General features: G+C 41.5%; 3 protein-coding genes across 8 annotated transcripts; 1 reads left to right on the forward strand and 2 right to left on the reverse strand.

The window, feature by feature from the left end:
• Nucleotides 1-6,827: 6,827 nt before the first annotated feature.
• Nucleotides 6,828-68,738, forward strand: JMJD1C (jumonji domain containing 1C). 4 transcript variants are annotated; one of them, XM_080347799.1, is made up of 25 exons: nt 6,828-7,062; nt 12,084-12,197; nt 29,488-29,593; nt 34,418-34,542; nt 35,818-35,961; nt 36,080-36,266; nt 36,355-38,030; nt 41,118-41,290; nt 41,622-43,822; nt 46,742-46,943; nt 48,665-48,879; nt 49,851-50,003; nt 52,831-52,920; nt 54,283-54,410; nt 54,590-54,803; nt 55,290-55,504; nt 55,962-56,240; nt 56,616-56,784; nt 57,197-57,287; nt 57,397-57,527; nt 58,658-58,780; nt 59,720-59,859; nt 62,059-62,235; nt 67,029-67,160; nt 67,495-68,738. In XM_080347799.1, exons 3-25 carry the CDS (start codon nt 29,587-29,589, stop codon nt 67,582-67,584), a joined length of 7,062 nt encoding a protein of 2,353 aa, XP_080203925.1. In that variant the 5' UTR covers nt 6,828-7,062; nt 12,084-12,197; nt 29,488-29,586; the 3' UTR covers nt 67,585-68,738. The 4 variants fall into 4 exon arrangements, 2 of the variants coding, with proteins under 2 accessions (XP_080203925.1, XP_080203926.1); XR_013922357.1 differs by lacking the exon at nt 6,828-7,062 and having other exon boundaries at nt 11,990-12,197; nt 62,059-62,120; XM_080347800.1 differs by lacking the exons at nt 6,828-7,062; nt 12,084-12,197; nt 29,488-29,593 and adding an exon at nt 31,740-31,816.
• Nucleotides 68,739-74,168: 5,430 nt separating this feature from the next.
• NRBF2 (nuclear receptor binding factor 2) lies at nt 74,169-91,617 on the reverse strand. Of its 3 annotated transcripts, none has more exons than XM_080347483.1 (4): nt 91,438-91,617; nt 78,406-78,490; nt 76,806-76,846; nt 74,169-75,652 (listed from the first exon to the last, which is right to left on the reverse strand). In XM_080347483.1, exons 1-4 carry the CDS (start codon nt 91,489-91,491, stop codon nt 74,936-74,938), a joined length of 897 nt encoding a protein of 298 aa, XP_080203609.1. In that variant the 5' UTR covers nt 91,492-91,617; the 3' UTR covers nt 74,169-74,935. The 3 variants fall into 3 exon arrangements, with proteins under 3 accessions (XP_080203609.1, XP_080203610.1, XP_080203611.1); XM_080347484.1 differs by lacking the exon at nt 91,438-91,617 and adding an exon at nt 78,658-78,711; XM_080347485.1 differs by lacking the exon at nt 91,438-91,617 and having other exon boundaries at nt 78,398-78,471.
• Nucleotides 83,240-86,471, reverse strand: LOC308042169 (protein zwilch homolog; the record flags this gene model as incomplete). Its single annotated transcript, XM_080347350.1, is given in 5 exon segments — nt 83,240-83,492; nt 83,494-83,683; nt 83,686-83,799; nt 83,802-84,362; nt 86,438-86,471. Coding segments are annotated over 5 exon segments (1,152 nt in total).
• Nucleotides 91,618-144,179: the final 52,562 nt, after the last annotated feature.

The raw sequence follows: 144,179 nt of genomic DNA on the forward strand, positions 1-144,179 counted from the left end.
GCAAGAACACTGAATGTTGGCGATGGAGTTCGGAGTTATTGTGAGGGAAACAAGAAGGCTGGAGAAGCGTCAAAACTGAGAAGCATGGACGTGGATGGCACCCATGTTAAAAGGGCTTGATGACTATTGCAGAAGGAGTGTGGGTAAGAACATGATGATCTTGAAGCTGTTACGCTTGTTTTGTGGAAGATGGAATCCAGTCCCAAGGTTAATGATTATCGTGGCACATCACCACGACACTTGGAAACTCATATGAAAGTCCAGGATTTCATTGTGCAATGAGTTATAGAACAAACACAGAATGAAAAGCGTTCATTTTTCCATGCAGTTAAAATTTGAGAGTAAATCAAGGGCAGATGACATACAGAGACGGGCAGATGGGAAATGGGTGGCATTGCTTATGAGGGAAAATGAGGCTTCCATGGAGCAGTGGCCAAGCCATTGTCAAGGTTTCAGAGGTCAGTACAGCAAAGCAGAGTTTTAAGGAGAAAATGGAAAGACGTCAGTGAATCAGCTTTGCAAGTGTTGCTAGTAAAGCTGTTCCTGAAATTGATAAATGAGTGACGGTAGAATAGGGAGATACTGTTTCTTAAAGTGCAGTTTGGTGTGATGGGACTGCTGGGGGAAGGAGTGCCAGGAGTGGACATTGTGGGCTGAGGGTGTCTGTGACGAAATTCCGAGTGGATCTGAACATGTATGCATTTATTAAAGCCAGAGGAAAGGAGGCTTCCATAGTCAAAATGCAGGATGAGTGTAGGCTGGTGCTCTGAACTATGGGAATGGGTAGATAAACGTAAGTTTTATAAGCTTTATAAGAGAGATCTGCAAGAGTTTCATGTAACCTGGACCCAGAAGTGAGAGAGAGCAGGTCACGCTTAAAGATGACACTGATGTCACTGAATTTGAGTGGCAGGGTCACAGCATTTTTGCTCAGCTAATGAAGCGAGAGGGCATGCGAAAACACAAGCCTGTTAGAGCAGTGCTGGGCTTGAGATGACAGACATCCACAAAGGGTGACTGAGAGACTGCTCAGTATTTTGGTTTTGGACGTAAATCTGGAGTTACAGCACTGCTCTGTAGGTTCCAGCTGTGAGGAACTGTATCAGTAAGTGGCATACTGCAGAGGCTAGGTAGAGACATGTCAGCAACAGGCTGCTCATAGACACTGAATTAGGGGAAGGTGTAGAACGGGCTGGGAAGAAACTAGGGGCAGTAATTGTAAAAAAAACCCCAAAAACCAAAAAACTATTTAGGCCGCTTAGACCTGAAAGAATGAGTTGAATTTGTACAAAGGATTGGGGTTTGTAATTTAGTCTGAAATTATTCATCAGCATTCAAAACGTGTAGTTCCTGAAGTTGGCAGATGATTTAAATACTGGCAGCAAACTCCAGCAAGTAAGAAGACTCATGGAATACTGTTGCTTACAAAGATGACTTTTTTTAATGCCATGCTTCTGTTTTTTCTTTTACCAAGATTATTGGTGTCCTGTTGCAGCAGGAGCACCATTCAGCCACAAAAATAGTGCAAGTTTACTGACAGAGCTGATTCCCAGAGCTGCGATAACATTACTGGTATGATGAGGTAGATGTGGATGAAGTAATGGGGAAAATTGCAGAGTCATGTTGATGCATGCAGCATGAAACCCCATGGTGCTTGCCCAGGACAGGACCAAAGTGATTTTAAAAGCTGATTGAAAATATTGAAATCAAATTTTAATTGGATTAGTTTTGACATACACTGTAAAATCAGTTAGTGCTGATATGCAAGTGCATGTATTACATTGTTGCTCACGCTCCTCCAGGTGCACCGTTGTCCTCAGCTTCTCAATTTTGAAAAATTACTGAAGGTGAAGTTTTCGGTGAAGTTTTCAGTGAAGTTTTTGCACGTCTGTATGTCTCCAAGTCAGATTTGTTCACCTCCATAACCTAAAAGGAAAGTTTAAATGAAGAATTTGTCAAACAAACAGGCATCTAAACGCCAGTTAGTCTATTTTATGCGTTGCAGCCTCAGTAGTAATGATCGTTTCACACACATTGATTCCTCCTCTGGACTTTGGTTTCTACACTCAAGCACGCTGTTTGAACTCAGTTGGCTTGCACAAGTACGTAATCAGAAAGTTAATTTCTCCTCTAACGTGACACTGTCCAAAGCTCTGCTTGTACACTGTATTAATAATTTCTTTGGGTGTATCACTGTGAAACAGTTCTACTTGCTAAGCAAATGTAGGACAGCACACAGAGGAAGAAGATAAGTAGAAAAACACTGATTTAAATGATGAAGACCCATTTAAATAATTTTGATTTGTTTTCAAGTTTAAATATTTACTCATTTGCAATATTTACATGTGCTCTCTCCTTGCCAGCAGCACTGCACACACGGGTTTCTGGGGTGAGGTGTGGGGAAGGAGTGTGGTTTGCTGCCTTCAAGAAAGGAAAAGGAGGGTGACAGCAGTATCACAGTATGTCTGGGATTGGAAGGGACCTCAAAAGATCATCTAGTCCAATCCCCCTGCTGGAGCAGGAACACCTAGGTGAGGTCGCACAGGAACATGTCCAGGTGGGTTTGAATGTCTCCAGAGAAGGAGACTCCACAACCCCCCTGTGCACTCTGTTCCAGTGCTCTGTCACCCTTACTGAGAATAAGTTTTTTCTCAAATTTAAGTGGAACCTCTTGTGTTCCAGCTTGATCCCATTACCCCTTGTCCTATCATTGTTTGCCACCGAGAAGAGCCTGGCTCCATCCTCGTGGCACTCACCCTTTATATATTTATAAACATTAATAAGGTCACCCCTCAGTCTCCTCTTCTCCAAACTAAAGAGACCCAGCTCCCTCAGCCTTTCTTCATAAGGGAGATGCTCCACTGCCTTAATCATCTTTGTTGCCCTGCGCTGGACTCTCTCCAGCAGTTCCCTGTCCTTCTGGAACTGAGGGTTCAGTACGCCCCGTCTGCGTCCACTCGAGTTTCCCTACATCCTGGTGGGGCAGCGACTCCGGCCAGCCTGCGGGGACAAGGGCTGCAGCCACCCCGGTGCTCCAGCAATGGGGCTGTGGGGCATTGCCAGGCCAGCCCGGCAAACATCTTGGTGCCTGGGCGCTCAAGTGTAAAACCTGCTAGTGACTTAACTTGGAAAGATAAAAGGAAAAAAAAAAAAGAGCAGCTCTTGTAAAACTGTGCCAGCACAACCCGGCGTGCCTTCCGCCTCTGAGCAAACAAAAACCAGACTGAAAACCTCCAGCAGAGAAGAGCGAAGCCGTACGCCACCTGGAATATTCTGTGCCGTCTCTAAAAATACAAAACCTGCAGTGCTGCCATCCTCACGTGCACGGCCTGAACCTGGGGCGTACTGCTGCGGCACACCGGAGAAACGCTTTGCCGTAGTTGAAGTTAGAGCCGCAATTTTAGGAAGGGAATGTTTGCATTTTTCCGTCAATTTTCATGATTATCTGTAGTTCTAGCGATTATCTGCAAAATAGGGCACACTGTGTTACAAGTAATACATGTATCCTGTGGCAGGGAGCCAAGACAGTAATTGAAGGTCAGGGATTGTTTGCCGAGCGCAGTTCAGTGTGCAGCCTGATTCCATAGGGGACTGGCAGTGCCAAAGAACAAAGGCAGCTCTGTTCTGCAAGCTTATAGAATGGCTTGTTCAACAGAGTTCAGGCCCGATTGTGAGACGGAGCAAACAGTAGCTGGAAACAGCGCTAAAATAATGTGACTATTAAATAAGCCACTCTCATGTGGAGTATTTCGCAAATGTCATAACGAGGCTTGGATAGCAATATGTTCCATAGGCTTTGGGACTCTTAAGATACTAATCTTTTAAAATTCTTATTTAAAAACCAGTGTTAGTGCCTTTACATGGCAAGTCTGTGTTTTGTTAAGAATACACACATACATTTTGCAATAAATTTAGTAAGACATAATGATGTAAACGTTGCTCTATTTTGCCTTAATGTACTTAACAGTAGCAATTGTATCAATGGCAACTTTTTTTTTTTTTTTTAATACTCTCAAAAGGGATCTTCCCACCTAGCGGATTTTTATTGAGATGGTCTTTAAGTGAAACCCTTTTGGAAATAGATTTGCTGGATATTCCGCATGTAGCTGGTGCCACTTGAGAATTTTTAGCAAAATCTCTGTGGTAATGAATAGGTGGTGCTGTGCTAGGTATTAATATTCTTTGTTACTAAGTTGCAGTCTATTAATAAAGCTTTGTCCAAACAGGCAAACTTGCCTGTCCTCCAGACAGTCTTGTGATATGTATTTTAACAGTGTCTGTCTTGGATATTATTAAGGATTGCTGGCTTTGACAGTTGCACTACATACCGCACAGCTATCACAGCACCATTAGTTTAATAGCAGCATGGAGTATGCTGCGCTCTGTAATAGACATAATTCGTTTGTCCTTCCTGAAATAACTATTAGTGTTGGGACTCTTAGAGAAATGGTGAAACAAACCCCTGAAACCACATGAGAGAGGTATGAATTTGGTGCTAGTAGCAGTAGGTCTTTGGGAGGATCAGTACTTCTCGGAGGTAATCTAAAACATGCTTTAAAAATTAAATTGAAGATAATACAAGTTCAAATTTAAGATTGGAAAAAATACTTTATATCTTGAATACTTGATGAAGTCTGAGTTGAGAATATTTCCTTGTGTTGGCTATTACTGGTAGGTCAAGTTTTCTTTTGTAGAGGTCGTGAGGCCTCTGAAGAACCAAGTCAGTGAAAGATGGCCCCCCGGCTCACTGAACAAGCTGCCCTGTTGCTGTTTGGGGGCAAAGAATGGGCACGCTTTTGCCCCAAAGGGGGAAAGGCGGTGCAAACTGCAGCCCCAAATGTGGGATGAGGATGTATTTTAGTCTCTGCTACTGCATATGGCCTGTCTTGGACTGCTGAAAATGACATCATTCCTTCTGGCTCTCGGGGAGGTGGGGGGAAGAAGAAGGAGTTGGAGAGAAATCAGATCAAAATGGTGTAGCTAATTTTTTTTTTCCCTCTGGAGATGAAGTGCAGCCCCACCGTGGCCTGGCTGGGCAGGGGTGTGTTTTGGGGAGCACAGGGGATTAGAGGGGAGCCCTGTGCTCTGCTGGTGGTAGCAGGCGGCTTTCCCCTGGCCAGCCCTGTGGGCAAGCGGGTCTGGCGAGGGGCTGCGTGCAGGGGCGCTGGGGATGAGAGGAGCAAGTGTCCGGCCGAGCGGTCAAGAATAGATGGAGGCTGCTCTGGCACGGCCGCAGCCTCACTGCCATATAAGGCTGCTCAGCCACTTGGGCTCGTCGGGCTGGGAGACCACTTAAAAGGGAAAATCAATACAAGAAACCGCCTCTGCTAGTGGCCCTTCAAAGCCAAATCCAGTTTTGCAGTTACGTGGTTTGAGCGTAGGCTGGGTGGTGTCCTGGAACCACTGACAGGTAGCTCAGTTCCTGCCCCAATTGTGCGCGCAGTGTCATGAACTGTTGTAGAAAAAATGCAGTTGCTGGAGAAAAGTCTGTGGTGGGAAGAGAGCCTTCCAGATCAACTTTAATTTTTAAATGTGCTTAAGTATTTCAGAGCTCAGTGTTTTACAGCATTCCTGTCCTCCTTTAAGCTTACATCATTTGGAATAATTCAAGATGAAAACAGAGAGGTAGTCATGCATTGATTTGCCATTATTCTCATACTTTCTTGGCAAACTACACACTTTATATTTTTCCATGAAGTTAAAAATGTACAGCTGTTTATGTTTAAAGGGTTTGGAGGAACCTCCCTTGTGATTTTGTTGTGGTTTTTTTTTTTTTCTTCTATACTTGCTTGTGTGAGCTAAACTCATGGAATGCATTACAGAGGTTATTGCTAAATTTCTGTTTGGAAACCATTTTATCATTAGATAGTGCCCCATGCACTTTTTTCTCCTGGACTCTTCAGGTGAATTGATGGTTTTGTGTAAACTGTAAACAATTAGTTGGTTAGTGCCATTAACTTCTGGTCAACAGTGGGAAAACGTTTTATATGTTTAGTTGTGGTGTGGGGGGTGGTTTTGTTTTTTCTGTCTTTTTGTCATCAAGGACAACATACGTTGTATGTTGAAAATCAGAAACTTGTGCTGGAGCAGGTTTTGCGTGGGTCGCGGGGCTGTAGGTGCGCGCAGGTCCCGGCGCAGGGCGGTGCTGGTGCCTGGGGCGGGCGGCGCGGCGGCAGGGGACCCTGCGGGTCGCTCAGCTCACCCCCTCCGCTCCGGCTGCTTCAGGAGCGCAATCGGGCACTGAGCTCATGCCTGACCCGCCCTTCCTTTTTTTTGTTGTTTTTTTTGTTTGTTTGTTTGTTTGTTTTGTTTTGTTGTTGGGGTTTTTTTGTTTTTTTTTTTTGAGGGGAGGGTAGTTGCATGTGGACAGACCTGCCGCCCTCGGTTGCTGACTTTAAAAAGCGCAGCTGCGGGGGCGTTAGGGAAAGGCTTTCAACAGACAGACCCGGCAGCGTGGGGGCTTTTCGGGGGGAGGAAAGACTTGGGCCATAAACCGCGTTCCAGCTTTTGCAGGGTGCCAAGGTCTGGTGTGGGCCGGGCGTCCTCCCCCCTACCCCGGGCAGTGGGAGCTTCTCGGCCCCCGGCCCCGCCACACGTGTCCCGCGGCTCCGCCCCCGCGGCCGCGCCTGCCCAGCGCCGCCCCTTCCCGCCCGCGTGACCCCGGCGCTCGACTCCCGGTGGCGCGCCCGGCCCGGCGTGTCCCGGCTCCTCCGTGTCCCGGCTCCTCCCTGCCCCGGCTCAGCGCCGCCGCGCCCGGCCCCGCGCACCCGCCCTTATGTAAGCGGCGGCGGCGGCAGCGCGCCATGACCTAGCAGCGGGGACGCGCCGGGGCTTCCACGGCAGGCCCAGCTGCGCGCTAGCCCGCGCTGGCCCCACAAAGGGCGGGCGGTGAGCCGTCCTTCTCCTCCTCCCACGGCCCCGCCGTCCCCGCCTCCGGCGCGGCCACCTGGCCCGGCCCGACCCGGAAGCGGCGCGGCGAGAACCATTTTCCTTGCGAGTTCAAAGGCAGAGGCGGGTGCGGAGGTCTCGCGGGCCGGGCCGCGCCGCGGGGCGCCGAGCGAGGTGCGTACGGACGGGTGGGGGGCGCGGGATCCCCCGCCACGGCTGGAGGGGGAGGGAGAGATGGGGGGCGGGGGGGCGCTTCCGCGGCTTTCTCCGCGGGACCTCCTTCCCCCGCGGACATTTTAACTTTCCGAGGGGCGCCTCGGGGGCTTTGTCTGCCCTCCAGAGCCGCGGGGGCGGAGGGGGGCGCGCCCCGGACCCGTGGGGGTTCCGCGGCCTCCCGTCCCCGCGGCGCGGCGGCTGCAGCGCGCCTGAGCGGCGCACGTGACGGGCGGACTCGCGCGGAGGCGGTGCGGCCGCGGCTTTGTGCGCGGTCCCGCGGCGGGGAAGCGCAGGCCGGGGAGCCCTGCGTACCGGACACCCCCCTGCTCCGGCGCAGCCGCACAGGGGCCGCCCGCGCCCTTCGGAAAACGGGAACACAGCTCGAGAAATTGATTATTGATTTTTTTTTTAAAATTATTATTTCTTTAAAAAAAATTGTCAGCGAGTCTGCATTTCTGCCGTTAACAGCGCGTGCTGAAGTTGACGGGCTCGTTGCTGAGGCGTTAGCGGTAAGGAAGCCCCGCCGTTACCAAACGGCTGCGGGGATCGTTGGAGCGCGGTGCGCGCTGCCATGCGGCGCCTCTGCCGGGGAGGGGGCCCGGCCGGCGGGGCTTCTGTCTGCGGGGGCTTCGCACCCGCCTCCCGCCGGTCACTTCCTTCTGCCCTCCGGGGAAGGGCTGAGAGAGTTCTGTCCGGAATAACGCCTTCGCTGGCACCGGCTGCGCCCTAGGGAGCCCAGGGAAAGCAGGCTGTAAATGAGAACCCTCCATGTTCAGGTTTTATGTCAAAACTATTTACCTTCCCCTCTTTCCAGTCGGTAATTCTGCTTTTGAGTACGAACCATGGCAACAAACAGGCGTTGGAAAAGAGCTACGGCTATTTTGAAGTTTAATGATTAAGTGTCATAATGAAAAGGTGCCAGCGCTTGCGCTATTGCAGACTAAACAGCGAGGCTAAAGAACAATATGTGGAAAAGTTTGCTGAATAGCACGTATAAGTTAAGTCTACATGATCATTTCAGTTTTTGTGGTTTAAAGAGGAAAATATGTAACACGTTACAGGTTTAAGAATAGCTTTCCTGAATACATTTTTAGCTTTTCAAAAGTATGTTCTTTTTATGGTATAAATTGTAATAGATTAAAAAAAAGGGGGTGGGGGGCAAATGCAGTACGTGTGCATAGGAAAAAGTGCTTTTGTGGTGCGGGGAGCAGGCTGTGGACTCCATGAGGCAGCAGGAGCTGCGGGCTGAGCCGGGCAGCAGCTGCGAGCTCAGCTGTAACCCGAGCGTTTGCTGCAATGAGCCCTCTGGGTGTCACGGGCTGGCAGCGCCCAGGCTGCAGCAGCCCAGCTGCGGCTCCCCAGCCCTGGCCAGGGATCTGCCTGCTCGCACGGTCAGGATGGCTCGCTGCAGCTGCTAAACTGCGTGAAGCAGAGAGAAAAATGCACCGCCCGCTTGCTCAGTACGGCTGCCTCGGGAAAGCAGGGCCCGTAGTTGCCATGGGAGTTTTGAAACGATAGATAAATAAATAGATGAGTTGTGTTAATGGGTGTTAGAGAAAGCAGTCCCTGGGTAATCTGCTGTATTCATGAGTCTTTAGTGAAAGCGATCAAATTGTTTTGAGATTGTTTGCTCTGAAGTGATGGTAGTTGTTGTTTTCTAAAAATTTGTTTCTATTATGGGAATCATAGAATCACTTGGCTTGGAAAAGACCTTTAAAAGTGAGTCTGACCATTAACCTCCTAAAACAGCTCAGTCTCAGAGGTGTGCCAGATGCTTCCATTAGGCAGGTTGTTTCTTGTATCAGCTGGGGTAAAATGATGAGGAGATAGGGGAGGGGGGCCAGAGTAAGAAATATGTCTTATTCTGTATCAGGGATCTTGGTTGCAAAGCGTCTGTACGTGTTCATAGAGCTCCCTTTGGCCAAGCACGGAAATTTGGTGGGAAAAAAAAAAAAAAAAAGGTGGGATTTTTTTCCACGCAGCTGCTTAGAAGAGTGCTAGAGTCAGATGTCACTTAAAATTGAGTGCTTGAGGCCTTTGCTTAATTGTGGTCTTGGGGGAGCTGGCTTAACGTAGATGGTAAAAGGAAGCTTTATGCAAGTTTGAAAGGGAGATTTTTGTTTGAAGAGGTTCAGTTTTTCCTGGTTTCAGCTAGTATGTCTGAGTCTCCCCCGAGTTGTCCTCCACTTCAGGAATGGAAAGAGGGAGGGAGCGTCTTCCTCTGAAAGTCTGCAAGGAGCTTGTTGGTCTTTCTCACATCTATTTTCATGTTGTTACATGCTTCACATGCTTGCCTCTAGTAGCTGACTCTTGCCTGCTGTGCTCTTAGTCTGTTTTCTTTGTGCGTATGCAATGTGTGATGTGAAATTTGGTCATGTCTTCTGTCTGAAGATTTTTCAAATCTGAACCCATTCCTGTTTGGGTATCTCCTTGGTGGCCTACCTATCTCCTGGTGCTGGTGGAGTCTGGACTTTGCTTTCTCAGAGAAGGCCTGCTTTTTTTAAAGGGTGGGGTTTTGTTGTTCTTTGATAGTGGGAATGTTCTCTAATAGCATCTAAAAAATCTCAGGTTTTGTGGCTGAGCAGCCATCCATGTATGAGGAGGCGTGTGACATGGTGTAGTTTTGCTTTAATTATTTACATACTTTTTCCTCTATGCTTGTGGGATAGCCTGCATCCTCCACATGGGTATTTTGGGGGCGTTGGCCTGTCTAGAGGCTTAGATCTATGAAAGCAAATGAGAAGGCGTTACGTTTCTCAGAGTAATCGTGCTCACAGATCTATATTTGGAACTGGTTCTTTTAATACCAGCAGTAAGATAAACCAGTGGCTCACACATACCTTAATCTGTAGTGTTGTCTGAATCTCGAATGATAACTGCAAGCCACATTCCACACAGTTTGGTTTCAGCTAATGATGTGGTATGTCCTGTTGTTTGTAGTCGGAAATGCGTTTCTTGACCTGAATAATAGCACAGAAAGTTAGAAGCCAGCGTGGAAAGAGCAAAACAGCATATGCAAAGATGCGGGGTCGAATTAAGAACTGAAAGACTACAACGTTGACTTTTTTAAAAGAAAAGTTTATCCGCCTGTGAGTTTATACACTCAACACTTTGCAGTTTTGTGATGTGAACTCCACCCTCTGTTAACTCGAACCATTAGTAATACAAGATCCATTGTAGAAAAGTGATGCAAGAGCAAAGGCCCTTTCTTAACTATTGGAGGTTAAATAATTATTTACTATTCAGACTCTGTAGTTAGCATATTATCACATCCTCCTGCCTCTCCAGCCCTTTCATCTAGTTACCTTGTCGCTGAGATGGCTGGCTGGCTGATAGTTTTGTTTTTTTCCCTTGTTTGCATGAGAAGGGGTAACAGCTGAAGTGAAACTTTAAATAAATGGGAACAAGAATGCAGCACGTTAAATCTGAGCATTCGTAGGGTTGGATATATTTATGAGAAAGTATTACGTATCTCCAATGAAGTGTTCTGTCATGTGTTCATTAAGTGCCAAAGCTGAAGCTCCAGAGAGGCTTGAGTTATATTTAGCCTAATCGCAAAGCAACACCTTCGTAAAGTAGGTAATGAAGTCTGATAAAACCTTGAGTGCATCTCTTAGGAGCTGCCTGCAGACTGGCTGAGGGCAGGTTGCTGACTGTGCTGCTGCCCTGCTTAGGTGGCTTTTGTGGAGTTACCTTTGTGCCTTGGTTTCCCAATATGTGAACGGGCGGCAGTGATCCAGCCCTCCCGCTGTAAGTGCTTGGGGTCTGTTGCTGCGGGGTTTCGCATGTGAGGTAGTGATGTCCTGTTGTGATAGCGGCATCTTAACAGATGTTGGTGTAGCATTTGCACAACGCTTCACGAGGTTTGACCTGCCCTTGTTTCTCCTCTTTGTCTTTTCATCCTGCATTTTAAATTTAGAGTCAGTCTCAAAGGGCTTTTTTCTTTTCCTGTTTTCCCTCATTACTTTCTGCTGGTTGTTTCTTTTGTTCACCCGTGCCTTCCTCTTGCGGTTCCTATCTGTCTTTGGAGTGGCGTTTTCTTTCCTCTCCATCCGCTGGGATTTCCTTTTCACCTGACTCATCCCCTCTCGGTACATCCCCACTCAGTCACGCTTTCCTCGCGCTTCTGTTCCAGGAAACCTGGCCAACAGGGAAGGGAACTGCCTGCTCGTCCCTTCTCGGGGGACACCCACTGAAGCAGTGGCTCCCTTCCCACTCACCTCCTGCCTCAGGACTGTGTGGGGGCATGGAGGAGCCTGGCGTTCTCTGCTCCCCTTTCTCCATGCCTGGCTTTTGCAGCAGGGCCGGGAGGTTTCCTCCTCCCTCCTGCGTGCTGGGGAAGCGGCGAGGGGCCGAAGGAAGGGGGAGGAAGGAGGAAACCTCCCATCTCTGCTGCCAGAGCCCTGGGAGCGGGTGCTGTCACCTCCAGAGCCGTTTCGCAGGAGCAGCCGGTTGCTGCAGGGAGGAGCAGCTGCAGGAACGGCAGAGTCAGAACAGTTGCAGAGACAGGCAGGGAAATGAGATGATTGATTCAAGGCAAGGTGAATGATTTCAGAACAGGAAGGGGGGAGTGTTTTCACATCTGCAGTCAGTTTCCACTTGAGTTGTCTTTAGTGTAATTGCCACTGCACTAGCTAGTCCTGCAGGCAGAGAGGATCTGTGTGCTAAGCTGTATGTTTAAGATATAATCGTGCTCCTGTACGTTGAGCTTCTGTGTTAAACACTCTTGCTCAAGCACAATGAGGGAAAGGAAGAATGTATGGTGTAGTTCCCTTTTCTAGCTGCTTTTCCACTAACGACGCAAAGGAAATACGACAAAACACAAAATCCTCCTTTCTTCTATAATTAGTAATTGTTATTCTGTTTTAACTTGTTTTGATGGAAGAACTACGTCAGTGTTTATATGGTCTTGGGAGTCTGATGTGCTGAGTTTTTTTAAATTGGTTAATTTTCTTTTATTTTTCTTGTTTTTCCGTTAGACATTCAAGCCCTTGGTTGGAAAAAGTGTATACAATTCAGTTACTGCAGTAGAATTCCTTGTGGACAAACAGCTGGATTTTATAACTGAAGATAGTGCCTTTCAGCCCTATCAGGTAAGAAATCTGGTTAGTGTATAGGTGCTGTCTATTTAGCTTAGTTAAAATCCATGTGTTTATAATTTTTAAGTGCATTTTACAGTCAAGTTGTGTGTTACAGGAGCAGTTTCCTGTGGATTATTGGCAGAGATTGTTGTTCATTTTGTGAAAGATTGTCAGATACTGATTCTGGTGAATCTTATCATGTCAAGCAGTACTATGCAACTAATATTATTGAACCACCTTCAACTAAAACACTTGACCCCTTTAAAGGTTAATTAGTACCATTAATTGTAGAGCAAATAAAAGTATCCCTCTTTCTGAAGCTGGTCTTTCATTTCTAGGTCTTTGCCCTACTGCAGGGATATCTGACTGTTTTCTTGAGAATGTGTAGCAGAAACTGTTAGTTTCTTAAAAAGAAAAACCACTTTTGTGCTGTCGTTTCTGAGCCTGCTAAAATTTTCAGTATTCTTGATTTAAATGTATTTTTCGCTAGTTAGAAATGCATGAATATATGTGTATTTAAAGAACAAGAGAAAAAATTATTTCCTCCTCCTCCCTGTGCACCCTTCCCCCTCCCCGCTCCAAAAATCTCTTCTCTGACAAATAGAAGAATATTTGATACTTGAACTGAACTGATTGCAATTAGAATAGCCATAAATTCTTTCTTATGGCTGGGTTGGTACACTGCAGTGATACAGAAATAGTACTTTGAGACTTAGAATAACAGATGGCCCTGAATAAATGCTATGTAATTTTGTCCCGACACCCCTTCTTCTCTCCTCCTTCACCAAGATGTTTTTTTTTTCCCCAGTACCAAATATAGAGCTAGAAAAAGAGAAGCGACAGAGAGAGAATCCTGGGGAAAGGAGAGGGAGGTTCAGTTCGTGGAAGGGCTGGTGCTTTTGTGTGTCTGTGGTGGGGAAGCCAAACGAGTTCAACGCTTCTTGTCAGGGTGATGTTGCGTGTTCCAACTTGAGCTGCTGGAGCAGCTTGGCTCTGCCGCAAAGGCCGATTCCCACCATCAGATCCCACGCTAGTGCCTTCAGCCTTCTAAACCAGCACAACCTTGATTTTCAAGAGCCAGGGGGGGAGGTAAAAAAAGCCCATGGTGTTAGTGAGCTGAGCTGGATTAGCGCAGGGTGCAGTGAGCGCTGTGGCTTCCTCGGGGAGGGCGCAGGGTGACGCAACGCGGAGCGGGATATCCTCCTTTGGCAGCAGCGACCTCTTAAATCAGCTGAGCTGTGAAGTGTAAATTCACCCTCAGAGTCCAGCTGCAGTCTTCCAGATTCATTTCACAAAGGAAATACTGGTGCTAGGGCCTGTCCTTTGCCTGAGATGTATCAAGATCATGTCTCTGATAATGTTCACTCCAGTAACGGTAATCAGTCTCCTTTTGGCAATGGATCATTTCTTACAAGATGAGCTGAGCAGAACGAATTGACTACATGAGAAGGGCTGCCTTTTGGAAAACAATCCTATTGCCAGGCCTCGCTGGCAGTAACATAGTGATGCTATATGTCTTTTAGGCCCTTCACTTTAAGGAGTATTTACTGATACAGTATTAGACACAGAAGCACCTTGATTTGAGAAGGTGCATACAAATTGAAGGTGTCATTTTAAAAAATGTGTCATACGAACAGCTGACTTTGTAATATCTTGGTAGATAATACTGTAATTAACAGCATTAGCAACTGGAGTTTTTAAAGAGGTGTTGAGCAAAAACTGGGACAAAGCAGCAGCTTGTGAAGAACAGTTCCAGATACAAGCTTGCTCTCCCTGGTTCTTGGCCTCCGTTTTTTACACATAGAGGGCAACTGTGTGTGTGAGATCAGGTTGTTTTCCCTCTCTCGGAGCAAACAGCTTGAGATGGAGGCTACTGATCTGTCAGTCAGGAGTAGTTTGGTGACAAGAGATAGCTAAATTGTCTTTTTGTTTAAACGTGACAAAAAGGCTGCTGACAGATTCCTTTTAAGTATTAAGGCATCCAGAATTTGCATCTTAATTGAATAATGCTCAAATCTCAAGTGTAGCTACGTAAAGTAATATTGAGCTTTCATCAAATAAAGGTTTCCGTATTTGAACAATTATAAGAAGTTTTAGAAATGGCTTTCATAGGCATGTGTCTTTGCAGGGCTAGCAATGTCTCATTGCCAGGTTTTCAGACTTAATCGTACAGATCAGAACTCTGGTGAATGATAACGTCTTTAAGAGAACAGAACCTAGTTTTTAAAAGATGCTAACTGAATTATGTACCAGCAGTGTGCTGGCAGTATTAACTTGATCTATTTATTTGCTTTGCTTGTTATTTTTTTGTTAATGCTGGAAATCCTGTTCCTAGCCTTCAATCACTTAATGTAAGGTAGTTTTTACTTGTACGTTCTTTCTGGCAGGCCGTCCTTTTCTTTGCAATGAAAACAGGTTGTAGATAAATCTTCGGTAAACTTCCTGTGAAAATCTGCTTCTCTAAAAAGAAAAAATGGCCTTTTTGCTCCCTTGTTTGGTCTGAAATACTGTTAACCTGCTTTTGAGCAGAAGATGGAACTGAGGACTGTTCTTTGCAGAGATGAGTTAGCTTTGAGTCTTTCTAAACATGTTTAGTTTTTGGTTTAAGCTCTCATGGCTGTATGTTTTCAATATGAAGTCCTTAGAGACTATGGTGATCTAAACACTTTTTTATTGCATTTTGCTATTAGTGCCCAAAATTCCAGTACCTTTCTGCCAAAATAAACAAAGTTTGAATCTGTGTGGGAAGAGTCCATTTCACTTCAGATACAATTCTTAACTACTGAGTAATTTTTCCCATCATTGCATACACATGTAATACCTAGTAATGGGCAGCAGACGAGCATTTGGTATGAATTCTGCTCAGATTGGTTCTGATCAAAAACCATAGGGCTGTTCAACGTAACTGTTGGGCTTAATGAAGAAGGTGCTGCTGTCCACTTTAAAGGTGACAGCTGCTCAAGGCGAAGAAAACAGCACACTTGACATCCTTTTAGTCTTGGCAGGAAAAACAAAGTTTGAGTAGGCAAAGAGCTAAATTACTGTCTTACCAGAAGTGGTTCTTCCACAACGAGAGTAACAAGACTTTGGCAGGACTCGCTGGGGAATTGTGAACCATGGATTCCCATGCCATGGCTGCTCTTTGCATAAATAAACATGTTTCAGTTGTTAAGAGATTCAACAACCTTCGTCAGAGCTAGATGAATATAGTTATTAAAAGTAGGGTACGCAGCTGCACTGCAAGAGCCTTTTTCCATTTTTTCATATCTTCACGAGGTTTTCTATAGCATGTATTAACACTTGTCAGCGAATTTATTCTTGAGCTGAATGTGCTGTGTGATTTTTCCTTTTCCCTTACATGTGTAGTGCTTTGAATCCTGCCCTTCTCTGTAAAACTTGCTTGGATTCTGTATGTGTGGTGCCTTAAACACCAACCTACAACTGGTTTCCGGTGGCTTTTATCTGTGTTGCTTCATAGAGGATACAAACAGTATTGTCTACGTGAAACTTGGGTGACCGAGAATGATTCATTCATTAATCTGGGATGGTCAGACCGTTTAGTCATGTAGTTCTTTTTATGGTGGTGACAAGTGGATCTCGAGGAGAAAGCGGATTTGAACATTGGCCACGGTCCTTTGCTTAGCAATGAGATGAAAATGGTGTCTTTTGCAGGACGTGGAATTTACAACGTGCATTTGCTGTGTCAAACTAGTATCTGTATGAAACTTTGTCATGAAATGGGATGTGTATGTCGGGTCCTTACTATTTTTCTAGTTTGCGTTCATAGTAGATTACGTATATTCTGTGATTAAATAAAAATTGACAACTGGGAGGTTTTATAGTGGCTCTTGTTATAGGTTGACAAGGAACACCCTTTCAAATATGTTTGCTACTAAAATATTTTAACCAAAACTACAGTAAGCTTAAGTAATTACAAGTGTGACCTAAATAAAATAATTAAACAGAAATGGTTATCTATAAGTTGCTTGCACTATTCTGTGACAGCTACGTGCTTATTCATTACAATACACATAGCAAGTTGAGCAGCAGCAAAGCTGATCATGCCGTAATTTGTGTAAGCATTGTAGTTTACTTGAAGGACTATAGATGGGGATGTGAAGCATTAAAGCTCAGCATATGGTATGTGTGAGCTCATCAGTGTGGTGTTTTTGTCTGGGTGGTGTTTGGCAGTACCCGTCACTAGTGTGTGATTCTGCTGTTACTGGCTGAAGCAGCTGGAGTCAACTGAATTATACTGTAGAAAAGCAAATAAAGAATAACAAAAAGTGGCTTATATCGTGTTTTTCTGTAATAAAATACACTTATGGAAAGACTGTGCTTGAGCAGTCAGTGCATTTCAGCTGTGTGTCTGGGTCAGGCAGAGCAGGGGGTAATATTTCTTTGTAATATTATTTCTTGTAATATTTCTAAACGTACATGTTTTTTGTGTATGTGTGATAATATATTCCCAAAGGATTTGTGAGCACACGCCACTAGAACTTGTACAGCTGAGCCTAGGCAAAACATTTAAATTAAGTTCTATCACAGTCATTAAACTTCCTGCAAAGAGGGGCAGTGGAAGGTTGTGCTTTTTGAAAAGTCATCCTGCATATTGGGTTAAAAACCAAACAAATCTGCAAAGAATGTATCAAGAACACACTTCAGTTCCTCTCTGTGGTGGAATCTCTCCTCTATCTTGGATCCACCCTACTTATTCATGTTCTCGTTCGGAACAACTGTTTTTTAAGACAAGCCCGCTTGCCTTAGTATTTCCAAACAGTAAGGTCTGCCTGTCTACCGCTGTGCCGAAGGTTGCAGATGTAGAGATAGGGCACTGAGAAATCCCCCGTGGGAGGTGTTACATGCACAGTGACAGGCTTGTGTACTTTGCTCTTTTTCTAAATGTGCATTGCATGTCTGAGAGCTGACAGGTCAAATGTCTAACACACCTTCAAGGTGGGTGAAATAATAATAAACTTTCTCACTGATCATGAAACAGGTACCTCGGATTCAGGATCTAATCCTGTGCTAATCTTACTTGATCTACTACAAATTCCAGTTCTATATGCCATGAAGGTAAGGCTTGGGAAAAGGGCATTGTGCAACTCTTGACACTGTCCATTTCTGTTTATTACGGGCAGGCATTGGGTACGTCAGGCCTGGATGCTTTTGGATTTCATTACTTGTTTGCTCATAAGAGCAAGCCAGTCATGTAACGTGGCTTGTGTAAGTAAAGACACATTAAGAATTCTTTAAACGTCTTGAAACAGGGATAAAATAATATTTTTCTGTCTGTATTTTAAGCTCCCCATAATCATATGTGCACTCATCTTTTGGACTTCTCTTACTTTAAACTTCAGGCTTAAAAATAGTTACTGCAGCTGAAAATTGCTTTTCCCATAAACTTTCCCCTCCACTGACCAGGGGGGCAGGAGCTTTTGGGTTGGTCCCACCCTTTGAGGTTGGAAGAAGCCGCTCAGGGTGCTGGCCACATCTTGTGCTCACCTCCCACCTCCCTCACGGCTGACAGGCACACGCACCTTTCTGCATCTTTAACTCTTTTCAGTATTGTCTTTAAGAGCTGTTTCTGTTCTTTCCCAAGTCTCTGGTGTCTGGACCACCCATAAGCAGTCCAGCTGGCTTCTCTGGCAGCATTGTAAAGAACGATGGTCTAAACAGCTTGTTATCGATACTTCTGTGTTTAGGTGTACGGTTCCAACGTGAGGGGAAGCAAAAGGCAGCATCCAGCTAGAAGTGGGTCAGATGACTCATTCCAGTTCTCGCTCCTGGTTACACGTGTGGGACAGAAGAGAGAAATAAGGGAGGAGGGGTTGGTTGGCACCCTCCATTCGTTGAGCAGGAGAGATATGTACATCTCCCCATAGCCTGTATTTGTGCCTCACTTTGAAAAAGAGCCCCACTTCCCTGAGGGCTTCATCTGTCTTTATTCCCAAAATAGGTGGAATGAAATTGCACGTTTCTATTTTACCTTGGTCTCCTAAGAAATAGGGTCTCTAGGCACATCTTTGTCTCTCGGAGGGTTTGCCGCAGGAGTGGAGCTCTTCCAGGTCTGCCAAGCCTGAGGGAATGAGCAGTGCAGAGGGGAGGCCGTCAGCAGGTGGGCGCTGGAGCTGCCACAAATAGCGTCGCTCTTCCAGGTAGTAGGAGGGGGCTCAGGTGGAGCTGCTGAGGGCCGTGGGAAAGTACACGAGGAGGAAGGGAAGGGAGTTGTGAGGTCCCTGGGATAAGCTGAGGTTGCTACAGCACAGGTGTGTCTCAGGTCCATAAGAAAAAAGGTTTCCTTCGACTTTTGTGGAGGAACTTGTTTGACTCTTCCCACAATTTTTCAAAAATCACAGTTGGTTAAATTGTTTGACTTCATTAGTCCTACTTCAGGAGATAACATTGAAATAAATAACTTAAACGTTAGAAATTAAAAACGGAACAGATAGAACAAAGCTTGTTTCTCCTTTGAAGATCACTGAAGTATCTTAGTACTTCTCAGAAGCAGTCTTGGAATTACTGAATTTACAAATCCATCAGTGTTTTGGGGTAAGGAACTTCTGTGTTTTATCATAAATGATTACTTTTTTCACCAGTAAAAGCCCATGGAAAATACCACTCAGTAGTAAGAGAAGGGTGCCTTCTTCTCGGTTCTGTGTCCTTGAATTTTCAGTCTTCACATGTGATTTGCTAAAGATGAAAGTTTAAAGTTTTTTCCTATGTTGTTGACCAACATTGTTTTCATAATCCATACACGAAGTCAGCTCCTAGTGAAGTCTGGTTCACTTTTTCATAAGCAGATGGTGCTTTGCCAGTATGTCCTCGTTTTCTCAAATGGTTGCTGTATGTTGTGATTGGGAATCCTTGGTGGTTTGGGGAACCTCTGAATCATGAATGAGGGTAAAATCCCCCAGTCATTGCATGGGAGTGCTTAGCCAGGGAGGGAAATGAGTACGAAGTTCAGGTCATTGAAATGTGTTCTTACCAGGATTAACATTTAGCTCGATGCTATAAACAGAATAACTCACTTTGCTGATGTGCTCCTGCGTTGGTTTGCTCTCGTTCCTTCCTCTGAGACAACACGGCTTTGTTCAGGGCTGCTACTCTAGAACTTCTTCTTACAAAGTGTATTTTTGAAATTCCACCTAATAGAAGTACTAATTTGTGGTGTAGGGTTAGTGCTTCATGAGAACTGCTCCAAAGCCTTCAGGAGGCTGCAGTTAGTGGAGACTGAGAGCAGTTCCAGGTGTGTGTATGGAATTCCTTTTCCAGGCCAGACATCTGGGAAGAAACTCCAGTAATTTGATACAGACTTGATTTTTTTTTTCTTATTTAAACCCAAGTATGAATCTTACTATTCTCTTAAACATCGGAATAACTTTGCTAATAAAAAATGCAGTATTTTGATGTAGAGGGATTGATGTATACATTTCCTTATCAAACATCGTTTCTTTTCAATGGTATACTACCTAATTAAGTATAGTTATAAGGGGCTTTTTACTACCATTGTTTGTAAATAGTGATTTCTCCCCCACTTCAATCTAGCAAACATTTCCTGTCTTTTGAATGGACTTAAAATAAACTATTCCTGTTTTTCCCCTGCATCTCCCTCTTCTTGTGCGTGTCTGCCAACATTGCTGGCAGTAGTATTTTAGAATGCTTTTGCTGAGCAAGTAGGTTTGAAGCACAGTAATGTATGTGCATCTTACAAAACATTCTGCTTTATTATTTTAGTGGTGACCTTTAAGCATACAGTTTAGAAATTATATTTCAACTGTAGAGGCTGGGTTTTTACACAGCGTGAATATTTTCTTCCCTTTTGTTATCTTCTTTTCATTACTCCACACCACTTTGGTATGCAACATACAAAATCAGGTTAAAGCAGATTTCAGGATGCATAAGACTGGTGGCTAAATTTTTTTGTTTGGTGTGCTAGTAGATTTATCGATAGAAAATTGTTGTGAAATAGATGAGCATTGTATCAATTTTAAACACTGAATGACTTTCCTAAGTTTAACCCAAAGAGCTTATTGTAGCAACAACTGAAATGTCCCTATTTTCTGATTAGCAATTTAATCTTTCTCATCTTTGCAAGACCATCATTCATCTGTTCTATAAAAGGCACAGCCACTGCTTTCTCTGGAGTTGCAGAGGGCTGTAGTGTTAATCCAAATATGATATACATCCCAGCTGGTCAGACCTCTGTTATTTATAGGGAAAATTCCTAAAATGGCTCCAGCAGGTCAGAACAGAGCTCTTAGCAGAAACATAAGCACCCAGTGATGGCTGTGTTGCTTCCTGATGCCACTTTGGACGTGAGGCAGCATTTCCATTTTTGCAGAGCGATGGGCTCCCTGTCGTGTGCTCAGCCAGATGGTTGAAGACTCTCTGTATTGCATCCCGAAGACCAGAGAAGTTTGTTCTTCTGAATGAAATGCTGCAAGAAAATGTGCAAATTGTTTTCCCAACACAGATGCGTTGCTTCTGTGCAGTACTGCCCTAAATCCGATTGGCAATTAACTTTGAAAAGCTCTGTGCAAATACAGCAGGACTTGTTTAAAATGTGAGAGAAATGCATTTTATTCTGAACTACTTTCAAATCTTCAGCATGTTGACTGACACTGTTATGTACCACTATTCTAAGAAACATGTTTTCAAACAAAACCTGGAAAGCCACTTGAAAATAAAACAGTAATGTTATAGTAAATGAGTGGACCAAAGTGCACTGAAGTTGGCTTTCAAGAACATTCTGAACATGCCCAATGTACTCTTTCCTATTCACAAAAAAAAGAAAAAAGATACTTTCATTACCAGGGAGGATTTCTATTCTGCGCATAATCCTCATGAACTTTTGGAGGAAAGGAGCTGGAAAGTTGTATGTTCTTGGAGAGTTCAGATTTCATAAACAGGATTGAAGACTTTTGCAGAAGAGGGGAGGTAGCTGTGTGACTGCTGGTGATCGAAGTTGGTGGTAGTTCAAATTACAGAGCAGAGTCAGACTCAAGAGTGAGACGCTTTGGAGCACGTTTCTAGGAGGTGGTGTTAATTCTGGGAGCTGTTGCCAGCCTGCCACATGTTGGAAAGCATTTTACAGTTTTCTGCAGATCTGAATTGAGAGACCTTTGCTCTTTAATACAGTAAGCTCTTAGTTATCAGTAGTCTTGTCAAAGAATACTGTGTTGCTGAGTAATTCAGCTGATAAAAGATTTGGTGGAGATAGCTGCCATGAGATAAGAGATGAACTATCCGGTCTGTCATTACGTGGTGGTGGTATGCAGCTTCCAACTCCGCCAGTTCAAGCTGCTGCAAGTAACTTCTTTCCCTGATACAGGGACGATGCGTCTTCTGTAAATGGTCAATCTCTGAGCAAGAACTGATCTCTTGCCTCAATCCATACAGCATGTCCTTCAGCTGATATGATTTGGGAGGTTGTTGGATACCTTTTAAAAGCTGCTCACAATTCATAGGGTGTCTGGGGCTCAGTTTAAATTTTAATATCAATGTACAAAAGATTTTTCTCCGATCTACTCGCTCAGCTGCTCTCCTTGTTAGCATCAGCTTCGCTTTGCTAATTGCTTGCTTCAGGGAAGTGTCTGCACTTTGAGGTGTATTTTCCCATAGTGGCACTGAGTTGTTTGGTAAGTGGCTCAAAGGCTTGTTCTGGTATCACCACATGACTTGGGAGTTACTGGCTGAGTAGGGTAGGCCCAGTGCTCCCTCCCTGATTCTCTTAGGAGTAGATAAAATGCAAAATTAGGACAGTTGCATCTTGCTGAGATGGTGGTGATAAATATATGGAGCCTGCATTGAGGAAGGGGAAGGAAATGTGACTCAGTGGAAGACGAAAGAAAAGCAAGCATATGGCTGTGTCATCAAGATGAGGGAGAAGATGGACATGAAGCAGTGGTATTCACTTGGCCTTTGATTTGTTTGTGCGCGGAGAAGAATGTAAGTGGTACAGAAAATGGTCACTGCAGTGCTGAGGGGAAGCTGACAGCCTACCGGGTTTGTGGGCGAGAGCCGCTTGCTTGGGGAAGTCTTCAGATCAGAGGCTAAAAAAATACATCTGTCACTCCGGGAGATTTTGCTTTCTGTCTCTCTCAGTCAAACCAAGTAGTTTTCCCGTTTTCTTCCTAATCTGTAAATCAGATCAGGACCCAGATTTGTATTACGGTGACAGCACTTTGTCCCAGCTGCTCAAAGAGAGGGTGACATAACCCATGAGCATAAGGGTCATCAATTTTTTTTGTAATCTGTTTTCAAATGCAAAACTGTTCTAGAAGTCACTAGAGCAGTTTTTAGGTTGTTTTGTGACAATATCTGCCTGGCCCAGGTTTGATTCTGCTTATCCATCGGTGGCTCCGTGGTTGTTCTGTCTGCTGCTCCTGCTTCCCTTTTGTGCCTGATTCTTATCTAGAGATACAGGAATGACAAACTGACTTGTAAAAAAGCGAGTTTTCCAGCATGCCCATTTCACCTCAGACACTGGTAGTCTTATGGGAAGGAAAAGATCTCTCTATTTTTGAGTTTGTGAGTTGAAATCAGGGAAAATATTAGACTACGAGTCAGACTTTTTTCTGTATGTTTATATTCCTAACTTTATATTTTCCAATGCATAATCTTATTTAAATTAATAGAATTTTTCTGGTGTTCTTAGGTGTGTGAATTATTCTTCCAGAACTGAACTAATTGGTGCAGTGATGCTTCTTCAAGCCTGAAATCATGACTTGGAGGAGTGTGCGCAGCCCTGCTCCCCTAATTCCCAGACCTGATAATTAAAATTGTAAAATTGGTGTCAACTCTTTAACTATTGAACAGGTGAAATGAGGAAAGGAGGAGTAGTGTGTGGGGAGTAGTATTAGGCATAGGTAAGAGTGGGAAGCAAAAGAAAAATTGTTGATAGCTTTTCCTGAGAAATGTCAAGTTTACTGACAGCTGGAAAATTATTGAATTTTTAGTCTTGTAGTTTTAATTTTCTGCTTACAGAGGCGTAGTTGTTGCTGTTAGACACTGAAAATAACCCCTAATCTTAAATGTTTGTGGTCCGAAATGTCTGTAAATGTTGGTTCTTTTCTGGACAATGTGTTCAGGGCCCCTAGTTGGGCAGGGTTAGTGATCCCTGCTGTCCCCCCCGGTCCACATGCCCCGGCACACGTGTGGGCAGGGCTGCCCTCAGCCCCACTTTGTTTCTGGTGTCGGGGTCAGGGTTGTGCCTTCAAGCTTGACTTAACTGGTTCAGATGTAGCCCAGCAGCTGCCGGGTTTGAATGAGGTAAATTGTGACCGTGTGCTCAGAACAGCAGAAAATAGGTCAAGTGTGGGCTGGGTTTACATAGAAAGCGCGAGCGTCGCCTGGTAAGCCTAAGCCTCTTCTCTCTGCTCAGACAAAGCCGTTTAAGGTAAACTGGAAGTTACGGTCTCCCCAAAAAACTTTCTATCTATCCTTGTTGCAGCTGGGCGTTAGCGTGCAGCGGTGCCGCTGTCGGGAGGTGGGTGTGCGGTGCCGGGCAGGCGGGTGGCTGTGTCCCGGCAGGGTGCTGCGGGCCCGGCACGGCACCCCCGCTGGCCCCTGCCCGCCAGCTGCAGCGGCCTGGCAGCTGCGCCGCCTTTCACTTGGCAGCCGGGAATAAGGAGCGCACTGTTTACCAGGGCTTTGTGCCTGTGTGCGGCTAGAGAGATGGGGGAAGTGGTACAAGAGCTGTATATTTTCATCTCAGCTAAATTTGATGATTTTTCTGTGGGGTTTTGGTGTGGCCTGTGTGTCGTGCACAGCGTTGGCTCGGCGGTGCCCTTGGGGGCGTCAGTCACTACCAGTTTCTCAGTGTTTTAGGTAGATTCTCATGTTTTGCCACTGGAAAAAAAGCCTTGTAGCCCGGCTGAGGGATAGTGCCATTTAGTAGGTGATGTTGTTAAGATCTTTGGTGTTCTGCCTGTCCAGTTTTTATGTTACTGTTTTGTTTTGTGTGGTGATGTTTTGGTTCTGTTGTTTGTTTGTTTGTTTTCCTGCTTCTTCTGATGTCAAGCAGGACATTATTAGGACTGAAGGTTTTGTTAAAAAGTTACAATCAGTGAAAGGGATTACCGATCAGTGATATAATCAGATATGTCAGGTGACACAATCAGTGAATGGTAAAAGAGGAAGAAAACAGAAAAGGAAGGCTAGTTATGGAGGAACTAAGGGTTTTTAAAATTTTTCTTTTCCTAATAGGAGTAAATAATCTTCTAAAAGATGGCATTAGAGGACTAATATAAATTCTTGGCAATCAAGATTTTAAAAACAATACTTTTTGCTGCCAGTGTTCTCTGAAGACTGTTGGGGCAATCAGTAGGCAGATGTTGCCATATCTTGCTCCTTGTTTTTCAGACTGCAATATCCAAATTGAATTTCTGTGCAGCTGAAGTTCCATGCACTTGTAAAAATGATTAGGGGGGGGGGGGGACAGGGAGAGAAGGGATTTATGTTACAGAAACTGATTTCATGATATTAACTCATGAAAAATGAAGAAGTCTAAAGGTTCAAGTTTTAGACCCTTTAGACCCTGAATTTTTCACTTGCATTTTTTGAATTTAAATGTGGTCCCTCTACCATTGAAGTGCTAACAAAACGCTTATTTCGATGTACAGCGCACACTGCATGAACATGGTAAACAGGACTCATTCGTGCCCTAAATTATCAGAAAACCTCTAAGCAGCCAGAGGAAGCTATAGTTAATTAAGCCACAGATGGTGAGGACTAATGTGGTGTTGACCTTTGCGAGGACTGTGAAATCTACTTAGTCTTTCTCTGTAAAACACTAGCTGAAATGAGTTCCTCCTGATATTAAAAACATGTCCTTGATGCATTGAAGCCAAATGCAGTGATACTGTGGCCAAGGAAGGTGCTTTTGCAAATAAATGTTTGCAGCTTCTAATGCACGGTGCATGCCGAGACTTGATCTTCAGGGCCCCAATTTGAGCCCTTCTAGTGCCAAAAGTCACTTTTCTGGGACTGATTTTCCTGGACTGCATTTTGTGGGTTTTCCTCTTCTCCTTCAGTGAACACAGAGAGCTGACAGATGCCCGGAGCTTGTGTGCCCTCCTGTGAGCAGCGTGTGGGCTGTGTGATGCGGGGAGGGGCCGCTGCTCGACTCCACTTTTTCATTGTTGTTTTGTGCCCAGGGGTTTCATCTCTTGATTTCACAAAGTTGTTTCTGTCCCTCAAGTTTGTGAAGAATGACTTAGAAATATTTTAAAATGCTGAGGAAACATCTTGCTCCAGTGGTGAAGGTCTTGTTGGGAAGGTAGAGAGAGCTGTGGAAGTGTGCAGGCATTCCCACCACACACATACCCGGCTGCCCAGAATGGAAAAGGAGTTGTGATCATTTGAGCCTTTCAGAAGGCACTTTGTATGGTCTCTGGGCAATGTGCAGGTTCAGCTCGTCCAGGGATGCCTCTCAGTATCTTGAACAATGTCTTGTTTGTGGATGGGGCTTGAGTAGGAGAATTCCGTATGTATTTGGATTTTGACTTGTTTTTCTGTGGGTCCTGTTTTTGAAATTCCTGTTTGATTCATGACTTAAAGGAATTCAGAAGCATTACAAGTGATCTGCACTTGTTCACCTGTGGTTTTGAAAGATAAATTGTATTTGTCTGAATAAGCTCTCTGAAAATGCTTCTCTGAACAAAGATTCCTCTTTGCTGTTTAGGGCAGTGTGGTCTCTTAACCTGATGGTACGGTCCATAGTTTCTAACCCGTTCCATCATTTTGCACCCAAAGAACAGATACACTCAGAAAAACACTGGATCACTTTGTTATTTGGGAAAATTTCATTCAGTATTCTTCTCAGGGCTTCCTAGGAATGAAGCACATCCCCAGCAGGTGAGAATTTTCCCTTAGAGAGACATGCAGCTGACTCAAGTACTCTTTGGATAATTAAGCAGAAAGTCCACTCCACCAGAAATGAATTCCTCTTTTGGTCTGGAAAGAAGGAAGAGTAGCAGCAAAGATCTAAAAAAGACTGACATGGGTTGGCAACCTTCTGATAGTCACGTTGCTTCATGTGACTGTCTTCCATAAGGGCAGGAAGGATTATCTCCACCATATCTTTCTAGCCCATACACCCTTTGTCTTCTTCCCAGTGTTGCATATGGAGCAGGGGGCACTGCTGTATGAAGTACATAAAGAGCTTCCTACAGTAGATTTAAAGAAGAAATTTGCAGTCCCATTTATGTGATTTGCATTCTGATTTGCATTTCGTAAGGATTTCAAACCAGCATTAACATCCTCCTGGAGGAGGTATTCCAGGATTTGTGGAAAAACTAGTATAGGAGAGGGTACCGTACATACTTTACTGACTTTTGTGAGTAAAACTACTTTCAGTGGGGAAAAGTCTGGAGGAGAATCCTGCAGGGCATTTAATTCTGCTGTGGATTAGTCTGTCAATCTTGCTACTTGGACCAAAAAGGAGGGGAAAACTGGAAGTCCTAATGGCCAAGGTTCAGATCTATAAATAGAGTTGTTTCCTGAGCAGTATAAATACAGGGTCAGGAAAAAGACTGGGCACTGCTGGGTCACCTGCTCACCTTCATTGCTAAGCCAGAGAAGAGGCTGGAGTTCCCAGCCTTGCTTGTGGCCCTGTCTCCCTGGTCTGCCAGAGCTCTTGGAGTGCGCTAGAACAGGGTGCCTAAGGCCGTCACTTACATGTTAACACATTATGCAGTTTCCTGCGTTTCAGATGTTCAGATTTAAGACTGATGGTGGAAAAAGATCAGTCATAGTACATACTTTTTTTAAAAAAAAATAAATAAGTATTATTCATAGATACATGTCATATGTACACAAAAGAACAGATTTTTTGAGATTTCAGGAACTTTTTTGTTTAGTATCTTGATACTGCACTTCAGCTGTCACTTACAGTTTTGCCTTGGTGTACTGATTTCCATTGACCAGTGTATAACATGTTCATGTCTAGAAGCAAAACACTTCTTTTTTTTTTTCCGGTGATAGATGATGTGTTAAATGTGGTTTTGTGTGTGTATTCAGAAACCCTGGGTTCTCTACATATTCCCAGTCATACCTTCGTGCAGTTTATGTAATGGATCTTTGACGTCACTTGTGTCTCCAGTAGCTCCTCTTTGAGATGAGCTCACCTTTCTCGAAGAATGAGGAAAATGGACTTTGCAGTCTCCTTTTCTAAGTGTTCACGCCGACTCCACTCAGTGGAAGGTACCGATATGCCATGCATCTGATAGGACAATAAAAGGTTCAAATGTACTGTCTGTGGGGTCACCAGTATCAAGTTCAAAGAAGGCAAAGATGCTTAGGAAGGATGTGAAATCTAAAAAAGAGATTCAGCACTGTGTGTTGCCTTCAGAAACAAAGCAAGACAACGTGAAGCCTCAAAAACTTTACATAAAGAATTCAGTGAAGTAGAATAACGTTAAGAGTAATAGGTCTGACATTATGGTGCCTAGTCAATGTGTATAGTCTTGAAATGAAAATACAATTTTTTCTTAGATGGGACTGAAGGAATTACTGAAGATCTATGAAATCTGCATATTAACTGCATTATTAAGTCAGCCAGACTTCCAGTATTGCAATGCCTCAGTCTGTTGCTTAGCTCTAATGCTTGTGGATCTGAGAGGGGAAATTTTTGACACAGGAATTTCTTGCAGCTGCTGTACAGGAGAGTGCATGGGGTGGGGGGACAGATGGATGATCATCACACAGCTCCAGTTCCAGGGGCTGTCGGGTTCCCCTGGCAAATTATTTGCTCTTTCCAGTGGTGGTGTTGCTTCTGTATGTAGGATCAGTGCAAAAATGGATTTGCACAGCAAAGTAGAACAGCTTCCATCCTCAAATAAATGTCAGTGTTGACCCTCTTGTGCCTGTGGTAATGCTAGCAACATACTTGCTGGGTTGGTGCTTTTAACCTGGTGGTTGAGGTCCTATTGATCTTTCTCTTCACTTTTACTTTGTTCCACTCTACATGTATTAAACCAATCACCTTGACCGTTCCTTTTGGATCCGAGGCCATATCTTTCACAAGCATAAGGAGAGAGTCTGATTTTCTCTAATAACTAAAGCATTGATGCATTCTCTGTAATGAAGCGCAACAAATCTTCACGTGTCGGGAAGTGAATTTTGAATTTGAAGTAGGCATCCTGTGATCAGTTGGCCAGCAGGAATAATCTCATCAAGATGAAGAAAGAGAAATTGCTTGTGTCACTTGAGGGCCTGGCAGCGATGCATGATTCCCTGAGTGTTGCTTGGATCTTTATATTCTATGGCTGGAGCTCTTCGTAATAAATTGTGAAACATCAAGGAACTTGTTGGAGATCAAGGAAAGAAATTACTTGATCTCAGCTGCAGTACTGATAAAACATTTTACATTTTGTATGTGGAGAATTGCTGTGATTATTTTAGCTGTCTGAAGTTCTCTCGGCACGAATGAATATTCCTGCCGCTCACGGATTTCCGAAACCATCTTCTGCACGAGTTGTCCCTGGGCCGCGGTGCAGCTGTAGTTCTCTGCCACAGCCTGAAAGGCAGAAATTAGCAAGTTTGCTCTGAAATAAAGAGAAATAGGTATTCTGAAAGTCTAGAGATGAATGATGATTTAAGCCATGCTTTGAATGATCAGAACCAGATTTTGTGCCTAGTTTTTCCTTGTTAGGAGGACAGTGCCACCAAACATGTCTTAATTTCCCAGATGAAGTCCTACTCAAATAGTGAAAAAGGATCTTGTCCGGGAGAACTGAATACAATAAAAATAAAAGTTGAAGCATGTCTTATTCCAAATAACTGAATAACAAAGACCTACATTTTTAAAAATCAGGAATGATGTTTCTCTGAAAATGTTTGTTTCTCTAAAAATACAGCTATTTCTTATGCGTTATCTTTGTGGTGTTTATATCTAAGTTTATGCTCAATATGTTCTTGTTAAACTTTACAGAAATGAAAAACAGCTTTTTTAAAAAAAGTAATTTGGTCATTATTTCTGCATACCTGTAAACATTGAAGTCTTTAGAGGGCAATTTTGGCTTTAGTTGAGACAGTATTTATGAAAGTGTGATCCTATTAATAGCTTACGAGTTTGGCCACATGTGAGATCTGACATAGCGTGTTCCCATGAAATAACTTTTAGCATTGTGTTGCGCTTTTAAGGTTTTTTTTCTGAAAATAACACGGGGATTTGTAGGCAATCAGTAAAATTAGCATCAAACTACTTAATATTGTACTCTAAAATACATCTAGGAAAATAAACAGAAATGTTACAAATAAACATAACATATGGTTCTTTTTTTAATCTCTACTTTAGGACGACGTAGACAGTCTAAACCCAGTTCTCAGGGATAACCCGCAGTTACATGAGGAGGTAAAAGCCTGGGTAAAGGAACAAAAGGTTCAGGAGATTTTTATGCAAGGTAATTATGTGGGAAATTGTCTTACTTTTATTGTGTGTTAGCTAGTTTAAGGCCGTTAGTCGTGTGGGGCTCATCCCATAGCATTTTCGATATAATGGAGGCTGTATTTGTCATTTGGAAAGTTATTTTTTGGAAGTATTTGTTAATTCCAGAAAACAAGAGTGTGTTAGAAGCTGTGCATGACTTCTTCAGACTGTTCTTGTTTGATGTCTTAGTGATGACAGCAAAAGCTGAATATCATTAGTATGAATGTAAATATTTTGTACAATTTGTCGTGAAAATAAGCGTGTATGAATGATGGCCATACACCTTTCAGCATGTTTAAAACCGTACTGTGCTTTGTTGGTTACTGTTACGTGCGATAACTTCTTTGCTGTCTGCCTGTGCTTGTAGTTTTCTCGTTGGGTCACAGCTGATGAGCACTTGCAGATCCCACCCCACGCCCCCACCACCGATTGATTGAAAAGTGCCTTTCAGATCAGTTACCATCTTTAACTCTGTTCTAATGCTGGAAGTTTGCAGCAAATGCATATGTCATTTTTGCACTGTAGATACAAGTTATGTGAAAATAGTGAAAACACTATGCTGATAATAAAAGTATTATATGTATTTGCAGTATATTTGTTAACTTCATGCAGAACTGACAGGCAGCTCTACAGGGGTATTCCTAGCGGTAAGGGACAGAAACTAACCCCTGTGGGTCTGCGTTAAAATCCCTTGGCAAGCAGTAAAAAAATTTGAGGACAAAAATGCTTCAGCAGTCATTCTGCAAATTAGGACAGGGCCAGGTGTAGTAAATAATCTGATATTATAAGGGTGATGTTGAGGGTTGCTTGCTGTCTGATTTCTTTGATAAAACTAAGATTAGAATGCCAAAGGAATATGGTAAGTATAATACTGAAGTTACACCAAAACACTTGTGCCTTTCCTTCCATGGAGTTTTTAATTTGACTATATGTGATTATTCTTGCGGACCACAGAGAAAGGATGCTGAAAAAAAACAACGCGTGGAATTGTGTAGATAGTAAGTTGGTAGAGCAGTGTTAGTCATTTCAGATTGCATGGTAATATTCTCAGGTCCAATATGAGTTAATAGTTTGTTGATGAAATCTGCAGCCATAACTGGATTGAGAGGTGATGTGAAATCAAATTAGAGATACATGAAAAGGAAACTAAAATTGAGCTTGCTTATTGGATTTCATTAGTCACAATAATCAGACAATTATAAAAGCGTCGTTTTATACTGGTACAGAATCAATACTTGAGCAAAGCCCCAACAATATTGAAACAGTCGTCTAAACAAGACTGCCAGCCCATTGTCCACACCACTAATTTACATCCCATCATTCTAGGAACTGTATTTTTGTTTTTATGTATATAATTTCATGTAGTTTTTAAACAGATGTTGGAATGCTTAGTAATGCACACATTTGGAGTAGTTTACATGATGAGATCAACCCACTCCACAGGTCCTTGCAGACCAGCTCTCTGCGTCTAAGGAGGAGCTGCAGTTCAAATGCGCTCGCTCACCGGTCCAAGGAGAGACGCGTGTCCTCGGGCAGGGACGTGCCGTCCTGTCCCCCGCGAGAGCCCGCGTGGTGCCGCGGCCACCGCAGCCCTGTGGGACGGGGTCAGCTGGCACAGGCTGCTGTCACGTCCTCCTGGGACATCATCTGCTCCTGGTCACGGAGACACCGCATTTGGCGCAGCCCATCCACTGGCTCACAGGCACCCTCTGGCAGTGCTGGCTGCTGTAATCTGGTCCTGTTATCTTTCTTTCCCCTCCTTGCTGCTCCTTCTCTGGTTTTCTTCACCTTCTCTGTTTATGACCATTTTCCTGTTCCCTGCAATTTAAGCAACATTTTCAGTTCTACCTTGTCTAGACACATCTATTATGGTTGTTACCATATTCTTTTACTTCATCCTTTACAGTGTTTTTAGGATCCAGCCTTTTCCTTGTCTGCGATGCTGAAGCCTTCATCTTGTGTTGTGTTTTCTGCTGTATCACAGTTAAAGCAGTTTATCTGAAGAAAAAGAAGGGTTGGAAGAAAACATTCAAATAGTATTCCAGATGTCTGAAAAACAGAAAGCCAATTTGAGGAGGGAGAACTTGAGTCAAAACTGGTCCAATTGTTTACAAGAATGAGACTAAAGAAAAACAATTGGCCCATGTCACCCTTTCCCTGGGCGGCAGTCACAGCAGTGTGCTTTGCAGGAAAAATTGTAGGTTTGTCAGGAAAGTAGTTTATTCCTTGTTTAAAAAAAAAAACAGTCTCCTCCCAAACTTGGCTATGTTGAAGGCTTTTTGGACAAATAAAACCAGTTCAAGGAACATAGTAAGGTGTCTTTGATTTTTAACAGTTAAACTCTTTGACTTTCTTTTCTTCTTATTAGATTCATTATCACTACAATCTCTGAGGCTGCTGTGTTATAATAATGCTCTTGAAACAGAGTGTGCTTCAACCCTGAAGATATTTCCTGATAGTGCTGCACAGGCTGTTTCAACAATGTGTAGCTGAGCATGATTCAGCCAGGGGCTGAGACAAAGCCAGGCTTTTCCTGTAATGGCTGCTTGTGGCTGGGCTGGGCTGGAGCTGAGCTGTCTTGTGTCGCATGACCACAGTTTAATCTTTCTTCTTCTTCCTGACACCCCAGCAGCACATAAGAAAAGAAAAAAAATCAGTCAAAACCACACACCCACAAAAACAACAAACCCACAACACCGTCCATGAAGGTATGATAGATAAAGCATCTTTTAAAAATAGATAGGATAACAGCTGGGATGAATGGCAGACAGACATTAGAACAAGGAGTAAGAGGAAAGAAATTGGCACTGGGTCAGTGCAGAAGAGTGTAAGAGAAGCTGGAAGCTGATGGAGAAGGGAGGATGGAGCTTGTAAACTGAGAAGACTGGGAAAGGATTTGGAAGGCAGTGGCCTGGAATCGTAAATACTAAAATGAGACAAGAAGCTGGGGAGAGGCTGGTTCTGTTTATGCAAGAGACTGAAAAAATCATTGTGCAGTTAACAGTAGGATGCAAGAGAGGGGGAGCTGGAACAGGAAAGCAATAATGGGAAATCTGCAAGAAGAGACACAAGCAAAATTTTACTGAGACTGTCTGAACAAGGCAGAGCTTTGGGGCAGCCGTGAAAAGTTTGAGACGTGTTGGGTTGGGTCAGACAGCCAGAAGTGTGGGAGCTGAGCTGGAGGCGCTTTGCAGGGGCATATGGAGTAAGGGTTGGAGAGAAGCCATCAGGAAATGTGTCCCTGCGGGAACAACGTCTAGTCCAAGACCAGGAATATGAGACACGAGCTTGTAGATTCCTCCTCTTTTTCTGCCGTGCGTCTCGGTGATCGGCAGTGCCCGTGCTGGTGCTTCTGACCCTCATCTGTGCCGCTGGAAATGCGCTCCAGGGATGTTAATGCCATAGCTCAGGGGGTTCAGGTGGCCTCAGGGGTTCAGTTGAGCAGTGAATGATGTGGATGTGAGTGAAAGAAGGGTGCCATTGCATGGTGTTTCTGTTTCCCAGCTGTTTTAAAACATAGATAATCACATACAAAAGGTATTTCAAAAAGTCTTGCTAAGGTTCCAAAGTTAAACGTAAAGACTGCTTGGAAACATCTAAATTATTATTGCTTCTTTACTTCTCTTGATCTCTCAAGAGCTGACGTTAAAAACAGTCCTTATGATCACACAGCTTCTTGTGCAGAGAGTATAATGGACCCAGTAGTGTGAATGTGGATATTTTGCTAGAGAAAGCCGTCACCTGCGATGTCCCTGCCCTGTTTGCTGCAGATAGTTGAGATTATTTAATGTACTGGGTGGGGATTGGAAAAGAAGGATATTCAGGAAAGACAGGGGAATTCTGGCCTTGCCAGCGTGGTTGAGCAACAAGGCACTCCTAAGCCTTTTAAGTTAGGCTTTTTGTAGGTTGTCACTGACTCATTTTGCTTCCGTTCCTGTGAGGCTGACGTGGGGTTTGGTTGTGGAAGTCGTGAAACCCACATGGTTGCAACTGCACTTGGTGGCAGCGTTGCTTGATCATACAGAACGCCTTATGGACACTGAAGGGTGATGAAGCTTATGGCCCCAGTGATCAAATGAAACATGGAACGTGAATAAAATTGTTGGATCTCAACTTCCGTGACTTGAAACAAGCTATAAAATATATACTGTGTCATACTGTCTCACCGTGGAGGTGAATTAAAGTGATCTTTGCAAAGGGACAGTGTGCAGGGTTGCTATCAGAAAAATAGCTCCAGTCTTAATAGCCTGTGTGTTTTTGAGTGTTGTGTGTGGCCATAGCAGGGACGGGATCGCTCGGCTGCCTTTGCAGGGAAGCTCTGTGGTCACTTATGGGAAAGGCTTGGCAGATGCAGAGCCCAACCACCAAGATGTAAATCTTTTCACCAGCAGAGCCTCTGGGCATGTGACTAGCCTGTTAAATAGCTTCTGTATAACCTGCTGCTGCCGCTTTCTAGCCTTACAGATTACTTTTCTATGGTTGCTGCTTGTAGGCAGGAATTTTCCCATCATTTGTCATCATGGTTGCAGAAAGATTTAGTTAGATAAGAAAATTGCATGTTGAAAATGTTAGCATAATTGACCTTAAAGCATACTTAAATGTAGCATTTGCATTTCAAAATGTCTTCCTGAATAAAAGTAGAATCCACAGGCAGTGCTGCACCCGAATTGCCTGTAGTTTGCTGTCTGTGCCCTGTACACTGTATGTTTGCTCTGAAGCTCAAAAACCCAGGAAAACCCATTTATGCTTCTTTTTTTCTGAATTCCTGAATGGCTTTTTTGTTTCTTCCCCTCCAAAGGTCCGTACTCGTTAAATGGTTACAGGGTGAGAGTGTACAGACAGGATTCTGCCACCCAGTGGTTTACTGGTATCATAACCCATCATGATCTCTTCACCCGCACTATGGTGGTTATGAATGACCAGGTGAGTTCCACGTGTCCTACTCAGAGAACAGGCTCCAAGTAAACTGCATGTCGGGAGTTTTTAACCTCTTTTTGTGGTGCTGTGAAATACACTGAGTTGTTGAGTTGTAGCAGGGCAAGTCTATTGTCGCGCTGAAAGGACAGCATGACTTTGCTTTGGACTAGCGGTGAAAACCATGCTGGAGCTGAGTGTTTGTGCACTTATGTGATTAATACCGGTGCTACGGTTTTGCTTTTCTTCTGCTGTGGCTATTTGACTAGTGAAGTCTTTGAAGTGAAGCAGTCTGGTTTTAAGACCAGGTCTTCCCTGTCAGCTCGGAGAATTTCTTTTCTCAGCGCCAAAATCTTTTAAAACTGCAGTAGCGATAACTCCTTTCAAGCAATTGAAATACCCACTTTCCTCAATTTATTGAATTAAGCATTTACTGCAACCGTAATTTACATTTACTGTGGTAGGGTTTAGTTGTGTTTCTGAAGTTGATGTTACAAAAATGATGAATGCTGGTATTTTTAGTGGCAGTGATGAATTCTCTTTCAGGAAACCAGAGTAATGACTCAACGCTAATATAGTGAATGGTCTGTCTGCTTTGAAATGACTGATAAAATCATGTCTAACAATAAAAATTTAAGACTAGTCTAATGCTCAAATATATTATTTCCCTTAATTTGCTCTAATTAATTTTCCCCAAATATTATTTTTCTTCACTTTTTGACACATTAAAGATTTACTTAGCTTTTCCTTCTATCTGAAATATCCTGTACTAGTAACACTTCACTGGTCTCAGAGTTCTTATCTCCAATCATTTTAGTTCCTCTCTTTCAGCAGTTTCGCTTCTATTGGAAGTAATATTGTAATATGCTTCTGCAGTATATTTGATAGTATATTAAATACATTTTGAAAAGTATTTTTATTGTTATTGTTACTTAAGGGTTACTCTGTGAAGAGCTCAGTGTCATTTAGTTTCAGATTTGCAGGTCAGTGAAGGGGGGAAGGAAGTGGTGATGGGTACTTTTAAAAAAAAAAAAAAAGAAGAAAAAGATATTTTTCCAGTGATTTGTGTAGGCACGTTAGCTTTGGTTTTACTCTATTTGCAGCCTTTTTTGAGTTGTATGCCAGTTCTGCTTGTCAGGATTAAATAGGCTTTGCTCTGATTCGTCTTTAGCACACAAAATAGACTGGTGAACACTGATACAGAAAATACAGATTGGGCAGTGTCTGAACATCTGCTGATTATTGTTTTTTTCTCCTTTTTTTTTTTTTTTTTTAATAAACCAGGTGTTAGAACCTCAGAATGTTGATCCTTCTATGGTTCAGATGACCTTTCTAGATGATGTTGTTCACTCTTTGTTGAAAGGTGAAAATATTGGCATCACTTCACGCCGACGGTCTCGTTCCAACCAGAACAGCAACACAGTCCACGTAGATACATTTATCTTTTTACCTAAGTATTTTCGTATGTTGCAAATATTAAAAATACATGTTTAAAGCCACTAATTAAAATTGTATTGAAGTCAATTAATCACAAAATTATTTTTAGGGTCATTATACGCGTGCGCAAGCAAATAGTCCCAGACCAGCAATGAATTCCCAAACTGCAGCACCAAAACAGAATTCTCACCAGCAACAGAGGAATACTCGGCCAAATAAGAGGAAAGGCTCCGATAGCAGCGTGCCTGATGAAGAGAAGATGAAAGAAGATAGATACGATTATATAGGTCGAGGAGGTAAAAGCAGTTATTGGAAGAGGGAGGGAGAGCTGCCCAAAACCATATTAGACTGGAAATGTGATAGATGTGTTTTTATCTTTTACAGAAAACCCCAAAAGCAAAACCAAACACTTCCTTAGTAAAAGAAGAAAACCTGAAGAGGATGAAAAAAAGTTAAATATGAAGAGACTGCGCACAGACAATATCTCAGATTATTCTGAGAGCAGTGACTCAGAAATCTCGAATAAAAGATTAACAGATTCGTCCTCAGAGCAAAATTCAGAGAATGAGTTAAAAAGCAAGAACACTTCGAAGATAAATGGAGAAGAAGGAAAGTCCCAAAGTATTGAGGGAGTAGAACAGACACTAACAGAGAGGCGGTCTCCATGGGATGGAATACAGGAGGATAAAAAACACGAAGAGACAGAAAGACTGAAGTCATCCGTTCTGGATCAGCAGGAAAAATCTTCACTCCGTGCAGCAGAGCAGCCGACACCTTATGAGCAGAATGCCAAGGATCCACATGTTCAAGAGTGCAATGCAGAAAAACATCATGCTGCGGAATTAAAAAATGAGCAATTTGTACCCAGACCTCCTACTCCAAAATGTGTTGTTGACATTACTAATGAAAACAACTCTGAAAAGGAGAGCCAGAGTAATGCTGCAAGTACCTTTGGTTTGCAAACGGTTCAGAAAATAGAATCTCACAGCAGTGATTTAAAACAGCAGTTTGCGAATGCAAATTTCCTTGAAGCAAGAAAACAGGAAGCTGATCAAAGTTGGGGTAGCAGTGTTGTTAACAAAACGGATTTGATGCAACCTGGGGTTGTAAAAACGTTATCGGTAAATGAACACTTAAATCCCGACAAAGAAAAAGTGCAGTATGGCTCCTTCATGTCTTCATTAAATGTAACTTCTCTAGCAGAAGAGAGTAAACTGCATAAACAAAGTCCAGCCCCCGATTCTGTGAAGTCAAAACCTAGTGCTTCAGTTGATCATCCTAAAACAAAGTCACCTGATGTTAAGCCTAAATTCACCCAATCTTCCGATACTGTGAAGTCTAAGGTTAGTTCCCAAAACAGCCGTGCTACTGGATTAACAAGGTCAGCCAATAAAACTGATCATGATATGCCTAGGTCTAGTTTTCATCCAGTGCCAGCTAGAGTTAGTGCTCTAGAAGCTACTAAAAGTCCTCTTATCATTGACAAGAATGAACATTTCACAGTATACAGGGACCCCACTCTGATTGAACAAGAAACAGGAACTAATCACATTTCACCTTATTTGCATCAGCATAATTATCCTCTGCATTCCTCATCCCACCGAACCTGTTTAAATCCAAACGCTCATCATCCTGCATTAACTGGTTCATCCCATCTGCTAGCTGGGTCTTCAGCGCAGGCTCCCTTGCCCGCTATTAACACTCACCCCCTTAGCAGCGCATCTCACCATTCTGTTCATCACCCTCATCTACTTCCCGCAGTGTTGCCCGGAGTGCCTGCTGCCTCCTTGCTGGGTGGCCACCCGCGACTAGAGACTGCTCATGCTAGCAGCTTAAGCCATTTGGCATTAGCACACCAGCAGCAGCAACAGATGTTACAACACCAGTCTCCACATCTTCTTGGACAAGCTCATCCTTCTGCTTCCTATAATCAGCTAGGGCTTTATCCAATTATTTGGCAGTATCCAAATGGAACACATGCTTACTCAGGACTTGGTCTGCCTTCCTCCAAATGGGTCCACCCAGAAACTCCTGTGAACGCGGAGGCTTCCTTGAGAAGGGTAAGTGGAGCTTGTTTCTTCTTAATGTATTGAGCTTGGGCTGGTGTCTCCCAGCAGCGGTTTTCTAGGTACAGATTCAGTAGTATGTATCACACTGAGTGTGCGGTGATGGTGGGTTGAGTAGGCTGAGAACTAGGAATGGAAATCCAATTGTAAGTTCTGTCTCAAAGTGGACATGAGTTGGGAGTTCTTCCAGGCCTTGGTTCCCTAAGTATTTTAAGGAAAGGCTGAATATTTGTTTTTAGTTTGTGACCAGATGAGGTCAGCCAGCTGCTTTGGGACCTCAAGTCCACAGGGTAAATATTTGCTAAATCAGACTGTGAAAACCCATTGTGTAAGTTAAATACTAAGAGAGGTAGGACAATGGTCTTCATAGCAAAACTTTGTGTGTGCTCACTGAATAATGTAGAAAGGCTGAGACAGAAGGAGTACTAAATCCAATGGGAAGTTCTGAAGAGAAGTATTCCAGCATTTATAAATCTTTCTTGCACTGCACACCCATTTCTCTTGTCTTTACACCTATCTGTGTGCCCTCTCTTGGCGTATCTTTTTCTTCCCTTCTGTTCCTGTTGACACACATCCCTGCCTTCCCATCTGCTTTCTACTCCTCTGAATATAAGTCAGGATGATTCCTGTGTCTGTGTGCTGCATGTAACCACTGAAGTCTCAGCAGAAATGGTCTGTGTTTTCAGCGCAGTGCCCGGTGCGGCGGTGTTTGGCAGGCAGACATGGCAATTACAGGAAAAGTTTTCTCAGCTCCTGCAGGCTCGGGATATGGCATGATCATTGCAGGCACCTTAGAGGAACACTGTAAGATGGAGCATGTGTAGTGCAGACAGAAACTGTGGAGAGCTTTACTGCCAGCTTCAATCAAACCTCCACTGAGCATGTGCATACTGATTTTTAGAGGCTTACAACTTGGCCTAATTTGGGCAGATTTTCACAAGGACTACAAAAGGCATGTCGCTGACAGTGGTCCTTCTGCCACATTGTAAGCCTTTGCGTCAAAGCTTGGAGTTCCTGAATGGTTATAAAGATTTTTTTCTTTCTCATCATGAGGAAGGCTATTCTTCCCCAGCCTCATTCTTGAGAAAAGCCAAACCATTGTGGTTGAGTCTTTCCCAAACAGTCGGCTTGAGTTGGCCTTGTAATATGGAGTCAGTTTGATCTAAACTGTGATAAAGCCAAACACAGCAAAGAAGAAAAGCGTAAGAGAAAACTATAGGTGGATTTATCTTTTCATGTTGCTGCCTGCTCCACCCCATGCTGAAGTCCATGTTGAAGAACTTAGGACAGACTCTGTTTTCACTTTGTCTGCCTGAAGTATGCAGCTCTGCATACCGAGGCACGTAGCTTTTTAATTATGTTGATATGTGGCAATTGTCTTGTGGTGACTTGTCTTCTGGCTCTCGCGCTGGAGGCCTTTTTAAAATACGTCTTAGCAACCCAGAACGGGCGTTTCCAGCGTTTGTTTGCATGGATGCCACAGTTGCAGGAGGATATCTGTGTTTCAGCTGTCACGGCAGCAGCAGCCGCCCTTGGCTCGGGGCTGAGCTGTGTCCGTGTGCCGAAGGAAATGTGCCCTGAGCCCACCTCTCCCTACCCTCTGCGGGTGACCCTGGCAGCTCCTGTCTTTGTACTGGGCCGTGGATGGTTGCAGGTGGAGTCACAAAGCTGCTTGGGCAACGCTTGGTGCTCAAGCAGATGTTCCTCAGCTCCTCTAGGGAGAAGGTGACGGGCCTTTTTTGCATAATACTTTAATACAGCTTACAAGTTATTCGTGGGAACTCACCACAGCGTGGGAACTCCTGGCCCAGGAAACGTATGCACTAAAACTGTTAGCAAAAACCCATGTGGTTGCTTTAAATATTCAAAAACGTAGAAATCAGAACTTCAAAGTTGTTGCACCTGCATATCTATTGTGCGCTGCGTGCGTGTTGCATGAGAGCTCTATGGCTGCCCTGCTGCAGCCGCAGCTCTCAACCGGGGATCGCCCAGGCCGGGGAGGAGAGGAGCAGAGCAGGGGCAGAACTTCTGGGCAGTGCCAGGAGTCAGGGGTGGAGGGGCTCTGGGGTGCTCCTGGAAGTTCTGCTTGCTCTTGTCCCAGTCCCTTCTGGGCTCGTCCCCAGCTCCTGAGCAGCACTGGAGCAGTGCCCTGCCTTGCCACTGCTTGGCATGTGTTTCTCCTAAGCAGATCTCAGAGGGGAAGGGGAGAGATGGAGGGCAGCTCTTGGTCTTTTCTGCAGAGTTGCTACACAAGTTTCAGAGAAGACATGAAGATAGAAAATTTACTCAAGTAGTCAATTAAAAATAGTTTTATAAATTAAGATTATTAGTGTGTAGAGCGAGGAGGTCGGTATTGGCCATGTTTTGAGGGATGGGTACGCAGCACAAAACTGTACATGCTGTGCTTTTGCCATGCTGCAAAGCGTGGCAGGTGTGTGCTTATGGTTTTAATAGTGTGCTGCTGATGAAATTATGCCAAATAAAAATGCCTGCAAAATAAAGCAGCTTAGTTAGGATTATCATACTTAATCATCTGGAGGGACGGGGAGGAGAGGATCCATCCAGGAAAGAGATACTTCTGTCTGTTGTGATAGAAGATACTTCTGTCTATATTGAGATTTGTTATAAAGCTGGAGATGAAATTGTTTTCCAGAAATGCTGAACTGTGTTTGTCCTTTGAAAGAAATCTTTCTTGCAAATCATTGAAGAGCTGATGGTCTGTTTACTAAGTAACTGAAGTTAAGTGCTGTCTGACGATCATTGGTTTGCTAATTTTGATGAGCTTGAGATGCCATTCTAGAATTAACTAGTCACACTGAATACTTGAAAATTACATGGGTCTAAGAATACTTCTGAAACATGTAAACTATTTTATATGCCTCAAGTCGGAGAAGTGCAATCAGATGTTTCACTTGACCAAAAAGTGACTTAAAACGTTAAATTTTATTTACTGTGTATGATTTGGTGGTGAAATACATTACTTCGCTCTGATCATTGGTACTACTTGATACAGTAACTCTTGTGGTCGTGTGATTGTTCTGAAATCTGATTTCATTGCTGTTTTTTGGTTGGTGTTAACAGAATACTCCCAGCCCCTGGTTACACCAGCCCACCCCGGTGACCTCAGCTGACAGCCTCGGTTTACTGAGTCACATTCCTGTGCGACCATCCAGCGCAGATCCCCTTCGGCCTCTCAAACTGACAGCGCATTCCAGCCCGCCGTTGTCCAAAAGTATGGTAGAGCATCACAAAGAGTAAGTTTGCTGTTCAGTGCTGTGTGAGAGGGTACCTTTCAGCAGCTGATGTTGTTTTCTGGCTTATTTTTAGTTTATTTATAAACATGGATGCCTGCGGTAGAAGAAACTTTGTCAGTGTGTTGGAAAACAGACTCTACCCTGTTGACTTGGAATGGTACTTGAGTGCCTGAGTCATCCAAAGACTTTTGAAAATTGTACCTAATATAAAGAAAAGTTTATTTTGTGTTAATAAATAACTTTGTTCTCAGAGCATGGGAAGAAAGGTCTTCCCTTTAGCACATGCGCTTCATTCAGACTGATCTGTGTCTGCTTAACCTTTTTCAAACAGAGAGCTGGAGAGGAAAGCGTTTATTGAACCTTTACGTTCTGTTACAACTGCACCGGTAAAGACGGAGCTAGAGCAGAGCAGAACACAGGCAGCAAAGGAGAGCCATATGCACAGACATTTTGCAGATCCAATGTTGAACCAGCTGCCAAGGCCGCCACAGGAGTCTGGGGAACGACTGAGCAAATACAAAGAAGAGCACAGACGGATACTCCAAGAAAGTATTGAAGTTGCTCCTTTTACAGCTAAAATGAAGGCACTGGAGGGAGAGAGAGAGAACTACTCCAGGGTAACGTCCTTATCTTCAAGTCCCAAAAGCCATTCAGTAAAATACGACAAAGACACTGAACGCTCTGTGTCAGAACTGTATAAAATGAAGCATTCAGTTCCACAGAGTTTGCCGCAGAGTAACTATTTCACCACCTTGTCTAACAGTGTAGTAAATGAACCACCAAGATCGTACCCGTCAAAGGAAGCTTCAAGCGCATATGTTGATAAGCAAACTAATTGTCCTTCAGCAGCTAGTCCCCAGTCTCTCCCCTCTTACATTTCTTCTCTTTCAAAACCTCCACCTTTAATTAAGCACCAACCAGAGAGTGAAGGCTCTGCAAGCAAGATCCCTGAGCAGCTTTCACAATCAGTGCAGTCTGTCAGTTCTTTTAGAAGTGACAGCAGGAGCCCTACTCAGTTGTCAATCTCATCTTCAAATACACTCCGGAGCATGCCTGCCTTGCACAGAGCCCCCGTGTTTCACCCCCCTGTGCACCAGAACCTGGAGAAGAAGGAAAGCAGCTATAGCAGCCTCTCACCTCCGACTCTGACCCCCGTTCAACCCGTTAATGCTGGGGGTGGCAAAATACAGGAGTTGCAGAAGCCACCAACTTTAGTACCTGAGCCTAAGGAAGCTCAGACTGTGTACAAGGGCGCTTCCGAACAGAATTTGTCAGAAATATGGAAGTCAAATAATGCCACAAACAATGAAAAAGTGGATTGGCACATTGAAAGAATGAGTGGAAAGTCACAGTCCGCTACAGCATCTGTTATTGTGCGTCCTCCTTCTAGCACAAAACACGATAGCGTACCAGCAATGCAGTCTGCTTCCAAAGATCGAGTTAGTGAAAGGTCTTCAGCTGTGACAAATCAAGCAGATTGCCTGAAAACAGCGGAAGCCAGGGAGACTGGAAGAATCATTCTGCCAAATATGAACTCAGACAGTGCTCGCACACAGTATGAAAAGAAATTTCCAGCTGTCTCGCAAGGCAGCATTTCTCGTGCTATCACCCCCACCACAACGATGATCTGCAGCACCAAAACGGGCGTCACCACCTCGGCAGCAACAACTACCAGCGTGTCAAGCTGGGGCAGTTCAGAAGTGACTTACTCCTTAGCGAGCGTGGTCCTGGCCTGCACGCCGCTGGAGTGTCCTGTCTCCAGAGCCGCGAGCCAGGTGGTGGCGCAGGCCCAGGAATGCAAGGTCAGCACTGCAGCTCCGGTTACACCCGCTGCTGGCAAGACAGGCAGCGCTGCTCAGCCCGATTCGGGGTTCTCCACCTCCGCCGACTTTGTCCATTTGAAAAAGCACAAGGCAGCCTTGGCCGCGGCTCAGTTTAAAAGTAGTAACACAAGCGAGACCGAGCCCAACTCTGCGAAAAATCAGACATTTTCAACCTCTCTCTCCCTAGACAGTGCTATCGTCTGTAATACGATAAACAAAGCGAACTCTGTAGGCACTGGGCAAACTTCCCAGACGAGTCAGCCAAACTACCACACTAAACTGAAAAAGGCTTGGCTAACGAGACATTCGGAGGAAGATAAAAACACTAATAAGAAAGAGAATTCAGAGAACAGTGTTTCAGAAATTATTAAGCCATGTACTGTCAATTTAATAGCTTCTACATCAAATGATTTGCAGAATAACATAGATAGTAAGATCTTGGCAGATAAGTTTGCGAAGGAAGAGAAGCACCCTAGGAGAAAAGCAAAACGGACTTATGAGTCTGGCTCTGAAAGCGGAGACTCTGATGAAAGTGAGAGCAAGTCAGAGCAAAGGACTAAACGGCAGCCCAAGCCAACTTACAAAAAGAAACAAAATGATTTGCAGAAAAAAAAGGGTGATACAGAGGAAGAAGTAAAACCGAATGGTGTTCTTAGCAGGAGTGCCAAAGAAAAAAGCAAGCTGAAGTTACAGAGCGGCAGCAACAGCAGTGAGTATATTAATCTGATTTGGAAGGGACAGATTAATATGAAGTCTAGCAATGTTAATCCTGGAGGGTTTGTCATGCACGATAGCTGGGAAAAGACTTAAAAAGCATACTTGTGTAAGTGACTGGGTCCAGATTTATATATCTCGAGGCCATTTGAAATATCCTGGTTTCAGAAATTTGGCATTTTGTATATGTGTGTTAACAAACTGGTTCTGGGCCTAAAAATGAGCAGTAAACAAACTGGTTTATGCCGTCCATCAGAATTTAACAGACTGGTGCATATTGTGTCGCTTGTATTGAGACATACATCTATTTTAAAAGATCTAATGCATTTATTTTTAGAGCACTACTGGAGGGAGAGGTTCGCTATTGTTGAACTTTATTCATCCTTTGATCAGGAAGCCAGAGGCAGTCCTTGAGAGCCTCATGCCACTCTGTTACAATTTGGTTAATTTAATGAAAGGCTTGAGGGGGAGTCGTTTCACACTCCTAACGAGCTTGTGTATTTACATGGTGTTAAATGCCTCTTGTTTAAGGAATAAAGAAATTTAGGGAAATACAAACTTCAATGCAAATGTAATGCTGGAGCATGTGGCAGATTGTAACGAGATTTGTCTGAAAAAAGAAACTGGTCTGCCAGCATGAGGGCTTTTATTTAAGAACTTACCTTATTTTTGTATCCCAGCTTATTCTTCTCCAAGGACTAGTCTTTTGTCTTTGTTCTGGTCAAGTATGAAAAAGTCTTGCATTAAATTACTTTTCGCAATAATTTTTAAGTATGGGTAGTAAGAAAATGAGCACTTCTGATTACATTCTCTGGCTTTTCACTGCATGGTGTGTGAAGTTAGTTGTCTCCTCTCTGAGAGTGCTCGATGCTGAAGTTGTACAGGGTGCTGGAAGTGTTGCAGTCTAAGCTATTCTGGCTTGGGTCCAGTGAGAGTAGTATTACCTTCCCCCCTGCTCCCAACTAAACGGAAGATCAAGGAGAACATATCTATAAAGTCTTTCTCTGTTTTACTTCTGAAGGAGACTGTAAATATATACATGTAACGCGTTAGGTCTTTCTGACCTTTGTATTGTTGCAAAAGATTCTTTGTAGGTTTGTTGTAGAGGGATTGCGTACCTAAGTTAAGGGTGGGCAGTCGCTTCATGTTTGGCCAGTGGTGCCTGGGTGTCAGAGTGATACATGATAACACTTTATGGAAATGGGTAGGAGTTGGTATTACTCTGGTGAGTCGCACAGCCTGTGTCCTGCACGTCAACAGGCTGGGCCTGTGCTGTGGTGGCAGCTTCTTGTGCTTGCCATCCTCTCTAGAAATTTTAATAGGCCTTGGGTCTTTCTGCCCATTTCTCTTACTTGACCCTTTAAATACATGAGTGTTTCTGGTACTCCTGTCGGTTTACCTTGGGGAAGCTTCATTTTAATCTCTGAGAGAGAGCTGTTCAGAGATTTTCTTACAAAAAAAGACTTTCAACGAAGATAGATACAAAAACATAATCAACTCTGAGGAGCTTTCAGGAAAGCACAGGTTCCCATGGAGTTACTGCCCGGGCTCTGGGTAGGCAGCTGAAGATAACTGTGCTTCAGGGCCAGGGGCTCGGTGGCAGGTTTGCCATGTGGGTGGTATCTGGTTGCTGCCAGGCTTGAAAACCGCTATGTCCCGATGCCGTTTTGGAAGGCCCCGGGAGGTCGTGTGCAAGCCAGAGCCCTCAGAGCTGTGGGCTGCGCGGCTGCCTCCTGCAGAGCCCGGCGTTCCGCAGTCCTGCGAGCACCGTGGGTCTTGCAGGTTCCTGCCCGCAGAGCCTGAAGTCTGGCAGCTCCCAGATCACTCCCAGATCTCTGGTTCCAAGGCAGAAAACATTGTTTTGGACTAGCAAACCTGTACTTCGGCCTTTGCTGCTCCCGGGTTTTAATCCAGATACCATCGTGCTCCTCGGGTGAGTTGGGAGGGTGTTTGTAGGCCGTGAACTGAGACACAGGCAGTCTGTCACTTGCGAAGTTTGCGCAAGTCATCTCTGGCAAAGTACGGATCCGAACTCAGGTCCCAAGTCCAGAGTTAGCACCCTGACCTCTGTCATTCGACATCAGGTCCCTGTTTACAGGATGTGAACTTGCAAGAGTGGTGGTAGATGAAAAGACGGATATGCCTATCCATCTGTAGATAAAACTGGTGCCACTTCTAAAAGTAATTAAAATGAAAACCTAGTTAAATAACAACAGAGTTCAGTTTCAAAATGTGGAAATTGCACAGATTACTCAATAGACTTGCTCCTCGTGTTACTCAGTGTCAGATCTGCTGACTTCCATATCAAAAATAGAACTGTAGTGGCCAACCTCCCAAAGCCAACAAAATTGGCAGAGGGTAGAGGATTCTGTTCTTCCTTATGTCAGATGTTTTGTGTTAAGTTCAGTTGAGTTACATGTGAACGGAGCTGCTCTTCTGTAATCATCTCTAACCCCAGCAAAAATAAATTTTGAAGAAGCAGGATTTTTTTTAAGCTCAGCTTTCATTGAATTGTTACCTTTTTGCATATATCTTCATCTGAAACGGAAATAGAATGTTTCTTTCTTGGGGTATTGTATTTCTTTGCGGGTTTTGTAAGAAGGAGAATCTGGAGCTGTTTTTTAGGGAATAGTTGGTGAGTGATAAACCTAATAGAAAACACAGTGTCCTGGGTATTCCTGGTAGCTCAGCAGGCAGTGAACTGTGCTCCAGCCTGTAAAAGGCTCGTTGGTCCCTGTGCCTTTCAAACTTTGGTGCCGGTAGGTGGGCAGATGGAAGTAATAGTGAAACATGTTATACAGGTGCACTTCAACAAGTGTGCTTGTTGAACATGGACTGATCGTCAGATCAGACAGATTGGGTTCTGCAGACAAGGGCTGCCTGTACCTCACCTGAACCTCTCCTTCCCTTGCAGCTGGCATACCACGCTCAGTGTTGAAAGACTGGCGCAAAGTAAAGAAGCTGAAGCAAACGGGAGAGTCCTTTTTGCAGGATGATTCTTGCTCTGAAATAGGACCAAATTTGCAAAAATGCAGAGAATGTAGGTTAATAAGAAGTAAGAAAGGAGAAGAACCAACTCACTCACCAGTATTTTGTAGATTTTACTACTTTCGGCGGTAAGTACAGTGATTTCCTGATAATGTGGTGGTTTAACTTTTAAAAATAACACTGACAAAGGACTTGCATGCTTGAAAACTTGTCTGATTTTTCTGGCTCAGTCAGTCTGCCTGATAAAAGACACTAATTTAACAGTATTTACATTGGTATTTCTTATTTCTTTTGTGGATCGACTTTATTGCTGTTTAAAGCTTTATAGCAAAGACATCAGAACAGCTGCCCAGGGTACCTTAGGCAAGTAGAAAATACAGCACATCACCATTACGCAGGTGTCTGACATTTGAAGTGGGATTTTCAAAAGACAAGCTTCACTTATTCTGGACAAGCTGTACAACCGCAGAGTTGCGTTCTTATGCCAGTGGATGATGGGAATGCTGCTCAGGGTTTTCTGGCAGTTTCTGAGGACAGAGGAGCTGTGACCTCCTTTTTCACAATTAATGGCTAATCAAGGAAAACTCACAAGTCGGGAAGAAAATTTCCCAGGATGCAGCGTAGCGTCCCTGGCACAGGCAGAACAGTGTCCAAGGGAGAACAGAACAGCTTTAATTTGCACATGGGCTGTGTTGTCAGTGCATATCCAGCTTGTTTTGGACAGGAAGTTGTTGCCTAGATAGAGTTTAATTTTTTGTAATGAAGGTTTAGTTACAAGCCTTGGTAGTCCTACAGCAATCATTTCAAGGTTGGACTCGGAATACCTTCTGCATGAGCATATTTGCTTCTTAATGTGGTCTTGTTGATGTTTGGGGGTTTTTTATCCTGTATAAAAGAGAACATCAGTGACAAAATTCTGCCAACATTTAAAAACACAGTTATGGAATTTAAAAATGTGACTGTTTTGAATATATTGCGGTAAATTTCACAGCAGACAAATTATTTTCATTGTGTTTAGATAGTAGGGCTCGAACTGTAAATGAAATTTACACTGATATTGGAAGTCACTGTTGTAACTGAAAATTCATCATTTCTTCTTGTTCATTAAATACGCATCTGAGTGTTGGTTTTGGTCTTAGTTCTGAGTTCAGGACTGTTTTAGTGGCATTGCTGTGAAATTCCTTAACTTTTATAACAATCGCATATGTATAATGAATTATCCTGTATATGCAAGATGGAAAAGTTAATTGTTACTGCTTAAAACCAGGCTAAATGTAGGCATAGTTAGGTTAACCAGGTAGGATAACAGAAAAGCCTTCAGTTATTTTAAAGATCATAAATTAGCGGCTACAGAACTGTTGTATTAGTGATTTGTTCTGCCTATGAAGACTTAAATACAGTGTTATAAGTCTTGTTCTCTGAGTAATGAGAGCAGTGGGATAGATCTATAAAATGAGTGAGACTGAGCGATTGCTGTCACAGGCGCTCAGAAAATTAGGGGTGAGGAATAGGTAGAACCATACAACCAAACTTTGGCAGGGTGGTGGGGGCGAAGAGAGAGTTTTCCTTTTTGCAATTTTAAAGCAGTAATAAATGTTACAGAGAGAGAATGAAGAGTGAACTGAATGCAAAAAGCGCCTAAAAAGTATGGTTTAGTTTTCATACTGCTTTACTGTTTGTTTTAAAACTAGTTTTGGCAGTAGGATTTATTTTTAAAGAATACGGCAGGATGCTAAAGAAATTAAGGAAAACTTGTAAGACATAAGCGGTAAGGTTAATTAGCAAGTTAAACTCTTAAGTTTCAGACTATAATGATCTATGCAGTTAAACTATCTATTTTCATTTTTAGGTTATCTTTTAGTAAGAATGGAGTGGTTCGAATAGATGGTTTCTCCTCTCCCGATCAATATGATGATGAAGCACTGAGTTTATGGTCGCACGAAAACTATGAGGATGATGAACTGGACCTAGAAACTTCTAAATACATTCTAGATATCATAGGTGATAAATTTTGTCAGTTAGTAACATCTGAGAAAACAGCTATGTCCTGGGTGAAAAAAGACGGTAAGGAAATCTCAAATACTTTCCAGTGTTCTGCAGTTTTACTTGAGCGTTTGCGTTTATCATGACCCGCTGCTTCCTTTCCAGTAGTTCTCTTAATTGGATGGTCATGTTGGTTTTTCGTGGGCTGTTTTGTAAGCGGGTGTGCTGGGAAGGGGCAGGGATGTTCCCCATCCCTGCGCTGGGCCTGGGCCAGGCTGCGGCTGGGCCTGGAGCAGCCTTGGTTCCCAGCTGGGCCTCCATCCCCCGCCGGAGCGGGCAGCTCCACGCCAAGGCCCGCGGCGAGCCAGGTACCGACTCCTGCCAACAGACTTGTGTTTCTGACGTGTCTGCTTCCCAAAACAAAGGAGAATAATGTGACAGCGTGGGCCCCGCAGAGCGTGTGCTGACGCTGTTGCCTCCTCCCCATCAAAGCCGCAGTTTGTCCTTCTGTCCCGTGGCAGATGGGTACAGGCTGGAAACAGGCTGGTGGCTCTGCTGATGGCAGGCGGGAGGAGGAGGAGGTGCGGCAGAGAGCAGCCAGGTCTCCAGGACACGCACCTCCCTCCCCTCCTGCCTGCTTGAACCCTCCGACTCACCAGTTAGGCTGCCCTTGAGATTAAACATGTCCCGTAAGCAGTCAGATGAAAACCCCGCTCTCTCTGTTGCACGGGTTGAAAGCGTACGTTAAAGAAGTTCTTCATACTTCCAACCCACTCATGTTGAGCAGGAATGTTCTTTCTGTATTGCTTTAGTCTGTGATTTTTGGATGCTTTAATTTCTTTATGGTGTATTGATACTATAATTGATGGGGATGCCGTGTAACGCAACTAAGGGGGCAGATGGTGATGGTCTCTTTATGAAGGATCCCTTCTTTCCTCCTCACCCAGTTGCGTCTGAGGGGAAAATTACGAATGCTTCATCTATAAAGACTATTCATTCTGTGCTTTGCATTTAAATTTCAGTCCTTTTATTCTGCTTATTTTGTATTTCAGCCAAAATTGCATGGAAGAGAGCAGTGAGAGGAGTCCGTGAGATGTGTGATGCATGTGAAGCCACGTTATTTAACATTCACTGGGTCTGCCAAAAATGTGGATTTGTGGTCTGCCTAGATTGTTACAAGGCAAAGGAAAGAAAAAGTTCTAGAGGTCAGTTCTTTATGAACTAGAGTATTGTATAGGCTGTTTATTCTCATTTGTTGTAGAGCTGCTGATCCACTAGTATAACTACCTTTCTGTAAAGTGTGAAATTACTGCTTGTGTGCTTTGATTTCTCTTAGATCTTTTTTGCCTCCTTTTTGTCAGTAGATGTAGAATCAGTCATTCAGAAAGCAACTGCTGTGGAGGCTGTTTTAGGTCTTTGTCTGCTTTCCAGTCTTCTTTGTGTGGATTGTCTTGGATTGCTTGTGCCTTGCCCCTCAAGGTTAAATCTTGTTCCTCAGCTGTGAGACTGGAACTCCCATTACGCTTCCCTGCTTTTTGGTGACTCCTTGCTGTTAAGGCTTGCCTTGATTTGGGTGATTTCTGGAGTCTTCCTTCAGAAGTACATGGTTTGTTATATTGACTTAACAGCCTACTTTATTCTTATTAAAAAAAAAAAAGGTGAGATGGAGAAAAATACTTCACGTAGTATTTAAAATGAGCATTAGTGGAGGTTTCACAATCCAGCAGCCCACACAAGTAATCAATTTAATCTTAATTCTGTGCTTCAACGTAAGTTTCTAGTCTGTAGTGAAGTACAACAGGGGAGTGACTTGCAAACCTGTATTTCCTGAGTGACCCAGCCTGGTTGCAGTTGCAAAGAGGAATGACTTGGAAGATTGATGTGGTCGTTCAGCCCTGGGCTGTGACATAGGTGCTCCAGGGGTGGCCTTCCCCGGTGGCAGGCGCTGTGCCCTGGCATGGTCCTGCGGGCAGACGCTGCGCCAGGAACTGATTCAAGTATAATGCCGTTTGGAAAAGCATTTCCATGTTTGTCATAGCAGCATAATGTCACAGATGTGAAGTGTTAGTAAAATGAAGCTTTACTGTCAGATGGCAAATCTTTAACAAATAGAGAGACTCATCCACTTTGTCCTTGGCTTGCAGTGAGAGGCCTCCTACACTGCGGTTATGGGATGTTCCCAGAGACTTCCATCAAAGCCTGAAGTTTCTAGGAAACTAATGTTGGTGTTTTCCAGCACTGAGAGCAGTCTTCAGTGCTTTAATGCTGGAGGCTGCTTCAGCAGCTCTTAACTGGCTTGAGTCTGTGTGTGCATCCATCTGACGTGGCTTGGGCTATAGGCCCAACATTATTTACCCCAGTGGGAACATGCAGTCAGAGACTTTTTATAGTGTGCGTGTTAACCCGCCAGGAAAGTTTTAGTAAAATGTCTTCCTAGCTTAAAAAAGCAGTATACAGAAGCAGGCTGCTTCTCAGTCTTCTAGCAGGGAAGACTTTCTCCTTACTGTTGGTCACAACGTTATGTGCAAAAGCAGAAGTACGATAGCTTCCTTCTCTGCGGCATTATTGCTAATGATGCTGTAGGATTCATGTGAACTATCTCACTCCTTTGGCACTCTCTTACAAAGTTCAGAATCACCCACCCATCCCATATAATAGCACTTTATATTACACCATTTTTCCTGGAACTGCTGGTTGTTTTTACAATTGCTAAATGTAACTGAGAATACACTGGTTTCCCCCTGCTTCAGCAGGAATGTCAGAGGTTTAAATATTTGTTATTCAGATACTTACCAATGACTTCTCTCATTACTTTACTACATGAATGAATGAATGTGCCAGCCATTGTTACCTTCAGACAGTTCATGGCACCATCAAGTGGAATGACATGGCATTTCAGTGATAAAATGCATTAAGTAGATACTGTTTTGGTTTTAGATTCAATTTATGTTTGTGACCAGTTACATATTTCAATGTTTTAGGAGTTACAGAAACTACGAAATAGCTAACAAATCTAATATTTATCTGAAAGGAACATTTGGTATATTGTATATCTATTACAGTGTAAGAAAATAATGCTTTAAACGTGCTAAATGCTTCCTTCGGTGTGCTCCTTAGTTTACTTTGCTGGAGCTGAGCAAACTAGTAAAAAGATTTGAAGAGTCTCTTGAAACTGTCAGTTCAGTGGATAGGATAGAAGACTGGGGGTTGAGACACAAATTACATTCCTATTTCTGTCCCCAAGTCACGTAGCGGCTCGGTGAGCAGTTGCTCGGCCAGACGTTTTTTTGCTCTCTTTCTTCCTCTCTCTTGCCTTTACACCGTGTATTTTTTTTGGAGGGACAGTCTTCCTAAAATGTCATGGGAAGCGTCTCTTTCCTACCGGTTAGGCCCTCTCTGCTGCCACAAATGATTTTTCAACCAGTACATACAGACTTGTGGTTCACAGTTGCTTTAATCTGACATAAATCCGTGATGCAACTTCCCTCTCCTTTGTGTCACCAGTAACATCGGTGCAGCTGCATGGTTGGCAAAAGAGAATTGATTTGCTTAAAAGTTCATCTTTTTTGTTTGTTTGACCTTCTCTGGTTGAAGACGGGCACTTTCAGTTGGAGTGTGGCTTGTGTCAGATTAACCTACCCATGCAGTCGCGGCCTAGTTGTGTCTTTTCTGCACTAGAACTGCATCTAATGCCTCAATAGCAACTGTAAAGGATTTTGGCTTCTGCTAAACTGGCAACCTGCTAAATGTAATAAAGGGAATATACTTTGAAACATTGAGGTTACTGGCAGGGGTCTGTGTTACAGCTGTGGCTGTTTTAGATTTCAGTATTGTTAAAAATCTTCACTCTTTCCCTTATTGTGAAAAGTAGCTGTTGTATGTGAATCTTTGCCACACAGGGTACCAGGGCAGAAGGCTTCACAGTGTGTAGAAAACCATTTCTAACTAAAGCAAGTCTGAAGAAATGTTAGTTAGCTCTCTCTGTTCAGCACTGTAAGGAAAGTAAAACAATTGGCAATGTTATTTTTGCAGACAAGGAGTTATATGCCTGGATGAAGTGTGTGAAGGGACAGCCTCATGATCACAAACACCTGATGCCAACACAGATTATTCCAGGCTCTGGTAAGACCACCTGAAAACAAGCTAGATGTGTTTGTTCCCATGTCTTCCTGTAAAGAGAGGCCAGAGTTGTTTCTTGAAACCTCTCATTTTCCACTTAACCTGCAAATTGTGTCAAATCATCACAGGAGGGCAAGTGATTCTGGGCACGTACCAGCAAGGAGCACAGATGATGGAGAGAAAGAAGAGTATGCTGATAGATGTCTGAAGGGATTTTGGGGACAGACAGTGAAGAAATTCAGGGTGTTTGACTGTTTTGAACCTTTTCAGAGCAGAATAGAACAGCCGGAATGTACTTAATAAATCTGACCGTAGCTATTAAAAGAAAACGTTAGGCTAGTGCTGCTGCTGAGTGTTATGTGGAAACAGAGTTTTGGGGATTGTTTTTCACTGTTTTCTGTCTCCTACACCCACCCAAAAAAAAAAAAAAAAGAAAAAAGAAATTAATGTGTGGTTTTGGTTGGAGAGCTGGTTGAGCATCTTAAAGCAAAACGCAGTGAAGGAGCTTGTGATAATTGAAAAACTAGGCAGTAACCTAAACCTCACTAAATTTGGAGGTTTTCTTACAGCCAAGTCAGTTTTATGAAGAGGTGCGGTTAGGAGTGCTGGTGGTTGTTAGCGCAGCTTTGCTTTGCTTGTGATTCTGGCAGCATTGATGCAGAGCAGAGAATAGAAAACTCAAATGTGCCCTTAAACTTGTTAAGTAAATTCCCAAGTTATTTTAAGCTGGAAATACAGACGTGCTCATTATTTTGTGAGTTGTTGCATGTTAGTTCAGGTAGAAATGAAGGTTGGTTAGATTCCGTAATTAATTCAAATTGTGACATTCTCCAGAACAGGTTCCAGACTGAAACTGGTTTTAATTTTAAATTGTGAAGTGAACCACTCATCTGGAAACAGCACAGTGAAGGCTGCCTACATAACCTCAGTTTTGTTCTTCTGTGTCTACCCATTGCCAAACAGCCTTAAATTACATGATGACATACTAATTTTTTTGTCAAGACATGGCTCACTTCAGTCTAATTTGACGGTTTTATTAAATGAAGCAGTGATGAACCTGTTGAACAATGAGGAGTTAATAATGAATGGCTGGCTGGCTTGGTGTGTGCCATGCAATGGGAATGCAGAGCAAAAGTTAGATTATTCAGAAGAGTAGAATGCAATTATTTAATTAAAGACTTTTTCTGCATAAGCTTTAAGGTAAACTGGGCAGTCCTTCTATAGTATTCTTGAGTGTTAAGTTTAGCTTTTTTAATAGTTTAAAAAGATTTGGAGATAGCATTTTAGCATCACGGTGTGTATTTTAAAGAAGTTCACAAAATGATTGAGAGGTGGTGATTGATGGTGTTCTTAATTGTCTCCTAGTTTTGACAGATCTTCTAGATGCTATGCACAATATTAGAGAAAAATTTGAAATTAAATCCCATTGTCAGTGTACCAGCAAGCAGAGCACACAAGCTGACAAGCTCCCCGCAATGAATGGCGTATCTCAGGTGAGTCGAAAATGTGTCCATACATGGCAGCTTGCTCAGGTGTTCCAATTCCTGTGGATTTGTATATTTTAATAGTACCAGTTGCATTTTAGTTTGCATATACAATAGTTAAATGCTAGCCTTGTCTTTGGAATACATTAAAGCAAAGTTCGAGACCTAAAAATAAATGTTCTTCACAGGTTTTGCAGAATGTCCTTAACCACAGTAATAAGATTTCTCTGTGCCTGCCCGAGTCTCAGCAGCAGAACACTCCTCAAAAGTCTGAGACAAACGGGAACACGAGTCCGAGGAGCGATGTAAGCACAGACAGCAAGTCAACGCCGCCCGAGTCCCAGTCTCCGCTGCACTGGTTAGCCGATCTTGCAGAGCAGAAAGCCAGAGAAGAAAAGAAAGGTATTTGTTTGAAGCTGTTATATTATGCCCATGACTTTGGGGGTGCCAGTGATAACACAATTGAATTAATGAGGGAGATTCACACAATTGTCAGTTCAGCAAAAAGCAAAGGTGATGTTCTTTTGCCCCTTAATTTTAATCTTGAAGCTGCAATGCCTTCTCCTGGTGGCATCAGAACCTGTTACCAAAAGAGCCACTAATGGAACACACGCGTGATGTGGCACTATTTCCAGCTACAGCATCTCTCGTTTGCGACAGGTGCTCACTCAGCTGCATGTCTGAGATGCTGAGGAAGGCATTGTCACAGTCACACTCTTTGACTGCATTTTGAATGATCTAGTTCATCATCTGGTGTGTTTTCAGGTGAATAAAGCACTAGTGCTACAGTATGTTACCACCACTATAAAACGCAGGATGCTGGTGCTGTTCCTATGTCTGCATCGTGATACAGCGGTGAAAACTGTCGATTTTTTACTTTTGTTTTAGAGAATAAAGAATGTCCTTCTGGAAAACATTCAAAAGAAGAGAAAGACCAGGATAATTTAGAGTCCCAAAACTGTAAAAACTCCCCTCCTTCATCCCAGAACAACGAGCAGGGCTCAACCTTACGAGATTTATTAACTACAACAGCCGGCAAGCTGCGTCTAGGTTCTACAGATGCTGGTATTGCTTTTGCTCCCGTTTACTCGACAGGAACAGCAGTAAGTGTTTACAAGGCACGTGGGTTTTATATCAGGTTTTGAAAATCTCTATCATTTGTTTTGGTACGTTGTAGTTAGAGCAGTTCGATAGCTGTATTGCTCTACATACTCATTGATCATTAAAACTTTATATGCACACACGCATTTGCGTTAACATTTTATTTATTTTCTTATATATACAGTGATAATTGGTGCATACTATGAAGAAAATGTCTGTGAAGTTAGATAAAGCCTTAACCTGACAAAGTAAAGGAAGATTGCAATATATTGAGTTTTGTAGTAACTGTGTATTTCTGACTTTTTCCATGTAAGAATGCATGCAATTTCCTACAAAGGAAGCAGATAACTGCAAGCTGCTATTTAGTAGTGAAATGCTGTCATTCTACTGCAAAAGGAATTGCATTATTTTTATTTGCTTTTACATTGCTTAAGCATACATTTGTTTGTTTTCTAATAGAGTGGCAAGAGTGGAAGGACTATGCCAAACATTCTTGATGACATAATTGCTTCAGTAGTGGAAAACAAGATCCCACCAAACAGAGCACCAAAGATAAACGTAAAATCTGAAATAAAAGATGAGCCAAAGGATGACAGAAAATGTATTCAGGATGACAGCAGTAAACTGTACAGTGATATTCAGTATTCATGGATCTGTGATAAGCACGTTTTGTGGCTCAGAGACCATAAAAACAACAACAACTGGAAGCTGTTCAAAGAGTGCTGGAAACAGGGCAGGGTGGGTACTGAGCACTCTGGCTGTGGAGTGAACTTCGGATGGACTCTGGGGAGTCGTGTTAAAAGAGAAATTCTGACAATGTATAATTAGTGGGCAAAAGCTTGTCAGGTACAGCCCACGCAGGAACCTCGTGTAGTTTGAACTTCAGTTAACTTCTGATGATAAATAAGAAATAACTGTTACGGTGATTCAGATTCCAGAAGGTGTGTGTAGGACATGCCAGATGTGGTTGCTGTTGGAGGAAGTGTTAACAGCTCTGTAGGGCCGAGGTCTTCGGGGTGTGTTTCAGATGCATTTGTGCTTGTTTAACTGAAGGATGTGTTCACTTGAGAAAGGATAAGTATTGATTTATTTTTATTTTACTTGTTTTTACAGCCTGTGTTAGTGTCCGGTATGCATAAGAAAATGAACTTCAGCCTATGGAAAGCTGAGTCAATTAGTCTAGATTTTGGAAACCAGCAAGCTGATATCTTGAATTGCAAAGACAGTATTATTTCAAACACCAATGTCAAGGAATTCTGGGATGGTTTTGAAGATGTTTCAAGTACGTTACCTTAAATGTATTATTGCATTGATTCTGAACATGCTCAGTGTTAGAAACTGCAGTTAAAAATATTGTTTTATAGATCTTGAGGCTTCAAAGAAACTTTAGTTTTAAAAGAAAGCTCTAGGTAATCTGTTCCCAGATAATGTGGTGGGAACTTGTATTTTGTACCTTTGCAGAATTAAAGATGCGCTATATACTAGTGAGGTCTGACTAAGAAACCAAACAAATGTCATTGTTCCTCATCTAGTCGAGTTTGGTTTGTATCATTCTTGAGTCTTAAAATTAATTCTCTCCCATGGGATGGATGAAATCTTTATAGACAGGTTAAGAGTTTGGTTATATGTTTTAGCTGAATAAAGTAAAACACCTGCAGTGTATTAGTTCTTAGTAATTTCTGTGTTACTTGCAGAACGGCAGAAAATAAAAAATGGGGAAACAGCTCTACTAAAACTGAAAGACTGGCCTTCTGGTGAAGATTTCAAGGCTATGATGCCAGCAAGGTATTGAGTTCAATATTAGACATTCTTAAGTCAATCTCCATGTTGCTTTGGGTTTTTTTTGTCTGTGTAATGACACAAATTCAGTTGCATTCTTCTTTCTCTCCTCCAGATACGAGGACTTATTAAAAAGTTTACCCTTGCCTGAATACTGTAGTCCAGAAGGAAAACTAAACTTGGCTTCTCATCTGCCAGGATTTTTTGTCCGTCCAGATTTGGGACCCAGGCTCTGCAGTGCGTATGGTGAGTGTGCCTTAGTGCAGCCGTTTCCTCTGCCCTTAGAAGTGCAGAATATCACACATTACAGTGTTGGGCTTGCTTGGAGGATAATTGTTCACTGAGTGTAGGAGAAATACTCGACTGACTTGCCCATCAACAGTACATGCACCTCCAGCATGAGAGTTTACTTGCTTCTGCGTTTCTTGCTCTTGTGCTGTTACAGTCTTACGGAGCATATAAGCAGTTAGATACTTTTGCACAAAGACAAATCCCATCTTTAATAAATCTCTGTGACAAAATGCTTCATGAAATATTACTGTGTTCATAATTCTGGTAATAAATAAATCTCAGCATATTTCTTATAATTTATAGGTGTATGCTGTACACACAAAAACCTGTTTAGAAAAGGTCATTTCCCTGAGACCTTTTCCAGCTGCTTCTTTTTCAAACAGTTTTGTTCAATTCTGTTTTACAAATTGTTGTAATAGGACAAGAAATTAGTTCTAACTTGTGTCATGATGGTTTTGGTTTAAAAAGTTCTCCAGATGTCCTTTGAAATAAACATGTTAATGATAGTGATCAGGGCATGGGCCTGAAGAACTGAATCATTAATGACACTTTAACACTGTTGCAAGGCTCACTGTTCTGAAATATCCTTTTGACTTAAGCATGTATGTTTTTACCTTTTAGAACTAAAATTAATTTTCCTCTTTGCTTGGGGATTTCTTAAGAACTCTGCTTACAACCATGCATTAAAATGATATGCTTGATTTGATAACCCTCTGTATTCATTGTTCTTATATTCTGCCCTGACCAACCTGAAAGGCTGGGGAGGAACATAGTGGTCAGGAAATGTCTTTGATTATTCTGCTGAAATGTGTTTTGTTCTGACACAGCTGCTGCACAGGGACAGTTACCTGGGCTAAGAGATATCTCAGGGTCTCTGTTAAAGTAACATTTTCTCGTTTAGCAAGTGAAAAAAAGCATCTTTGTAGTTTGCATATCTCAGTATTTTCATATTAAAGGCTGTCTGTACATAAAATGCTTTTCTGTGATTCTTAGTGTACCTTCAGAAATTTCTTCTCAGCTGTTGCACGTTTGTTTGAAGGTGAATATGCAACACAATAAATCTTAATTTTCATCTTGTAACATAGGTGTGGCTGCTACTAAAGACCATGATATAGGAACCACAAATCTCCATATTGAAGTTTCTGATGTTGTGAACATCCTTGTTTATGTTGGCATAGCGAAAGGAAACGGAGTACTTTCCAAATCAGGTAAATCTCACACCTTGTGAGAGGTGTAGAGGCACTGAATGATCTGCTGCTTTTAAAACTGACACTGTTCTTCTGAAGCAGATGAAAGGTATCCATAAGTACTTGCTTAAACCTGGGAGATTCTTTGTTTCAAGAATTCGCAGACGCACTAATTCTGCATAAAATATGCTGCGGTTCATGAGTTATGAAATGATATTTCAAACTCTTTTCTCTGGAAGCTGTGGCAGTTCTAACAATTATGTCAGGATGATGTATTTGCCAAACCTTCTGTTTATTCTGCTCCCTCTGGACGTGCTGCATTTGCTCTATTGAATTTGGACTGCAATGTAATTTTTCAGCACCAGAGAGCTTAAATTGGTGTATGTTTGGCATCTGTATGAGGTTTATTGCTCATGTGAAAGTCTTTAAATCACTGAAATAGTTTTGTTTCTTTCCCCATATTCTTTTGTCCTCTTACTCCATAATTGGCAAATGTAGATTTTGGGGTATGACTAATAGAGCTGCAGTAAGGTTTGCTGTCTTTTATTTGCTTTGTTTTCACTTGCGTATGCACTGAGTTAATAACAGCAAAACCTGAGTGTATTGGGAGAGCTCGAGCTCCTTGGCAACCTGCTGCAAACAGCACACAGCACACAGCTTTTGCTGGCTGCAGGAAAATACCTTTTCCATATTTTGATTTTTTTTTTTTTGATGCCAGCCCTGCTTGTTTATTTCAAGTAGGAGAATGTGTTCTATCAGATTCAAGCAAGTGTTGTTTTTAAGGTCTTTACGGCATTCATGTTCTACTAATTAGAAACACAGAACAAAAAAATCACCTGGGAGCTTCCGTTGTATTCAGAAACTTTTATCTGTCAGTCTCACACAGAAATACAGAAAGAAGGTGTTCATTTTAAGTTTTTCCTCTGTCTCACTTTAAAAAAAATTTTTGTTGGATTTTAGGAGTTCTGAAGAAGTTTGAAGAGGAAGATTTGGATGATCTTTTAAGGAAGCGGTTGAAAGATTCAAGTGAATTACCTGGTGCTTTATGGCACATTTATGCTGGCAAAGATGCTGACAAGATAAGGGAGTTTCTGCAAAAGGTTAGATTTTAAAGTACATACTTTCCAAATATCATCTAAGTAACTGGTAAATCAAAGGGGGCTGGCAAAACCCACAAATGCCACTGTTATGCGTAAGGAATGTAGGGAAGCAAAATTCTTTACAGCACATAAAATAAATAATTATTGACCTGCTACATCATCAACAAAATCTGTAACGTGGTGGGTGTTCACTACTTAGGATTTACGGTTAGCCTGCGAACTCATGGGTGCACGGAGGGCCATTCTGGTCCTTCTGTAATACAAAGGATAATTTGTAGGGTAATGTTTTTCTGTCACTGATCCATTCTTGCATTTCCAGATGCTGAAATAGTCATGTGAATAGTCTCATGCAAAAACCTCTGACCTTGCAACCCAGCAGCCACTGATGTTCACAGGGGCACTGTGGCATGTCCATGGGCTTACAGAATGTCTCGGCTCTTAGTGAAGATGCAGTGGTGTGGGATAACGTCCCAAGGGCAGCAAACCTCTTAAGTTTTACCTACAGTGCAGATCTTCCTTCAGCAGCATGTGATGAGCAAGGTCGAGCCACATCAGAACCTTTCAGGCTGTTGCTTTAGCACAAAGAGTGAATATCCACTATTTAGGCCATTGATTGTCTTCAGTGTCATTAAATTCAGAGTTACCATCTTGGAAGCAGTTTCCTGTGTCCTGTCTTCAACGTGTTTTCAAGTTCTAGAAGACAGTCTTGAGAGACAACATAGAAGTACCGAAATATCACTGCGGTGATTGCTTGGAGAAAATAAGTCTTCACTATCTTCTGCTGTGGAGAAAACATCAGAAGAGTTTTAAGTGGCTGTGGGTTCCATAACTGGCTGGAGGCCAAGGGCTGTGCTGCCAGCGGGGAGAGCCTGCGCAGTGGAGCAGTGAAGGTTCTCTTGGACAATCAGACAGTGTTTCAGTGCCGGGGCAGCTGAACGCTGGGGAAAAATGAGCACTAGCAGATAAAATACGGCTAATTCCAGGAGACTGTGAAATATAGAGCGAGGCTTTTCCTGTTCATTCAAAAAACAGATGCTAGTAAAGTAGATGGTGGCTCTTAAGTCTGGAAGTGAGAGTTGTGAGCAAAATCAGGAATGCAAGGGAATAGGTGGATGATGAGTATTAGTCAGCAGTTAAAGGATATTGTAAAACTCTGAGTAGCAGGTTTAGAACAGAAGCACTTAAGACGCTGTGTAATAAAGTTTGTCGTTTGCTGCCACAGCTTACAATGGTATCCAAAATGAATTGTGTACCGCCTTGTATTTTGGTGCGGTGGTGTTTTTGAAAGACTGAATCAGAGAATAATTGATGACTAGACCTTAGGACCACTTTGCCTGCTGGTAAGAGATAACGTCTCAATATCTTGTTAGTACAGAAGAAAGGTGATAATATACAAGAACAGTTTCAAGCCATGCATCGCACAATTAAGTACATTTAATGTCAATATGAAGAAAAATCTGGGTTTAATGAGATAATTACCTCCTGAGTCATGACAGATGGATTGGATATGTGGTTTTCAGTCACTATGATTGATTAATTAGCAATTGATTAAGGGTTATATTTGTTCCCCTGTGTTTAACTTGATGAGAAATGGTTGTTGCAGTTAAGTCTATGACTGTTGGAAACTATTTTTTCCTACGTCCATCATTTTTTTCAAATTCCTTGATGGGATAGCAGGAAAATAACTTATCTCAGGTGGTTGAGATTGGAGGGGGACCTTGTGGGGTCCTTTTGTCCTGCTCTGTGCTCCAGCAGAGTTGCCTAGAGCAGATTGCCCAGGACCGCGTGACTCTGAGTTGTATCTGCTGCTTTTTCCTGAGCCGAGGTTGTGGTGTTGAGTGTCTGTATTGAAACTGAAGGTTATCAGCTTAAAGGAGCTGGCAGTGTAGGAGCTCTTGAGGTCAGATTTTATTTTCTTGATGAAAGAAGTCACAGAGAGAGTATGGTGCTTATTAATTGATTATTGTGCTGAGTTCTTTAAAGTTCTGCAGTTCAGAGTAAGAATTCTGTAGGTGTCTTCAGCTCAGTGAGACTTCCCAGTTCATTTGAGGTTCTTTTCAGTCTCTAACTAACATTGTTACTTGGCTATTGATTAGGAACAAAGTAGTGTTGCTTCCTAAGTAAGGTATAATAACAACTTATCAGCAAGAGATTTCAGCTTCTCTTGAAAGTGACTTGGGATCATTTTTGTACTTACAGATAGCAAAAGAGCAAGGCTTAGAAGTTTTACCAGAGCACGATCCAATACGTGATCAGAGCTGGTACGTGAACAAAAAACTTCGCCAAAGACTTCTCGAAGAATACGGAGTAAAAACCTGTACAGTTATTCAGTTTCTTGGTGATGCTATTATTCTACCAGCAGGAGCACTTCATCAGGTAATGTACAGCTGTTTAAAGATACACAGGATTAAATAACACAAATACAGTGAAATAACGTGTTTTCAAAGACATAACTACATCTGTACTCAAATTAGATTTTATTTTCTTACTAGTAGTTGTTGATGTATAGGAATGTATAAGGTACGTCTGCTTGTATAGATGACTAGCCAGTACTGACATACACCAACCTGAATGCTTGAAACGATACTGTTCCTTTTTTCCTTTAAAAAGAAAAACGAGCAGAGTATTATTAACCTCTTTTTTTTCCACTTTTCATTCTATTAGCAAGTTTCTAAATAAACTGGTGTTAGTTATGGAAAAGTCAGGTTAGTATTTTGTTATTGTTGTTGTTCTAAACCAAAAGTTCACCCCAGAGGGCTGGGAGAGCAACCCAAGCAGCTGAAAATACCCAGATGTCTGGTGCCATCAGTTTTGTCTTCTGCTGTGGGAGAATTGTAGAGGCAGTTTGGGTGTGACGAGATGTTTCTGTAACAGGATTTGGAGGTGGTTTTCCTACTCCATATGAAGTTCCTTTTTACACAGAAGGTACCTCAATCAGCAGGAGTCATCACTGTCCCTTCAGCAGCCTTCCCGGCTGTCAGGAGGAGTGGTAGCACCTTTGCAGCAGCTGCGCTGCTTTAATTTTTAGTTACGTATGAAAAAGTACTGCCAGTAGGGCAGTTCAGGAGAAGCAGCGTGGATTTGTGTGGCAAGCTTCAGTCCTTTCCTAGCACGTGCAGTTTGTTACTTCATTTTGTTTGGTGGTGGTTTGGTTTTGTTTCTTTCCCTCACAGTTTGCAAACTGCTTCTCCATGGTGAAAAGAGGAGGAAAACACAGTTGTTTAGACATGATTTTGAGATGGTTCTAGAGTGACTTATTTCTTCACTCTATGAACCTTTTACTGTTTCAACAGGAACTGGAGCCTGGTTTCTCGCTGCCTTGCCAGCTGTCAGGCACCACTAATGAGGTAGCTGACTATCGAGGAATGAGGAGCATCCCCACCCTGCAGCAGGGGTTGTAAACCAGCTCGCTGCTAAAGACTTATCATTGATCTCCACTCGGGTGCAAGTGAGGCCAGGCCCTTCTGAAGAAGATAACATTTGGTTTCTGATCCTGCAGATTAGCTTCCAGCCGCTGCTGCTGCTGGGCAGAGAGGAAGCAATGGCTTTACTGGGTCACCGTGACCAGGGTAGCAGTGTTTTATCTGTGGAAGAAAAATGTAGTGATGACAGATGTCGTGTCCCTGGTCTGTCTGCTGGCTGTGTCACTTGCTGGGGCACTGGAAGCAGCAGGTACCTTACACAGACTAGACTCCTATGTCAGTCTTTAGATGGGTTTCACATGATGGTATGTTAAGCCCAGGTGAACAGATTTGGGGTTGTTTTAGGTTACCTTGCCCTGTACTGTGTTTCCAGGGCTTCGCATTGCTTCACAAAGGTTATTAGCTCCTGTTAGGCTGGAGCAGTTAGGACTCCCAGAGTTGGGAAGGTTTGTATTGCATCCTCCAGTAACCTTACTCTGATGTCTGAAAACATGGGAGATATCCCAGATACAAGAGGGGAAAGGGAACCCACAGAAAGTAACAAACACACTAGGAAATTTATCTTACATAGCACATGGCATCATATAAAGGCATACAGAAATAAAACACAAAGTAGTGAGACTGGTCCACGCTTCCCTGCAGTTCATAGGTTTAAGGACCAAAAATTAGACCACTCTTATCTTTATCTCCACGGCTTTAAACTCCAGATTGCTTTTGAAGTGGTAATGTTCTAGCTTCTGGCACCAAGGAGTTAATAATACAGTGTTTTTAAATCTTAGTGGGTGAAGCTGAGAACCTTTTCATCTTCAGTAAGAAGTTCCTGTGAATCTGCCACGTAGGAGGAAATGAAAGCATCATGTTCTTTCATGTAGGTGTATAGTACTCTATATAGAGATGCATAAATACTGACCCTAGGGATCAGCACCAACACTTCATATATACAAAGCACATTTAAATGGTTAAAAATAAGTCTGAACGAGAATGCATACCAGGTTAAGTTTACACGTTAAGTGTTTCAGATTTACATATACATTATGAATTTTTAAAAAGTGGATGAGAGTTGGTACTAAATTTGGAGGTAAATTAACTTTTATTTTAATGTGCTCACTGGTAGTGTTGTGGAGCAGAGGAAATGAGGCTGAGGGCTGGAGTTGGGAGCAGCCCAGCTGTGCAGTGCAGCTCAGACGCTGCCATCCTGGAGCCAGTTAGGACTCTGGTCACACTGCTGCTTCTGATGTGCTGGTCTAGTATTTTACTGCTCTAACATGGAGGGGGTTCTGTGTGTTGCTTCTCTTTTATTATTTCCTATGTTTCCCCTTACTCCCTCTGTACTTGCAGCCAGCAGTCACATCCCCTTGTGATCATTTCAGCAGGCAAAGCCAGGCTGTTTGGTGCCGGGGTGGAGGGAGAGCATCTCCTGTGAGCTATGACCGTCGGAGTAGCCTGGTCGGTAGCTCTTGCGGAGGGAATTGCTCTCCTGGGGGTGAACTATCAGTAGGCACAGCGTTGGATTGATCTCCTCTGCAGAAGCTTCCCTGAATGTGCTGTGGGTGATGCATTGTGGGGTTGTATCTCCTTTCTTCTCGGCTGTATGAGTAGGGGAGCACAGAAGTGTCCCTATTTGCTCACGTCTGGGCCTTGTTCTCTCTCTGGTACTTCCAACAAGGAGCCCTCAGCTCTCCTTGGAAACTTGCCCAGCTAAAAAAAGCTTGTTTGTTTCTGTTCTTTTTGAATGATTCGTTGTTTTTGGTGCTCTGCTGTGGGGTCACCCTGTGTGACTGTCCTCTGGGGAGGACCCCCTTAGTTTTCATTTAGTGACTCTTATCCAAATTTGTAAAATAGTTTAGTGATCAATTAAAAGATAGAAATACTTGAGCTGGTGATGAAAACATGTTGCTCAGGCTACATGCAAAAGTTGTTCATAGCAGAACAGGTAATTACAATGTTTTTTGTAGTGGTGTTGTCTTAACAGCAGGATTCTATATTATAAAATAACCTGCTGGAGGTAATGTGACATGCCAGCGATGCTCTGATAGGGATGTAGGATAAAGGTGTGGGCGTTGCCGTGCAGAGCTCTGCGCTGGCCCCGCAGGACACAAGGGCAGGAGGGAGCGGCTGTGTGGCTGTGGCCCTTTCCTCCCTTCTGCAACGCTGCTGCTGTCTGCTGGGCCCGGCGCTGGGGAGCAGCTGTTCCTGCGCTTCAGCTGGGACCAGTGCAGTCACAGGAGCACTGAGTCCTCATCCCTGAACCTCCGGGGGATCTCGCTGAACGTATTTATTGGTGTGTGTCATTGTATCAGCTTGGATCATAAATATTAATAAATAGGAGTGCCTGTGGGCTGTCAGTAGGGCATTCCCATGGTAAGTACCAGCCCTGTCAGGTAAAATCTGTCTTCCCCCAAAGACTTGCACACTGATCAGACAGGCCCTGGAAGGGAAGGAGGTTTAAGGTGCAGCAGAAGAAACGATCTGACGACAACAAATATTGCTGGTCCTGCAATGGAGAGAGAAGAGAGGGCGTCAATAAAACCTTATCTGGGTGAGGAGGAAGTGAAAGAGCAGTGTGGGATTTGCATGGGGTGGAAAGGCAAACAGGGGCAGGTAGAGACTTGAGAAGGGTGAGAAGCCTGTGAGGGAAGAGAGGGGGCTGGAGCCGGCAGCTTGGCTGCGCTATGGAGAGACGCTTCAGCCGAAGCTCTAGGAAGTTCCCGAGCAGCAGCGGGAGCCTCGCGGTGTTGCTTGTGCAGCTGTTTCCTCGCTCCTGGCGTTCTGCTGTTTGCAAATAGCGTGGCATCAACAAACCCTCTTCCTCTCTGGAATGGCTGCTTTGCTGGTTAATGCGCAGGAGGGAGCGGCACTGCTTTGTCCTTGATGATTACGAGGCTGGAGAAACCCCACGTACAACACCGACGCTGAGCTGGGGGTCACCTCTGGGATTTACCTGTGAAGGGGCAAGCTAACCTTGTAAAATCAGACTTGGGCAGTGGTTTTGAAGAAAAAAACAATTCTTAAATGAAGTGCTGTGTCCTCAACTGTGGAGGCCATGAAGGTTTCTTTGAGTGTCGGGTATCAAAATGGAAATTTTAGAGTATGCAGTAAAGAAACTCTAGATTTTGTTAGGCTCGAGTTTAAAATATGCAGATCTTCATCAGCACTGACCAGGGTGGGAGCGTTTGTTTGCTGCGATGGCAAAGGCCTCCCTGTCCCCAGGCTTTCATAAGTTTGCGGATCTGATGTTGCACGACTTCATGAGCGGTTAGAATTTGGGAAAACGAGGTTTTTGACATGCTGAAGAAATAAGTGTCGTTTGTAAAGGTTTTGGGGGAAAGCCTGATGCTGCATGTCTCTGAAGAGGACACACAGGAGCTGCTGGTGGTCAGGTCACAAGCAGCAAGTGGCCCGAGGAGGCAGGGCCTGCGGGACATGACGCTGGGGTTGCTCCGTGCTGGTGTGGGGTGGCTGTGCAGCGGCGTCGGACTGTGGAGTTATGTCAGAGCTGACTGCGGGAAGACACACCAGAGCACAGGCAGATGTGCGTTGTTCAGCCTGTGTGTACCTTTTGCCAGAAGCTAACTTAGATAAATCAAATATGCTTAATTGCTCTCTGCGTAAAGTGTATGAAGACGCCCTTTCGTCTGATAAGCCTGTGGTTTAAGACATCTCCAGGCCCACTCGTTTCTCAGATATCTCTGCCAAAGAATAACCCCCAAATACTAATTATCAGTTTCTTCTTGTTTCTTTGGATAGGTGCAAAATTTTCACAGCTGCGTTCAAGTAACTGAGGACTTTGTGTCTCCAGAACATCTTGTACAGTCATTTCACTTAACGCAGGAGCTGAGGCTGTCAAAGGAAGAAATCAATTATGATGATAAACTGCAGGTAGGAAATGAATTCTGCTCTGGAAGCTGTTGCGAAGGCCGGGCGTGCTGGGGCTCATTGGGATGCGGAGCGGTGCGTGGAGCTACTTCCTCGCTGCTGTTCACACAGAATAACAATGAGGAGCAGCCTGCACGGCAGGGCTGTGCAGGGCTCAAGTTGCTGGCTTTATTTATTTCATGTTACGTTTTAGAACGCGTAAAAAGGTGTTTCCTTTTGCGCTGCCTTGGGTGTACCTGTCCTTTTTCCCATCCGCTACTTAAGGCTCTGTCCTAAAGCCAGGTATTTTGAAAGTTTCTCAGTCATAGGTCTTACTAAAACGTCTGATGTCTTGCAGGTTAAAAATATCTTGTATCATGCAGTTAAAGAAATGGTGAGAGCTTTGAAGATTCATGAAGGCGAAATGGAAGACATGGATGAAAACTAAGCACGCTCTGCTTTTCTGTGTTAACATCAAATGGAGGTTATTTTTTCTGATCTATGAACAGTATGCACACTAATTTAAGCTTCACAAACCATCGGTGCCAAGAAAACATCCTCATAGTATTTACTTGTTAATGACACTGCAACGGTAGAGCTTCATATCACAGCCACTGTGATGACATGTCAGACTTGCAAACAGTTCCGCAGCGTTCTGCTGTCCTGTATTATAATGTACATGAAGTTTGTGAAATGTCAAAAGATATAAGATGATGTATTTATTTTTGGAAAAAAAACAAACTGCAAAGTTCTATGCTATATTGTTGATCAAATGTAAATGTGACTTGTACAGTTTGCTAAAATAATTCCGATATTTTTCACTACATGGAGACAGTTACTGTGAGGGTAGGACACAACACCAGCTATTGCCTGCATTTGGGATCTTGCTGAGTCCACACAGCAGTCATGTCATAATCTGAAAATTACTGCCAAATAATTGTAAACTTTGTAAAATATAAAGTATATAAAGTAGATATTAAATACAGACACTTCAGTATTTTATTGAAGCTATTCAGTGTACAATTAAACGTTTTCAAAAGGTGTAATTTATTTAAAAATTGTCTCATTTTGGTAAAATTTATGTGAACTTTTAAAGCTAAATATTAAACTTAATATGCTATGTAAATATATACATATATACATTCAATGATGTATTTTTTTAAAACATTGGCTTGCTTTAATTTGTTAAAAGTGCAAGTGTTACACATGCTTTGTACATTGAAGTTGAAAGGGGTTTTACATTTTCCATTAAAATGACTTTATCAAACGTTGTGTCCTGGTGTTTGTTCCGCAGTGTGTTGTGTTTGTGCTGCGGTTCCTGGGCGGCTCTGCCCTCTCCGGGCGTGAGGCTGAACTGCACTGCGCGGGCGGCTGAGCCACAAAGAGCCTCTCGGAAGAATCGAACAGTTCCAACATCGCTTCTGTTCTGGTTTTAATAATCCAACACTTACGTGGGGCAAAGGGGGAAAGGAATTTCTGTAGAACAATTTTTTATAGCGTCTTGGCTCTTCACAGTTCAAGTCATACAGCAAAATAATGGATTTAAAAAAAAAATTGTATCTGTTTCTATTTAATAATGATAAATGTTAGGCAGTTGAGCAGAATTCCAGCTCTTGGAGTTAGTTTGAAAAGTGTACATGGATTTAAATTATTAACACTATTAAAATTGCCTGCATTTCCAATGAGTGAACTTTAGTCTTAAGTCTAAATATTCCCCCTGAGTTGAGAGGTACTTCTAACAGTTGTAAAATTTGCTGAGGCTGCTGAACTTTGCATTCCTGCTGCAGATGCCATATCCCCCTTGTTTTTTCCTGCACAAAGAGAAGTTGTTGAGGCGGGGGCTGTGGGCTGTACCACAGCTCGCTCCCTGTGCTGGGCGTCCCTGGAGTCAGTTTGGTTACTAGAGTTTATCTATAGTAAATTGTTATGCTAGTTACACCATGTGTGTAGTTTTAAGAATTTGTGGTTGATGTGTCTGGATTTGCAATACATAAAACCACAACCTGATGCATTTTGCAAACAGCTTTGGGAATTGGTGCGGGTGGGACGGCCTCATGAACTGCCTGCAACTATGGCACAGTTCCCCTCGAGTGAGGAAGGAAAACGTGGCACAAGCTGAGCGTGGAGGGAGCACTGCAAAGCATTTGTCACTCAAAGAGGCTCTGCAAGCCACGAGCATTAGCAGAGCACAAGAAATTGTTACAGGTAACAGCTGCTCCAAATATTGCTAAATGAGGCAAAAAAAAAAAATCTCTGGTGTTTTTTGGGTTTGGTTTGGTTTTTGTTGTTCTTTGGTTTTGTTTTATACTTACTGTACCAAATTCAGCTTACTCAGTGCCCTAAGGTTTCTGGCTGTGTGAGGATGAAGCGGAGCTCCTGGCTCCCCAGGCAGTGGCCGCAGCAGGGGGGCTGCCTTGCACTTGCTGCCAGCATGACCCCAGATTTCCACAGACCTGTGAGACCGCACAGGGGTTTGTGGGAGCTGGTTTGTTTCCGGGTTAGTTTCCCCCCTTGACCATTTCCCTGTTCCGTGAGGCATTAATGGGCATATTTTTCCTGTCTTCTGGTCTACAGTCTCAACTATTGTTAATAGAGCTCAAAGTATCTGATGAGATCGGCTGAAGCTGTTTGAGTGCAGGAAGACTGTCAGCTTGCAGAACAAGAATATGAGGTACCATGTCATCTGCTGCCTTCCTATTGAGACCAAGCTCTGTCTCGATCTGCTGTGCTCTCCATGAAACTCTTCCTCTTTTTCTGTCCTTCAAAACCTCATGTCTCAAAATCATCCGAACTGCACGCCCTGCTCACCATACACCCCCTCCTTCCCTCACCCCTTTCCAGCTCCTTATCATCATCTCCATCTACTGTGCTGCTGTAAATGACCACAGCAGTTTTCTTCCTGTTGTAAGTAACTGGCAAACAATAAAGGGCTGGTATGGCCTATAGTATTTCAGCAAGGCTGGTGGGCTGTGGACGTGGTTTAGCTGAAACAGCAGTTACTGGATTGCTGGACATGCTGGCAGTGAAACCGTGGTCCCCATTACGCAGGTCAGATGTAGGGGGTTATAACAATCTGTTTTTAAATTCTATTTATTCTACTCATACAGCTTCACAGAAGTCACTCGGATCTGTGTGTGTAAACCGAACCCCCAGCTGATCAGCGCTAGGTTCTCATGCTCTCTGACCTTTTCAGTAGGTGGTAATTTTGTTTGTACCCTCTCCTGTGACATCCTGTCAAGCCCTCTCCTGCTCTCACAGCTGACAGCCTTCCCGCCCCTAACTGGGAATTTCCCTTCCTTCCTCCTTCCACAGCCATGGGCGCTCGTTCCACCACTTTCCCGCGCAGGATACCTGTGCTCTCCCCCACATCCGCACTGGATGAGCTGCCGTGGCTCTCGTGACCCCAGCCCAAGCCTTTGCCGTGCCCTCCCCTCCTGGCCCCTGGCTCTGCCTGGGTGTCAGCTCTCCACTGTGCTCCTGCTCCCCACCTCTTGACCTGTGTCTTGTCAGCAGCCCTGCGGCTTCTCCTTCTCCGCCTTTGCGTTCCCATGATACGTGTGCCCCAGGAGGGCAGGGGAGCACTCCATGGCGAGGGGGCTCCTCTGGTGCAGCGTCCTCTGCCACGCTCCTTTCTTTCCATCTCAGCGGGGCAGCCTAGGAAACTCTGGCCAGGGAGCAAATGATCTGCAGCGTTCGCAGCACACACAAACTAACCTCTGCACGTCTTCCATTTGTTCTCGTAGGGTTTGAAAAGGAAGTCAAGATCTATACAGAGCTAGTAGGAAAATCTTGCCTCACAGCAAATCAAATCCATGTTTTACCTGTTGCACACAGTTGCATTTTACATGTGGGCCTTCCTAAAGCGAAGTTATAGACTGAAGGATTTTTACTGTTACGTTTCAAAGTGAACATTTCTGGTACCTTCCAACCATACCAATACAACGTACTCTCAACACAGATGCCGGTTTCTTTTTCCAGTCCCGGGGCATGTGGTTTTATCATAGCTCTGTGCTTCCTTAGTGGAATTAAAGAGAAGGGTTTAGTAGCTCTGAGGCAGGAAATCCTGTATTTTCACAGCTCTAAGGATTTCGTATTGTTTGATCTCAGTAATACCTTCACTCCTGCAGCAAATGGGCCTGAGGGAACACTTGAAATGATTACAAGACAAAAAGCCTGGGTAAGTTTAGGCTACTTCTGGTAAAACAAACATGGGAGAGAGAGGAGGTGCGAGTAAAGACGGCCATAGCTCTGACTCTGTAGGGAGCGGTGAACTTCTTTTTATATAGTTGAACTCCATGGGCCACATACTTGGGCTGAAAGGTCTGGCAAATGGTGCCCAGACTATACCTGGTTTGTGGCAGCCACACTTACCACTCTGATTACTTCTGAACAGTTCTACTAACTGATTTTGCTGCCCACTGTATTTTAGTCCAATTCAGTAAGGGATTTTATCAGGTGTTGCAGCTGTACTTGCTTTTCTCCACCTATTTAGCGAGCGAGCCTTCTTTCACAGAACCATAGAACAGCTCAGGTTGGAAGAGACCTTGAAAGCTCATCTGGTCCAGCCTTTGGTGGGAAAGGCAGCCTGGACGGGGTGTAGTCCCCACCATGGGAACAGGTCACCAGCAGCTGCAGATGGCTGAAGAGCTGCTGCTGACGGGAGCATAGCGAGGAGTTCAGGGCCAGAGTTTCTGAAAATGCAGTCAGATGAAGAGGTCACAAGATCCTCTTTTCCCTGAATATAAAACCAAATGTAAACCCCAACACTTCTGTGTTTTGTATTTAGTTGTCTTTCTAAGTAGCAACTGGTGGTACAGTCTGCAGATTTTATTCTCAAGAGATTCCATGTTGCTTCCCAGTTGACCTTTAGTTTCTCCTGTGGAGATATAGCCAGAGCTTGGGTAATTACAATGTCTTTTTGCAAAGCATATGTTGGCTATATTCAACAGAGATAATATATTTGTGTTCCAAGAAGAGTGGTTTCTGTGGTAAAGCAAAGCCTACGAATAGAAGTCAGTGTCTGTCCACATGTTTATAATTGGTTCTTGGTGAGACGCTTTAAAATAGACCACAGAAGTTTTTAGTTCTGTGCAGTATAAAACAATACAGATCACCCTCCCTGCCCGTGGGAATCTTTCCATGTACAGTGCCAGGCTTTGGTTACGTGCCCTGTGACCACCACCAACTTACCGCTTTGTTGTTGCTACTATCGTTTGTGCAAAATTGCTGCTTTCTGCCCGGTATTCACATCATTCCACTCTTCCCGTTATTCTGGACAGGCGCGGGGAATGAGCCGGATAACATGTGGATGGCGAGAACCAGCCGCTGGTGGGGAAGGCGGCTCTGGAGCCGGAGCCCGCAAGGCGCGGGGGTCCCACCAGGTGGCGGTCGGCGGTCGCCGAATGTGCGGCCTGCGGGGACACGACATGGAACTCCCTCTGGTGCGGGGGAACCCTCTCCGTGCGGGAGACGGGGGAAAACAGCGCCCGGTGGGTGGAAAGGAGCGTGGAAGAGCTGGGGAAACAATAACGCCAGCTAAGCCAGAGGTGCAGGGAAGGAAAACCGGGGGTTTCTTCTTATCATTTCACAATGCCAGAACTCAAACGAGCTGAAAGGCCATAACAATTTAAACCGGTTTTAAACTGTTGGGGCATAAACTAATTGCTGACAGACACTGGAGAGGAATGGCCTCAGATTTGTAACTATACATCCATAAAACTTGTCCTCTAGTGGCGAGTATTCTCTGTACAACCTTGCATTCTCTACATGGACTGTGTAACAGCTTAGCTCTGAATTCAGACCGCAGAATTCCTTACTTACTGCTCCTAGCCTGTTAAAGGGAATGTCGCACCCGCTCTCCTTCCTGTGTCACTCATGGGAGCGGGAAGCCCTGGTGCCAGGCCACGCTGCCTGGAGTTTGATTTCAGCAGCAGCCACACATTGAGCAGCCAGACTGCAAGAACAAACATTTGCATTGCAGGAGAGGGAAAAGTTTTAACACCACTTTCAAAAGTGCCCCTGCTTGGCTGTCTTCCTATAGAGGAGCTTCCTTCACATCTGGGGCTTTGTTTATGCAGCTATATATGAGGGGACAGTTAAAAACAGGAGGCAGAGTTCACAATTTCCCTACCTCACTGCTGCAGAATCCTGACTCCTCCGCAGAGGTGGCTGAAATGTCTGTAGCAAACAGCCCTGGGCTATCCTCCCTGGCAGTGATGTGGGAGAGTTGCTTAAATAATTTTATTTCCTTCTTGTGAGCACATACCCATTTTCTTTACTACCTCCATGAATAGAAACACTGTGCTCCCCTGCCTCATCACCTGTAACAGCCAGTCAGGTAGGTGACAGTGTGGAATGTAACGTGCCCTTCCGTGGGAGCAGCGAGCCGAGCAGGGGCTGACCTGGAACAGGTCACCTCACCACAGCTTTTCTGTGGGGCCACCCACTAAATCCGCTACAATTCAGCACAAGCGACCTCCTCTGATGAACCTGTCTTACCTTTATAGGCTTTTTCTAGCCTCCAGTCCCTATGCTCCTTCAAGCAAGCAGGTGTACAGTGGTAAGGGGAGAATTTACAGAGCAGTAAGGTGTTCTTGCTGCACTTCTGGTCTATTCTGGAAGAAAAATGTACTCTTAGGAAGCAAGCTTACCTTGTAACAGCACAAGAATAACTTAAAATGGGGTAGTTTGCAACACATAACTTTTCATTAATCAGTAACAGCTGAAGTTCACTAATGCCCCCACTACACGCTGCAACAGGCCATGGGGTGTATAGTGCTTTGCAGGCGTCAGCAGGCAGCGACCAGCCACATCGCTGCACGTATAGGCAAGGCCCTCAGAATTCAGCCCAGCTTCCCTTATCTGCTGGATGATGAACACAGAAGTTCAGCTGTACATGTGTACTTACACTGTTAGTAGGAATCTTCATTTGTTTTTTACACTCTGCAACATTTGTAGAGATTTAACACATGCTTAGTGTCAAAACACCTTGTTTTTTATTTTCATATCCTTTTTGAATCAGGTTAAGCTGTAAACAATTTCTTTTTCAATCAAATACTGCCAGCTAGAATGACTTCCATTCATGCATCACTGAAAACAAAAAGAGTATTTTTCCTTAAGCACAGACTTTTCTTCTTTAAACAATGTCACTTTATACAGAAACCAATAGCTAGATTCGATGCACCCTGATTAGTTATGTAAACAGATAACCCCCCAAAAAAACCTCGTCAACAGAACTAAGAGGTTGGTTCCTTCATAGAATGGAAATTAAAATTTCTCCTGACTTGAGGTTAACATGCGCAGGAGTATAGAGCGTGGCACATAAATCCATCTAGGAAGTGTATAAATTGCACTGTATCTGAATTAACAAAGTTATGCATAATGAAATGCACAGTTTAAATTCATGCTAGAAAGCATTTTTCAATATGAAGTGGCAGCCAACTGGCAACCATAACAGTTAGGTTCTGCACCATCATTTATGGCATTATAGATAACTATTACATATAGCATACTTTAAAACCCTGAAGGATTGTGTTACTTGAAACATTCTCCAGGCAGTCATTTGGTATGAAACACTGGGAGAAAGACTGAAGAGCTTGCCATCTTATACCGGTTATGGTACCTTTAACTTTTATGAAGTAGATCAGATATGATGTGTATTTCACAGTAACAAAGTTGCTTTAATGCCTTTTCTCCAACAGTAGGATTGTGTTAAGATGTTTCTGCCCTCAGATCACCATTGTCCTGGTGGTTTTCCCTTTTCTTAGGTGGGTAACTACATTGAGCACTTTTCCTGGTTTTTAGCTATTCATCAGTCCTTTCAATATATCTTCAGAGAGTTCCAGCAGAGGGAGTTCAGGGGACGGGATGTCCAGGGGGGGAAGGTTGGGTATTGGAATGTCCTTTGCCTTCCCAGCAGCTGTTGCAAACTTCTGCCAACTTGCAGCTGAAGAAGCAGTTTCTGAGTGTTGCTGCAGACCCCACAACTCTGACTTCTCAACAAAGTCAGCATCTACATCCAGCTCCTTTTCTACTGGAGATTTTTGGAGTCTAGCTCTTTCTGCTTTTAACTGCTTATTCTCGCTCCTTAATCTCTCATTTTCTGCTACAAGAAATTCTATGTGCCGTTTCAAATCTGCAATTTTGGTTGCCTGCTCTTCTATTATTGTTTTGTCATCTTTTGGAGCTTTACTCCCAATACATGCTTCCACCAGCTCCTTTTTTTTCTGAAGCAGAAATAATAGTGTATCCGGGTCCCTGTCAAAGACACTCTGAATATCCTGTGGATGTTTCTCTGTGGAAGGGCTGTATCTCTGAGTAACAGGAACCAATATATTTTGATCATCAGAGTCTTCCGCAGATGGCTTATGAGAAGTCTGAAGATGTGCAGCTATTTCCTTGTCAGCATTCTGCTGGGCCTTCAGCTTTTCCTCCCTCTTTGCCCTTTTCCACCTCTCCTGGATGAGCAGTAACTGTTTCATGTGACTATCCCTTTGTAATTCCAGTGATAGCTGAGCCTGAGTAAGAACAAGATTAAACAATTTAACTGCTGATCCCTTATCCCATCTGAATATTCATGCATGTAAAGTTACATGTACGTAAATATTTACATAAATAGCATCACAGCATGCCTGAGGGAGAGGGAGGCGGTTTTGTTATTCAGATACTAAATCCAACAGGAAGTGCTCTCTGCTTGTGCAATGCAACAGATGCAGCTATGTCACCCAAATTTGGCATAACTGCTGATACTGCGAAGGAGTGAGTTAACCTTTAGTCTTTTTGTTTGTTTTCTGTTTTTAAGTCACTAACCAGGCTGCAATACCTCTGAGTGGAGGTACGAGGAATTTAACTGACCTATGACCAACACCCATAAGGAAAAGATTCACTTGGCATGCACAGCCACACTTTAGCTAAGTAATACAAACTATGTGTATGCTTCTGCCATGTTATCTGTGTAGATGTATTGCTAACACCCAACAATAAGCAGAAAAGTGCTCTAAGGCCAGACATAGTTCCAAATGATTCACCCATATTTAACAAAGGGAGCAGCATGGTGGTTAATAACTCACAGGAACCATCTGGGTAAGAGGCTATCATTTTTCCACAAGAATGACCCTTTGGAGGAAAGACAGATGTTCGATCTCCAAGGGTTACTTGCTTCAATAATACTGGCTAACACAAAGCCTGATGCTATAGAAGTGCTGAGCAGACTATACTACTACATTCACAGATAGATCTATGCAATGAATAAGGAAAGGTGTAGGGCTGATATTCTGGAGATTCCCCCAGCTGGGATGAGTGAAACCAAAATTACAGACTGTAGGTGTCAGTTTTGTGTCTCAGCAAAACAGCCTAAGTGCCTCACAGCAAAAGTTAAACATGAAACTAGTTTTATCACCTCCTTAAAGATGTCTTGCAGACTAGAAACCATTGTAGAAGAATCCTTTGATGGGTTAGTAGTTCTCTTGTCCCTACTCCATGTAAACTTGGAAAAACACTCAAGACTGGAGGCATCGCACTTCTAAAAACTCTGGTGCAGTTGCCATGGGTTCAGAAAACTATGCAGAGGCTAATGCCCAAGAGGAGTAGGAAGAGTCAGTGCACAATACGACACACAGGCACACAACAGAGCTATGGCAAATTCTTGTGCCTGCTGCATTTTGGTCTCACCTGCTCTGACTGGGTCAGCTTCATTGCGTCTGTAAGGTATGCTGCAGAAGAGAAAATTGATAAACACTTAAGACAGGGTTACAAAACCTGAACATTTCCATAAAAATTAAGAAAGGGCTTCAGAGCTTCTGTAATTTGAATCCCAACATAAAAGCAGCAGTCCAGAGGCAAAGTATCTACCAAGTTACAGTGGTTGGAAATACTTGCTATTTTTCAAAAGTCTGAAAAAATTACTGTAAGATCATGTAATACACCCTACACCCTTCCCATGGCATCCTGTTGGCTCAGCTTGTTCCAATTTGTTTTTCAGAGGAGGACAGCAGCCATTTCTAGAAAATCTCAAAACAACTTTCCCATGAAGGGAAGAAACACAGCTGGGGATCAGACTTTTAACATACAAGCATTTTAAGAGAAAATGTGGTAAGTGAAATCCTCTCACTCATGGCACACCAGTATTATGAAGTCATGCTTTTAAATTATATTCTTGATTAAGAGGTATAGTCTATAGTTCCCCACCTTTTTCATCAATGTGCTGGCTTAGACTCAGATCAGCACTTTAGACTTTGAGCATATCTTGCTAGTACTGAAAACGACAATGATGTATAAGAAATTCTTAACCATATTTGGAAGGATGTAAGATAATGGCATAGAATCATCAGACAAAGAAAAGCAAGAAACATGCAATGCAGTTTTGGGTTTTGTCTTGGTATATGAAGTGAAGGAAACCAATAAGAAAAGTCTGCCTATTACAATGCAAATGCTCTCCCTCATTGCTTTGAGTATGCATAAATACCAAAGAAATGATCAGTTTCTCATTTTATGAGGTTTTCTAGTATTTATGAATGGCAAGTGAGAATGCCTGGTATCTAGGTTATGATGTTCGGAGTAGCCACTTATTTTGTCTCCATACAAGCCCTGTCACTGGAAATGTCCTACTTGTTGCACCAATTAAGATGTCCTCTTTCTTATTCTGCCAAGCAGTTGCTGCACTGTCAGGCAGCTGAGGGACTCCAACACAAATAATTAAGCATGACTAGTTAAATGGACAGGTAAGAGCACGACATCTCACTTAGGAGAGGCTGTCAGTCGCAGGGTCAAGGCCTGCGATGCAATCTGCCGTTTTGCTTGAGTTCTGAGAAAGCTGAGTTCATCACCTGTTCTGAGCTCTATTGATTCAATCATTAGGACAGGGAAGTAAACTTTTGTAAGCAAATATTTGTCTAAGTATTTGCCTAATCAACAGAGAAAGCAGGTGACTTCAGCTATGAAAGCAGCGAAGAAAATACAAAGTGTGAAGTGAAACTGGGTTACAGCAGGTCTCTATCTGCAGTTCGTGCAGGACACAAGGTGTTGTGTCCATCTTGAGTCAAGAACTGCCTTCGAAGTGACAACCACCCCCAATGAAAACAACTTTGGAAACGTCTGACTTTAGCCGCCCATATTAGAAAAAAGTTTCCAAAAGGATGCTTAATTTGGGTTGAAAACCAAATTCACATTTTAAGAATAAAAATTTTGCAAGTAACTAGATATTCTATTTACACGAGGCACGCAAATCTAGAAATTTATTTTAAGAGCCGGAATGTGAGAAATACCTACTCACCAGCAGCTTTTTTGTGACAAGAAATTGCTTCTTCATATTTCCCTGCTGCCAACAAACGGTCTGCTTTTCTGCTCTGCTGGTGAGCCTTAAAATAAGAAGAACATTACATTGATGAGGGCTAACTGACAAATAGTTATACCCATTTTAAAAGTACACCTAAGAAACCTGTACCAATTCCAATTCTCAGGCTTTTAGGCTCAGATCTCCCACTCCCTTCCAAGCTTTATAATTTGATTTCTTCTTTAATACTACCTTTCAAGAATCTGTATTGTACAGGTAAGAAGTGAGTTTGGTTAATGCAGCAAAGATGGTGTGTACACAACAGAATCCTTTTGAAGCTGCTCCTCAGAAAGTACACATTCTCCTTTATAGGCAGACATTTAGTGTAGGCGTGTAAAAAGACCTGTAGGCCATAAGAAGTTATGAGAGGCTGTAAGTATTTAGGACCAATTTATCTGGCAGAATTCAAGATATCTGAATTACGCTACAGCTGGTTTGACATTTTCTGCTGCCCCAAGCCCAAAAGGCCTTGCCTCTTGGGTGAAGAAATTACAAATGATCTTTGGATTTTATATTTTTTTTGTTTGCAGCTTACACCAACTAATGGAAGCGTCACAGCCACGGTTAAAGATATCAAAGTCACATTGTTGCTGTACAACAGTTAAGTCTATACTACTATTTGTAAGCCACTAATGTAAACTACTAATGTAAACTACTAAGATAAACTAAGGAAGTTGCTGAAATCAAGCAAGTATTTCCATATGTTTTAGTGAGAAACGGTATTGCATAACTAGCACTGCAACATTCATGAAAGCAAGTCTTTTTGTCATTACTACAAGACATGAATTTCATGGTACTTCCTCCAAGACAAGCTGTGTAATATAAAAGGCTACAATCACTAACTGGCAAGACTGTCAGTAACACAGACTATTCACAACTGCTTTACTACATGTTGAGTTTAAAGTAAACAGACACCAGGTACCGGGCACTGACTGTGAAACAACAGGACACTTATGACTCTGAAGAACAAGTTTGCCTGTTTCTTTCTTTGGGGTTACTGTTTCTCAATAAAGCCTTTACCAAACCTATACTGACTGAACCTGTAGGGGAAACAGAGCTGAAAGCCTTGAAATCTGCTTCTCTAATTCTGCTTCTGACACATACAAATTCTCTATTCTCTCCCTTCACTCAAATAAAAGCATAAGACATATCAGACTTGAGATGTTTGATGAATATACATCACCAACTCAATTTAAGCATGTGCCAGGATCAACATAAAAATGAGTGCATTTGTCCATATCCTAAGATGTTAGAATGGCTGGTTCCCTACAGGCCTTACGGAATTAACACTTTTCTCTGTCTCCTGAAGCACTGGTAGAGGCATCAAAGGTTAGATAATCCAAACAGGACAGTAACACAATTCTATCAGAAGTAACATGATACTTGTACTAACGCCCACTTAAAAAAATAAGTTCCAAACATGCAGGGCTATTTGTCACCTTTGTCCTTCAAACTGACTTATCACCTACAGTGTTACAGTAACTTCCATTTTCAACCAGAATTTTAGCAGCTCGGACACCACAAAAGAGAATGACTTCTACAGAAAACACTCTTTTAGGCAACAGCTGTTCTTAAGCAATCCCTAACAGTTATATCACTGCATTTAGACATTTGGCTTTTCTAAAACTGATTTCATAGGCTCCAATGGAGTGCTCTTAAAACAAAACAACCACTAACCACGGCTCCTTGACTCTTCACGACAAATATTTTGGTTATATTCTTCTTCTTCACCTCCATTCAATCCTCAGAGCACTGACAGCATTCCCTGTTTCTTCTGTCCTGAGGTTAAATAATCTCAGAAGAGGAAGTGTCTTTGTATTGGAAAAATAATCTATTGTATGGCCTTTCTCCGTGGACTCCTACAAACGACATATGCCAGAAAGATAAACTCATTTCCCCCAGGAATGAACAAACGGTATCAGCTCATCTGGAGCCATCTCCTTGGTTATTCATGGCAGCTCATCCAGTTACAAATTAGCTATGTCAAGGACATAAAAACACCTGAGCTAGCTCCTTGCAAAACAATTCTTTTTCAATATATCAGTACTGACACAGCTGCTTCTACAAACTGGCTGGGCAGGTCTAAAAAAACAGGGAAAGAGGAAACAGGTTAGCTCAAGACAGAAGATCTAAAGAAGCAATTCAACAAGCCAGGGGCCTGGTCCTATTTATTAGTTTCTACCTATAAGAATTTGAGTCTGTTTTCACAGGTTATTTTCATATGTTTTAAACTACTGGAGCATGACTTTACTAAATCACTTAGGCACACGCAGAATATCTGGGGATAGTCAGTTGTTATTTGATTGAGCAATTAAATTATTTCCATTCTCAATTAACTCCCAGTGAAGCGGAAGAGACTCCAAAGAAGTTGTGCTAGACTGTGAATAAAATTAGGAAAACACCAGTCTGGAGATGCTAGCAAAAAGAAAAGCTAGGATCCTCTAACTGCAAGGTCAAAATGCCTTTCTTGCTTGACATCAAAATACAGAGATATCAGGCCATCTTAATCGGATGCAGAGCAACAGACTTCCCCAGTGGAAACAACAGAAACTGCAGCAGAGAAAAATCAGTTTCAGCATAGCCTTGAGTGAGAAAGCAAGGTGACTTGCAGTCAGTCCGGAAGGTGGCATTCCTTATTTTGTATGTTTTCCTGCCAGCTTGACAAAGAAATATTTGCTCATTTATTCCACCCTGTATTTGTTCCAATTAGCTGACTGTGGAAGACCACGGAATTTCTCCCTTTTTTCAGATTAGATTATTCATCATTAGCAGTTTGAGGAAATTAGTGGTGCTGGTTCCCCGCAGCAAGTGATGAAGCTGCAGCAGAAGTACTTGGATGCTTAATAGCCATGTATCATGGATAAGCTTTTATTTCTTGTCTAGTCTGCTGGTTTATTCTTAGTGCTCAGTTACACTTAGCCAGACAGCATCCAACCATTGTTAGCAAATCTATTTTGAACCTGGAGTAGCCTGTATCCCATTATAAAACTGGTAATGGAAGAATTTGTCCTATATTATTAAAAAAAAAAAAAAAAAAAAAAAAAAAATGGCCCTCAAGTTTATCCTGGTCTGATGTCATGCTAGAGGAAAGTGTTTACACCAACAGTTCTGGAGCTGCTACGCTCGTTCCCAACAGATTCATGCAGGACCACTTTGACCCTGCTGCTGGAATGATTACAGAAACAGATGCTGCATAACTGTAGTGGGTTTATATATCTGATTTATCTTTCCTCTTCCAGGTGCAGTGCTGGAAATGAATGTGGAATGTGGTGTAAGAATAACTATCATTTATTAACTATCTATGGAATTGAAGGGGGGAAGCAGGTCAACAAGTACTTGCAGATGTCCCTCTCAATCCAGACGAGCAGGATTTCCCAGTAGGCAAATGGCCAGGTGTAACAACTTGGCTCTTGTAAGAGGAAGCAGGTGTGAGTGAAGGATGACCAAGCTATACAGCCTCCTCACCTTGCTCTAGCATATTCAGTTCTTAAGGAATTGCATGTGACTTACTGCATCACTTGATCCACTCTGGATCACCTGCAGAAGCAGGTAAGCTAGACAGCTTTCTTCAAAATTTCCAACTGTAGCTGAGATGTTAAGGGATGGCACCTGCATTTGTTTGTATTGCTATTCCAAAGAAACGTTCCTATTTGATTCTCCAGCCAGCTAACCCAAGCTATTGCCTATGTAATCTCTGAGCAGCAGAATTTAAAAGAAAAAAATATCAAACAGCCCTGTAAAGCAGCAATGCAGCTTTCCTCTTTACCTAGAGGCTTCTTTAGCAGCCCAAAAATTAACACCCAGCTTGGTTTTTTCCCCAATATAAACTAGACAATGATGTGACTGCAGGCCATGAGAAACTAAGCCAAAGGGCCAGTTGCCAGATTTCTTATTACTCCCTCAAATGAAAAAAATAAAAATGCTAGTTTTCTTTCTAGAGTCTGTGCACCATTACCACTTAAAGGATTACCACCATATGATCCTAGCTTCAGGTGGGGAGGAAAAAAAGAAAAGAAAAAAAGCTGCTGCTTTTCCCATATGATTCTAGTTGATGGCTAGCTAGTATAGAAGGAAGAGTAACAGAAAAAAACCTGTTCAATTCTACCATATTTTGAAAAGATAGATGTAGTACTACTCATTTGCAAATAGAGTAAGTCTACTATCCTCTCCTAGGAGCAGTAATTTGCAGCAGTCCTCCTATAGCTGAGATGGATAGTCTTCTGGATGTTTTGGTTCTCCCTGTTCCTCTAATGGGAACAGCTCTTCACTGGACAAAGCCCCTTGCACAAGACATTAAGCTTACAGCCACTTTTGTTTGTTGTAAGGCACTCTTTAGAAAGCAATATATTTTAGTATGATTATGAAACACACATTACAGTGCTTTAGTTGCTATAATAAAGTTACAAATAAAGGCAGCAAAACCCAGCTGCTAAAATGATGGAGCCTGAGGAAAGCTAACTGCAAAGAAGTTGCTGCTCACATCAATCCATTTTATGCTACGGACTGTAGATGCCAGTTGCCTTTGCCAGAAAGGATCAATACCTATGCTCTCTAACTGCTGAAAGCAAAGATGAAGGTATTTTTTTCAGAGATGAGAGATCTGTTAAGGATGTAGGCGCATTTTTCAAATAATGTATATGGGAGAAGGGAAGAGTCAGACATCAAGTGTTCCTTCAAACCACAGTGTTTCTAGATGTACTGTTGGGACACAGATAAAACTGATCTTTCCCCTTTACTGTACCTGTCTAGTGCCTGCCTGGAGACTAACACACAGCTACATGAAATGCACCTGACTGCATTGGGCCAGTGTAATAAAATACATTCCTTCTTCATGGCTTCTGTTCACTGTGGAATCTGAAAAGAGACCTGTATTATTTGATGTCATATGTTCAACTGGAGAATTAGTACTAACTTGCCATGTTGTTTTAACCTCCTTCAGTCCTTGCCCACTGCTTATGTCCACCTTCCATATATCTGGGTGACCATTTTGACAGAAATTCTTGACGAGTGCTGGTCTGATGGGCAGCATGCTTCTCATTCAGAGGGTTTTCCTTATGATACTTCGTGCAAATTTGTGTCAAGAGGAAGAGGATCTCATGTTTAAGATGAAGGAAGACTGTAGAGCTGACCATTATTTCCAGCATATGGTGAAACTTCTGAACATGATGAACTTGTTCTTGTAGATCAACTGATGTGGAAATCAAGTAATCCAAGTAGTTAATGTTGCAAGTTCCTGGCCTGTGAAAAAACTTACATAATCCTTCTTCATCTTATCCAAACCAACCTCCAAAAGCATTTGAATTGGAGTGATGCCACTGAGGGAAACAATATCTTTCCATGATAAGACTGTTGAACCAATTTACTCGGCAAACTGCTACTGCCTTGATGAATCCATGGCTGTATATCACCATGTGCCAAGGATTTTATGATCAGTGTCAAACACTGTACCAGCTCCTGGTAGGAACTGATGCTTCTCATTCTGCACCACAATTGTTCAGCAAAATCCAGGTCTCGCTCACTGAAAATTGATGTCATTGAACTGTCCACTGCAGCAGTGTCAGATTTTATTTTCTCTGTTGCATTCCTGTTTCCAGATGTACAATATCCATCCATCTTCCTCTTCAAATCAGTCAGAAATTCCTGGACCAGTTCAACAGCTGATTCAGGCTCCAAAGGCTCAGGCCACTCAATCACACCCATCTCCAAACCTTCAGCCAAAGCAAGGAGGAACTGCAGTTCTCTGTACACCCAACAGACAGGACTTCTGGAGTCCCCAGCCTCCAGCATAATATTCAGCATGGCAGCTAAAGTTACAGGGGACGTCTCCAGAATCTTATCTACAGTATTGCACATCATATCAACATATATATTGCTTTCAGAGTCTCCAATTGTGTCCTCTATTGAGGGAGCTCTAAGAAGTTCCAGTTCTTGTGTCCAGTTCTGGGCCCCTCAGTTCCAGAAGGACAGGGAACTGCTGGAGAGAGTCCAGCGCAGAGCCACAAAGATGATGAAAGGAGTGGAGCATCTCCCTTATGAGGAAAGGCTGAGGGAGCTGGGGCTCTTTAGTTTGGAGAAGAGGAGACTGAGGAGTGACCTCATTAATGTTTACAAATATGTAAAGGGTGAGTGTCAGGAGGATGGAGCCAGGCTCTTCTCAGTGACAACCAATGGTAAGACAAGGGGTAATGGGTGCAAACTGGAACACAAGAGGTTCCACTTAAATTTGAGAAGAAACTTCTTCTCAGTGAGGGTGACAGAGCCTGGAACAGGGTGCACAGGGGGGTTGCAGAGTCTCCTTCTCTGCAGACATTCAAACCCGCCTGGATCCCTTCCTGTGTAACCTCATTTGGGTGTTCCCGCTCTGACATGAGGATTGGACTGGATGAGCTTTTGAGATCCCTCCCAATCCCTGACATTCTGTGATTCTGTGGAGTGCATGTTGCATTGCTTCCATATGGTACCAAAGAGTGCTAAGTATCTTCTGTGTAGATGTTTACAATAGCAGGCCACAAAAGGTGGGATGAGGTGGTGCACCATTGCTCCTTCCACTTCACAAATATTTGGTCAGTGCTAGACACAGAAGTCTCTTTCAAGCCCGTTCTTAACAGGAAATTGCAAATTTAGAAAGGTTTGAAGGTATACGTCTGCATATGCATTGAAAAATGGAACTAAGAGAGAATTCAAGTGGAAAACAACCTGAGAGGTCCAAAAATAAATTATGGTCATATTTTTTGAAGTGCGATCATGATGAATAAGACTCAGGGTGACTATGGAAAAATGCTTGCATTTACACTAAAAGTGAAAATAATAGCAAGTTCTACTGTAACATGCTAAATAATAGGAAAATATGTGCCACTAAGCCTAAAGAAATGGTAATGTGTAGCTTTATCAACAGAACCAAGCCTCCTTAAAAATACTCCTTGTATTTTGTAGAGAAAGGTAGAGAGAAGAAGAAACAAAAAATGGCAGAACTCATTGTGGCTGCTCAAGCAACACCACTAGCCACATGCTATCTCAATTTTCTGTCTTTGAAAGGTGGTACTTAGCAAGGTTGACAGAACAATGACTCAAATGTAAATTACAGGTGAGTGTAATTATAGAGCAAAACAAGTATGCGAAATGCTCATGAGAATGTATTCTCAATATTAACAGCCTCCTCACTTTGTATGGAACTGTAAATATGTTGAAATTCAACTTGCTTGTAAGCAATACTATTAGAATTTAAATAGATGGGCAGACAAGGAACCAGTTGTATAGGCAACCAACATTAATTCACCAAATAGCTCTAATTGACTACGTGTGTGTTCCCACCCTATTCCAAATTTAAGATAAAATGGTTAGCCTGAGCTCCTCACCATGCAAATACAATTAAGAGATCTGGAATGACACCAGCTCTGGAATGACACACTGCTCCTGTTAGGTGGAGTCTTCAAAACCCCATACAGGAATACTGCAGTTCTTTCCTTGATCACCTGCAACTTCATTAAGGTCTGTTCTCCTTTTACCTAGTGCATAGTCAAATCAACCCCATCCTCTTCCTTTTCATCCGTTTAGTACGATAAAAGCATTAAATGCTTCAGCCTGCCTGTAAGAGCCATTTTGTCTACCTACAGTTCTCAGCAGCTTTGGTAATGCTTTTCTTGTTCCCATATACAGTGTTGCAGCTGGCACTACACAAGCCTTCCTAACTGGAGGTTATGAGCTAAATGAGAACAGTCCCACTGCCCTGATAATAAACAAAAGCAATCTCACTCCTATATGTAGCCCTAAACCACATGGCTCAAGCTGTTACAGCCACTGAGTTGACCCTCAGTAGGGATAACTGAATCAGCACAAGAAATGGTCCAGTAAACAAACTATTCCAGGACTGACAATTTCAAATGAGTACAGCAGAAACACTTCAGCCCAACTTCAGTAGCTTGCCTCCCTGGGCCTCTGTGAGTTGGGTCTTTCAACTGTTGAGTACACTTACTCAGAGCTGAACTGCGTGACTCAATGGCACACATCATGCCAGCATGATGCAGCGGAAAGGCACTGCTGGTAGGTACCCAAATGGCACAGATGCCAGTGAGGAAATAATGAGTCTGTCAACCACCCCACCTTGGCTAATTATGTTCTTGACTGGGAACAAGGTGTTATATGTGTAACATGCAACAGTTTTGTATTGTGCTTTAACAGTGGTTATATGACTGAATACAATGCTGTTGAGCTTTTCTAAGGAGACTATTACTGATCTGGCTGTTCAGCTGAGTATCTGATGCATCACCTCAGTCACTTTACTTAGATATGCTGCTGCCTCTGAGGGTTCACCTCTTATATTTCCACCACCACGGTAAAAACAGACTTTGTGTTAGGCATGTGTATATAATTATATTTCCACTTTTACTACTTAAAAGCTTGTTTTCTCTAGTTTGAGTTCAGAACTGAGTGCATCTGCCTCTCTTTTTTACATTTTAGACTGGAAGAGCAAGTATAGCAGCTTTCAGATCAAGCTTTATTAGGAAAAACAAAACAAAACACCAACCAAAAAACACCACCAAAAACAAACGAAGACAACAAACTGGATTTAGCGGATGTTTCTGTAGATTAACACAATATTGCTGTTTTTACAGTCAAAGTAACAGAGGCGCAGGCTGGCATTAGGTCTCAAACATATTTGCCCATGTAGTTTAAATCCTTTGGTCTCTGGTAAACTTTCATAGATGCTCCTCCTACCCTTCCATATTGTGTATTTATTCTGCTTGTTATTTTGCCCTTGTGTGGATGCAGTATTTGCCTCACTTCCAAACCAGTTCTTCAAACAGGTCATCGATTGGATGGCACTGGAATGGTTGCTACCAATGGCTTACGGCATTAACATTAAAAGCTTCCATTATATGAGATTCTTGCAGTACATATTCTGTTGTGTTATTTTCACTCCAGCCACTGGTCTGTGCTTTCTGGTTTTCATTAAAAAAATCAGCTCTTTAGGCTGGTTCCCTAACGCTTCAAGAAACTTACAGGCAATAGATATTCGCCAGATTTTGGATTGTATTTTATTATAAACTATACAAAGTGCTATTACCTTGTAGGAAGAATACAAGATAGAGGTGGTATGTCTCCTTACCAAATATTCTATAGGAAGATACTGAGGTATTAAAGTAAAATCTGCAGAGTTATGAAGTCCTGGGTGTCAGACTATTGAACGAGCAGCTTCCTTTTTAGTCTCTTCTTGAGGCTGATACTATTTGCCTCATATTTTTATTGTGTTACTTCTAAGCTTCTAGGGGTCAGCAGTGCACTGTTGTGCTTCTTAACTGATACATTCTACTCCTATACCTAAGTTTAAAATTATCACTGGATGCAAGATCAGAATCTTCTGCCTAAACCCAGATGGCAGCAGGAATTGCCCCTACAGTAAGTAGGTAGCACAGAGAAGCTCTAAACTGCACTTTTTAATGGCGTGTCTTTTTTAATGAGACTTCTTGCTTTTACAGTAAAAGTTTTAATCTGTGAAAGAATGTCCTCGTTTATGGCACTGGGTTATGCATGAAACAGGTGTTCAGCTGGACGAGACATCTGCTATATGATTACCTGCCAGTGCAGGGACTGCACTTAGTTCACACCAGTTTTAAGTTCTACAGCACAACCTACATATTTTACTTGTAGGGTTGAAGAACTGGCTTCCTTAATAGTGAAAGCATAAGGATCAGGGCTTTAACCCATTCTTTCAAGATTAGATGATGTTTCTCATCTGCAAAGCATACAACACACTTAAGTGTGGAGAGGGAAGGAGGGTATAGACAAAATGAATGCTCAAGTAGCAGGGCTGCCCCAAAATACCTTCCTATGGCTCTAACAACTCAGAAGGTGGCAGTAGATTTTGGAAAAGTTGTTCAACTTTATTCCTAAATGAAGCATCACTGAATACAGTGGAATACCTTGAGGACAGCTTAGTGGAAAAAATCAAATCAGCAGTCAGTATTGTAGCACAAGCCCTAGAGAGGTTAAAAGAAGGAATTTTAGGGTTAGACTTGGCATATTTGTTAAGCATGCAATAATGGCACAGAATTTATATAAAAATATAAGAATAACTTTTTAAAAGGAAAAAAAAAAAAAGGGGTCTGAAGAACTAAACCCCAAATTCTAAAAAGATAGGTCCATTTCTCATTGAAATCATTAGACCTGAAGGTCAACAATTAAAACTTCCATTAAACAAAAACCACGGTAGTGGTGTGGGTTGTTTGTTTGTTTGCTTTTGTTGTTTTAAACAGATCTGGAAAGCAAATCGGTATTTGTCTAGTGCCATCTACAGAAGTAAATCAGTGAATGAGGGAAACCAAAATGCAATTACACTTAAGAAAAAGAAATATCATTGATAGTTTAACCCTTTAATTAAGATCCAGATGCATAAAGAGGAAACTTGTATTTCAGAAGGTAGAAAAATAATGTAATTGAAGTCAGCAGAATACAAGGTATAGCATAGTACCTGTAATTAGGAAGGCTAAGCAAACAGTCAGTACAAGTGATTAAGTGCAGAACATGTGCTACATGCTGACAGAAAAACAAAGACATTAGGATACTGCAAAACTACTAAGGATTTTTTTTTTGTCAGAACAACTCCCCAGGAAAATAAGGATAGCATCTGTGCTTTACAGTAACTAAGACTAGGTGCTCAAATGCACAACTAATGAACAAGTTTTACAGTACAAAGAAGTATAGCAAATTCTAAGGAAATGCCTTAACTAAAGAGAAAACAATTTCACAAAAAAATAGCAAGGTGTAATACACTGAAAGAAGGAAAATGTACTTAAGTCATTGATAGCAGATAAATAAGCCTAAAGATTAGTCTATCCAAAACCACTTTGTAGTTTAGGGACTTTTTTGTTTATTTGGTTGGGTTTTTTTCCCCCTTCTCTCTGATTTGGCATCTTTGCAAAAAGTTGTGCTTTTCTAATCCACAGGAACTAGACTTAAGTAAGAGATTTATAAGAGAAGCAAGTGAAATACATGACACTTGATAGTATCAAAACCTTAAATGAACATTGTTATACTGGAGGTTGGCACCTTTCCTGACTGTTGTTGCAAATCTGAAACTCAGCTGCAGGGCGGGACTGTGTATAGAAGAGCTCTGTAAAACTCTAGTTACTCCTGTTCGTGTCCTTGTAAAAATGTAAGCATGTTCTAACCATGGCACTGTACCCATTAAAGCTCTTGTCACGAGGAGTTTTCATGGTGCTTGACACAACCTGAAAAGACAGGTCATTTTTCTATTTTTCTATGTAAGATGACGCATGACTACATTGTACACAGTTTCAATAAAAGTTTTTGTATTATAGGATGCTTCTTAGAAGGAAGTGGGGATATATGCACAGGCAACTTCATAACTTTCAAACTATATAAAGCAACTTTTTTCCTGTATCAGCCACTATGCAGAAGTGTCTTGATCTATTGCTCTAACAGGTGTGGTAACTGCACACTCCTATTGTGGTCAGAGGATCATCAACCAGGCTTCATTTATATTCTTGTCACTTAGTAAGTGGTCTCAGGAAGAAACACTACTAACTGGTGATATCTGTGTTGTCACAAAATTGCTACTTTCAGCCGCCTACTAGTTAATATTAAATTATTATATTCTCCTTAGAAACTCATGCACTAGATCTACTTTTAAAAAGGTTTTTGCAGTACGTGAAACAGCTATAGTTTATCCCTCCTGCATTACCATGCTGCAAGCTTGTCTGACTTTACACCCACCATATCAACAAGTTACAAAAGCTTTCTACTCCTGGTGTTTCCTATTTCAATCAGGCTTCCAGTGTAGAGAGTAAAAAGTCTGAGACAGCATCATGCAGACATACCCACAGCAGTTCTGCAACCTTGGTTCAGATCTAAATAGATCATCTCCCTGCTACACTGTTAGCCCTAGTTCCATGGCTGGTCTGCAATGCCAATTTTACAAGCTTTTCTGAAAACACAGAGAGCAATCCAGAAATACCTGACTCTGTATACAGCAGGCAAGGGTTTGTCAGGGCTGACACCATGCTGGAGTAAATAAGCTTTGATTAAAAACTAAGCTGACACAAGTTTCTGAGGTTTGCATGGCAATGTCTAAATACTTTCTGGATCAAACTCGTTCCTGGAGGCACTACAGCTGTGTTCCTGGTGTGCTGCTCCTGGCTAATTTGACTACTGGACCAAAGCTAGTCTGCTAAGGGAATGCTCTGTGTATCACTGTATCTGAGGCACAGTCAAGACACAGCTTGGATCAAACCCACAAGGCAGTGATGAATTAACTGTCCTTGACCCTAGATCTTGTCTATGTGACAGAAATATACCAATTTAGGCTATTTAAAATCCTATTAGCTTTTGCAAAGATGCATTTTTCAGACATCTGTGTTTCACTTAAAGCTCCTTACAGATTTGGTTTAAGCAGAGTAATTACTGATTTAAGATCTGAAAGCATTTCACCTTCTGAAATCAGAAGCAGCATTTAGTAGTGGGTTCTGATAAGTCTCCAAAACTTTCTAAACTCATGTAACTATGGCCTGTATCATCTAAACGTTTCCTTCCAGAACTTCCCCTGCGGCTGCAAGCTGGGCTGGACTCAGCACCTTCCCCCCTCGCCAGCCAAACGGCGCGCTGTTCGCTTCTCTCCTAGCCACCGCTTCCTCCGCTACCGGAGCGGACCGCGGCGACCACAGCTTGCCCTCCCCGGGCCGCCTCCAGCCCGGGGCAGCCGCTCGGCCCCGCTCCCCCGCAGGCCGGCCAGGGCCCGGTGCGGCCGTGGCAGAGCTGGCACAAGCCCTGAACAGGTGCGGGGGGGCGAGGGGGAGCGGAGAAGGCTCTATTTGCTATTCGAATGGCGCTTCTCCGTCTGGTTACCCGCCGGAAAAAGGACAGGGGTGTGACCTCCCCGCCGCCGCCGCCTGAGGCCCGAGCGCGGCGGGACCGGCTGACAGGACGCCCCCCCTGACCCCGCGGCCGCGCGCTCACCAGGTTGAGGGGCCCCTCCATCACTTCCATGGACGGCGGGGGCTGCGGGCACATGGGCGCGGAGGCGGCCTGCTCGCCGCTCCCGGTGCCGCCGGCCTCCACCGCCCGGCCCGGCTCCCGTCGCCGCTCCTCCCGCGTCCCCGCCCCGGCGGGTTGTAAACACGGCTGCCGCTTCCGCCCGGCCCGTACCGGGCGGCGCCTCGCGAGAGCCCCCTGGTCGCGCGAGACTCGGGCGGCGTCGCCGGGGCAACGGGCGCCGCTCCTGGCCCTGCCGCGCCAACGGCCGTCCTCGCGCCGCGCCAACGGCCGTCCGCGGGCCCCCCCGCTGAGGGGAGAGGGGGCTCGTTCCGAGGGACCGGGCGAGCGACCCCCGAAAGGCGGAGAGGTGGCGCCCGCGGCGGGGCACGGCCGCAACCGGGGGACTGGGGACACGCAACCGTGATTTCTTCAACACCCACCACCCTTTTTATTCCCCCACTTTTATTCAGCGCTGCGTGTGGCGCAGGTCGTCGGTCTGTAGATGCGAGCGGTTTCTGTGAGGAACAAAGCCAGCACGGCCATGGAGCGCGGCAGGGCAGCACGGTCGGTGCCGGTGTTAGGTCACACAGGCGGCCAGCGTGGACAGCGAGCAGCCCTGCCACGGCAAAGGGACAACACCAGCCCCTGCTCCGAGAGCTGAGACCTGCCCTGGGCTGCGTTACCCAGTACGAGCAACGGTGAGAGGGGCCGGGCTGTTAACTCAGCCCTGGGCACGCAGCTTGCCGCAAGGGTAGCTGGTTCCGCTCTCTCCGTGAGGGGCAGAAGGAACAGCTGTTGCTGTTCGTGGCTCTTCATTGAAGGAATTGCACCGTATGAGAGCAAGGTGACCATGACAGCGATACCAAAAGTGCCATGTCACCATGTATGTGCAAGATAGTAGTAATAATTATTCAAAATAAACTTTGTTGAAAAAGATCAGCTAAGCAGGGCACTGAACAGCAAATAAGCTCACCAGCTAACTTAATGAGCCCTATGATACATACTTATCCTTACAATGTTGTGTTTTATGAAGACTATAGAGAAGAAAACTGCAATGAAGGGTACTTTCTTAGGTGCAGCTAAGGATGGCATGAGTTCTTTGGAGCATGGCAGTAACAGACTGAACAGGGAACGAGGCCAAGAATAAAAGGGGAAAGAGAATAGGATACAAGGTAGGGGGGGAGAGGAGACACCTAGAAAACAAGAAGTAAAAAAACCTAATTAGTAGCAAGTAAATAAAGTCCAAGATTCCCTTTGTAGATGTGATCCTCAGACATGAGTGGCGTCTGTGGGTCTCTGAGGGAGCCTACATGGCCTGATATGCCATAGCTCTCAGCCATCCCTGTGCTGTGAGGACTAGCTTTGCAACACAGGAGTGCTGGGGGGAATTTTCCTTCCAACATATGTGGTTAGACAAGATAGTTTCTTCAGGCCAGGAGCTTCCAAAAGATACTTTGCTAGTTCCTGTTTTCATTTGCAATAATTTATCTATCACTTAGTTTAATTATATATCACCAAGTCAGATCCTATGTAGTCCGGAATGATTTTGATCTAGAGCCCGCTGATTGAATAGTAAATAGATGAAGTTTTTCTGCATCAGTCCTTAAAGAGATAGGACAGCCTGGGTGAAGAAAAAAGGCTACTTGGTATTCCACTGCCAGTATGTACACTCAGACATATAAGATCATAAAATGTAATTGCTTTGTTGTACCAAAATATTGTGTTTTCCTTTCTCTTACACTCATGAAGAGGTAACATTTGTCATCTGAAGGAACAGGAGTATCTTGAGTCCCATCTTGACCATCCCACTTGGTCCCTGTTCCTCTTCATCATGACAAGCCCTTCTCTAGCCCTTAGCCCTGTGCTGCCTGGCCTTTTTCTCTCTGTTGCTGGTAGTGCTGCAATATGAAAAAGTCTGCCAAAGGTCTTTACATCTGAGCACAAAACTTCGTTGTTCAATTGTTAATGAAGTTATGCTGAGTTAATGTGTCACAATTTACTGATTCTCTTGCATCAGTATGTGAGATCTTACATACTTAGATGGTTGATTATCCTTTTCTATACTGCATTAATCCAGAGGCAAATGTTTATGATCTTGCTAAATATTATGTAGGATGAGATTTTTAGATACACTGGCAGTTAAATTGCATACTGTCAAGCTGTTATTTCTAGCCACTTTACTAATTCTTTTTCATCTTTAACGACTGAACTGCAGATTTTTTTGTTTGTTTGTTTAAATTATACTGCTGATCTTTTTGTACATAATTTTTCATTTTGCATTAAATGTTTGACTCATGACAGGTAGCTGCATAGCTGGTTTTTACTATGTGCTTATCAGTCCTCCATAAATCGTACCAAGTTGCTAAAATAGATCATTAGGTCAAACACTTTCTTAGAAATAAAACAAACTAGTTCTGAGAAATGTTTTCCATTGCTTCTGCTGCTGGCTCAGGAAAGACAATTTAATTTATTGGGTTTTAAGAGACAGTCAATGTTCACTTCAAGAAACTTTAGTGGAAAAAGGAGTAAGATGCTGAGCCAATTTAGCACTTGTGGAATGGTAGCTAAAGGAGTAAGGAATATTGTATCAACAGAATAAAAGTTTTAGGAGCCATATTACTGAGTCAAGCCAACGTGTTACAGCATGTCTGTTGTTCGTGTAACCAGCAGTGGTCATTACTGTTCCTCCAGAGAAGCTGGCAGCAACTCTAAGTCCCTCTGGGGAATTGCCTATGCCTCATGTCATCCAGGGACTGTTAGCAGATGCTTAAATGGGGGTTTTCCTTGACTTGCTTGTCAATGTTATGTTTTCTATATCTAAATCTGATAAAAAACTGAAAGCAAATAAAAATAAATCTGACCAGATTACTTTTTAAAATCTTATGTTTTAAAAACTGCTAGTGATATACAGGATTTGATTCAGAACTGTCAGTGTTATGATTTGCAGTGCTGTATTCAACTTATTTAGTTCCTGGTGTGATTATTTTTCCTGATGGGTAGTAGCACATTTTGGCTTTGGCAAAACGAATATATCTTTGTGCCCTGGTCCTTCAAGAAGCGTCATGTTGCCAATTCTTGAAGCAGCTGCGGAAAGTGAATAAAACCTGTAACATTATCTGTGTAGCATTAGTTGCAATGTGATATAGTGATGTTATTGCTAGTTCAAAATCTGAATTTGTATGGAAGTTGTCCTTTACTCAGAGAATAGTCTTGGGACACTTTGTAGCTTTTTGTACGAAATTCCAAGATCCCGGAGTGCTGGATGTTATATATTCATTCCAGATGGCGTGTTCACCTCCATTGCACTGGACTGAAAGCAGCTACCATTTTCTACCAGCCTACAGAGTTGTTCCAAGAGATTTAAAGTTGCCTTCCAGAGAAAATAGAATCATAGTAAATAGTCTACTACATTATCTGTAAACTCATCAATGAAAACAGGATGATTATTTCTTTTCATTACAACCCTTTCTGTATTTTGCATGTTTTGCTCCTCCCTAGGGACTGCATGGGAATAGCATGTTGACTGTGTAAGTCTAAATTAAATGTTCGTCTAAAAGAAGAACTATTAAAATGTAATTCTGGGCAGGATGTGCCTGTCAGCAGGAAGCTTCCTAAAATACCCTATGTTTTAAGAGTGGAATTTTAGAGTGGGAGGGAAGTGTAGAATTGCTATTTACCTGTCTGATGCTGCTTTTGACACACATGATGAGCCAGCTTCATTTGACTGTCACCTCCTTAGGAGGCAGAATTCCTCAGCCCACACTTTGCTTAGCATTGACTACTTCTTTATTTGCTCTTTGTGCCTCTGCGTTTTATCTGGACTGTGCATTTTCAGTTAAGCTCCAGTTAAAGACAGGCTTCTCAGTCATGGCATTGTAGGAGAGCCCACAGAGCCTCCCACACAGTGCCTTCCTCAAAGAGAGATGGGGATGACTGTTTCTTTGAAGAAGCACTTTTGAAACAAAAGGGATTCCCCTATGCCATTGACAATTTATTTCCAACCGCACATATACAGAGCCGTTGGAATGGTAGGTCTCCTTCCATTTGTCAGATTTTTCAGAGATGTGCTACATCTCTTTGGGTTGCCTCTGGGGGAATGCCTGAGAGGAGCTGTGGGCAAGGCAGTGCATGAAGGAGGTCTTTGACAACTGAGGCTGAAGGAGCTTCATTCAGAGAGCTGGGAGGTTCAGGACAGTGAAATCTTGGAGAAGGTGTAAACAAAATGAAAATCTTTTCCTGTCATCTTTCCCCCTTCTGTTGTGTCTGTTTGGATTTTGGCTTCTCAGTGTCTTCTGTGATCTTTTCCTTTATAATTTCACATGGTCAGCAATCAGAACCAAAGACCAAAAGAGTGAGTCATTAAAATGGGCAGAAAACTTGCAGTTAAAATGCCTTAATGTGAGAATTTTTTTTCTGAAAGAACTTCAACACAGCTTAGAAATCGACAATCACAGTTTGACACTTCCCTTAGCTGCCAGAGCAACTGGTAGAATTAGAAACCAGTCAGATTTGCAGGGAATAAAGAACTGGTAAGTTAAAAAACAAGAACATAACCAAGACCATGTCTGAATAAATTTCCAGTCATCTGTACATAGACCATTTATTGAGAAAGATAAGAAAAGAAAACCTAAATTTTCATAATCCTGATTACATGCAGAGGATTGACCCAGATGCATGATTTTAGCTGTATTTATTATATTTAAACACAATGTATGCATTCACATGTGTTTACTGAAAAGAGGAACCACCACCATTTAAATTAAATGTATTTTTTAAATATTACTGTTTAAAAAAGAAACTATTGGATTCCTGCATACTAAGAAGTAATGTATATGACTGTGGTGCTCTAGAATTAATTAGGTCTCTTATTTTAGTTTTAGAATCAAGAAGATGTTTTCTCATTGCTTGCAGAATAAAATAGCTAAATCCTCTGCTTAGATCTGAAAGTAGTTTTGCCCACAGCAATCAAACTAATATTTTCTTTATAGCTCATTCTCTCTGTAAGCTTTCTGCTGATTTCATTAGGCTTTAGATCAGGTTCCAAGTAACTAATTATATTTATAGTGTGATTTCTTTGCTCAGTACAACTAATTTAGGTGAAGGAGTTGGTGGGAATGGTGAAAGGCTAACTAGTATTCCTTTGCATTACTTTGTCCAGGTACAAGATACCAGGAAAAATGTTTGGTTTTTATATTCATAAACTCTCAGTATTAAGCTGAGCAGAATCTTTACTATTTTCAGTATTTTGTGAGAGCATAATGATCAACAGTTAGTATACTGTCTTTTTCCTTTATATTGGCTAGGGATGACATATTTCTGACAGCAAAATGGGAGTCAGAAAGAGCTGGCCATTTGCAAGTGCTGATGAGGACTCAAACTTGGGTATGCGAGGCTGTCCATGTTTTTCACTCACGTTCCATTGCTCCAAGTTTCTTCCTAGCATTTCTTAATACATATTCTCTCTTACATCTCTCCTGTCAAGCCACCACCCTCCCTTTCATCCCTGTTCCACCCTTACCACAAATCCCCTCTCACTTATAGCCCACAGGCCTGCCCCTATTTCCAAACTCAGGTCGGCTGCTCTACTCATGCTCATCTTTGACAGGGTCAGTGCTGCATCATTGCTTCTGTTACTGCCTTACTAAATGCTGCCACAGGCAGCTGAATAATGCTTTTCTCAGCTGGCCCTATCCACAAAAATAAAAGACCCTTCAGCTTTGGTTTCTGGGGATTTAAAAAGCTTGAACAAAAGTAGGTTTGTTTAGCGGCTTTACTTTGCTAAAGGATATGAAGATTCTGTTCTTGCATCACTAGCCCAAATTCCTTTCTCTTTTTTAAACTGGTTCTTATCCTGACTCCACAACTGTGTTTCTTTACCTGAACAGAAAATTATTCTCTTACTTGCCCATACAAATATCCTATTTTTCGAAATCCTATGAACATCACATATCCCACGTACTTATTCAGAAATTTTCTGGTTTGTTATGGTTTTCCAATCTCAGACTGAAATGCAAAGAAGCAGGCCCATTTCAGGTTGATTTTCTGACAAGAGGTCTAGTATTTGACACAGCCTTTTAGACTACAAGGCTGTGTCTTTAAAAGCTGGACATTGATTTTATCAGAGGAGTATAGTGCAACCCAGCAGCTTTTTGGAGGCCTGAGCCACAACATCATGCTCTGATCTAAAGTTTACTGATGACCTTGAGTTACCTCTTTTTTTTTTTCCTGGTATGTTTCCATTCCTGAGAAAATCAAGAGCTGCAAGACTGACTTATAATATACTCATTCAATTAATCAAGTGAGAGTGAATCAAACCTTTCCAGGCAATTTTGTTTGAAGTGTCTGCACTCTTCTCTGCATCGCATGAGGTGCCAACACCAGTGGGAGTTTGCCTGAGGTAAGAGCTGTGGGTTTGGATGTATTCTTCCATTTTTATTAGGTCTTACACTCACAGGAATTTTGTGCTTTTTAATCTTGTAACTGTACAAAACTTATCTGGGTATGGGGGAAGATAACTTAGTGATTTTCTTTAATTATTCTCACAACTGTTCACATTATGTTAAGTGAGCAAATCATACTTACAAAATCCAAACCCCACTTTTACAGCAAGATAGTGTTAACTGAAATCCTTGTGCCATAGGATCTAACCAATTTGAAACCAGGAGCCCAACCGAGCTACCAAGATGCATCAATACTCAATGCTCCTTCCCAATTGATCCCAGTTGGTCATTAATTTCATTGTATCCATTTTCTCTCTCCCTTTCTTATTCGTATGCTTTATCTTAAAATACTTCATATGGAATGACTTCTAGCAAACAGCAAGTTGTTAAAAAAAATCGCAGCTAAACATGTTAAATATTTATTGCTCTTAATATTCGGAGTATAGCTGCAGTATTGAGTAGTATTTATTTGGTGTGTGCTAGTACTGAGATTTCCCTTCCTAGTAAGCATGTCCACATCATTCGAAGCAGTCTTATGCCCCTTATAATCTTTCAAGATAAGAAAAGGGATTGAAAGTGAAACCAGGACATGAAGAGGCAAACAAACTTCGGAAAGGTGTCACGGCAAGTACTATGCGATGCACTACATTTTTGAATACAATTAACTAAGCAGTTAAACAGGACTTGTACAGTACTTCACATGCTCAAAGTAAGATCCAGTGATATCCAATATCTTGGGATCAGAGACTAGCAAAAAGATGGTCATATGACAAGACTGTTTTCTGTTTTTAAGGTACAAATAAGTGAAAGAAGAGAGCTGTTTAGTCTGTACCATAGGACTGAAATTCTGTGCAAGCGTAATAATTGCTTATAATGCTGAAAGTTTAGAATTAGCCCCTGAGAATATCTGTTCTAGGAGCTTTCAATTCTTTGGAATACTTTTCTTTTTTTTTTTTTTTTTAGTACAGGTTATTGCTTGAAATGCTTTATTGCAGTCTTTTAGCTAGAACTCCATCCAGTATTGGTATTTAGGGTTCATAATTTAGCTTCTGAAGGGTCATCTGTCTCTCATAAGGTGGAGTTTATTCTCTGGGTAAATACCTCGTTCCTTATAGAAATTAGTAAGTCATCAAAGTTGTAAGTTGAATCTTTCAGTTAAGGGGGCAGGGGGAGATGGATGTCCAAGGCAGGCATAGGACAACATAAGGAAATCCCCTTGGACTTTTCACTAGAACAGGAAGTGTAAGTAGATAAACACAGTTAGCTCTATTTTAATTTCAAACACCTCGGTAAAAAGCTGATTCAGTGTTTCATTTTCTTGCTGCTGGTTAAAAATGAAATATAGAATTATTGACAAATATGAATCCCAAATTTTCAGGTTAACAGGTTCATTACTGACTTAAAGCTGAAAAGCAAGGTACTGTCTGCAGCAGAAGAGGCACATTCTCTGGTTTTCCCAGATGAAACCATCTTACATTTGCAGATCTTGGCTGCAAACACAAACCCCCATCTGTCTGCCTGTCCACCTTTTGCAAAGCAACAATAGCATAATTTGGGTAAAAATGAACAGACCAAGTGTATTCCATGTGCCTGATGCCCTGTTTCTCAGATTCTAGCAAAGTTTTAAATAAACTGGGCCAATTTTTCACCACTGTGGAGAAGAATAATGTTGTTTTTCACTACGTCATCTTTTGGGAAAGGCCCTTGTGCAGAGTATATGCTAATCCATGCTTTTGAAAGAATGAGACAGCTTGCAGTAGAAGAAAATAAAACATTCATATCAGTTACAGACAATGGAGTACTTTTGATGGATCTAATATTTAGCCTTTGGCTGGAAGGCAATTTTAAAAGAACCAACTAGTTGAACTTGAGATACTTCTATTTCCTCATAAGATTTACTTCTCTTCTTTAATCTGTAACTCTCCATAGTGAGTTTCTCTAACCATCAATATGACAGTACAGCAATATTGCCTCATCAGTCATGATTTACTTAATGTTTTCTGAATTTAGTAATATTTGATTAAAATTTAATGTGAACATATCATATCATGCCACATATATTATTGCATCCATTAATCAGGTAACCATAATAATGAAATGTCGGAAGATTGGATGAAAAAGGAGCTGAAGTCTTTGATATATGTTTGGCATGGCTTTGTGAGTGATTAACGAAAAGATATCCAGTCAATTGTGTAAAGCTTCATTAATATACATTTACAATCATCTATGTACTGTATCATCAGATATTTTTAACCTGAGTTAAACTTGATTTTTTAATTTACTGAATGACACTAAATATTAATAATCCTGAAAAATATATAGTATTCTATTAACTCTCATAATGCCAGAATGATTCATAATGTGTCTTAATGTTTTTGTAACAAAATATGTACTAAAAATATTGTCAGAGTTAATGGATCAGTTTTGTTGTAGGTGGAAAAACAAATGCTTTATGCATGGCTCTATAAACCTCAAATTACACAATTGTATTAAAATAAATGTAAGTCAGTATTTCCATCTACTTTTTTAATATGCAAAGGTAACATATGACATAATTTAGCAAAGCATCCACTCCAGTTTGGTAGAGGAAGTATTGAAAACATTAAGACTTGAGCTCATACTTGTATATCATTAAACATATACTTTCCAGATTACAAAAAAACCACTTAAAATTCTTAGGCTTCAGCTCATGACACAAGATAAGAGCATATTCTCCAGATAAACTTCGAGAAATGTGGTGTTGTTTTCCTGATATTTGTGGCAAGAATCAACTAAGGTGCTGATCCTACAGCCTGGATATGTGTACGAAATTCTTCACTGTGCAATGGATCTCTATGGAGCTGTTTGTAGTGGCAGGAGTGCACACATGGAGCTTCTGCAATGCGTGTTCTTGCGCTCAGAGCTGGATGCAAAACGGATCAGAAGACATGTGCTTCATTTGTAACATGCTGAATGTTACCACTGACTTGGGATACATGTCACTCATTGTATATGACACGAAGTGCACTTACAGTGTGTTCTGAGGTCCCATGTTGAAAAGCTGCAGCTGTTGTATGTCTGTTATTTTCCTCATATCTTCTCTCACTTTTTGTGAGAATTTAATTTATTTAATTTTCATTTATTGATAACTGTGAATAGTGGAAGACGCTATTATTTTTTTTTGCTGCAGCTGCAGGTAGGTAAGTACATTTTTACACTACAACAACTTCAAAAAACCAGATCTCTTCAAAATACTTTCAGCACAGAGGTGCCATGTGTTTTTTAACATGGCTTATGATTTTGAAGTGTATTTGGTTGGAAGATATGCACTGATCTCTACACTGAAATATTACCACTTTGGAAGGATTCTTGGAGATCATTGTTGTGTAATGTTAATCTGTATAAGCACTATGCAGTATATCAGCATCCAGTCTATATTTTTATCCCACAATGTGTTGTCTTCAGCTGATTCAAGGACAATTTCTTCAGTAGCATCTAGTGAGCAAAAGCTGATAGCAGTAATAAGCTACTTGGATAACAGTTCAGTTCTGAACAAGGTGATGAGTGTACTCATTAATCTACTGATGAACAGCATTAAAAACAGGCCAGATCTATGAATCTTCTAAACAAATTCAGCCAAAATAAACTCATGCAATTCCATCTAGCACCTATTCTGTTAAGAAAGGTGAAACTATGGATTGAAGAAAAAAATGATGAGGCTTTTCACTACGATTTTGGTGTGAATGTATTTGTAAATAATCTCACTGAGCACTAGCCTTGTTTTCCCTCCAGCTTGCTTACCTGGAGACTGACAGAGACATAAGTGAAATAGTTATTATTCTACCTATAAATAAAATGATCCACCCGTGCCAGCAATATTTTTAATATGTTACTGAAGTTAAAAAAACCCCAAGCCTGTGAGTGCACAAGCTCTGTATAGCGTTGCACCATTTATTTCACACTACTTAATTCACATGATACCTTTACCCCAATAGGCATGTGTCTTGAGTGTGCAGACTGGTGATGAAGAAAAACACATTGTATACTTCACATAGCTGTGAGGAAGAATTAAGGAGACACAGAGTGCAGAATTCTTTCCTGGGATTAGATGGACTTCTGAAAATGAATTTGCTTCTGAGCTCATGTCAGTTATTCTAGCCATAACTCATTTTCTGTGGCTGTTAATCCTGCCTGTGAGGGGGTAGGGATAGTCATTTTCTTTGCAGCTGAAGGCAGGAACAGCATCATAACAAATAATGACTTTAGGATAAGTCTAAATGGATGAACTGCAATTGCAGTTGTCCTTCAAAATTAAGAACGAGAGGACAAAAAATGCAAAAACTATGATCTAAACTAGTATTACTTTCAGCCTAGGACCTGTAATGGCTTACAAATGCCGAGGCAATGGGTGTTGAAACATCTGTGTTATTTATTCACATTTTTACAGGTGTGGAATACAGAAGCTCTGGGTACAAGTGTCCCTTGTACAGTTAACAACAGTGGGTTGTACCCCAGAAACCTGTGCTTTGACTTTTAGACAATGCAATTCATCGCTGTAACAGCACATTGCATCTAACATGCATTTCCAGTCTTTTCTGTACAGCAAGATCTTTGCCTTTGTGGTCACAGATTTGGGACAGGAAAAAACCCATCAGAGATTTGGTGACTTTAAACAGTGTTTCATCTTTTAATCTTTAATTATAGCTGGACAAATGGTGTCAAGTGTAGGCATGGAAAGCCATGGATAGAAACTCCTGAGAGTCTATAGAAAGATCTTACTTTGGTCATTGTTTTTGATGGAAGGGATGAGAAGAAGTTGTCTTTGGGAATGTGGCAATTGCTGCAGAGGTCTTAGAGTTGTTTCCTCCTAGTAGCATCTGTTTTTCAGGAGAGAAAAATGCTGAGATTATGCTACAGCCTGGAGCTCTAGCATGTCAATGAGGTAGAAGGAGTCCAAATAAATTCACTGTTGTCAGACTGATTCCAGTGACTGGAATTTTAAGTTGTTGGGAAAAAATGATCTCAAGTATTTGGAAAATTATGGCCTGTTTTGACAAAAAGGAAAATGAGCAGATCCAAGAGTGTTTCTCATGTCATTGGAGAGTTTGAGAACTTGTCTTCTGCTGAGATGGAAGGGAACTTTCTGCAAAATTAAGTCGGTTTGTTACATCTATCTAAAAGGTGTGGCCCTTTTCTTGATGTAGGAAGCTTTGCACAGCTTCAGTCTGCTCTTCTGGGCTAGGGAGGTCTGCCTTTTAGCAGTCAAAAGGGTTTTCTTTCAGGGAAGAACTCTGACACTTTATTGTTTTTATGTTGCTGGATTATGTAAATATTGATGTGGGGCTTGAGGAAAAAGAGCAATATGGATTTGCAGTGCTAGTGTTCTTGTTCTTTTTCTCTGCAGCACTCTCCAATATGATGAATGAAGTGTTGCAAATACTTTTAGTTATTCCTTAATGTTATGGATGCAAAAATGGGATGGGGGATTGTTTATGTCAGACAGCAGCTAGCAAGTTGAGATTGATTTGCTCATGTTCATACTTCTACATTTTTATATTCAGATCCATTGTCTCTCTCATGGGCCTATGAGAATTATAGGGAAATGCCTGTTATGCTTCTGGATTTTACAGCTTTGGATGTGAAGATTAACTTTTTTCTGTCTATTCCCTTCCATTTTTATAGACTTATTACATTATGGTTTTCAGCATGGTATTTGAGAACTTAATGGTGCTTTAAGCACAGGTGGTTTGTTCTCCTCATGCTTGCAACTAACTGTGAGATGAACGGCATGCAGCATAGGTAGGGCTTTAGGTAGGTGTTGTAGGGCTTTAGTTTGTTTATTGGAAATGAGCGTGCTGCTGTGTGTAAATCAGGGAGACCAAGGTGACGAAAGGTTACTTAGCAGAGGGCAATTTAGTTGGGATATCTTGTAGATAACAATTCATGCTGCACACTGAGAACCAACCATTGAGAAATTTCTGTCTCTTCTGTGCAAACAGGCAGCCACTCAGTAGAGGCCCCTTTGTGCAGCCCTGAGCTGAGTTACAGTACCTGAAATTTCAAATGACAAAGGAATCTTGCTGTCAGACTCTCTCTGCTGAGTTGCTGATACAAAGGGCTGTGGGAGGCGAGTAGGAACACCAAAGTGTCTTCAATTGTTATCAGATAGCTGTTCACAGAAAGGTCTTCCCAGAGTTTGCAGTATAGAAAGCACAGCCCACACATCATTGTTATTCATTCGTTCAGTTTAAGAGGCTTGTTTTTCACAGATGTGCTCTTCCTGTTTGGCATTTGTAACTGAGGATTGTTGTTAGTTGAAGAAAAGTGTCATCCAACTATGAATTGAGATTTTCAGCTGATTCATGAACACCTTTGTTAACTACAGCCTAAAAAGGAATACGGCTGAGCGTGAAATGTAGGTTAAGCTGTATTTCTACCCCAGTATATTATACTACTCTGGAAAGGTGAAAAAGAAATCTTAATTAACAGTTATGCAAAAATTTCCTGCCTATTTTTATCTCAAACAAAATTAGTAAAGCAATTAGAAGACAGAGGTAATTGCTATGTACTAGCCTCTCTTATTCATATAGAGCCTATGTATAGAGAGATGTATATATATGGATTTTAAAATAATTAACTAAAATTGCTGTATATGGCAAGTCAAGTAAGCAATCAGTATGTTTTACTAAGGCTTTCATGTCAGAAAATTGGCCAGACATGCTAAGAAAGGGTGGTAAAACTTGGGAGAAGGGGAGGAAATGAATTATCTCAGAATAATGGGACCAGAGCCATTCATGCATGTATCGCAGATAATCTGTGGAGCTTACATTAATGTGAATCTTGCAAGTTTTGATATCTAAGTTAATGCTACAGCTAAGTAGCATGATCACAGATAAGTAGCTGTTTGTTGTTGTTCCAGGGACTAATGATCAGATATGAGTTGTTTCTGCCCAAGTTTTCTTCATATACATGTCATCTCATTTCTAACTTTACTAAAAGCATCTAGATTTAAAAAACAAAAAAAAGTAATAAAATGCTTTTAAAAGTAATTTAAAAGTAGTCCTTCATACCAAAGTGTAACTGTGAAAACAGTTCTGACTTGTCAGGTCTGATTTTACAAAACAGCTTCCTTTTGGCAGATGAATTAAATGTGCTCTCTGACAGTCCCAGTCACATCTGTATCTGGCAGGTTCTCCATCTCTAGGAATTCACATTCTTCTGAAACAACATGAGGCATGAATCTGGCAGTTCTTCAGAAGGCTAACCTTGCTTAGGCTTCCTTAGATCACAGTGACCTTTTTAAATGGTAAGGATATCTTTTTAATCCATAAAAGTCCTAAAAATTGATAAACGCTGAGAAAGTGCTCATAATTAAAACAAAAAGGCTAAATAACAGCATTTGCCAATACAGCAAACTCTGAGTGCAATTTTGCAGCATACTGAGAACCCAACATATATCCTTTGAAAATCAGTTTACTAAATTAAGTGTAATTATTTGACTGAAATAATTATCTGAATTATTTAACTTTTCATTCTCAAGGTTTTATCTTAGCAAAATTCTTTTAAACCTAATAGAAAAAATCTAATTTCCTGTACCTGATCATTGTCAACACATTGGAAAGAAACATCCAAATGGGAATCAAATTTATTCACTCTATAAATTACAGCTGTATTTAACATCGAGCGTTCTGGTATTCTTGGAAATCTTTATTTTCAGTGAAGTTATCACTAAGAAACCAGCAAATCAGTTTTAGTGGTATTGGCATGATATGTGTTCAGTTGGAAAGAATGAGTGGAAGAGGGAAGAGACATCTGGACAGTGTTACTTCTGCAAAGAAAACATATACACTCCATTATATGGTAGAATGAAGCACCAGAGTGGCTTTTCTGGTGCTACGCAATTGTGGTTGTTCCTCAGCACATCTGATTTCTGTTCTGAGACATGATTTTTAAGACCTCTTGACCACTAAATCCAGACATATGACATAAGTTGCTCTCCTTCAAGACTCTGAAGATGACTTGGCTCATACTGAGATTTACAGGGACAGAGGCTGTAATCTTCCTGGCAGCTACCACCAGCTAATGAGTTATCTGTCCAGGGAAAGAAGGGCAGTGTGCCATTAGTTCCAGTCAGTCCTTCTGTTATCCAGGGTGGGGTATAGCTGCTATATGTCTGTCCCAGGTCTCCACAGCATGTGTCTGGGTCTCATCCCGGTGCAGCATAAGGTGTGCTCTCATGCCTTAAGCCCACAAGCCAGGATGGCCATGGGACTGATCACCCTCAGAACAAAGCATGAGACCTCTCTTTGCTCGAGCTTTTCTCACAAGGACTTTCCCAAATGTGCGGAGCAACAGGGACCCCCCAAAGCAGCCTGTTTCCTCATCCCTTTCCAAAGTGACCTCCTGAAGGATTGTCTCAAAATGGGGACTGATTGCCTGTTGGATCTTGGTGAGCCTCAGTTTTACACTAAACCACGCAGACGCCTCAGGGCCCCCACAGTAGCAATTGTGACTGGGGGTATTAGTGCATACACAGATTCCCGCACAGCATCTGTTCGGTAGTTAAACACCTTAAATAACCCTTGGAAATTATTCTAGCTGTATTCAAAAGTGGTAGCCTAGCAACTGATTTTTTTTTTCCTTTACCAAACAGTGAAGGAAGTGAGTTCTAATCCTCTTGAGGGTGCTGTTTATTAAAATTTCCACCATGGAAATTACGAAGTCTCTTCCTCTTTCTTGAAACAATTCTTAACTAGTTGCAACAGAAATATTTCATGTGGTTGAGATGTTAGAGGTAGAAAACAAAGAAAGCTTTATTATTTTTTCCTTAGAACTAGAAAATATGTAAGTATGAGGTAAATAATGGCTTTCTAAAATGAGGTTAGATAGGAGAGGATATAAGCTGTTTGAGTGCTCTATATAATAGCTCAGGAACCCTTAATGAGAATTAGGGTGCCTTGGAAGTGTGTTGCAGTCACATTGCAAGGATTAAATGAGATTGGCTGATCATCAGTGTGGTAACAAGGAATTATGTTCTTTAGCCCATTCTGGACTGGCCTTTCCTGTGGCTGGTGAGGGCTGCACTCCACGGGAAGTGACCTGCTTTTAGCCCATCTTACTGGAGCAGGAGAACTAGATGAAAGTTAATTTGCTTTATAAATTTCATCATCTTAGACACCCAACTTATGAAATGGCAGTTACACAGATATCTTTTTTTTTTTTTTTCCTGCTGAACATGTATGTTCTCTTTTGCTCTTTGTTAAAATAAAATGTCTTGTTAATATAAAGCGACTCTGCACAGTGTAGGCATTTAAGTCTGAATTTATTAAAGGACTTCATCCTGGTCATAGTATCCTTGACTTCGAAAATGCTTTTGGCTTGAGGGGAAGTACACAAAAAACTACAATTAAATCTGAGTCTTTGTGCTTCACTGTGCTGCACCCTGAGAGGCTTCCTGTGCAGACAAATATATACTTGGTTAGGTATCTTGAAATTTGTCATTTGACACCTGAAGGGACGATATTGAGTCATTTTCAGTATATATACAAGGTATTTAGAACTGCATTCTGTTAATGATTCCTTTAATGTCTGAGACATGGAAGCCAATGAGAAGTCCTTGTATATTTTTGCCATATGTTTCAAACTTTGGCGATCTGGAATGACACAATTGGATCACATAATCATTGTTTTTAATATCTACCTTCTTTTCTTTAGTGTTTCATTGGTGTTCCCTATTGCAAACATTATCCATCAATGTTCAGTTTAGTCACCATATTGTAACTGTGCTTCCTCTCCCTTACATTGTACCCATTGGCAATAGATTATTCAGAGGCTGCTTTAGGGAAGGAGATGCCAGAAAAAAGTAGTGAGAGAAAAATGTAGTGACAACAGAAATTCAGATGCTCAGTAGTCTCTGTTGACTACTTCAAGTGGAGACAATTCCATTAATCATATCTACAGTAAATATGCTACATATCAGTAATAGGTTAATTTAATAAAGTTGTAATTATTATCTCTTGATAGCTGGTCCATGTCCAAATGTACAGTAATAACATTTTTACTCTGAGAGCTTCTGTTGTATCTAGGGCACTTCTTTTTCCTCCACAACACTATCAGTATGCATCCAACATGTCAACCCAGATGGGTTTTGGATAATCCTGCCTGCAAAGGTAAAATAGGAGGAGCCATGGCCCTGAAATAAATGAGTAGGTGCACACAGGTATGCAGGTGTAACCTGGGACATAGCACACACAGCCTACTAGCCATTGGTCCCTGGATGGTGGCAGACCCTGTCCAGCCCCAGATACTCACACCTATGCGAGGTCAAGGCACAAATTCAGTGTTTCATTGTGGGGGCTTGATGATTCTGGGCTAGGGGGTGAGGAGGGACACCAGAAGGCTCCTGGAGAGTTTCTCCCAGCTCTTGCTGAAATGTTTAGTCATGACGCCACACTTGCATGTGGGTGCCATAAACATGTAGAGTGTAAAGTATTGAAGGCTCTGGCCTTGCCCTGGCAAAATACCTGTGCCAGTCTCACTGTGTCTCATGCTCTGAGCCCAGGACCTACAATGAACTTGTATTTCAACCTCACCACCTTAAGGTCTGTATTTCATAACGCATAAATTCCCAGAGTGGTCTCATCTTGTAACTCAGGCTGTAAAGCAGGAGAGATATGGCATGATGCCATGGCTGAGGCCAGAGTACTGTTCAGCTGAGCACAGGATTCAAAGGGATTGTGTGAGGGAATACACTTCCCAGCTCCAGCTGAGCAGAGTGGTCCCTTTTATTGTGTGACCTGACAAATGATCTGCTGCAGGTCAGAGCAGAAGACACATTCTGTGTTAGCTGGTGCTTAACTTTGAGGCTTATATAGTTACTAATGTTGCTATGAATATTCTAAAATAGCATTGTAGCTCCTTGGTGTTTCAAGCCCACACTGCTTCACCCCTTGCAAGCCCATGCCCAGGGAAAAATTGTTTTAAGTCCTCTCATGTCCAAATTCCAGATTTAAGAGGAACAAATTACAAAATTGTATGTAAATGTTTCCCAGGATTAAACCAGTTTTTTTACAATGCAACCTTAAAATTATTATGAAGTAATTATTATAATCATTTTAAACTAAATTGCAACATGAGAAATCCAGAAATAACATATTGGCTCGTGCTTCAGAATCAGAGAAGGAATTGGGGATCCTGGTTTCTGGCAGGCCTTTCTGTTGAAGAATTCAAGGGACCACTTTCCGTCTGGAATGGGAAGAAGTTGGTATAAGGCACTACTACTGGAAAACCAGGGTGAAAGACAGTCATTGAACCACCCACCAGTCAGCAGGACAAAGATGCTGGCTGTGTGTCCCGAGAGGGAAGAAGAGAAATATCTCCTCTCTCCCTTGGCAATGGTTCGTGCTAGTTACCTAGAACAGGACTTTCTATTTGAACATTTCCATAGCCACACACTAGATAAGAGCACAAGATTAAAGAATAAATCTCATTCTGCCATCCCAAGAGCAAGCCTGTCATCTGCATGACTTGTCTTCACAATACAAGCATAAATGAAATTTTGTAAATGCTTTTCATTTTAATAATTAGAAGTTTGTCTAACTGAAGGAAGGCATTTTTAATAATGATTTTGCTTTTTAAAGCTGGGAAGGGGGAAAGAGGAATATACCAAAGGCTGAATCAATGGAATTTTTGTGTGAGTAAAAAAGGCATGAAGGATTTGATGGTCCAACCTTATCAATGTTACAAAACATGGGGCAGGTACTTGTATTAGAAGCAAATAGCATCAACTTGGTATAGGACAAGTCATGTTTAAAAGGGAGGTGATGTAGTGTAAATGTGACAGAGAACCACATGCTCCTCTAAAATGTTTGAACTTTAGAAGAATCCATTAAGCTGTATTACAAACAGTTACAGAGCAAAGTGAACCCCATTACTGAAAAGTATGCTTTGCTGTCTATCTCTGTAATGACACGAGTCAGCCTTGGATTTATCATATAAATACCGCTTAAGAAAGATTTTAAAACCATGTGCAATTTAATAAAAATGTTTCATCTAAAACCACATGCTGAATTAAAAAAGGAAAGGATTGTATCCTTGAAGAGGCTGTGAACAACAGAAAACTTCAGAAATTTTTGTGTTTAACATTACTTTTTAATATCCTTGCATTAAAAATGAATGATTACTTTTTAATATTACTTGTAACCAACTATCCCCTACCGTATAGATACATTTCTTGTCTGATTTAATTATATGCTCAATAATAGTACCTATAAGCTCAGATTTCTTTTGAATATAAATGATTTGAAACAATATCTACCCTAAAGCATCTTTAATGTCATTATAGATGGGTAGGAGTAAATTAAGCGGTATTTAGCCACCAAAGTCTTTAATTTCATTGCATTTGAGTAGGAGTTAGACATTATGAGGTCCAATTAAAAAAGTCACTAATGTTTTTACATCTGAGTAGGAGTAAATTAAACAAAATCACTCCTGAGCTGCTAATATCATTTTAATTGAATGTCATTCAGTTTCTAACTGCTGTTACAACACAGTAGATAATGAGTCAAGCTCAACAAATCATCTGAGCTCCAGGTACCCTGGCTACTAGGGGTGAAGGTAGAGTTTAGGGATGGAAAGGGAAACTGTTGGAAGTTAGGAAGCTGACAGGAATGATAGCAGACCTGACATCTCTTGGTTGATGAGACCTATGTTCATCTAAAAATATCACCCTAACAAGAGCTAATCTAGCAAGGCTGCAAGCCAGGTCATTATTTCTAGTGTTCAGACATAAGAAAAAAAAAAAGCATTTATCCAGAAGATGCGATTTACAGAGTGAATGCTAGAAAGGCTAATTCCATTTATTCACACCTCATGAATAATTCATTGTTTGATTTCATGTTAATCTTGATGATGAGACAATGGTGAAACAATACTAGACAATATATAGACTTAAATATGTGAAAAATAAAAAATCATATCCTATCACAAGCATTATTATTTTTTGATCTATAACAGATAATATTGCTTTCTCCTCATACCTGGAAATCTTTTCACTTTGGTAAACAGCAGGTTTAAGACAAGCTGTGGCACTTCGTATAGAGACTATTTAAAGATACTAGAGTGAAAAATACCCTTCATTGAAACTCAAATTACTATAAAACAGTAGATATTTTCGTCTAACAGCAGTTCAACTATTACAGAATGCTAGGCTTCCATCAGGAAAAAGTGCAGGGTTTTAAACCTGTTATTAATTTGTGAACATCAGGTCTGTTCTGATGTTGCTGTTTGTGTACATGCCTGACTGCTAAGAGCAAATATTCCTTTAAAAAAATGCATTTAATGGAAGACCAGAAAGACCAGGGTCTTCTGATTGAAGCTTAACACCTTGTTCCAAACTCAATCTAGATGTTGGCTTAGTTTATGGTCACACACTTTCATTTGCCTGTGTGATCAAATGCTCCTGTCTCTTTACAGAAAACGATGAGGGCAAAGACATCATTATGGTCTATGTGCTTGCACTTATCCAGACCTGCTTCTTGCTCATATAGCATGTTCGGAAAGTCCTATCAACTATCTCTTGGTATGTAATCAAAATCATATAAAGGAGAATGTGCAGTTTGGACTGTTTCTTTCTTATATATGAGACAACTGGAGGAAGTCCACTTTAGTAGACACTATAGACCTGCTTTTCCTCTTACCTCTCTGCAAGATGGAGACGCCTTAAAAGGATCTGGAGCATCCTGATAGTTTGTCCTCCATGGGCAGGGAGGCAGTCAGTGCTGCTGGACAGGTGAAGCAACTGCAGAACTACAAAATGTCTTCCCAGGGGCTTGAGGATACCCTGTTATAATAGGATGGGTTGCATGTAGACACAGCAGCCCCTTCCTTGGGGCTTCTCCTGCAGCCCCTGTCTCCAGATAACAGGATGTACTGAAGCAGCACAGTGGCTAGAGCAGTCACGAGAGAGATGTCTTGTGGCTTCCCAAGATGTAGTCCCCCCGGTCCTCCATCCTAAAGTTTAGTTACTTAGCCGAGGCACTGCTAGGTAGCTTTGAGGTAAATTCCAGCAATGTCCTTTTGGCCATAGATCATACTCCAATTTTTGCAGAGAGTCTGTGTTGCTATTCTGGAAACAAAAACATGGTGCTAGAACTGATCTTGTGCCAGTGGATGACTCTGAAAATTGTCCAGGCTCTACGAGCAGCATGGGTCTGTGGAGATAACTGCAGAATTTCAGTTATAGTATAGGAAAGTTACAACTCCCTCTTGGCAGAAAGGACAGAATTACCCAGCACCAAGGACACTGTCTTTCCACTGCTTCAAATATGATGCTTTGACAAAAAAGAGTGTTCTCAAACTCTGCTTCTTCCAAAGTATTTATCTTATTTAGTGGTGAGATTCTCCATTGACTCTTTCAATTATAACCCGCTGTGTGTCAGTCTGTAATTCTGGTATCTTTTACCTGTCTTGCAATAAATGGATGCCTGATTAGACATTCGGCACAACTTGAAATAAGTGGATGAAAAAAAAGTAACTGTCAGTGAATGAAAAGAGGGAGGCAATCCACTAGACTCTAGTGAACCTCTCAAATGAAAAACTGGAGTTTGAGTCCAGGAAAGAGGGTGGGAGGTAGAATTGTTCATTTAGGTAGGTTTTGCTTTTAGAACTCATTTTCAAATGAGCAAATATGAGCAGAAATTCCTGCTCAGGATTCAAGTCTGTCTACTTTTTCACCTTCCATGATGTGGAACACCACAGAGCCACAGTCCCAAATTCTGGTTCAGTCTTCCCAGCAGGCAAAAGAGTAAGCTCTGTGAATTAAGATTTAAGGCTTTTATGCAGGGTGTGTGAACAAAAATGTTGAGATTGAGCGTGGGCTAAATTCTCTGTATAGCTGTATTGTTGCAAACATGCTCTGGGACATCCCGAATTATATTGTTACTTGGGGGAACAATGATGAAATGTTTCGGCGTAGCTTTTTGTCTTCTCTGTGTAGATTGCACTTGAACATGTTACAGCTTGTTTTAGCTAATATGTTACATACATTGGTTGTGTCTTGTGCTTGTGAAGTTCCAGTGATAGCACTGCAAAAATAATTACTAAAAAACCCCTACAGCATCTACTTGGGGAACTTGACTCCTGAGGAACTTAATGACGTCTGTCATGTTAAGATTTACTAAGTAGGTAGAATTTTAGTTATTGAAATGCAAAGATACAGATCTCACTTTGGAATACTACTTAATGCCAGGTCTGTGGCTAAGTAGCAATTTGTGAAACATTTTGCATCTGCACACAAAGTTGTTCCAGTTGCTCTCTGTGTCTGTCGAACATAGAACAAAACATCTTCAAGAGGTCTAAGAAATACAAACAGTATTAATATATTGGACCTAGATCTTCATTTCCTGAAAAAAAAATAAAAATCTCATAGCAGTTTTCTGTTGCCATTCTTCTCATTCTTTCATTGAGCTTTCAACATCCCAGAGTCTAAGGGGCTTGTGAATTGCACTTAAAAGCACACAAGTATTGCTAGGGTAGAAGGCTGCATGGCTGATACTTCTGCTTGCAAGGAGAGCAGTTTGGTTGAGTGAAGAAATTTGTCACAGTGTAGTAGAAGATACAAGTAATATATGTCTTCAATTAATTTTTTTCTCATGTTAGTCCTGATTTGAGCACTTGCTTCCCTGAATCACTTTTGGTTGGTCAGGAAAAGTTCCTAAGCTGCTCAAGTGTCTACGCTCTCCGGTTTAGCAGTCCTTTTGGAGGCTTTTATTCTTAAGGTTGATCAAAACCATCTTTCCTTTTAAGTGGGTCACTTTAAATCAAAATGCATACATTTCTCAAAATATTCTAGGTGTTAATATGGTTAGGCATGTCTTATGTAAATTTAGATTACTAATGAATCAGCCTTTTGCTTCATGTTGCTCTTATGGTCAAGCACTTAGTTTCCTATCTCAGAAATATTTATATCCTTCAGAACTGAAAAGTCAAGTTTTGCTCAGTGTCTGTTAGTTCAGAGCTGAGGAACGCTTTCCCCTGTGACTGGAACACGTAAGCTATTCTCAGCATGTAACACGCAGATACCTCTGAAGTGTGTGGGCACAAAATCAGGTAGAAAAGCTCTTGAAAATGCATCTGGTTTCAAACAAGGAGCTTTAATTTTTTCTGTAATCGTAAGTTATGGAATTAGTTTGATGGTAAGAGTTATGTTTACAGTGTGTTCTTCGTTCTTGCTTTGAAGTGGTACAGTAAATGTAAAAATCAAGCTACTAATTGAATTAATCACAGGTGAATCTAGTTTGACCTTTTGCAAATGGCAGTACATTCAGCACTAGCTGAAGGTAGGAATGGTGATCTTGAGGGAGCTCTTTGTTCACAAAGTTAGAAGGAAGTCACAGAACTGGCTCTTTATGCCCTCTGCCCAGCCATGGCCTGCAGAAAACTGAAACAATGAGGTACTGGGGACTCTGTGCTTGAACGACCTCCCCTGTAAACTGATGTTCTGAAGTTGGTGAAATTATACTCATTGCAGGTTTTGCACTATTCTGTCAGGTGAAAAAAATCGTTACAATATCCATGCTATCTCCCGTAGACATTCCCTTTGTATAGATTTCAGAACACTTAGAGCTGGAGCCACTTTAGGCCAGGCTGAGTTTCACCTGGTCAGTTTGAGTTTCTGTCTGCTTATGAAATATTTGGGTTAGTGAGAAATTGGGGCCATTAAAGGTCTCTCTATGAAGAAATGAGAGCTGATACTTTCAAGGAGAAGGAAAGACTGCTAATCCCTTTCCCATGCTCTGTGGTCCTTGTGTCCTGCCTGCTTGGGCACGGCATTGCTGCCTGTGACCCATTGTCCTGCCTGAGTCTCAAGGAAGAAGAACTGTTGTGACTTTGCCTATGCAAGCAGCTAACAGTTGTAAGTGAGACCTTATCTTTCTTTAGAGATGTTCTGGGGAACATGCGGGCACCACTTATATCCTAGATTTGAGCCCAGACAGGCAAATTCTCTGCATATTCAGTTGAAGACAGATGCCCTCAGCGTACAGTTTATGACATTTAAGTCAGATGCTTAAAATTAGACAGTCTGTATGCATCTTAGTAGCCTTCCTCTGTCTGTATTTTGTATGCTAACCTGAAAACCTGGATGATAAGAATCTAATGCTTCCTGAGCCTGTGGGCAAGACTGGCTAGATAATCCACTGCATGGATACTCACACATACATGCACTATGTTGTCTTTCATCAGCTCTCCCAGGGAACAACAGCACTGAGGCTTGTGAAATCTGCTGTCCCTGCGTCTCTGTTTCTCCCAGGCAAGTACTGCTTAGATAGTGCTGTTTTGCTTACCATCTTACAGGATGCAGAGATGTAAAGTTTTCCCTGTAATTTGCTACACAAGAGTTGTCAGGAGTTTGTGATCAGCTTGGGAAGTTTTATTTGACTTAGTAGTGACTTTAGATCTAGAGATTCAGAAACATAGAAAAGAAAGAGAAGCTTTTTGTGCTTCTGTCCTGGTGTACTTTTAAAAGTTGCTTATTTGTACCCATTTAGATAAAACTGGAAAATGTCCTTTTAAACTTGAATAAAGCAGAGTACAGCATGGAGTAGTGCAGTCTGAGTACAAGTTAGATTAAGACTCAAATTATTTGATCAAAATCAGTAGTATATCACAGATTTAAGTAGAGCTCTTTAGAAAGTAGGTCACAAGCTAGAGCTCCAGATTAATTTAACGACTTGCATATGAAAGTGCATACCTATACTTGTAGTTATTTTCTCTCATAGAATCTCAGATTTTCCAGTCGATGTACCAATGAGATAAACATTAATAGAAGCTGGCAAAGGGACATCGCTACCTAAGTGCCCTTTTCCTTCTTATGTGGTTTAGATAGATTGATTCTTGTTCAAACTGATAAAATTTTAGTTCAGGCAGTGAACAACTTAAACGAAATGTAGTTGTCAGAATGAGTTTCCAAGTATAGTCTTCCCATGTACAACACACGAGACTTAACTGTTCTGGCATCCAGGTGGAATGTGTCTGTGGTTCCCTGGTATAAACCAAGTGCAATACATCGCTTTTAACATCTTGTTCTGAGTATCCTGGATATGTTTAGAAAATGTTGGTGCCAGCTGGCAGATTGCTGGTGAGGCTGAATGCGTGAGGCTGCCATTCTTGCAGTGTTGTTACAGCCCCACCATTCCTTCATCCATTCTTCTGATCCCTGTGATTCAAGAGAGATGCTTTGCCTGCACCGTATCTTCTCTTCATTTTCCCAGGCCTGTCTTTCTTTATTAAGCCTCACCTTTGCTGTGAATTTTTGTTGTAGGTTTTTTGTTGTGCTTTTGTGTTTGCTTTTTTTTTTTTAAATAAAATTCAGGCAATGTGTTTCCTTTTTTCTTTTCTTTTCCTTTCTTTTCTTTTCTTTTCTTTTCTTTTCTTTTCTTTTCTTTTCTTTTCTTTTCTAACCCATCTAATTGCTTTTACATTAGTCTCACTAATACATAAGTGCCAGTAGTCTCTGAGATACCGTGTCTCATTTAATTTCCAAAGAAGCAGAAGAGAGCTAAAACAAGAAAATGTCACAGCATAAACAGACAACAGAAGGGAAGAAAAACTAGATAAAACAGTTTCTTATCCTCCTACTTTACATTCATTCACTCAGCCATGTGACATGTAACATCAGAGCATTATCATTTCTTGAAACTCAGTTGTCACAAGGAGACTGATAAGTAGATCCCCTTAATTTGCACAATTGCACAAATTAACAGAGACTGAGAAGAAAATATGTTCTTGCCCAATCACTATTACAGGGTTGAAGGTCCCATTGTTTGCTAGTAGAGGCAGTCAATATTATTTCAACATTTTCACCAGAAAATGAGAATATGAAATCAAAACTGTTGTGCGTGTGGTGGTTTGTTTTAAGAAAGGATGATTCCCAACACAATATTAGTTTAAAAATATACAAAAGGAAAGCTTTGAAACTATGGAAATGTTTCTTTGGATTTTGAAATTAAAAGTTACATTTTTAGTCTAAGTGACTTCTCACTTAGGAATTTGAATTGATTTTAAAAAATCGAAGTTAAATGTTTAAAAAATCTTGAAGGATTTTGATTGACTTAATCTATGTTGTATTTGGGTCTCCATTTGTGGAAAGTTTCATCTTTTTATTCTGATTCCATTATTTTCTAAAAATAGAGGGCATATTGAAGAAACTTAAGTATTATAATTTGAGCCATTGAGAGGAAGAGCTAATACTCAGACTTGAAAATATATTACCTCATTTATTAGGATTTTGCACAAGTTCTAGTTCATAGGACTACTTGGTGATGAGAGTGAAAAAATCTCAGGTTATGTGTATAGAGAGTTTCACTGAGAAAAGAATCAGAAGAGGCACAAGCCCCTTCCACCTAGAGCTGCCTCAAGATTTCTGCTGTTTTCGCAAGGTCCTTCCATTCGCTTCCCAGATTAGCTCCAAGTTTCAGAGCAGATTTGGATTTGCTTTTGCTTTGAAGATGTGGGATAAATGCTATTGTTCCCTACTGGGTAAGTGAAAAGCTGATCTGTTTTATCCATCTCAATCATAGTTAGCCCAACCCCAAAGTTATTTGATAGCCTTAAGAAAAGAAAAAAGTAATAAAGGGAAAGCAAAATTTTAGAGCATAACATTAAATTTTGACAAAAGCACTAGAACTTCAGTTTTCAATCCTTGCCTTTTATAAATTAATACTAGTAGCAAATTCTTTACAGTTAAAAGAAGTTATCACCAAATTACTGCGCAGCTGGAGAAATAACGTGATACATGATATATCAGAGACTGGGGTAGGAAAATTTCCATTTAAAATAAAACAAGCCAGACTCTAGTGTATCGTAATGCCTTGGAACCCAGGAGAAGAAATGAAACAAAATGGCTTACTGTCCACATGGACTTAAACAGAACTCTGCAATGGGGAAGTCTGTTTTCAAGTTATCATGTGATGTGATTTTAAAAAGCTTTGAAACATGGATTTTGAAACTTGTGCATATACATTTGAAATTTATTCAGAAGATTTATGTTGTATCATGCTATTCAGTTGTAAGTATCTGTGTTAACCTGATATTCATAGGTTAATATTTGAAATATCATTACTTCAGGCATTATATATACTGTAATTGTCCCTCAGAACTGCTATAGCCTATATGAGCAACATTTACAATCTTTTATAAAGATCTGAATAAATAATTAGAAGAGACAGTTATGAACTTTTAAATAAAATACTTCCCTTTCAAAACCAAACCAAGTAAAACAGAAGCTATATGATAGGTTGATTTAAACAAATTTCTCATTCTTAATATGTTTTAGTGTTCCAAAATTAAAATAGTCTAAGTTACAGAATGAAAAATCCATCTGTGCTGTTCAAAACATCAAATTTCAATTCCAAGCCAAATGTCAAATAAAAATGTAACAAAAAGATGTTGTCCTTTTTAGAAATTAATGGAATATTACAAATGGCATTATGTAAATTTTGTATTTTTTTCATTCAGAAAATGTGTCAAGACTCTGTCATTTTGCTTGCATTTGAGACGGGAACTGTTTTGAGATCTTATGTTCTCACAAGAAGGAGAAAACATTTCATTCTGGATAGAAATTATAAATGTAGCGAGGGTAGCTTTGTGATTTATCCTTCCCATAAGCATTGACCTGGTGGATGAGTCTAAGAGTGAAAACTTAAAAGATATCAGTGACAGCAAAAGTAAAGACAGTTCTTTATCCAGACATTCATCTCTGAACATTGGTGTAGTGGAGAAGCTATTTGGCTCACGCCTGCTTAAGGCACAGCACATCCACTGTTGTCCTTGATATTTTGTAAGCTGTTTTTCCAAATAACATTTGCATACTGGAGTATTCTGTTGTGTGAGACTCACTAACATGCAAATCTCAGAGAAAGGTAAAATTGGCTGATACACAAAATTTCAGAAGTGAAAATCAGGGTTAGTTTCTGATAAATCAAAAAGGTAAATGCCAGAGAATGAGAAGAAATATAACTCATAGTATAATTTTGAAGGTAGGTATCTGACTGTGGATTGAGGAGGTTTTGCCTGCTCTGGATATATTCCACTAGATATATTCCAAACTGGTTTTGTAGTCAAACTGTTAATGCTGTACAAAACTGCTCAAAGATCATAATTGTAAGGACAATTGTTAAACACCTACCTAAGGGAAGATAAGTTTGCAAGACTTTGCTGTTGTGGAAAGAAGACAACCATAGCGTAGTATTGATTATTGGTGTGGAGCTACTTACTTTTCTCATTTTGGTATAAATAATACTGGTAAGAACTACACTATCTTTGAATTTCTTGCAGTGATTGCCTACACAGTGGGTAGCAATGCCAACCCTCTTTCCTCCAGGCCCCAAACTGATGGTCCCCACTCAATGACTATATAACAGCCCGTCATGGGCAGGATTAGGCCATCATGGCAAAGCAGACACTTTTGTTTGTCTCCACCAGCAAGAAGATGTTTAAAGGGCCCTCAGCCCACAGGCTGTCATGCAGACAGTCAGCCTCATCCTCCTCTTGCTACTCTGACTCCTCTTGTGTTGTCCTGTCAGAGCTGCAAAGCTGGTGCAGCGGAAGATGCGGCAGCTGCACACGGGACGGATACCTTTAGTGCTAGGGGGAAAAATTCTGCTCCTCCAAAAAGCTGAATACCTTCCTTCCTGGGAGCAGTTCAGGGTATTTAGCGCCTCACAGGAATATTGCAAATCCAGCCAGCTAGTTAACATTGCTAATACTTTTGAGTGGTCAGCCGGAAATGGTGATTATTTTTACAGTAGATGATCTGATAGGCTTGCTGCTTTTAGTTTAGAGCGTATTTTGTGGTTTAATGGCTTCTGACAAGCAATATGAACAAATGCTAAATTGGAAAAGGCAATAATATATGGAAGCTCACAAATGTGAGTGTCAGTGGCAGCAATTTGTTCTTTCTTGTTTGCTACCCAGCCACCTCTCATTATGTTATTCTTCATGTCTTAAAGTCGACCAATTCCAGGAACAAATCAATACCAGGGAAATCCTTTTGTCTTCCTCTAAGGCATAACATGTAAAGAAAGCTCAGTCAATATGTCTTTTAACAACATCTCATGGAAATGCCTGGATTTCCCTTCATGTTCTATAATTAATTGAAGCCCTTGCCACCCACAACGTATAGCTGTTCCCCTCTATAATTCTCTTTTGGCTTAATTGTCATTTGTTTTTCTGTTCTATTTGTCTTTAGCACCTTTTTTTTTTTTTTTTTTTTTTTTTTTTTATGGTGTTGGATGTGCTTTGTACTTAGTTTTATCTTTCTGTGCTTTTGCTTCTAAATGTCAGCATAATTTTTCTGCCTTATAATATTGGAGATGTTATAACCATCAATCAGTCCAATAGAAGAGCAGAAAAGATTAGATACCATTTATCTGTATTGGTTGCCCATTGTAATGACCCAGTGGACAACATGAACAGATAATCTGTTGCTTTGATGGAAACTAATTATTCTTAAGAATGACAGCATCGAAATAGCTTTTGTGACATTGTTCTTAAAAATGATGACTACCTAGTCATTGCTAGTGTAAGACTGCAATTCCGTGCTGTTCCTCAATGATTTCCCTGTATAAGCAGCAGGAAACCTAGATTTTTTTTTTTAATTTTTTTTTTTTTTAAGGAAAGAAGCCTATTTGGAGAGACAAAAATATCTGACATCCCATGTAAAATGCCTATTAAATTTAATACAGAAAACACTGCACTAGCTGCTGAAAAGTAAAAGTGCACTGCCATCTTATTTCTGTCGCGTGTAGTTGATCTTGTTGTTCTGTGAATATGAAGCCTGTTTTATTTTGACAGCTAATGGTTCTGCTAGTGTACTGTGCTGGCATTTCACCTACTGAAAAGAAAGTTTCCTAAAGCTAAAATATATGTCTAATTGAATGATGGAATTAAAAGGAAGTGATACAGTTAAAAATAGCTGTATCCATCCTTTCCAGGCACATGTAAATCACACAACTTTTACTATGTGTCAATTAAAGGACTGGGCGGGGGGGTGGGGAAGGCAAAAAATAACCATGCCTTGCAAAAACTTTAAAGAACCTCCTTAAAAATTGCCTGCGTGAGAACTTGGTAAATGGCAGGATTCTTCAGTGTGCCCTGAAACTTAGTACACTCAAGCTGTTGTTGACTAGGGAAATGTGAGGGAAGAGTTCAGGGAATTGGTGTCCATGCTGGTACAGAAAGACCATTAGTGACCTTAGATCCTTATGTAGTTACAGGGCTGTGAGTGCCACACGATGGGTGGGAAGTGCTTGCATGGTAGGTGCTGTGAGCCTTAGCCAGAAGACAGTGGCTTCTTGAGTGTCCCACAGCTGCTTCTAAGCTTGTGATACTGATGGCCTTTGGGGCAAACTGCATAGGTGAAGTGCTCTTTGGTAGGTTTGCTTTCAGTGCGCACACTAAGTGTGAGCTGTGGTGTTTTCATCCCTGCTGCTCGTGGATTATTGACACATCTGGGAGGAAGCAGAGGGATATCCCTGTGTTCCTAAAAAAATGAAGGGAGGTACTAAGTTAAGAAAGTTAAGCCGATGCCCTTTAGGTAGGTGAGTGCTTTTCAGTGCTGCTGTCATTTGATTTCTGTGGTCAATAGGAGTGGGATGTCTGGAGACAGTACCCATGACCTGGCCTGGTCAAAACGTCACGTTGGCTGTTTTCATGGTCAGATCTGACATGACTTAATCTTACTTGGGCTATTGTAAACCAAGATGTCAGTTCCACCATGCCACAAACCCATGTAAATGGGATCATAAACTTGGATCTCTGCCCAACACTAAGTATCAATCACTGCAAGAGGTCTGTGCTCTTCTGTGGTCTCAGTGGGTCTAACCACAAATTGAAATGGCTGAAGAAATTGGAAGGCTTTGCAGCAATGTTGCTGTGCCCTTCTCTGCAACACTTTCTTGAAGGGATAGAAGAAGAAAGCTCAGAGGTCAGGAGAATGGATTTACTAATTTGAACAGTTAAAACTGATGCATGCTGTGAATATCATAACAGCCAGCACTGGACTAAATTTGTTTTCATGGGCACTAATGAAAATTTCTTACTTATATAGTTATTTGGAGTCAGGAGCAATGGGTAGGTGTAAAAGTCCAGACTGTTAACTAATAACCTAAGATAACCTAAATGCATAATCTAACTTCATGAATAAAATTAAATAATCCACAGCAGAGCACCTAGAAATCCTTTTGAAACATCTGAGAATTAAATTGTGATATTTTAGGATGGAAATAGTCAACGGTACAAAAGATTTCAATTGGTTTTGCAGTGAACACATCATACTGGAAATACATATTTTAAGAAGCAAACTTCAGGGTGGTCTCTGCAGCCAGTTCTCTGCTTCCCACCTCTACTTTTTCTTTCACAGGTCTCGTCTCTTCCCTCTGTAAAAGCAATGCAAACCTATGGACTGATGAATTTTGCTGATTGCTAAGAAGCGTTTTTGCAGTTTTCAGCAAGATATACCTTAATCCTGTATATGTGTTTTATTAGAAATATATTCAACAAAGACATCTCTATGCACATTTCAAATGTCCTTGTGTGTGTATGTATTTTTTAAGAAGTCACATAGAAATTCCACCATCTCTTCCTATATTTTTCTCCTTCTTAAATTGCTCTGGTGGTAGAGCCTGCTGTAATCAGCCCTTTTTAAAATACACAAAGCAATCTGTCATCTTCTACACAGCATTTCAGATCTTTCCAAAGTGTCTGTCTTAGCACCACTGAAAGAAAAAAACCTGATGTTAAGAATTGCAAAGTTAATGGTTAATCAACAGTGTCTGGTCCTCATCCATGGGACATCTTGTAGAACAATCAAGCCCTGCTCCGTCATAGTCCCAAGCAGTGATTGCTTCTGCATCCTATGAGGCATGAGGCACAAGGGATGAAGATGGAACACCTCAGTAGCTAATTAAACAAGGCAACTTACAACTGAAGTACATGCCTGGCTAAATAGGCTTGAGTGCAGAGTCTGGCAAGCTGTCCTGTCTTTAAGTGCTTTGCACCCTTCACTGTACCTGGTTGAACATTAACATCCTAAATTTGCTGATTTTCACCAATATCCTGCCACATGCAGAGAACTAGCTGAAAGGAAGCTGGTATTTTTTGTAATGTAGTTCCTTGAAGCATTATCCTAAAAAAGACATCAATCTTCACTGTTGCAAAGAAACAGCACAAGATGTTTTAAACATTTTGAAGGGAAAATGCACTGTCTGTACTTTCCTATTTCTCCTCTACTATTTCCTCACTCACTGAGATGTGTGTTTTTATAATAATTCGGAAAAGAAGTATCTAAAGAAAATGAAGGAAGAGTAACAAAGTAAGTTATCTGCTCTTCTCCGCCTGTTCACAATTTTTCTAACCTTGTCTGTGGCTGAGCCTTTTAAAATTATCTTATCTGTACATTTCAAAGGTCACCAGAATTTCTTTCTGAAGAGCCAGTGAAGAGAGCTAAACAAAATAAAAAGCAGGAGTAAATGCAGATAGAAAGCTTTTTCTCAAAGCAGTTTATCTTCATCTCCTCATCCTGTCTGGATCAAAAGAAATACATATGCAAAATCTAAAGGAAATAAGCCAAATATTTGTTGGAAATAGACACTGAAAAAGGACTGAGGTAGTTGGACCAAAAATGCAGATGTAGAAGCATGAATGTGAGGAAAAATAACATTGAGAAGCTGCAGCTAGTGCAGTTGTGAATAATGATACTCTCTGAGAGAGTACAGCAGAGATTACAGACTGGCATTCCAAAAATCTGTGGAAAAGTCTGTGCTGTAACAGAAAGATGTCAGTGCAGAGAAAAAAATATTTAGCAAGTTTGGCAATAGTTACTAATGTCTGCGTAGAGTTGAAAATGAAGTTTTCCTTTCTGTAGGAAAGGTTGTACCTTTAACATTAAATGATCTTAAAATTATGCATTGTCCTCTTACAAAGGACTGCGCAAAGTAGTTGGAATTTACAATATTGGGGCCCAAGACTTCTAGGCAATTTTGAAAAGAAACTCAATTCTTGTAAAGAGTTAAGATTTCTTAGAATAAACGGAGAGTCTGGAAGGTTTGGGGTGAGCACCCAGTTGGCATGGGAGAACTTCGACAAGAATTAACACAGATCGTTTGTACCAGCCAAAGAGTAGGAACAGTTTTGAGTGGAGGATTTTGACCATCTATGAGGAGTGATGGGAAGTTTAAGGGATAAAAGAGTTAACATGAAACACAAAGATGCTTGTGTAGATAGCTGATGAAAATGTGCACAACAGCTGTTACGAGGAACTGATACGGTGGAGGAATGGAACAAATATGACAGGATGGAAGTATAAAAATTGAAAATGTACACAAATTGGGAAGCCCTTCCATGGTATGTAGCGGTGTTCCTAGGAAATACTGGCAGTCCTGTAACATCATAATTAAAGGCAGATAAAATTTCTGAAAGTTCATGAATGAAACAGGGAACCAAATTGTGTCTCCAAGATGGTTAAGGCCATGGAAAGATCTGCAGTGTCTGAGCTGGAATCAAGATGTTGTATGCAGGATGCACAATTAGTCCTTGAGCACTGACTGGGCTCTAAGCTTTAAGTGCTACGCTGTAGTTCATACCCTACTTTTCCCTGCCTGCCTCTTGTAAAGGAGCTTAAACAGGAAAGCTGGAAAGTACCTGTACTGCTGAGGACATGGTATGGTGGAGGCTTCTCAGATGGAGCTGAATAGTTTCATGCATATAGCAACTGCAAGCTTATTGCATAGAAGAGCACATTATTACAGGTAGCTAATCCACCTCCTGTGCTGAGAAGGAGTTTTGTGCAGAAGGAGTGTTGTCTGCATTATAAAAAGATACTCTGAGCAAGTCCTTCTCTGGGCACTTTGACAAGATCCTAGTATTTTAATGATAAAAGCTCCTGGATGATGGTTTCTGCCCCAAATAAAGTACTTTGGGTTTGTATAAATGTCTCAGTTCCCACATGTCTATTTCTATTTCTTTTTTTCAAAGCTAAGATATTTCTAAAGCTGCATTTGATGACAGAGACCTTTTATAGAAGATGGTACAGAAAGTTAAATTTTACTAAACCATTGGCCAAGGAAGTACACTATAAAAATACTGACAGAGGCTGAAGTCTGGAAGTACAGATGCATCAATGTGGTAATGCTCATCTTAATTGTCTGTTTTCTGTTAAATCAGTGAGAAAATGCAAATTGCCATAATTGGAATGAGATCAAATTTAATTTATATTCTGTGTAGCTGAAGTGGTTTGTGAATGTTTTCCCCACCAAAAAAAAAAAAAAAAAAGCCTTTTGAGATATAGAAAATATTCACAGCAGTTTTCAGATATGTTGAGATAGTGCTGCTTTCAGTGCAGTAATTCAAAATGGAAAACACTCTAACTGAACCTAAAGCTAAAATAAAAGCATCTGGGATTTGATTTACCCCAGTACTTCCCTTTATCTTCTTTTTTTTCCTTATAGAAAGAGGGGGGGAAAAAAATCCCCAAAGCAGAAAACGAAACTACTGAAATTTTTTTAGTTAGTTTGTTTTCAAATCCTCTTTTGTACCTATGCTACATCCATAAGATCAAACAAAACAAATCACAAAGTGAGTGGAAAAGGATTTACTCCTATTGACATGATTTGAATTTTGCTACTTGCCTCATGCAGTGCAAAACTGGCACAAGACTGTGCCAGACAGTCTGTTCAGTAAAAGGCATCTTTCAAATCAGGTGATCTATCTGCCATGTTTTCAAAGGCAGTAAGTGCTTAATGCCCATGTATCTCCTGGCAGATGTGAAGATTTACCTACTCATTGCGCATTAGTGTAAATAAGTGCCCAAACCTTGATGTATAGTGAATTTGTCCCTAAGGCTTAATCTTATACCACTTGGATTTCAACTTCAGGGAGAACATTAGTTGTGTGAGGAGAGAAGTGATGCCTCGGTTGTACACTGCAGCTCAATTTTGGTCTGAATACTGGATATGCAGGGTTTGACTAATAGCAGTCAAAGTTTTCTCGTTATGTTGATATTCACTGAAACACCTAAACTAACCCTGAACTGATAAAATTAGAAGTGGAATCAGCAGAATGCTGCAAAACAATATTTCATTTCCTGCAAATGTTTTTCCTGCTAATAAACATCTGCCAGGAGGACTCTATGGGGGCAAGAACATCTCAATATACAGAAAACTTAAAGAAGTATTCTTCCATGTTGCTAATGACTTGGTCAACTGAGAGCATGAAACACAGCTCATTTTTGTTTGTTGTTAGGCAGAACATGCTTGATTCCTAAGTGCAGAAAATATGAGCTTTTGATATCACTACTTAGTATAATTGACTCATCTGAGTCCTGTTTGAACCCTATGATTCATCTTTTCTCAAATTAGTAGGGACATAGGTAGGATAATCTGTGGATATAATCAGTAAAACATTCACAATGCTTTCCACTGTAATGGATTATCCTGTCATTTACAGTCTCTCTTATTTCTGTTATTACCGGGGCTTCACATCCCAATTAAAAGCCTCATTAGTTTGTTCCTGAGGAAGCTGCCCCTCTGTGTTGCTGCTGACAGCTGAAGGAAGTGTGTCAGCTTGCTGTGTAGAGCATTATTTGCTTGAAGTTGGCAGCTCGCTTTAGCATAGCTGTCCCCCTGCTACATAGGAGATACTTAAGTGTCAAGCGTTTTCAGGCCATCCATCATCTTTGGCCATTCCACCCACCCATGCTCAAGCCACATCCACCAGTGCTGGTGCCCCGCTCTGCCTTCTCTTTGTCATTATGTCATTGTCAGTTGTTCAGTTTATTCAGTGATTAATCATCATTTGGAAGGTTCTGCTGGGAGTAAACAGAAAAGGGGGTATTCCTGCAGGTGGTTTCTCTCTGATTAGTTAAAGCCACAATGGCTGGCTGCTGAGCCTTTGTTTCGGTTTCTTCTGAAGATTGCACAGGCTTTTTCCTTACCAGAATTTAACTAGGTTGGTAGCTGTGGGCCTGTCTTGGGTACCCTATAGGAGTATGCCAAAAACTAAATTTGTTAAGCTCAGAGGAATTGTGCCAGTCTAACAAAGATTGGTAGAGGGTTTTTGTAAGGAGTCCCTTGTTGTTAGTGTCCACACTAACCCTATTGCGGCTTTAGCAGTAGAGTTTTATGCTATTCATTCAGAAACGCTTGCCTGGCTGCTTTATGTGTGAAAGACAAATATTGCCCAGAATATAAGGGCAATTCAGCATTTCATTTCTCCTTTGTATTGCACCAACTATTTTATGAAGTAAAGGAATAATAGTTTTCAATAATCTCTGATAAGGGGGAATTGTGTCTTCCATACAATGTCTTAAATGCAACTATTTAACTGTCTAATAAAGTATGGTTAGTTTTACACCTCTTTGGGTCACATGAGAAGTCATGTAAGTATTCCATGTATTTTCTCTACTTCTGTATCCCTTGACAATAATAACTCACCAAAAGTTACGTTCCGTTAGAAAGCTGGTTGATGACAGTAACCTCTATGCTGTGGTTCCAGATCTGTTAGCTTGCCTGAGTATTAAATTGCTGTTCATATTTCTCTTGCAGATTAATATTTCTTTTTATGCTGCAGCAGCTTTTAATGTCATCAAAAGGAGACAAGATGAATAAGATATGTGTGGGAGGATGAAGCAGTGGTCACTCAAAGTATCCTGCTGTTTACTCTGGCTGCAGAGTTTATAGTCCCTCCCACAGGGCAGCTGGCACTGGGCTATGATTTTAGTACCCGCATTATTTGCAATTCACAGCCTCCAGTCATGAAATGACAAACTTTGAGCATTCAGGTACACTTGCAGCAGCTGTATTCTGACAGGCAGACTCACAGATGTGACAGGGTAACTCTGAGTGACATGATGAAAGGATACTTTTTTTGCATGCTCACTATTTGTTTTATTATACGTATAAGAAAGGGTGGATGAGTGGGTAACTGTGGGTGGAAACGACTTGAAGAGCAGCACAACTAGACTTACTGAAACCTGAAGAAGATGCAGTCAGGGGCTTAGGTGGCTGTATGTTTAACTGAAAGCATTCTCAGTTTTTTGTGCAAAAAACCCTTCTTTTGGGCTCGATTCTCGAGGGCTCTGCTCCACACCTTCTCCGCATGCAGGAAGTGAAAGGCAAGAAATCCAAGGCAAGCAAATAGCGGTGGTGAATGGGATAGCTTTAAGAAGAGTTTTGTCATGCAGACCTGCTATTCTAGCTTGACTGGGTACGGCCATAGTGAGCATTCCTCTGCCTGGGAATGATTCTCCGGGGGTGTTTCAAAGAGTAAAAAAGCAGCCTGCATGCCCTTTATTGTCCTAAGGCCTAAGCCAGGACATTTCGGGGGAGGCAGGAGAGATAAGACAGGCAGCAGTTGTATGTATAAGTGTGTACGCACATCCATGTCCACACCAAGTATGCAGACATGGGTGGTAGGTAATGTGCCAACAACTGCTGTCCGAAGCTGCACCGGCATCTCTTCAATCCTGCTGAAATCATGACTCAAACAAAGGGGGAAAAAAAGAAAAAGCAGCTTGAAAGTCATTAAAATTTTGAAAACAAGCTGTTTGAGGGTTTATTTGCCCATACTCCTCAGAGTTTCTGGAAAGTCTCTGTCTAATGCTTCTCACTAAGGCCAAATTTGCTGCCTAGCAGCATTTAAAATAATTAATGCAGTGATTTTTCCAGAACCACGTACCTCTAAGAGCGAGCTTCACCTTGAGGCAAAGCACCAAAACCAACATGGGTTTTAGTATTGCAAGAACTGGTAATACTGCTAGCTGTCACTGTGAGAGGTCTCACCCACCAGGTTGCAAATGCAGAGTCCTCTTACAGTTTGTGTCTGTGAAACCCCTCCTAGTCTTGTCTCCCGGTGTACCACAGGTAGGGATATACTTACCCAAACAGGAACCCTTTGGCTTTTGCAAACCTGAATAATTGCGTGGTCCAAAATGGGAGCCTTAGAGTAAAACTTTGACAGGAGGAAGCCTTGAGGGCCAGGTCTTGCCAATCAGCAAGACTTTTCTTCCAGGTGTTGCCTGGGACACACAAAGAAGGAACCTCCTCTGGCATTTCTAGTCTTGGCCCTTCTTTGCACTTTGCATTATCAGAAAAACCTGGCTGTAAACCACTTGTCACTCACAGTACTTATGTTTTACCAATTAATATCTGACTCATGCTATATCTGAGCTGCTTCACAGTCTTTTGCAACTACTTGCTTATTGGTGTCCATAAAATAAATAAATGAAAAGGCCTAAACAGTATTGGAGCTTTATAGAGGCTTATTCAGAACAAGGTCCTTTGGGAAAGAGTTGAATTGCATTTTTTGGGCTCATCTCGTGCTTCAGATTAAATTCACAAGGTTGGCTGCAGTTTGTTTTTCATGAAACATAGGAAAGTGACAAAGGTGGTGGCGCTGTGTGGCTATCACAAGACCCCTTGCTCTCCTGGTGCTTCCACTCCCTTGTCATCCCATGGCCGGTGTGGAGGAGCAGCGGTCAGCAAAGGGCAGGGGCCAGGGACTCCTGGGGATACAAGGGACCTTTTCCCTTTGGAGCAGCAGGCATCTTCTCTTTCTCCCCATAAAGCAAAAGCCTCCAGGAGGTTCATTTACTTCTACTCGACTCAGTTCTGCATTTGGTGATGTGGGGTTACCTCCCTAGGGCCATGAATGGTTCCTCCACCCTGGGGCTGGGTGGTCCCTGCAGCTTCAAAATCTGCAAGGACCACAATATCAGATTAATGCTTTTGTGTTGGATACTTTTTAACATTAAAATTTTCCCTTTGTTATTATTTTTGTTTACTCAAGCTCTACTATGTGCATCATAAAGCTACTTTAATATGTCTTCACCATATTTGTTATGGTTATTGTTTTTTAACCAAGCTGGAAAATCAGGTGGACCTTGTGTGCAAGCACAGGCTTTACATTTTTCAGTGAAAGGTAGGTTAATTTTTAAAGCATGGAGATTAAGTTGATATGTTGTCCATAAAAGGCACCTAATTTGCCAGGAATTTATTTGAAAAGTAAGATTTTTCTTTTAATTGCCGATGTTATTGTGAACATTTCTTAAAGGTTTGATTTAAAAGAAAAAATACTTAAACTAAGTGACAGAGAAAGGGAGATCAATGAAGTAAGCTAACTGCAGGCAGCAGGTACTAATTTTGTGAATAGCAAACTACCATTACATTGAATACATAAAAGAAAGTTCTTATACTCTGGCTTATGCCAGGAATCTGTACATACTAAGGGATTTCAGTTGATTGTTTTTGTTAATTGGTTAATGCTGATAATATGTCTGGTACTGTACAGTGAGCTCTGCCCTGTTGTTAACAGCGCAGTCCCATCAATGTAAAAACTATATTAAATTAACATATAGCTGCAGGTGACATGGCATCCTATTCTGACATAAATCAAATGTGCACTCTGATACAGCTTCTTCAAAACTCTTAGATGCTTTTCCTCAGACCTCCTGTCACTGGAGCCATTTTGGGAATGGGCATGATGCTATGATTCATTCTAGTTCAAGCAGCTATTTTTAGCGTTTGCATATTTTGTATAGAGCAGAGCCCAAGACCTAGATGAAATCTGAACTGCCCTGGTCACATGTGATCTGTGTCTGAAGGATGCTGGAATAGTAAAGGAGTGTCATGCTTCAAAATGGCAAAAAATCCACTGATTCTTGTCTTCTCTATTTTTAAATGCAGTTAAACTATATGTAAAATTATATATGTGTGTGTATAGATGCACACATATATATATAACATAGAAGCATATTTTCTTGTGTTCTTGTCAGTTTGGTGGGGTTTTTTAGATTTTATGAGCCAAAGAGTAACATCCAAATGATGTCCTACCCTTCCAATACTGGTGTGCTTTTTGGAAATAAAATCTTTTTGGAAACAGGATTTGATTGTTTTTGTCCTCTTAGATCTCATGAGGTGTTAAATTGACTTTATGTGGCAGTGGGTCAGCACTGCGGCTACGTTATTGAGGAGCTGAGGGTCTTCCTCTTTCGAACTAATGATCCAGTCCTGTCACCACTTACTCTAAATCAAATGGTGCTGAATTTTTCACAAATGGGAACATCTTAATCAATATACTGAAAAATTTCATCTATTAATATTTTACTTCAAGGATTTTTTTTCCCAGTTATTTTCATTGTTTCCAACAATGTCTTTTGTGATCATATAATGGTACTGCCTAAATCCTCAAGTGGATTCATGAATGCATATCAGGTTCATAAGTACATAAATAGTTTCCACTGGGTGTAGTAGACAGACCGTGGTTGTGTTCTGGAGCAGCCCAATAATGTCGATTGTCCTCACTCGTTCTCACACTTTTGCTTCTTACTGCTCTAAAAGTTTTTACTTACATGTTCTACTCTGTTGATGCAATTTTGACTCAGGTGATGTGTGAAAGCACAACTTTCAATTTCTCAACTAAAATAATGAAGAAAAACAATTGCTTCACTAGGCACTGTTACCTTTATGATACATTAATTATTAAGGAAGAGATTATATGGATCAAAAGTACAAAGGCTTCTTAATTAAAGGCAGTTAATAGAGCAGTTTTCTGGGAACAAGAGAACAATGAAACATAAATGTGTGTACAAAACTGTGCCACAGAAAAGATTGGCAAATGTGTTTATTGTGGAAAAAAAGGAAGTGTATGTAGCTGAGAACATGGAAGACTGAGCTGCATGAGGACTATTTCTGTATAAATACTTCTTCATTTAACAATGAAAAGGAAAACAGACACTGGCTGGCATCTCCTTCTGGCCCAGTAAAACTGATGAAAGCTTCTCAGCCAAAACCATATCCAACTGGAAAATAGAATTTCATTCAAAATGATCTTTTCCTTGGGTAAACAGTGTAGATTTTGGTAGAAAACTTTCTTATCATTAAATGTAAGAACTTCAGTGCCTTGGATCTTTTATTTAGAACCACCAATTACATGTTGAAGTCTCAATTTCACTTCTCTCCTCCCCCCCGACAACCATGTGGTGACTTTTCAAGGCACCTTCTCAGACTTCAGAAAAATGATACAGCAAAAATTTTTTAAAAAGTAATTTTGCTTCTGTAGGCTCAGATGTGCAGCTTGTAGGCCAGATCTTCCCCAAACCAGACAGAGACTGGCCTGCAATGGCAAAGAAACTAGAATAAATAAAAAACTGCACAACTAAAATAATTACCTGGTTAACTAAGAATCACTGATATAAATATATATTGCAGCTTGGGGTACTGTCCTTCAGCGGATAAAATGTTTAATAGCAATGATCATAAAACCAAATGCCATTTCCTTTGTTTATATTCTTTTTGAGCTTTGAGAATACGCTTAAGTGGTCCTGAACTGTGTCTCCTGAAATGACAAACCTACACAATTCAAGTGTTGTCATACGATAGGTGTATGAAAGAGCGGAAATCTCGCAGATCCCGCTGGCAACATTGATGCCAATAGCGTTGGCTGGAGGTGCAAATGTTCCTGCCGGAGCTGTTGTGGTTGGAAATGTGCACCAGATGAACAGCTGCCCTCCTCGCTCAGCAGGCAGGTTCGGCACGCTGAAATAGCTGCTGCATAAAGCATGGAGAGAAAAGAGCAGATAAGCACTATTTCAGCTGTAAAGCACAGGAAGATGTGTTTCCCATTGTAACTATAAAAAGTATTTTAATATTAATATAGAATGTATTCTCATCTCTGAGTGGGGGATTTATATAGATTACTTGCTGTACATGAAAGTAGGAAAATACCCCAATTATTCCGTTATGGTATTTATTCCTCCACAAGCATCCATTAAGCAGTTTATTTTCCAATTAATCCTTACTATCAAACAAATGTTATTTTCCTTCTCCATCCCCAATGGTAACTTCTTTCTTGTGAAACAGTGGGTGAACTAATGAAATAATGCTTGATGATTTTGTTGCTGTTATAAGAAAAACGGTATAACAGCAACTGGGAACCATGCTATTTAAGAAAGACTGTTTGCAAAAAGAGAAAGTGCAGTAGTCTTCAGAAAGATTATTTTCATGGCAGATTATAACCAACGTGTGTGTCTGAATGGAGAAAAGCGAGAGATAAAGAAACGGAAGTGATTTACCACTTTTCTCCTCTTCCCCAGTTTTAGACTTTTTAGCATGGCCCATCCCCAAAGCTTCCTAAAGAAACAGAAGTTCTTCACTTGGACAAATGAGTGATTTAAAGGTAGAAAACAAGGAGCAAGAATATGTTTGGGTTACTTAATGGAGAGATGTCACAGGAGGGTCCTTTGTGAACTTGCACTGGTCCTGTGCTGCTCCATATCTTCACAGATACTCGCTTGTAAAATGGGTGATGGTGTAGTGAGTGTTTTCACTGATGCAACATTATTTAGGACAGTTAAAGAAAAATATTGAAAAAATAAAGGCTTTAAAAGATGTACAGAACAGTTTCATGCTGTAGAGTGCCTAGGAAATAATAATGATAATAATATAATACAAACTCAAACCAGATGAAATTCAGTACAGATTAAAGTAAATTAAGGTACATGAGGAAAACACATCTGATAGTACGTGCACATGAAATGATTACTGTCACACTGGTGTTACCACAGGTTTTGAAAACATTTAGTCAGAGCCCAGTATTGGGCAAAAACTGAACAAAATTAAGAAAAGAGAAGGAAACAGAAGACAGAAAAAACAGTTTGGTCATTGCAGTAAACCATGAACATGGTTTAAAGGCTAGCGCTTCTCTGCATGGAAGAGAAGTCATGGAGGAAGAGATTATAGAATGCTGTAAAATCCTGACAGTTATGAAAAAGGTGCATGGGGAATGACTATTCCTTTTCTTCTCCTATACAACTACAAGGAGCCAACAAAAAAAAGAAAATCAAATCAGATTGCAGACCAAAAACAGGCAAAAGAAGTTACTTCTTCACATGGTGTACAGTTAAACTCTGGAAGTCACTGCCACAGGATGCTCTGGATTGCAATAGGCTTACAAGGTTCAAAAAGCAATTAGAAAGATCAATCCATCTGCTAAATATAAAGATGCCCTGCCTGGCTCAGGCATCTCTGAAAATGCAAATTGCTGCAGGGTGAGCAAGTGTGCCATAGACGTAGCATTATAAATCTACCCTGTTAGATCTTCTTTCTGTCAATCTGCCAGTGGCTGTGGTTGGGACACAGGATGGTTAACCACCCGACTCGCAGGGTTTGTTGCTGTCAGGAGATGGGTACAGTCAGGAAGGAGGAAGAAGTAGTTTGCCTTTCCTCAGAGCTCTGAAGGTCTAATTACAATGGATAGTAAAGGGCTAAATGGTGAGACAACTGCTTGATGCATTTTCAGAGAGGAAGTAAGTAGTGATTTGGGGAGAAGAGATGGAGCAAAACACACTGAGGTGGAAAAAGCCAAGCCTCTTGAGAATCATCTTGGCTATTAGTGTTGGCTTTTGCAAGGAGGAGGTGGCTATCATTGCATTTGAATGCATTTTCACAGAATTATCTGTGTGAGGCATTTGAAAACTGCTGCTGCAAAATGCTGAGGTAGGTCATTACCTGCCACGGTGACCATGGCATGGCTTAGAGCCAGGAGAGGCTCACCTCCTCCTGCCCTGCACAGACCAACCTCAGCAAGAAGCTTTGTCAGGGCTTTTTGTGTGGAGATCGGGCTGAACTCTCAGAACCTGCCGCCACATGTACAGCTGGAGCGTGCAGTCACACGGGCTGTGAAACCTCCTGTGAGTGGAGTTTTGCAAGGTTACATCCAGAAACAGCCTGGTGGGCTTTGGTTATGTTCTTATCTGTTTAGGTAAAGATAATTTCACTTTATTCTTGTGCATTACTTTCCGGAGAAGAATGCAAATACATGGGGAGTATATTTTTTACATGTTGAGTATCTGGTGGCTTAAAGGTTGAGCTCAGTTGCAGAACCCGAGGGCTACATGTCTTGGTGTGCTGAACAATTACAACAAAGAAGTCATTGTTTTCTGATATTCCTCTTTTTTTTTTTTTTTCTTCCCTCTCTCTCTTTTTTTTAAAGTAAAATTCACATTTGAAATCTCTTTTGAGCAACACTTTGAAGTAGAGTGTAGCTCCCAGAGGTGGATAATCTTAGTGCTAATTTACTATACAACAATGAGCATTATTAAAGGACATGTGAGTGATTCATCCAGTGAATGAAGAAAAATTATTCCAAATGATTATTGATGAGTTAATCAAGATAGCCACGTCAACTTTCTTTTATCCATTAGTGTGAACAGTATTTCACAATCATAATAATAAGAGCCAAATGTTAATGGCTGAGGTAATCAGACCCTAATGAAGAGCAGTGAAAAGTGCTCTCTTTAAATAGTTTACAGTTTCCATAATCACTGGAGTGGTCAGTTGGTCCCATGATTCTTCATATTTAATAATGTATGTTTACTATGAGTTTTTGTTTTTAATTTCCTTTTTCTTTCTCCAGAAGGTGAGTAAACAGATAAATTAAGAATCATAAATCTATGTAATAGCATACCAAATAAAACTCATTTTATACAATGAATTCTTTCCAAGAGAAAAGGATTTTACACCTGGAATTATAGGTAGCTAGGAGGCTACTTCTGCCTTTAATTTCTGTTCTTCATATAATTCTTTTGTTGAGCATAATTATCATTTTTAAGAGCTCAGCACAGGCTTAAGCTTTATGTACCAGATGAAGACCCTTGACTGCTTTGGTGTAGGAGCCTTGTGGGGAAGAATATTTTAACCGCTATCTTTCCCAGGTAGTATGCAGTTCACTAACTGTTTTGTGTGACTGATCCTGTGAGTAAATTTACTCAAATGGCTTTTCAGGATCAGTGCCTTTCTCCTTGCTTGTGTAGCTGACTTGCCTTTCTTTCCCTGTAGTATCTGAGACCATTCTTTGAAAGTATGTTTTCTCCTTTGATGTAACGTTTGAAAAATCAATGAAAACGATACAATTTTTTTTGTCATTTTAGGCCAATAGACTTGCCCAGTGCTTGTAGTTCTGACTGGTCCACTAAACATCCATTCAGCTTCCTCCTTTTTTTTCCCAAATGGTGAGACTTTCTATCACTGTCTAATAAAATTGAGACCAGATCAAAAGCCACAAAATCAGAAAGTGCCACAGGATTGTCCTAGGTCACTGTGATGGCAGCAGATAGCAATAAAAAGGGAAAAAAGCAATTTGGCCTGGGGGCAAATGGCTTTCTGGCTCCAGTGGTCCTTTCCAGTACTCTTTCCTGGACTAAAACCTTTCCATCTACAAGTCCCTCATTTGATGGATTGCTCTGGAGGCTGGAAGGGGTAACTTGAATAGTTCAGCTACTCACAGTTTGTAAGGTGGGAAGAACACAATGTTATTTTGCCACACCATGTATATGCACCAACTCTGATGTCATTTTGGACAGGGCACAGCATCGTCAAGTCATTCCTTAGGTTGCTAGGGGCCATACACCAGACTGGGAAAGACCTTTCATCAGCAGGCCCAAGCCCGATTTGTCTGTGTCCTACAGACCACTCAAGCCTTACCCACACATTGCCTGTCTCACACCACTGTTGTCTGGATGCTCGTTGTAAGGGGAAGCGATGTGTGATAAACCTGCCTGCTGAGATGCTGCCTTGCATGCAGCTCTCCAGAAACATCTCTTCTGCTTTTTTTGTGGGGCAGACCACAGCATTAGGAACTTAGGAACCTTGTAGTCTTGGCTTATTTGACAAACTCTCAAAACATTGAAGCATGTGCTCCAGGGAATGGCAATGGTGGACCATGATGCATCTTTAAAACACCCCAAAGAGGATAATAGATGCAGATAGGTATTTCAGCAACTGAAGAATTTATGATGATGCTCACTGTAGAATGATTCAGCAGTGATATCCCACTGAAGGTTGTGAGAAAGTATAAAATTTGATTGATCTCTAGGTGTGCAAGTCTCCAATAAGGAACAACCCTGATATGGCAAGGAGTTGAGATGGCTAAGAGACACCTTGATCAACATCTCCGATAGATCCACTGCAGGCACCAGCACATGGCCCTGACTGTGCAGGCAGCACAGCGCAGTAAAGATGCATCAGTGTTCTCCTCTGGAAGTCTCCAAGAAGATGTTTGCCACATGACTGCTGGATGACTCAGCCAGTGTCTGCACAACGTCAGGCAAAGTGTGTGGCACCAGGGGAAGCAAGCTACTGCGTGAGATTGACCCTGTTTTTGCAGGAGGCTGAGTTCTCCTCAGAGCTGGGGGAATAGGAACCCTCTGCTCCTACTGCCAGATGCATATCCAAGCCCTTTGTCTTTGAGGGGAACTATTGGGCAGAAATAAAAAATCTCCAACTCTCTAGAGCCTGCCCAGACTGTAAGGAGGTAACTGGCATTCTTTACAATTTAAAACATTTTATTTATTTTTCAGATTCAACTCTTTGGGAATATTATTGGAAATCCGAGGGATAGATATATCTAGGAATGCATAAACATGCTGATAATTACAGGAGCTATTTGCTGTGACTTTTACCCACTACAATAACTTGAGATGGTAGAGACAGTTATAGTGTCAAACAAGAAGTGAGAAGGAAGATTTGACAACTTTATTATGGTTATTGCTGTTTGAGAAGCCACCACACAGCTAGTAAGTGTACACTGTATTTAGCACGTCTTGCTGTTTCTTCCAGAGAGAACATCTTGGATTGCTAGAATTAATAGTGCTGTAGTGCAGGTCAGAAACACACTAACAATAGAAAGTAGAAGCAAAATTTCCCTTAAAATTATTCTAAACTCTCTAGGATGTATGTGTGTATGTGTATACCAGCATGACATAAGAAGGCCAGGGAGGTGATTAACTTGGCTTTTCAGGTTCTGTTAGCTTCTGTTGCTAAGCTGAATTTGCCCTGGTGCATGTGTGTACATTTTGCTTGTGCTGTCTAGGGGTGGAGGGAGAATGCAAGCACATTTTTGGAAAGTGTGGCCTGTCCAAGGCATAAATGTACATGTGACACCAGGCACTGTCACATATACATCAGAAGAACCAACTTGTCCTGACCTGATGATAGCAACTTTTGAAGGCAAGCTATGGAATAGGGTTAGGCCTGTAAATTCAGAGCTCCTCTGACTTCTGGGTACTGAGGGTTTTGGAAAGTGAATTTCATAATTAGTTCTCATGTTATGTCCTGAAATGACCTGGGCAAAGCATAGGATGTGGCCTTTTCCACAGTACAGTGAGAATGGAAATCAGATCTGTAGCCAAATCCTATGATTTAGCACATCTGTACTGAAAAGAGAATATTATACTTTTATGTTATAACAAATTGATATACTTGTATACTCTATACTCCACCCTAGTGTAAGCTCTGTTACGCTGTTTTATGCAAGAGTAAACTTGGGATGAACTGCCTTAATGGGAATTTCATGAGTCTTGATCTTGACCCTACTATGCTACTTATTCCTTCTCACTTACGTAATGCCTTTTTTTTTTTAAAAAAAAAAACCCCACCATTATGTTATATAAGATATTAGTAGGAGACACAAATTATCACTTGGGTAAGATTTTGTCTCAGTTTTATCTGTTTTTCTTTGCATTATCTGACCTTCAGAAAAGTACCATTAACATACATTTTCTGCTGTACATAAATGATTTTAAATTAATTGTTTACTAGAGATATGACATTTACATGCACTGTGAGTTACTTATGCATGTGAAAGAAGAGATTAAGAGAGCTTTTTTATATCAGGTGTACAGTATCACATTTCTGTTAAATGCCCACCTGCCATCAGTGGCCTCGTAAGACCTTTGACGTTTGATTTACAGGTTACAATAAAATTTCTTGCCCCTTGCTTTGCTGCTGATGATAACACTTGTTATCTTCTGGAGACACTTGTTTGCAAACTTAGAGACACTACATGATGCTGAATTCTACTGGATCTCTGTGAGTCATTAATTTCAGCCTATTCATGTCCCCATCTGGTTCCCTCTGAGGCTGCTGCCTTTGATTGAACCAAACCTTTGCATTCACACAATATGTGATTTGTGTAAATCTATGTATTGCTTAGCTCTCATGCTCTTAGTAATTGATCTGTAACAAAGACGTATCTTTCCCTAGGAAGGGCGGTGGGGCAGCAATGGTGTTCTTGAAAACAGCAATCTGGGATTGCTGATGGCTTAGAGCAGCAGTCTGATGCTGTACTCCTGCTGCAAGATCAGCCTCTCAGCTGTAGGAATAGAAAGCAGGACTCAGCCTCTGAAAGTGCAACCCGTGAGATGAGGCAAGCCAGAACAAGAGTATTTCATGCTCATTCCTTGCGACCTCCTCTTGCAGCTTCATGCCTGACTCCTCCTATGTTTGGAACGAAATCCTGTTCTCTTATGTATCTAATCAAGCATGACACATAAGCAGCTGGCTGTAACCCTGCAGGAGACTGAGGGTGTATGTGAGAAAGATGGAGGTAAAACAAGGTAGGTGAAAACCTTCCCCAAGGTTTTTTGGCCACTCCTGTGCCTTCCAAAGATATCAAAATTCCTATTTACAAAGACAGACAGCAAGTACCCTCTTCCCATCTTTGGGGCCTGCATCAGCAAGGCACTTTTAAAAAATATACAAAATACAATAGTTACTTTTTACATTTTTCTGTTTCTTCTATGCTTGGCTTGGCAGATATGTCTGTGTGCTCGTTCAATCCACTTCCATCCATCTTCAGCAGATACCAATATGCAGCATGTAGTCCTTGCATTCCTGTTTGGCTCCCATTTACAACCTGCTCTCAGTTCTGCTCCCCTGCTTCAAAGCCCTTCCCAAATGGGGAGCAGGCAGTGGCAACTACATCCCTGAACTGACAGAATGGGAAACTTCATGCTTAGAGGGTTATCCTCTGCCAATTTACTTTAGCTGTGATACATTTTATCTTGGTTTCTTTGAGAAGCATTATTTCTCAAATGATTCAGTGTTTTGTTTTGTTTTTAAAGGTTCCTCTTTTTTTTTTTTTTTTTTCCTCCTTAAAACAAGCACATAACTTAAAATTTAGCTAGTCTACATTATTCCTAGATCAGACCATTAATTTTGGTAAAAGGAAGAAAAGTAGAGGGAAAACACTGACCATAAAATGGCAGCTTTTGTGTTTCATGGGCTTAGTTGGTGGTTGGTGCTTCACCTTTTTTTTTTTTTTCAGCTGGTGGTTGATGCTTTGCTGCTTCAATTCAAGCAAATACTTGGACTGAATTTGGAAAATTAACACGACAATGTCAATGTCAAGACCCATTACAATAAAAAGAGAAAGTTCTTATTTGCAAGGTAGTGTCTTAACAGCCTGGGGTCAGAGGAACCCTTTCCCTTCTCAAATTGTGTGGGTCATGTAATCATGAGGAAGGAAAGTCAATGGTGATTAATTTGTGGATTTATTTTACCACTTTTTTTTTTTTTTTTTTTTTCAAATGTATTCCTAAGATGGCAACAAACATTTCATCGTGCTTCCATCACAGTCTTCTGGCTTAATTTTTTGGAAGAACCTATGTAAGCTGTTTTTAATCCCTGCAGTTTTGTTCAATGACTTCAGCTGAGGAGGACTGCCACCTCCTTGAAATTTCACCTGGCAACTTCAACATTTTCTTCATTTTCTTTTGTTGAGAGGAGAGTGTGATTATGCTGTCTGGAAGATCTCCCACCTGGCTCTCTGCAGCTTTCAGCTGGCTCTGGGGGATGTATCCTGCTCCAGCTGTATCTGCACACGGTTTGTTACTGTAATTTCATTGTGCTCACCCTCACCTGCATGTCCAAGAGCTGGGTCTTAAAGGCCCCATTTAACCACAACGCTTAAATGGGTTCTTTCTCCTGGTTGTGAAGACTGGCATGTCTGTTGACTCCTGCAGTCCTTAATCTGGCAAATACCCCTGTAAAATCAAAGGAGCAGCATCTGTGCTTAAACTAAGTGACCTTAACATCAATACAGGTGACTTAGCAGGACTGCTAACTGATTTTAATCTTCTTCAGACTGTTACTGGAAATACCATGTTTTGTACTGATCGTGCTTAGCTAAAGAATTTTCTGGATATAACCGTTGTTGAAGTAACATTCAGAAGAAGTGTGTTCAGGCAAAAGTCTCTCATCTGTGCCTTTGGATCCACCCTGCTAGCAGGTGAAAATGTTCAATGTCATGCAGGATCTGCTTAGTTGTTTACATGACATTTAACATAAAGTTATTGTCCTCTCTTTCCTTTGCAGATATATTTTCAATTTTTTCATGACTATTAAAACAGTGCTGAGACTCTGCTGCATGGGGTATATGCACCAATTTTGATGGGGAAATTTGTCAATGAATTTTCAGAAAGGCTCAGGATGAGCAGTGTTGGGAAAACTGAGCCATCAGCTGTCTCCTCATTTAAGAAAACAGTTCCAGGTTTGTTGTAGTTCCCAGAAAATTAATTAATTATAATTAATTGATTATAAAAATCAAAGCTTAAAAGAGTTATTTTGGGACTTATAAACTCTGAATAAACCAAATAGGAATGGGACTTTTTCCAGGAATATTTGATTGCTTAACTACAGTTCTCACTATTTTCTACCACTCTGCTTGGGGAAAACAGACTCCTAAAACAGTACTTCTAAATCCTCTTCACTGTCCTTTCCTTTTAATTTATTTTTGCTGTGCCAGTACCTCTGTTGTGTAGTCCCATCAACAGACCACAGTAGCAACGTAAAACCATTTTCCAAATATACTTTTGCTGAGGGATGTCTTTTTCTGACAGTTACTATTTGATTTTGTTGCTCTTGTAGCCCCTCCTTTTGGACCTACATGGCTTTGGGTAAGATGAGTGTGTGTTTGTATATGTGCATGTGTGTGTGTGTAAGGAGGGGGGGGTATCCTTTTTGGTATTACTCTTACAGTATAATGTATGTTTTGTTGTGGGTTAAATTGCTAAAATAAATATCTCCTGTTTTATAACAAATACCACAATGTTTTTTAAACTTTATCTTGCAATTCAAGGCACTATGTTTTAGTAATGATAAAGATTATAGCCGTGATAGCATTTTATATTCACTTTAAAGCCCTGTGGATTCAAATTCCCTAGTGTTGGTTTTAATAAGATGACGTGGCTTTTCCCTTCAATGACAACTGCTCTTTTTTATTGTTTTATTTACATTTTAAACTGAGCTGAACACAACAGTTTTGAACATGAAAGAAATAGCAAGGTAGACTGAAATCTTTTAAATTATTACTTCTTTTAAGCAGGCAACTTTTTGGAAGGCTGTATTCTGCAGTCTCTAAAATGTTTAAGTTGTTGTCGTGTGAACTCATGTGAGAGGAGGAAGACAGAGAACTCAAGTGCCTCATTCTATAGTGTGAAATGAAGTTTGTGGGTGGACTTTTCACAGGGCTGCATTATGCTTTGTCTCCGTGTGACACGCTGGTTAAATGGACAGGACAAGCCTTTGTAGTTTTGCAATGTCCCATTGTTACTTAGCACAGGAGACCAGCGCAGTATTGGTGCAGCTGCTCATAAACTGGTGATTGGAAAAGCTTGTGCAGGGCAAGACAGAAAATGCTATATCATAATTTTGAGTCTGAGTCTTGAAGATGCTTCTGGCGATGTGAAACACTCCCTTTCCTTAAAAACATGATTCCCTCTAATCCTCGTTTTGTGATGCTGCAAATGGAGACAGTACTGAGCATCTATTAGCAATTCAGATACACAGGGCTGAGGTTGGAATTTTGATCTTTTATGTTCTCTGGGGATCTCTGAAGAGTATTTTTGGCCTGGGGGTTTTACACAGCCCTATTTTGTGAGAAATGCTGAGTTCCCATTTCTTTTCTTTCTGCTTTGCTGAGGGTGGGGCTCTGAAAGCTGTTGCTGAAAACTTCAGTTGTAGCCCATCTTTTTGAAGTACTTGCATTTTAAATACTTTATGAGCTTGAAGTATTCTAATTTCCCCCGGAATAACAAGCACCTTCCTTTAACAGTAGCCGAGAGGAGACTAGGTAACAGCAATTTTCACACACACTCTTCAACTCATGCGAAATCTCTTACCCCAGGGTACCAGACTTGTTTTGCACTGCTGGCCTGGACATTAACCATTACCTTTAACTTCAGCAAAGAAGGAAGGGTTTGGCCTGAACTGTGAATTTGAGATGTTTGCTAGAAGGAGGAGGTGCATAAACCAATAACTAGATGTCTTCATCTGTTGCAGCTGCCACCTTGCAACAGGGGCTTCCGGAGCTTTTGCTGTTCATAGAGTCCCAGAGAGCTGATGGCACGCAGGGAGAGCAAACTGAAGTGTCAAGAGGATGTCAGGTACGTGTTCACCTGAGGTGTTTCAGAGGTCCTGGACAAGCCATACGAAAACACTAGGATGCATCTGACGCCTTCCCACGTTCCTTGCCCAGCTCAGGGATCATCGCTTTGTGTCATTTTAACACTGATCCTGAGAAGTCTAGATGTTTGTCTGGCAAGTCTGTGTTGGTGATTTGTAAATTTAATTTTCCTATATGCCGGAAGGCTTGTTTTCTGGATACTACCAGGTTTTATCACGGTCATTGAAATTCAATATGAGAGGACATGTCTGTCCTTGCTATTATTTACTCATAGGTGCTTGGTTTAGGAAGCAGCTATCATGCAACAAGGTGAAAATATCAGTTGGTGTGTTGATCACAGTGAAGGCAATCTGTCATACATATATTTCTTCTGCTGAATGCATAAAAATGTGCAACTTATGAGATTACACTCTCTGTTGCACTGGCTGTTGTATAAAAGATTAAAGTTTGGAGTAGTTCGTTTGATTAATTCTGGTTTAGCAGACTCCATTGCCAGTATGTGACCAGAGGCACCAAGACAAAGGATGATCTTCAGAACACATTAATTGCATGGGAGCGGGGGTGTCTTTCACAGAGGTCACAGAAAAGGGTCCGTCCCAGCTTGGTGGGTGAGTGATCTCCCTGCAGGAAAGAGCAAATGCTGCTTTTCTGTACGTGAGGCTCTTACTTGCTCATGATGTGACAGTACAAAAGGCAAGCAAAATGAGTTAATATATTATTTTATTTTTCTCTTTTTTTGATGAGTCATTATAATTACTGAAAACTAATATATTTTCCAACATTAAAATATTTCAATGGACTATCAATAGTCTAATATACTCTTTCATGTTCAGAATGTGGAAGGGGGTTGCTAGAAGATAACTTCCTGTATTTAATTGAGTAGCTTATATGTACTTTTCAGAAAAATTAAATTAATAATCTCAGAAAGAATATTATCAGTGTTCAGATGATGGAACTATTTTCCATTAATGGAAATATTAAAAAAAAAACACAAATGAAACCACTACATCATGA

Source organism: Nesoenas mayeri, assembly GCF_963082525.1.
Source record: "Nesoenas mayeri genome assembly, chromosome: 7".
In the NCBI taxonomy this organism is placed as follows: Eukaryota; Metazoa; Chordata; class Aves; order Columbiformes; family Columbidae; genus Nesoenas; species Nesoenas mayeri.

Bases quoted from the DNA above. Each gene is read 5' to 3' on its own strand.
- NRBF2 (XM_080347483.1), bottom strand. From the start codon at position 91,491: ATGTGCCCGCAGCCCCCGCCGTCCATGGAAGTGATGGAGGGGCCCCTC. The intron at 76,847-78,405 runs GTGAGTAGGTAT...TCTCTTCTGCAG, and splicing joins TTGTCACAAAAAAGCTGCTG to CATACCTTACAGACGCAATG. The intron at 75,653-76,805 runs GTGAGACCAAAA...GTTCTTACTCAG, and splicing joins AGCTGACCCAGTCAGAGCAG to GCTCAGCTATCACTGGAATT.
- JMJD1C (XM_080347799.1), top strand. The intron at 56,241-56,615 runs GTGGGTACTGAG...TTGTTTTTACAG, and splicing joins AGTGCTGGAAACAGGGCAGG to CCTGTGTTAGTGTCCGGTAT. The intron at 59,860-62,058 runs GTTAGATTTTAA...TTGTACTTACAG, and splicing joins TAAGGGAGTTTCTGCAAAAG to ATAGCAAAAGAGCAAGGCTT.